Raw genomic sequence first — 133,302 nt, 5'->3', positions numbered from 1 at the left:
CTATTAAAATATGATGTCCTTTTTGATGTTTGTAGTCAAGCAGCACAAACGGTAAGCAAAATTGTGTGAGTAAACTACTCAACAAAGTTTTAGTAAATGAATGCTATATCCAGCCAGCAAAGTGGTCATCTTTCAGGGGGAAAGACTGATTTTAAGGTACTATGTGGAGCAAAGCTGTGGGAGTAAATAAATTATTGTTTGACCTTTGAACTATCATTGTAATTACACAAATGAAACCGAGAAGAACAATATTTTGCTTCAAACATTAATACATTTCCTTCCAAACTCTCCATACTGTCAGCCAGATTCTGATCTCAGCTACACTGCTATACATCTGAAGTAACTCAGCTGAACTGAAAAGCTATTCCAGGTTTACAATGGTTTAATTGAGAGACTGGAATCTATTCTTCTACTACAGAGCACAAGCCTGTTGTAGTTCTGCAAATGGTTCTGTGCGGTGGGATTTTTGACAAGGTGGTTGTTTTGATGAGATTTAGAGAGTCAGTTCTGGTTGGATTTGTAACAGCTTTTGTCCCTGTCATCTTTTATTTAGTCAATAGAGAGATGGGAATAATAGTAACTGGAGCAAAGCAGAAAATGAGCTACTTTTTGTATTCACAAGTATAACATTTGGGTTTTTTAGGTTATTTGGCAGCAGCTAGGCCATTGCCATGACATACTGGTTCTATATGGTTATTCAGTGGAGATGTCCAGAGATAAATTGTGTTTAATGAGGAGCCTGCAATTTTACTGAAAAGCAAGCAAGAAGTCTTGAAAATCTTTCATAGGCTAAGGCCACCAATGCTCTACATTTCAGAGGTTGACTATTCTTGGAGTGTAATATATTTAGTTTTTCCTCCTTAGAGGTGGGAAACTCAAGGAGTATCTTTTTAAAAAGAGGGATTTGCTTGCCAGGAGTATAATTCAAAGCTCCCACAACTCTAATGTAGAACAACATTTGGATTTTAGATGTGTAAAGTAAAAGTGAAAAGCTATGATGAAATGGGAGAATGACTTTGAAAGATGCACATTTGATTTACAAGTTGTTTCAGGGATTTTTTTGAGCAATCTGTTGTCAGTGTTTCATTATAGAGAATTGCAATCAAGCTCCCCAGGAGAGAAGGAATATCAACAGATGGTGATTATCCTAATTGCACAGAATTCATATTCTTGGAAGTGGAATAACCTTATCCTGCAAGATAGATTTACATGCTCAGTCAAGTTACAAAATGCTTCTGTTTTTCTCATGTTAAAGATTTCAGCCAAAATTGTGAGACATACAAATATAACACTGAAACTTTACTTGAATACCGTGGGTTTTTTAAAATAAAATATAATGTGTCTTGACTGTGTAGGAAACATATACACAAACATTTTGACTCATGTGTGAAAAACGCCACAAAGTACATATTTTTCAGATATATAAATTTTAACAAATGTGTTTTTTTTAAATAGATCATCTTTTAAATTTTAATGAGTAGGTCTCGTGATGACCGACCTTGTTAGTAACTGGCATTTCATACATTGTTTTCTGGACGGATATCTACATATGAGCCAGTTTCTGTAAATAAAGACATTCTTTTAACAAAAACTTCAAAAGAACTTGTATCATGTGAATTCAATGAGCACGTACAACAGCCAGATTGAAATTAAGAACAGAGCCTTTGGGAGACCAATGGAGAGAGGAGGATGAACTGTTTAAAGAAATGCTGAAGGGAGGAAAGGGTAATGGCTAAGGAAAGGGGCACAGGGAGAGGGAATGGATGAGAAAGTCAAGTCCGAACTACCTTCTCCCTAGAGAAATTAAGGAGATCCTGGGAAGAAGAGGAGGAGGAGAAAGGGTTTAAGGCAGAGACAAGTATTGTGAGTTTATAGAGAGGATAGAAGAAAAGACAGATGACCTTTTTAGTAGAGGAAGTTCATGTGGTCCTTGGATGTCTATAAAAGACAAGATCAAAGGAATGCATTGAAATAAGTGCAGAGGAAGTGGCTTGGGATTGGTGGTATAGAGTGAGGGATGAAAACAGAAGGCAAAGTATATTGAAAGGGAAGTAGACATTGGAGCAGTGGGTATCCGTGAAGACAGTAGGGGAAGGAAGGGGACTGAAATCTTACAAACCTGGAGGACAGGACTAGTATTCAAAATGATCTTGACAAACAAGATGGTCTGAAATAATAGGATGGAATTCAATAATAACAACTGCACAAATACAAAATGGGAATGCCTAAGAAGGAGTTTTGCAGAAAAGGTGATCATAGTGGATCACAAACCAAATATGAGTCAACAATGTAATACTGTTGCCAAAAAAAGTGAACACCATTCTCTGGATGTATTAGCAGGAGTGGGAGTGTTGTAATCAAGAGATTAGAAGTAATTCTTCCACTCTACTCAGCACTGATAATGCCTCAGCACAGGAGTACTGTGTCGAGTTCTTTGGAAAAGATGTGGACAAACTGGAGAAAGTCCAGAGGAGAGCAACAAAATTGATTAAAAGTCTAGAAAACATGACCTACAAGGAAAGATTGAAAAAAAAAATTGGGTTTGTTTAGTCTGGAGAAGAGAAGACTGAGGGGGGATATAATAACAGTCTTCAAGTACGTTAGTTGTTATAAAGAGGAGGATGATAAATTGTTCTGCTTAACCACAGAGGACAGGGCAAGAAATAATGATCCTAAATTGCAGAAGGGAAGATTTAGGTTAGACATTAAGAAAACCTTCCTAACTGTAAGGGTAGTTAAGCAGTGGAACAAATTACTAGAGAAGCTGTCTAATTTGTTTTTTAAAATCTCCAATGACAGAGATACCACAAACACCTGTCAGGGATGGTCTAGACAATACTCAGTCTTGCCTCAATGCCGGGCACTGGACTAGATGACCTGTTGAGGTTCCTCCCAGTCCTATATTTCTATGATTCTATGAAAAAGTCAGGGATGCTGGTGGGAAGAAGGTCATGGGAAAATGATTAGTAAAGTCAGAGAATGCAGAAGGAGGAACTTATTTTACAGACAATATGGTGGTGACAGGAAAGACTGAAGTGGCACTTTTGTGAAGAATAGGCAATAGGGTGGCCAAAGCAGTAAGTCCATGAACTGACTCAGAGTTTCAGATCAAACGAGGAAGTTAGAAATCAGAAATGTACAGGGGCACTGGAACAATTTGTATAGTGGGGGTGCTGAGAGCCACTGAACCAAACTGTAAACCCTGTATATGATGGAAACCACTTCAAGCCAGGGAGTGCAGCACCAGCCCCAGTACCCCTAGTTCTAGCACTTATGGAAGTGAAAGACAGCAGAGTCAGGTAGGTCATCACCAGAGGTTAAAATCACTGAGAGTAGGGGGCTGAGATGAAAGCAAGAGGGACAGACGAATGCTGCTTTATTTGGCTAGGAAGACCTTCAGGGCAGAGACTTTAGCTTGTTATTTGTTTGTAAAGTATATAGCATACTTTAGGTGTTATATGACAAATAATAAATTCAGGGGGGGAAGATTATGTAGAGCCAGAGGACAACCAACAGTAGCCATGTGGAGGGAGAAGGAAGAGAAAACCCAGATGCACTTTGCAATCGGAAGCACTTTGAATGAGGAGACTGTGTGGGAGATGGGAGCAGAGAGGTACTGGAAACATGCAGTGAGGAGATAGGGGAGGGACTGCGAGTAACAAGAATTATAGAGCCTGATTCCAGGACTACCACAAAGACCATTAGGGTGGGAAGCATGATGGAGTGAGAGGCCACCAATGGCCTACTGAGGTCAGCTAGAGATTGATTAAGCCCTAAACGAGCCACAGTCTGAAGAGGAGAGCCAGGTTTTGGTGAGTACAATGGGTTAAAGGGATCAGTCATTCATTTTAATTTGGCAGGTATTTCCTCCCTCCAACTCTCTTCCAGTGCCATGCCCTGGTGATGGCTTCAGAGGAGCATGGGGATCTGAGTGGCCAGACACCATACTTTTCTGTATTCAACCCCCTACATTTGCTCCAGGGGATCTGTGGAACATGTTGGAGCAGGCGGTTCCAAAACACTCCCTCTCTTTATACTGTTCTGTGATGACCACTTCTTTGGCCTAATCCTAATCTCAACGATGGTGCTGTAACTGACTTCTAGTTTTGATTTATTTGGAATTAACCTCTTAATTGCTACTGAACTCCACATACACTCCAGCAACAGTAGTATTTACACTGAAAGGAATGGAGTATAAACACACACTATAGAAAGTATGACTGGTGGTGCATAGATCTGAGGATGTACACATGAGAAACCGTTAACTCCCTGTATTTTAATCCAAACTCTGTGTGTCGATTTTAAAATATTTATGTAAGCTTGTTTGGTAGTTTCTCTCTATTGTAATATAAATAGTATGTATTCCCACCGCCACCAATGCTGCTGCTACAGTTGTCCCTATATAAATGTTTCAAATAGATTTAACTTATTGTGACCTTCTTCGTGCATTTTTGGTGCCAGTGTCTTTTATTAGAGGTCTTGCTCAATGGCCCCCTTTGCCTGCAGAACTAAAATTAAATAATTGCTCAGGAAGTGTCCCACTAAAGTTGTTTAATTCCATAGTATTTAATGACAAATCTGCCCAACAATCTAGCTTTGCAGTTGTAAATACACTTGCAGTGTGCTTAATTTATTGCAGGTTGAAATGAATATATTTATGGCTATTAAAGGGATGGTTAGTGGGTAGACTGCAAAACTGATTGAGGGGGAGTACTAAATTTTGTGGGAAAGTCGAATATGGGAGGAGTGGTAGATAATTAAACCAGAGTAGAGAGGAAAAGGTTTGGGTTTCAGGAGGCCACCTGGATGGACTAATTATTTTTCCATACTTTTTATTTTGCTTTGTTGTTTTTTTTAGCAGAATATAGGTTTATACTGAGTCTAGATGCTTAAGAAGTAGGTCAGTAAGCATTACACCATCATAACAATCTCTGACACCTGAAGTAAGTCTTTATATTAAGTTTGCTGTGAGGTTTGTGGAAAACATTTTAACACTCAGCATATTCAATTTCTTCTGGTTTTTTTTCTTTCTTAAAAAATCCTCAGATTAGTCTGGGAATCATTAAGTGCCAAATGCTTTCATAAAACCCATAAACAGTAGGCAATTCCAGAGTAAATCCATTTACTTCTCGGGAGGTTTCAACAAAACACATTCTTACTTATTCAAATCAGGGGGAATAAATCTGGACCTCTTTTTAAAAAGACTAGCTTTCAGCCCTGGAGACTGACACTGTACTGGATTTAAACAAAACTGTAACAAAGGAATCATTGACAGGCTCAGTAAATTCTGGGGACATTTTGTAGATCTGCAATATATCTGCATGAGAGAGCTATTCTGTTAGTCCTCATTAAATTCTGCTCATCCTAGCAACATCAATATCCTACGAGAGAAAAATATGAGCTACACAGATGCTGAGTTTTGATCAAGCATAATAACAGTGACTGAGTCAGCTTCTGGGCAGAAAGAAAGATGGGCCTTATTTTCAGTGAGTTGCACTGAAGCAAAGCTTAAAACAATAATTTCATGTTTTACCTGTATTTAATCACCACATACTTTTCTATGAGTTTTCTTTCCCTTCAGAGCTTCTTTTTATACAAAAGATATCCTGGTAATTAACTTTGCATGATTTATTTCGAGATGACACAGTCCCTTCCTTCCTAGTGACTGCAGGCTCAAGCACGGGGCTCCTATTACTGCTTAAGTAAAGCACGAGAAGCTAGCTAACTACAAAGGTGAACATTTCTATATGCACATGCATATCTTGGGCTGCAGCTAGGTTAGGGTAGACCCATATGTCTGGAGCCATCTGTCTCTTGTCTTTTACTTAGATTATAACCTTTTGGGGACAGGGGCTTTCTTTTTGTTCAGTGTTTGTACACCTCCTAGAACAATGGGATCCTGGTCCATGACTAGGGCTCCAAGGCCTGACTCCACCAAGTGCTGCAGTTCTAGGTGTTGACTGTGGAGTGATTCTCACATTCAAGGTGTGATTGTAGCTCAGACAGGCATACCCTGCTTTAACCTAGCTAGCGTGGCTAATGATAGCAGTGATGGCACAGGGGTGTGGGCTTCAATGTGGCCTGCACAAATCCTCTAGCAATGCAAGTACATCCCCACATTAAAGCTAGCGTGGGTAACCAGAGCTGCAATCGCACCTCTCACTGCAGTGTAGACATACCCTAAAAGTATAACACATACTGAAGCAATGCAATCAAGAACAAAGTGGAGCAAGTCAGACATTTTTTTTCCCCATAGATGATTTAGATGGAAACAAATAATTTTGTTTTACTGAAACTTTTTATAGAAAATTTCAACTTTTTCATCAGAATCCCCAAAACTGGAAGGTCAAAACTTTTGGCAGAAAGCAGTTTTTTTTACATTGAAAACCCACTTTTCCATCCAACAAACAAATAGCATGAACAGAATTACAACAGACACAAATGTTGCAAGACCATTACAGCTGGAACACTATTTGGATTTCTAGCAAATGCAACCTAGAAGGTGGTGGTTTTTCTTTTTAAACAATAACCTCAGTTTGCAGGAGTGGTACCAACTCTCATGATATTTGGTGTTTTTCTTAAAACGCAGTCTCCTGTAATGAGGTGATTACTTGATAATCTTTGCTTGTGTGTGTGTGTGTGTGTTAACAATAGAGGGGGAAAGGCAAGTTTCTGGTCCTTATGGTTGCAAAGAAAAAGCTGAAAAAACATGGACACTAAGAGCTCAAAAATCAGGAAAATTAAAAGGCCTAATATTTTTTAATTCATACTTTTTAAACCAGTCTCATCGTGTTGGGGGCCTGACTCACAATTTTTGAATGCCTGCGGTTTTTGAATGCCTTGCACGGTGTGCAAAGCTGTGGTGCAGATCAGGTAAAACTGAAGATATGCTTGTACTCTGGTGCGCACTGCTCTGAGTCCCTCGGCAATGACCCTAGTCATAATGGGAGTGGATTATAAGAACACAGAGTCAAATTCTCTGCTTGTGTTCATTGGTGCAGCTCCATTCAAGTTGATGGCTCATACTCTTGGCTGCTAATAGCAGGCTTAACTTTGAATTTTGCTTTTTATTTTATTTGCAGATGAAGTAATGAAAATAACTAGGGAAAGGTTTGGAAAAGTAACAACTGTGTGTGGAAGAGAAGACTTAGCAAGGTGTGGACGTCAGCTGTTAGGATTGCAATATTGCCATTCAGCTATGGGTGTTGAAAAAAATAAATAAAAGTTGCCCTTAAAAGTACATGCTCTTTTTTTTGCTATAATTACATTAGAAAGCTCACAGGCATAAAATGGTAAGGCATGTTGAGGTATCATACTCATGTATAGTGGAGAACTCTGCAAAGCAGCATATTGGAGAGGTTTTGAGACTAATATTTTACGTTGGTAGGGCACTGTATTCAGGATGAGTGCCCAAAGCAAACCGCATATTTAATCCCAAAACATAGAAGACACAAGCATAACCCACTAGGGAACAGGATTAATATGTTAGAGATGGGTTGTTTAGCATCTGCAACCAGAAAGAATTTGGGAGGTTAAAAGAGGATGGAATGAATGAATCACTCTGTGTGTCATCTCCAGACTGGATACATAAAAAGTAATAATCTGCAGAAGAAATAGAGCACTTTCTTATTGCTAGAATGTATTTAGCCCATAGCACTTGACTTTAATATAAAAACCACTGTTACTTTTCAGGGACAGAACTGGGCACATGGCATCATTATTCCAGTACTAATAATCCAAAGCAGTGAATGCATTAATTCCAGTTTGGCTGTGCTCTCTATTGGGGTGGGTATTTGCTAGCAGGGAAGAGTTAATGGGGAGAGTCATTGCATCGTCCCAGCAGGTGATTGATGGGCCCTATAGCACAATGACCATATTCAGGAGTTATTAGGTACTTTCAGCATTTAAACATACACTGACCTTTGCAATGGTACCTGAAAAATATTTGCATAAACATCAGTCAGGCGTAAAGCTCTGGTTTGGCTAGGATGACAAAAACCCTGACTTTGTTTCCACCGCTACCATTGTGCTACTGAGTGACAGAGCAATGCCTGGGTTAGACAACTCAAGTGAAGTGGCAGTAGCAGAAGCAAGTTAGATGACCTAAGTGCAGACCGGGGTTACCAGTGGCAGATCTTCTCCAGGTTGGACCTAAGCAGGAGTTGGAGGAACGGCTGACAGAAGAAAGGAACAACTCAGCCTAGTGTACAGAGAAGCAGGACCATACTGAAATGGAGGCCCAAGAGCAGCAGTAAAAGGCCCTCTCACTGGGCAGAGTTTTGGAGGAAATGCCAAAGTAAACAAACTTTTGTTTCTGAAGGTTTCTGTTTTCCAGTCTCCCACTTCCCTCCAAGACTGTTTAGATGGAGAGACTGCCAGCAGTTTATGAATTTGCATCTCTCCTCAGCAGACTTGAAAGAAGGGAGACAGGCCTCTTCTTATTCCCTCTGACCACTTTCAAGCTGCTGTCTTTTCCCAAATATGTGTGTGATCTGGTGACACTACTACTAATTAGCAGGTTGAGCAGCTTCTTCAAGGCATGAAAAGTCCTCTGCCTTACTTGCTTTTTGTAGAGAATTAACCCTTTTCCTGCCTGAACAAGTATAGAGTGTTCCCACCCCAGCATAACTCTGCTAAGGTTAGGGACGACACATCTTCTATGGTTCTATTTCTATACTGTGTAATTAAACCTCTTTTCAGTGCTTACAATTTCAATTTCTAATGAATAGAAGAAACACTGTTACTCATCAGCAATAGACTTGTACTCTATGAGTTAAAGGCCTGGAAGAAGATACTACTTGACAGCACTAAGATTTATTTATATTTTTTTTAAATTCAAGTGGAAGAGCAATGGCCTTTGGAACGGTTGGATCCTTGGCTCGACATTCTAGTGGAGAGTGAGTCTTCTCAGATTGAAAAGGCACGTCTAGATCAAAGCGACTTTCATAATTCTCCCATGAGGGTTGCTGGAAGGCTGCTATTTGACTTCCGTGGAGCTTTTGTATACTGTAGGCATTGCATGGCAAGCCACCAGTAGTGGCAGAAGAAATTTTTGTTGGAGCTTTATATTCTCGCTCCTCAATCTTTGTTCACATGGTTAGGCACAGCACTTATTTATCACTAGTGTCAGAGAATGAAACGTTTCCCTTTGGGGCATTATTTCAGCTTGGGCTTCTCAAGGGCTGTGGGAGTATGTAGATTATGCTGCAACTGTACTGCTAGAATTCTGGGAGTTAGGTGAGGGTGGTATAGAGAATGGACATTCTGATTCTTCATAGTTATAGAAAATAAATGAACATGATGGAAAGCATTCCTGGCTTCTTAAAGCACTATATAGAACAAAGTCTTGTCTCTGTAGATCTGTAACTTACTGAACTTCAGAAATGGCTTTTTTTAAACTTGTTAATTACTTCCCATAAGAGTTAAAAACCTTGACTTTTAAAACTTTTCACAGTTTTTGTTTTTTGTTTTGTAATACTTAAAAAGAAATAATTTTCTTTCTCTTGTTAGCTGTAACTTTCTGGCAGATTTCTTTTGAACAGCCCTGCAAATTGAGGCTTCTGGCTCTCTTCCTCATAATGACTGAATGATGAATGCGGTGTCTCTTGGCTTTCAGAACACACAGTGGAAGTCCCAGCTTGGAGTCATGAACCTCAGGCAATACAGTACACAACATGGGCTGAGCTGTGAAAATTGGAAATATGCACTTAAAGAGAGCAGGCTCTTATTAAATAGGAGGAGAGAACGTAAAAACTTCTTCAATTTCACAAGTCAAAACTGTGATCAATTTGTGTCAATCAAGACTATTGCTAAATAAGTCTTATGAAATACAGTTAACTAATTAAAGTCTAACCCAAACTTTGTAGAATTTTATTCAAAAATTAGAAAATGCTACTTTTTCCAACTGCAGTAAGCATCAGTTAGGTACAACAGTCATTGACTTATCTGTATGATATTTATATTTGTAATATAATGTATGTGTCTTAGAGCTGGGACTAGATACACTCAGTTCCTCCCTGAAATGGGAGGAAAACTGCCACAGAAATGTACTGGGTACCAGCCATTTGAATAGCCTTAAAGACTTTTCAGTCCAGGCATAAGTATCAACAGTGAACGACCATAGATCTCTTGCAGAATGAGGTGATGATACTAGAGTTTCCAAAGAAAAAAGGTTTGTTAAAGTGAGATGGTGAGGTTAAAGGTGTAAATATACAATAATTTTAAAGGATATGTGAGGGGGGGAGACCTTAATAGAATGTTTAACATTCTAAAAATGCAAACATCCCAAATGCCATGAAATTCATAGTTATGGTTACAAGTTGGAAAAAAAAATTAAACAAAGGGATAACAAATGAAAGAATGAAAATGCAGAAAAGTGCCCCAAACAGTCTTCAGCTTTGCTGTCATGTTGCTGTCATCCTGTGCCTGTCCCGCCTCATGAAAAGTAGACAACATATGTGACAGATATCACAGCTAGTTGATATGTTAAACCCTGGATAGCTTTCTGGACCTAGAACTGAGGTGTCTGGCATAACATAAATATTGGCATTTTGCCCCCAATATAATCCATCTGTATAAGCCATAGTAGATGTAGTTTAAGATACCTCCACTATGGGTGATACAGATGGATTATTTTGTCAGGATTTAAAGGGACCTGCAACCACAGAGACCTCTGTGAGTAGCAAAGGGCTAAACTAGTTGTAAAATGGCCATCTCTTGAGGTGAGGGAAGTAAACCCCTGATTCTGTAGAGACTTAAACATGTGCTTCACTTTTATGCATTGACCTTAATTTCAGTGGGACTATACACAGCGCATATAATGAAGCACATGTGTAATTCTTTGCAGGATTAGGGACTATGTTAGGAAGGTGGAGAGAGAGAATTTCCCCCACTTACTGAGAAAATAGTGTGGTACTGAGTTCTTGCTCTGATTGGATATTTGCAAAGTTCAAATCCAGAACTATATTGGAATTTACCTGATGTCTGGGGCATTTCAGATCTTGCATTTTGATCTAGTCCTTTTTTAGAGATAGTGGGTTACCAAGAAGTATTTTATGCGCGCAGGACTCAATTTTTTACAACATATGTGTCTCTACAATGTATGCATGATGTGAAAATGAATGATCCATTTGCATTTACAGTATTCCCTTTCCGAGTCTGGAAAGTGGACATACTGATAAATATTTGTCACTCATTTTAAAAGCAATCATGGTCCTGAACCTGGGATTTTTTTCCTGAGCAAGGTGGCAGGCCTGTATGATTGGTCTCCAGTTTGTTACACTTAGAAAGAAAACATACTTTTTCCTTCATTCCTTCAGAGGGTGATTAAGGTCATGGCCCCAAAATGGTGGCACATGTGGACATTTGCTCCCATGCAGAGTCTCACGATAGTCAATGGGACTTCTCTCATAGAGGTAAGGCTCCACAAGGGTGGGTCAGTTTGCAGACCTGAACTATTACAGTTGTGTTGAAAAGTATCTCCATAATGCTAGCTTTCTTAATTCTCTGAAGCCTGGTTTTACTACTGCTCCCCCACACCAGCTCTTTGTGTGGATGTGCTTAAATACCCCAAAAGACTGATTCTTAATACAGGCAGTTCATAAATTAATAATGTCTTCAGTTTTGATTTTACTTCTTTAGGAAAGAGGAAAGCCAAAGCAAAATAGGAGAAACAATGAGTTGTGAAAATCAGTGTTGTGACTTGACAGAGTTATCAACAGATGATATGAGAGAAATCTTGGAATTTAGATTTATTGACTGCTGGAGCAGTAGCTCCCTGTGGACTGGAAAGATGCATAAATATTAATAAGATGAGATTCTTCACATTCCTGAGAACTGAGATTTTGAAGACCATTGGTATGTGGCCCCATTCCAGCTTTTATGTATAAGAGACAATTACTTACCACTCATGTATATAAAGCTGTAAGCTATTCTCAACCTTGACTATTCTGATTGTATTGCTCCACTGTAATATTTGTATCTGTGTGGATCATTTACTAGCGATACATTGCTAAATGAGCTCTATACTATTGAAGGCAAACAGGTATCCACTGGGAATAAATAATATCTTAAACTGTTCGAATTTGAGACCTATTTGCATTTTGTAATTAGTGCTCCATATAAAATGCCCCTGCAACTACAGTAGTACTAATATTAATCATCATAATGATTAATTATAGCAGTGTCAGACACAATCAAAAACCCCACACAGTTGACAAGATAAGTGCCTAAAGCTTATGATTTCACTCTCAAATGGGAGGGAAAATGTAGCCAATATGTAATAATTAAATTACATATATAGCCACTATAAAAATAATTTAGCAACATCTTCTGTTCAGATCGTTTGGGTTTGTTTAGCCTGCATCAAGTGCTCTAGCTACAGGCCAAATTCTGTCACTGACATTCTGACCTGGTTTGGGGCTGTGCAGAGCTTTGACTGAGGGTGGAACATGTAGCACTGCATGGCTGATCCTTGGCTTTTCTCAATGTTTCTTGTGTGGTTCATGGATCACATGGTACTTTTGTAGAGGAGTTGGAGATAGAAAATGAAATGTCATACATCGCCACCTTTGCTTTATAGCTGCTCCGCTGGAGGTTTTTCTTGCCTTTGATAATTGCCGGAGGCAGAGTGGGGACAGAGATCCCCAAATCCTCAGCTGGTGGAAACAGTCATAGCTCTATCAACTATACTGATTCACAACAGCTGAAGATCTGTCCAAGGGACTGTATCTGTTTTTAAAATAATTCAATCACCTTTTATTTGGCGACACTTCCACATAATTACATCCCATATCAAATTGTTTAAAACTTCCACAATGGGATATGGACATTCCCTTGGGAGAAATTGTCTACTCTTGAGCAAATGCCTTATGTTTCCCCTTTCCGCCGCAATCTCATCTTCTTTACCTGATGATTCCAATACACTACCTGTGTCACAAGGCTGTTTAGCAAGCAACCTTCATCCCACAATAATGAGCAAAATTACTGTGTGAAGCTTTTCAAAGACCATAACCAGTGGAGAGGAATCTAAATGTTCAGGATCCCTTTGGAAGCAAAAGGATGCAGGGTGCACTACATCTGATGCATGATCTACATAATGAATGATGTAAAATATGTGATATGAATTCTCATCTTTATATCAACCAGTTTTATGTCAAATGAAATATGCATGATTGCTTCTCAATTAATCAGAGAAATTAGAGATTGAAAAAGATTTATTAGGTTACCTCCTTCAGTGGAGGAATAATTATTATTTTGGTGCCCTGTCCATTTGGTGTTGGTAAGGTCTATTGTTTGCTGTGTGTAATCCCGAGAGAGACAGCTAGGTAGAGTTATGAAAATTTTGGAATGAAACTGAGACTTATGGGTCTCGGGGACTGCTCAGCCATGCTAGGAGAAAAGGCTTCTTGTACAACCTCTGCATATCCATTACAATCTGATCTTGAGGAATAACACAAGTGAAATCTGCACTTCAGTTTGGATTTAGATGAATGCCAAAAGAATTGGGAAGATCTAATGGATTTTTATCTCTAGATCTGACAGCGTCCTTTGGGGCTCATCAAACAAGTAGACAATTTTAGGCTACATCTGAATAATATAAATTACAGTGTAGGTTCTGGTTTATTTTTTAAACTGTTCATCCAGACTTTTCTTACCATTATTTATATGTTTATAATAGTAGTGTCTAGAGGCCTCTGCTGAGATCAGTTGTGCCCTGTTCAAATGGAGTAAGAGTCATTTTCCCTGCAAAAGAGCTTTTTTTTTTTTTTTATGGTGCAAGTAGAAATTCGGAGGCAGGGAGAATGTTGTTCCTCTACTTACCTGGTGTGTGATGTGTTTAACAAAGTGCTGCATAATCTGTCATTTAAACAAATGTAGCCATAATGATAATACTATTTGAAAGCTATTTTATTGTTTAAGGAAAGTGGCCCAGCAAACAAATACAGAACAAAGATAAATGTTAACACTGCATCTTTGTTATTATCATGATATCATCAGTAGATAGCTATTGTGCAAAAAATGGAAAGGCTACCTAAATGGCTGGACAAATAGGGTCACTTCTAGATGACCTAGGGATGGTTCTTCAAGCAGCTCTGGAGCAAGACCCGTTAGAGACAGGAGCAGTTCAAGCACAACCATTCAATTTGGCTCAAGGTTCTGTGTGTGACTTTCTCCCTATTTGCTACTCCAATGTTTTGACAACTGGAGCGGTTCACACCTATAGAGGTTTGTAGTGGAGTAAATAGGTAATGTATGTGTCCAGAAGTGAGGTGAGTTCATTGGCAGAAAGAAAGCGAGATGGAGGTTCTGCGTTCCCTAGGAGAAGGGGGGAACTTAAGACATACCTGGTCTGTGAGAGGCATCATGACTCCACAGGTAGCTTAAATTATCACACAGAGCTCGCAGTCGTCTTAAAGGAGCACTTACTGAACCCTACATGGCACTAGAGCATGAATAGTATAGATCATACTTGTACTGATGGGTCTTTTGACCCACAGGTTACCTGCCTGCAGCTGCAGGTAAGGCATCATTGCTAGAAGTCGCATCACTAGCGCCACAGCAACATCTGATCCCTTTGTTTCCATCTCTGTCTCTTGGTTTTTGTGCCTTATTATAAATGGCTTTCAACATCTGCCCCTCCTGACCCGGTAATTGATGCCCCCTTCCTGTTCTTCACATCTTCTCTTTAAAATGTGCTTCTTCTATGGAAGTACAAATCCATTGTTAACAGCATCATTATTGTGTTTTTTTTTAAAGTACTTACCCCACAAGCTGTATGTATTACTAACCAGAGGTACTGTATGATCGTATAGCTGTTATCCTCATTTTCCCTGCTCTTAGCCCTATGTTGTCATGTCTTAGGCTAGGACCCTATCTTGGAACCCTTTGTTCACTCAGCTAGTTCTTGCTCAGATGAGCAGTCTTACGTTCAAGTCAGTATATTGTTACAAGATCAGGCCCTAAGAACCCTTAGGGCCAAGGACAGTGTCTCTCATTTATCCATGAAGACTCATGGCACACAAGAGGAGACTTTTGAAGTTTACAGTGGGCACACAGTATGTTTCTGTTCCCTGATTGGATGAGCATAGCTCTTAGGGAGCCTGATTCTTCAAGGTACTCAAGAATGTTCATGACTTAAGGCACATGAGTAGTCCCATTAAATGTGCATGCTTATGTGTCTTGCTGGATTGGGGCCAGAATCAGGTTTCTGGTGTGAAGGCTCATGTCTGAATTCAAAATTTGCTTTTCCCAAATATTCTTCCATATTTTCTCTTAAAGTGTGCTGTTACCACAAACATTCCCCCTAGTTTACTCATTCATTAGAATACTCATGGAAGCAAGCACAAAGGAGTATGGAGAGGAAGGGCAGTGGTGGTGGTGTGGTTAAACACGTGGACTGGGAGTCAGGAGACTTGGAATCCTGGCTCTGCTTCAGACTTTCCTGTGTGACTTTAGGCATTGTGTCTCAATGCCCCATCTGTAAAATGGGATAAGAATACTTCCCTGTCTCAAAGGGGTATTGTGAGGATAAATATTTGTGAGGTGCCAGGGGACAAAGGCCATATATGGAAAGTGATTAAATAGATTAAACAAAAGTTGAAGCAAATATATTTAAAGTTTTGAAAGAGCAATTATAAAGCACTTGCCCAGCTCTATTCAACATACATGCCTACTGTGCCTATTACCAGTGCCTAAAAGTCAAATTGATACCACATATCTGTGATTGTTTCAATGAATTAATGTTGAATTTTGAATTAGGTGGGTTTTGCATGTGAACATTTCACACAGCTCAGTGCTAGCAATGGGTAAACTGATCAAAATGGAGTTTTCCCCTCAGGTATTATTTTTTTACTTTTAAACTCAGTTAAACATTATTCATAAAAACAAGCCCCCACTCAAAACTCATTATTATTTTCTTCCAGTCCCTGGTTTCTAGTTCTAAATCATAGCTAACATATGTGAACTAGAACAAGTGTACTAGGTAATTTTCTTACTTCTACCATGTGGGTCTGGTATCCTTTTTGCCCATTTTAACTAACATTCAGTGCTCAGCATCTCATAGTATTCCCCAAGCACATAAAGGAATCTTTATTTTCATACCCTTCAAAAAAAGTACTCGTCATTCTGCAATAATGGTCCCTAGGACTGTTGGGCAATTTTGGTGGAGCACCAAAATGATTCACCAATTCAGACTGAATACGGTGAATAATTTCCTTAAAAAGAAACCTGAAAACAAAAATGCTGAAAATGTCAAAATGGTGTTCATTCTACCAGATTTTTCCCCCCGTTTTGTAAAGAAAACAGCAGCAAATGGATATATTCTGGTCCCCATTTTTTCTAAATTGGGGCATCACATATGATAGAGGCAATAGGACAACATAACAGGAATTATAGGGTGGATATACAATAGTCCCTAGTGGTAATTCATTTTGCTTTAACTTCGCAGTGGATTCTCTGGGGGCTGAATTACTGGCTTATACAATAGGGTGGCAGTTCCATCTCTTCAATGGAAAATAACTATAACATTCTGGCTTGAGTTTACCTAGGGAATAAATTATGACTATTTTATATGTATGTTCTAAATTGTGCTTTGTTACATCTGTGGAAATCCAGAGTAATTCCACCTATAAACTGGTGTAATTGCCAGCAGAATTTGGCCCTATGAGCCCACTTCCAAACACAGTCAGCAAGGGGACAGTAAAGCGTGCACAGAACTAGATCTACTAATGACTAGGAGTGACCCTTCTGGAACAGCTCAGGCGCATGATGAGACTCCAAAGCTCCAGACACACTGCAATCAGAAAACTAACATTAGCTCAGACAGGATGCATGAGTCAAAGATATTGCAATGAGATGAAAAACATGGTATTCAGGCATCTGCCGCCCTCCAACTGCCAGGCACTATTTGCGGTTCATGCTGCTGATCGGAGCATACTGGAAAAGAAACAAAAACAGTTTAAATTGGGTTTAGCAGCTAACACCTCTCATGTGACTTACTGAAAAAGAGAAGGTTTTAGCTGCAATGCCATGGACAGGGGACAGCCTGTTTTTTTACTTTTTTCAAATCTGTCCATCTGAAATGGTAAGGTTTACAAGTCTGAAACTCAGAGTCTACGCTGATTAGAAAAAAAGCACATGTGGTCGTAAAGGCTGAGGTCAAGATTATGCTGTCTATTTTCTTTTATAACAGGTTCCTCTACTGAATTAATACTTGGGGTTCACACACAAACCAAAATAGTGATCTTATGATATGGCCCATTTATCTGGTTTGGCTTAGAGGCTAAATTAAAAACCGGAGCCTGGTGACCTTGGTCAGATTTTAAAATAGTTATTCCTCTTTCAGACCATACTTCACTTCAGTAGTAACACTTACAGGTATTTGGATGAATGACTGTAGTCAGCAAATGTTTCAACAACACAGGACATGACCTTCCATATACAAATTATGCCAAATAATGTGAATTTGCTGTGAGTTTTGGATTGAAACTATTGTGCTAATAAGGGAAAGTGTCTTTCCCTTCCCCACAAACCTTTATCTGAAACATGAACTAAATGTGAACTATATCTTGAGGTTTGCAAAAAAGTGATTATATTATTTCATTATTTGTCATTTTTTATGCCCTACTTCTTGGATCCAGCCAGACAAGAGACCTGACTTTCTTGCCACATCAGTTTTGCATTCGTGCAACTTCATTGATTGCAGTGGTTATTCCTGATTTATACCAGTGTAAGAGAAAGGAGAGTCAGACCCAGGAAAAAAAGCTATTCTCCTGGCATTTCTGGCATTTTCCAGAAGCAAGATGTACCGAAACTCTTGAGAGAGGGTCTGTTTTCTTGAAATTTCCAGGCCAGTTATATTCACCCGAGAGGGTCTGATAGTTTAGATAATCATTACCTCAGCCTCTGAATATTTTGTTATTGTTATTAAATAGACCTAAACAGTTATTAAGATGGTTTTTACTGTAGTCATTCTTCTTTCATCTTTTATACAGATAGAGTCGATTTCAAAATAGTTTTGTGGGGAAAAAAACTGCACAGCGAAACCCCATCAGTTATTTTTAGACACACTATAGTAAGAATAAAAATGACCTTATGTTTGCTGTTAAATGTTCAGCTCCTTTTCCTAGCTTTGTAAAACTGAAAAATAAGATTGTTATATATTTTTACTTGTAGCATTTCTCCCACTTACTAACCTTCTTTACAATAAATCAAGGAGATTGCATTTGTCAATGGGATTTGACTCAATGAGTGTAGGATTGCTTGCTTAGATATAACTGTGGGCAGAATTTGACTCTGTATGTATGCGTCCCAAACTCTCAATCTCTAAGTTTGTGTCAGTGCATTGTTTGGCCTATTGATTACATAAAAGGGCCCATTTTATTTTATAGAATAATTGATTGCCTCCAAGCATTGATTAACCACCAGAGTTATCTTCAATCAATCCCAACTGACCTAATTCTATCCTGTGAACGAACCCATCAGCTTTACTGATAAAATCCCCAGTGGGAGAATTGCATTAGGATATGTAGGGATCTGCCTAGACTGTCAATTTGCTTGATTTGTTAACTGAGGCAAAAGCTCAGAAACTTTGGCTAGAAAATTGCTGAGCTTTCAACAATTAGAATCACATTTGCTGTGGCTACTTTATTCCAAAAGCAAAACCTAATAATGTTTTTGCTGCTTTATTGTCTATATCAAAGTGAGGTAGTCTCCTTGCCTTATAAGGTAAACTTTAGTCGATAACTGTCTGTCAGTCAGATACTTTATTTGACTAGATTGGTGTAGCTAGAAGGTCTTGCCAAAGGACAATTAGGACATCTACTGCCCAGAATATTTATTGTAGAACAGCTCAGTTATGTGAAAAACAACTTTTAAATGATGTGACTGTGACTGTTTTATTGTGCTTCTTTAGATTTGGTAGGAGTAGATTTTCTTTGAAGACTTCTAAGGTTTCCTTTTGATTTCTTCCGAAACATTAACTGAACCCTCCCCCCAACCAAAAAAACAACCCACCTTCAAAAGAATAAAGACAAAAAATATGTTGAACATTATCCCAACAAACCTTTCAATAATGTAATAGCTTGTGAGAGCACTTTAAGCTTTCCATAGCTTTAATTTCTGATCTGAATAGTTTCTATACATTTTGTAGTAAGCAAAGAAATTATATGTAGAATCTCAAAAATAGATATGGAGGGCCAGATTCTCAGCTGTACCAGACCTCCACTTTGTGCAGATGAAGGGAATGTCAGGGGAAAGGTGTGTCTAATCTGCCTGGGTGCTACTCTAAATTATGCCACTTGCAACAGCCCCTAATGGTCTGTTACACTAGCTGAGGATCACTGGAATGCAGTAGTGTTTTTGTATACCTTTTCATTCTAGCCATGCCCCCAATACATTACCTGTGCCGGAGGTTCCTAGTTGGATTGCTCCATGGCACCCAAGGATTCTCTTATGTGAGAGGAATGCCTTGGTAACTGCCATCTGCTTTCACCTCCAGAATGAGGCAAACAGCCAAGGGAGGCAGAGGAGAGGCTCTGGGCGAAAGGGTGAAATTCAGCCACCCCAAAATGCAAGGGTAAGCATGAGCAAGAAAAAATAACTGGACATTAATGCCCTCAGATTTCTATTTGCTATTGCAATTATTACAAAAAATAATTGAAGTCCTGACTATGGGTTAACTTTGAGTTTACAAAGCAGGGCGCACCGGCATTCTCCAAACATCATTAGAAAAACAGCCAGTTCAAACATCCTGCAAGTAAAGCTTGTGGCAAATGGCTTTGGACTCCATACAGAAGAAGGTATTATGCACAAAGATGATACTTATGCTTAGTAAAGGAAACTACAAATTGTGAAATATTTGGCACTTATTTGTTTGAAAGTGTAGTAACCGTTGCATCAATATGCAGAACTCAGAGTATTCTCAACATTGGGATGTTTCATTTTCTGGCCACAAGGATAAACAGAAAAATGGAAAGAGTTTTCGAACACTGTAGTCAAACATGAATCTTTATCGACTTTTTGGAACAAAGTACAGTTTAACAGATTATCCTGGTGAAACTAACAGAAAAACTGCAGATATGTCTTTGGGAAGTCAAATGTCCCTTTCAGTGCATATTTGATACAATAGGCCTTTTATAATTTTGTGTAAGGTATGTGCAGTCATAAAGAATTACGCAGACTGTTAAGGAGGAGTGCTTTTACTTTAGACAGATAAGGATCAGGTTAGCATTAGTGGTGCCAGTAATCAGATAAAATTTCACTTCAAAACTGGTGCTATGCTGATCTACCTGTATTCGTTACCACTGTTGTAAGCTATGAATTAGGCCCTGGCCTAATTATAATAGTTTAAAGTCAGCAGTATGTCATTACTAACTTTCTAACTATGGAGATGCTGGTGGTGAGCCCACAGGTGCTGTTCTACTTAGACCTCCACTTAAAGCATCACTTAAATTCCACTTTAATGATTTGAAATTCTTCACTAAATTGGACACATTAACTCTGCAAAAGATAACGGATCCCTCACCCTCCACCCTGGATTTAACTGTAAAGATTTAAAGAGGAATGATTTAAAAATGCTCCCCTTTGAAAAAGTGGTTAAGGGAAGAGCTGATATATTCTTGTCTCTCTAAAACCACAAATGCCCCCAAACGCCAAGCTGGAGATGTGCGTGCACACCCACAGAGTCCCCCAACTTCTCAAGCTTAGGCCACATTTCTAACTTACATAAAAATAAAGTTATTCTTATTCATTGACTGAACAGTTTCCACTCACTGCTTTCCTTCTGCAGTGCTGTCATCCGGCTTCCCTTCCAGTAGATGTGATCAGCATACTGGATCCTCTGAGCCTGGGAGTTAGTCTGGCTTAGCAGGGGAGGCAATGGGGTATATGGGAAGAAATAGGGCTATTGAGGGAGCAGGGTGTTGTGCAGAGAGAGAGAGGGAGAAACCTTAAACTATTGGTCCTCCCCCTCTCTGTGTCCCATCTATGGCCCTTTTTTATCTTGCGGCCTGGGGACAAGGGAGCTCAATGTGTCTCGGGACATGGCTGTGCTACAGCTGCAGCTCTGCAACTATACTGTTGTAGCCTTGTAGTGTCCATGCCTCCTGCATTGACAGACGGGGTTTTCCCATTAATGTAGGTAAACCACTTCCCTCCCTGGCGGTAGGTAGGTCAGTGCAAGAATTCTTCTGTCAGCCTAGCCATGTGTACACAGGAGGTTAGGCCGACTTCACTAGGACACTCGGAGGTGTGAAAAATTCACACTCCTGAGTGATACAGCTAGTTTCCATCTAAATTTTCAGTGTAGACCACCGCTCCACAGCAGAATCATGGACTCACCACTTTTATCTGCAAAAATGGTTTTGAAACACTTTCTGTATTAATCCAGCTCTAAGCCATCCAAAGGGAATAGCTATAAATAAGCATGTATAGTAACAGGCATGATTCTAATAAATCACCTACTTTTTATCACCCTTGAAAACAATTTAATAAGCAACTTAACTGTTCAGAGGGAGAGCCAATCTAGCATATGCCATCATTGAAATAATTCTTCAGAGTAGCTGTATCAAGATATATATGCAACATTATAAGAAAACTGTGCAGTCAATAAACAAGTATAGAATGTCTATAGTTATGACACTTCACATAAACATTTATTTTTTAATGTTACTCCTCTTGCTTTTTTCTTTTAAACATGCTGGCTAGTTCCTAGAAGATGTAGCAACTTCCTCAGTAAGTAGTGAAAGACAAAACTGCACTACATTTCCTGGAGAAACTATAACAACACATTTCCAGATAATTACAAAATGAGAGAGAGAGTGAGATTTATTATTCAGACCATTAAATGAAAGGAACTCAACACCCAACAATATCAGAGGGGTAACCGGGTTAGTCTGTATCCACAAAAACAATGAGGAGGCCGGTGGCATCTTAAAGACTAACAGATTTATTTGGGCATAAGCTTTCGTGAGTAAAAAAACTTCACTTCTTCAGATGCATGGAGTGAAAATTACAGATACGGCATAGATATAGTGGCACATGAAGAGAAGGGAGTTACCTTACAAGTGGAGAACCAGTGTTGACAAGGCCAATTCAGTCAGGGTGGATGTGGTCCACTCCCAGTAATTGATGAGGAAGTGTCAATATCAAGAGAGGGAACATTGCTTTTGTAGTGAGCCAGCCACTCCCAGTTCCTATTCAAGCCCAAATTAATGGTGTTAAGTTTGCAAATGAATTGTAGCTCTGCAGTTTCTCTTTGAAGTCTGTTTTTGAAGCTTTTTTTGTTGAAGGATGGCTACTTTTAAATTTGCCATTGAATGTCCAGGGAGATTGAAGTGTTCTCTTGCTGGCTTTTGTATGTTACGATTCCTGATGTCAGATTTGTGTCCATTTACCCTTTTATGTAGAGACTGTCCAGTTTGACCAATGTACATGGCAGAGGGGCATTGCTGGCACATGATGGCATATATCACATTGGTGGATGTGCAGGTGAACGAGCCTCTGATAGTGTGGCTCATGTGGTTAGGTCTTCTGATGGTGCCCCTCTTGCTCTGTCAGTCTGTTTCCTAATAGTGTAACTGATAACAAAATTCCCTGCTAAAGAGAAGAACAACGTGATCAGCATGCTAGAGACAACTGTTCCTTGTTTTCCGAACTGGCTGCTTACACTGGTTTAGTTGGTCAGTACCAGAGCTGTGCAGTGGTTCTAATTTTCACTTCACTAAATCTCTGAGATTAAATCTGCCATTATTGGACTTCTTCAGATTCACAGCTGTCCTAAAGCGTAATCATCTGTCATTTCCATCAGTTATCCCTGGAAATGCAGTGTTATCATATGGAAAGAAATTAGATAGTGATTATGCAGATGTAGCTATTTAATGGATGAGAGGGAAGATTTACCATTGTTTTTATAATTCCCCTTACAAATTTGTTAAAAGAAGAAAGCTCTTGGCAGCTGCTCCTCTACATCACTGAAAGTAATGAGAATGTGCTCTGTTGCTTTTCAACTAGCAGAATTCATGAGGTCTAGAGTCTGATGAAGCTTTACTAGTATGTTATCAAAGACTTATACTCTTCATGGTCATTGAGCAGGGCACTACACCACTCCCATATGCCTTCCCCTGTATATATTTTCTGGGCTTTTCCCACACTCTTGCAATTCCTTCTGTGTCACCGGATTTAATTATTTATTTTGTACTCCATGGTTAAATAGAGAATCCATAAAGTACTTAGCCACCACTGCAATCCACAAAACTTCCACTTTCCTGCCATGCTCCTAAGGTCACTTGGCACCAACTCTTCTGCAGTAAAAGTTTCCTAGGTGCTTATGTTTCTGTCAGAGTTAGAATGACTCTAGAGACTAGTGGTTAGGGCACCTCCCTGCAGCCTAAACATAGGAGTCTAAACCCCATCAAACTTGAAAATCTGGGCCTTAGTGCATGGCAGACTCAGGTGGGGGTGCGGGGGTTAGATCTATAGCCCAGCTTGCCACGAACTAAACATACATCTGCATTTGAGCTGTGAAGTGTGATTCCCAGCTTGTATAGATGTGTGAGTGGTAGCTCTGCTCAAGCTAGCACACTGAAAATTGCTAGGCACCCAATTACATACCAAGGGGGTCTGGGCGGGTATGTACTTGGGTGGCTAGCCTGCCCCACCCCCTGCTGTACTCCAACTACATTGCTATTTTGTAACATGCTAGCTTTAGAGCTAGCACTGGTACATCTTCATGAATCAGAATCACACCTCCCAGCTACGTATCCTAAGTGTTTGTGTAGATGAGCCCTCAGATCATATGGGTATGAGCCTTCTTATCTCTGCATGGCTAGTGTACATGCTCTGATTGTGTCTCTTATACAATATTCTTCCTCTCGTAGCACTATAGACATAGGAGCTACCACAAATAGACCTGATCACTACAGTCGCAGGGAGGGAGTTTGCTAAATGTGCACAAACAGATTTGCAACAATGGACGAGAAGTCAGAGATAGGGTGAATTTAAATAAGAGAGCAAATGAGGGTAGATGTGAGTGTGAGGCAGCAAGGGGACAGGAAGTGTGGAAAGGGGAACGTTATTAAGGGGCTCCTTAGAGGAGAAGGGCAGAGATAGTAGAAGGGGAGGAGATGTTTTTGTTTGCTGCATGTGTTTGGTAAAAAACAACCAACAAAAAACCCCCCAAAAAACAAATCCCTCCGCTTTAGTGGCAACTAGAGTTCAGCACAAGATCCCCAAAGTCACATTGTTCCCATCTCTTCCTCATTTTGTGAGGTTGTCTGTGTAAGGATTTTTATTTTGACTTGTCTGTAATGTAAATCTCTAACGGAACATTTTTACTCTTTCAACTAAACTTTAATGATTTACATTAATTGCGTTGTACGAAATACATGTGAATTCACTGTGCTATAAAATTCTATATTGTTTGTAATTCATCTGCAGGAGTATCCGGAATCCCCAGTCTAATATGGGCCCTATTGTAGTAGGCGTACAAACTTACGGTAAGGTCATGTCCGCACACACAAGTTATATTGCTTTAACTGCACTGGTATAGCGATCCAACCCCTCTAGTGCGGATGCAATTATCTGAGTATAAAAGTGCTGACAGCTTATTCCTCTACAGGAAGGGGAGTCAGAGATACCAGTTTGGCACCTTTATACTGGTATAGTTACATTCACTCTAGGGGGTTGTACAAGTATCTATTTAGATTTAAAAAATCATACCCCTACCTGAATTATACTGGTACAAAAACAGCATGTAAGCCATGCTTAAGAGGCTGCTCCTGCTTTGAAGAGCTTACAGGTTAAAACCCTGACATTACAATGTACAGCACATGGTTGGACTATTGTACTCATGCAGAACCCTATTGATAGTCCTATGTGCTATGACTTGCAGGCTGAGAGCCTACATTTAAAACCAGGCACAGTAAGTGGGTATATTAACAGACAGGAAATGAGCAAAGAGAGAGGAGAACAGACATTGGAACATTTTTATGTAAAATGGATGGATGCAAAAATTGGCAGACATAGAGAAACAATAAAATAAACATATCAGTAATCCGTGTTGACACCTGCCTACCTAGTAGAAAGTTGTTTCTCTATTTTTCCTTTTGGCCTCAGGGTGGTGGGGGCGAAGAGAGAGAGAAGAAGAGATAAATGGTTAACCTTTTGCAAAAGATTATTCAGAGCGAGAATCTGGCTGTAATTTATCTGCTAGTGTCCGATAAGACACTTTTAGTTTCAGTTAAAATTGAAGGGGTTAGGGAAGCATTATTAATTAATAACTGGATATAATATCCTAAGTGCCAATGATGAAATTCTGTGCTATCTGCAATCCATTTCTTAGGGCTATTTTGTGCTAGGCTTGTTAAAAAGTAACCACTGAAGTATTAGAAAAACAAGTTTTAAAAAGTTCCATTGGTAATTTATTATATTTATTGACTTCTAAGGGATTGTTCAGACATTCTTCCTTTATTTGCATGGTCCTTGTGAGAGATTTTTGTCTCATTCCATTAGTGAATAATTAAATTGTCCATTGTTACGGATGTCTCTATCTCCCTGCCCTGGAATGCTTACATGGTGGAGGAGCTTTTTAGCTTTACATTCAGCCTCCCCAGACTACACCTACTTTCTTACCTTTCTGCGTGGCACTTAGGACTCAAAGGGGAAGGTATTAGGGACTGGTTATACCCTCTAGTGACAGGCAGCATAAGCTGAAGTACAGCTGGAAATTCTCAGATAGAATATTTTTCTCTCTGAGAATACTGATTTGTTAAAATCCAAAGATTTTGTGGAGATTGTTCCACTTCAATAAAGTTGCAGTGGAACACAGGCATGGTCTCCTTCCAGCTCACCCACTTGACTTCTCAGCAGCCTGGGCTTCTAGGTCCCCAGGTCTCTGGCAGCCCATTTTGTGGTCCGATGGGATGCCAGTAGTGTGGAAGCCCTGGGAACTGTGGATCCCAAGCTTTGAGGCTCCTAGATCCACAAAGGCTTGCAGACTCCTGGCTTCCTTCAGACCACTAGTCAGGTTAATGGGGAGCCAGGAGCCTGCAAACCCCAGCTCCCAGTTCCTCAGCAGCCTGCGCTTCCAGGGTCCATGGTCAAAGTATCTAAATCCTCTGCAAAATAGAATCACCTTTTCTCTGCACGACTCTAGTCCAGAGTACGGGGCACCTGACTGGGAGTCAGGAGGAACGAGTTATTCCTAGCCATGCCATTGGCTTGCTGTGTAACTCTGAGTAAGTCACTCTGGTATTAATTTGGATGGAATAAGTGGGCCAAATGTATTGACATAACCTCATTACTGTTTAAGATTAAACAGTTTTAAAGGCAGGCTGGGGTTTGGTATACAGATACCTTAGCCTGCTTAGTACCATGGCAAATACACCATTTAATTTTTTTAACCTTTTATTAAAAGAAGGAAAAACAGTTAAAGCATTTGAAATGTGGAGTATTAAATAAGGCTTTCATTTTAACATTCCCTTTAGCAGGAGAGTGTTTTAGAAGGAAAATAAACAAGCCTTCTTTGACCTTTTTTTTAGATGGTATGAAAGATGGTAATAATTGTCATTTAAAAAAAAGGAGAAAAAAAGAAAGACGAGGCTAGCTGAGATGAGCTGGAGCTGTTGTTGCTGCTCTTGTTAAAGGACTTTCTGGGATTCAGTAGGAGCTGGTAAGGGGTAACAAGGTCATCTGGCTCCCTCTCTCTGGCCTGGTCTAATCAAAATATTTTTAAGATCAGGATGATGAAGGCCCAGTGTCCCAAGATACAGAGTGGGGGGAGGTAGAGACGGTTGGCAGCCATGATGGTGAAGCTTCCTTCAGTAGCTTTTTTTGTTCTTTCAAGTGTTCTTTTTGTTGTTCTTTTGTTACTTTCCCATCCCATTTTTCTTTTAAGGACCCCAAAAGAAAAGATAGGTGGAATAGCCCATCCCTTCATTACTTTGTTTACCAGTTAGGCTGACATAGCAATTTGGCTTCTTAACTTTCCATTTCACATTTTCTGTTTTTAACAAGCATAATTGCAACACAGTTCTTGAATTATAATAATTTGGTCTTTTTTGTTTAAACTAATTCAATTTTTGTCTCCCTTTTGCACCTTTTCCCATTAACATTTCTTATGGTACCTTATCATAACTCTTTATAAACTTTGTCATATGTTTTACAGTTGATCTCACAATTTGGGTAAATTTTCCTGAGTTGGGACCTTAATCTCTTTCTGCCTCAGTTGTCTTGCATGTAATGATGATTATGCCTACCTGTCTTTGTAAAGGTTTTTGAGATGTACAGCTGAAAAGGGCTAAGTAACAGCAATACCCCAGTCTTGAACAGCTTTCGCCTATGAGTGAAGAGAATCACAAAGTAATTACATCACATTAGTGGTTTGTGATGTGTCTTATGATGTTGCGTCAATGTGTTGTTATAAAAGTCCTCATCCCCTTTTCTTATCCCTGGGAAAAAGGATTTCAATTGATCTCATGTGACCAGGTCCTCTAGTTTAACATTCTCCAAGCTGCGTGGCATATATATTTGAAGAAACCTGGGGTAGGACTCCTGTAATCATCCTTCTGTTTGCCAGATTCTGTATGGCCCTTACAGTGTGGCACAGTGGTGGGTGAGAAGAGAGGGTGAAAGGGAGTGGTGGGTCATGGTGAAAAGTATTTGTGTTTCTCCAATCTCATTATATAGATCAGTGGTTCACAACCAGTGGTACACATACGCCTGGGGTTATGCAGAGGTCTTCCAGAGAATACATCAACTCATCTAGATATTTGCCTAGTTTTACAACAGGCTATGTAAAAAGCAATAGTGAAGTCAGTACAAACTAAAATTTCCTACAGACAAACACTTGTTTATACTGCTCTATATACTGCACACTGAAATGCAAGTACAAAATTTATATTCCATTGATTTATTTCATAATTATATGGTAAAATGAGGAATGAGTATATGTAACGAGGATACTGAGTGGGATTGTATGCCCATGCTGAAGCCTGTGACACCACATACATCTTCATTGCTATTTTAACCATGTTAGTTAGATTAAAGCTAATATGGGTATGCTGACCTGAGCTGCAATCACACCTCTGATTGCAGTGTAGATATAACCTAAGGGTGGGCTTTTCATTAACACTCAGCCTAATTCTGCTCCTACCAAAGGCAATGGGAGTTTTGCCATTGCCTGCAATGGGAACAAAGTTAGACCAATTCTTTTGAAAATCTCTTCCAACATCACAAATCTGAAGGGGTGGGGGAATAAAACCCAGGTTTCCTTTCTCCTTCCAAACCAGCAAGTTCACAGTAGGAACTGCTTATTCTGTGATGGAATTTATCTGGAAACACAAATCGATGGATTGAGATGAGTTCCTTTAACTAAAGATTCTGGCCAGATAGAACATTGCTATTCAGTTTGAATTCAGCATCTTCAGGGCTTTATTCACAATTTGGTTTTCTTATTTTTGGGCCTACATAGCCTTCAGGGATTTTATAGTGACCCCTTTGGTGAAGTTAGTTTTGACTTCAAAATAGACTGCCAGATCGTCAGGGATAGCCCATAAGAAGCACACAGCACAGGTATGGATGAATGAAAAGGCAGCATGAAATTCAACTTTTCACTCTCCCAGTCCCAGGCCAGCAATGTGCCATTGTGCCCCCCCCACCACCCCGCCCAGTAAATAGAGTAGTCAGGAGGTTGCATTGTGTTATGCTGGCTGCCAAATACCCCCAAGGTGCCAAAATATCAGCCAGGGTTTTGTGGGTCTTGGGGGAGCCCCAGCTATGATCAATGTATTAATACAGTATTTTCAGCAGGCAGCCATCTTATAGAAGCTGCTACACCGGTTTTGTGCCACCGGGGGATCTTCCCATTCCTCCCGTTGTTGATAATGCTGCCCCATATCCAATTTCAATTGGAGAGATGCAGGAAATCAGCTCATTGTACTTGAGCAACTGTCTGGGTCAGATTCTGAACTTTGTTCCTGTGGAACTTAAAGTATAGGATTTAGGAACAGTTCTTTTCCTGTAACCATTTTGATATGTTCTATTTGACAATAAATCATTATAAACCAATAACGTATGTACCCACTTTACAGTGAGTCTATGGAATATTTTTATAAGTTGAGTCTGGTTAACCTGTGTTTGTCAAATATTTGCCCAATACTTTGTCCCATTGCCTAGTGGTATGCAATCACATAACCAACAAGGATATAAAATGGTTGAATTAATATTAAAGATTAACATTAACACACACACTGAGTAGATCCACAGTGAATATTTCAGCAGATAATTTATTATTAAAGGCACATAATGCTGGGTCATTTAGGGTTTTAAAGTAATTTTCTACTACATTTTGCCATTCTACCACTTTTCACATTAGAGTTTTGATGTTTTCAAATGCCTGATGGGCATTAAATGTATATACTCTAATGACCAGTAAAAATGTCTACATTTTAATTTCTTTTTCCCCTAATGCTAATGGCTGTAGGCAATATTCAAATGCTTAATAAAATGAACTAGAATGTGTGAATGAATGCAGTTTCCTAAAAGAAAGTATGCTTAAGAAAGCTTAAGTATGAAATGCTTGAACTGCATATTTAATAACTCTCACTCATTACAAATAAAAATAAGAGAGAGGATTTATGATCTATTGCACTGAAAATGAAAGTTAGTTTTTCCTGTTGTACTAGTAGAATGCTGGTGTTTCAATCATATTTAAATAATTCATTCTGAGAAGTTTTGAGCAATTGTCATTGTGGAATTTATGGTATCTTAAGACAATTCAAAATAAGTGCATGGAGAGTAAATCCTATGGTGCTTTAAGTTACACTTGTGTTGCAAGTTAGCCCGAAAGTAGTTCTAAGCGAAGGGAGAAGTCTTAATTTTCAGTGTTTGGCAAATCTGTAGTGATGAAATCTGAGGCCCCCAGTGCTCCATGCAGATGGACTTGGCTCCCATCTGGAACATCATTCACTTTCATGGGACTCTGAGTTAGCACACAGTTTCACTCATACAAATCAGCATGCAGGATGGTGACCAGGGTTGAAAGGAGTTTGTCATAGCTGGCAGAAGCAGCATGGCCAGGCAAAAAGTGTTTTCCAGAGAGCACAGTGGTTCCACTACAGCTACCATATACCAGGTAAGCAACAAAAAAGCAACTGAAGATAAAATAGGGTAAAGTAGCCTATTCCCCTCTTTATGTTGGCCACACCACACTAGACAACCCCATCACAGATAACTGCATAGGGAGAACCTCAGGAAGAGGCCCCATGTTGCAGGAAAGCCTGCTGGGAAACTGAACATTATTTCAGCATTTAAAATGTTTTTAAAATTATGAAATTTATCTTTGGATAATACTTAAATATATTCTGTAAACTGAAAATATGACGCATATTAATAGATACTGATTCTGATCGTACTTGCAACAGTTTAAAGCTGGAGTAGGATGGAAGTCAATGGTGATATTGCAACGTAAAATCCAGGTAAGTGAGATTAAGAATCATGCCTAGTATGTATATATTTTCCTCAAATACGTTGATATTGGCTCACTTATATACAGATATGTAAATAGTTAATGTTGACATATTCTGAATATACTTCCTGACACTGTATAATAAAAACGATTCTCCTGCATTGAGTTGAGGTAGTGCCAGGGTCCGGAAAGGTGTGAAGAAATTTCCCTGAAGACCCCTTTTAAGCAATCATCTGTGGTTTGGGTTTCAGGCTTATTTTTTTCACATGCTTTTTGTAAAACCAAATAGACACATCCAATCACAGTTTCCAGCCACATTCTCTTCATGAGTCTTAAATCCTTAAACATCAAAGAACAGAACCTTCTAGAGACACACAGCTATATAAACAAAGCAACTTTCTTGCCTGTAGGGCTTCCCATCTTGGCTTCGAGACAACAACCTCCTTTTCTCACCTAATTATACCTAATTACTTCCCAGATAGGAGTGTCACCCTGAGCTGATTCTGAAAATCTTTGCTGGAGTTTAACTCTAAAAATCTCAAACCGTTGCCTTGCTCAGAGTCTCTTAGGCTAGGTTTACATTACCACTTAAATCACGTCGCTCAAGAGTGTGAATAAGCACCTCCCTGAGCGACATAAGTTATAGCAACCTACCACCAGTGTGGATAGCGCTATGTCAGTGGGAGAGCTTCTCCCACTGACATAGCTACTGCCTCTCATGGAGGTCAATTTATTACGCTGAGGCATAGAGCATCTTCAGCAGGAATGTGCTACAGCAGTGCAGCTGCACTGATGTAGTGCTTCTAGTGTAGACTAGCCCTTAGAATAATATTATCTAGCTCTTACTTAACCCATTTCATCAGTAGATCTCAAAGGTCTAGGTGCCTAGTGGGATTTTCTAAAGCCCCTAACTCCCATCGAGAAAGGAATTCTCAGATGCCAGCAAGCTTTATGGGGACCTACCTAATTTGACCTAGTGCACTTGATAGGCACCTTCCTCCACAAATCCTTGCCTGAAGTTAGGCACCTAAACCAAATCAGCCCCTAGCATCTGAAACAGTCTGTCGCCGGCTTACACTTGATACATCCCTCACACTCGCCCAAGGTTTCCCTGTGCCTCCCAGCTGTCTTTTGTGTGGGTGTGCTGCCCTCCCCACCTATTGGAGCCACTTGCTTCAGGGTTGACAGTTATTAGGTCTTAGGTGTGCTCTGAGCGTGCCTCCAGGAGTGGACTCCACTATTGAGAGAGGTGTCCCCCCCACACCTAATTTGAGAATCCTGCTTCAGGGCCTCCAAGGCTTCAATGAGGGCTCTGAGCTGCTTATTAGCTGTGGCGTGGTATCAGGGTTTAGGAGTCTTTGCAAATGCCGACCAGCAGACATTAGGGAGGGCAGGGAACTTAAGGACCTGGGGGGGGGGGGGGGGGGAGATAGCAGCTGAGTGACTTTTGAAAAATGTCCTTGGTTCTGAAATGCTGAACCTATGTGCCTAAACAGGCATCTTTTGAGTATCTGGACTCTGACATTGGGTGGAAGGAGGGGGAAGCACCTGAATGGGGTGTGTGGAGGCTTAGGAGGGGGAGTGAAGGAAGGAACTACTTGGGGTGAGGGTGAAGTAGCCAACTCCAGGCTAAGAAGGAGGATCCCAGCGATTCCTATCTGCTCCTGGGCCTGCTTGGCCTGCTCCACCAGGTGCTGCTTTCTGCTTCTCAGCCCAGTCCCATGCCCTGTGGCAGCTTCTCCTGCCCCCTCTAGGTCCCACTTTCACCTCCATCCTCCACCCCTAGCTGGGTGCGAGTTTATGTGTGGGTGAAGTCCCTACAACATTTCCATTTCAGGGGCACTAGCTTAACCCAACCCCTCATATGCCCTCCCCCCACACCCCCGGACCTCTGTTCTACCACCCCTGTTTGATACTATTGTGATGAGTGCCATATAAGTACCTTGACAGAATGGAAAAGTGGCCCCCAGGTAAGGTCCATGTTGTCATCCTGCTCTCCCTCCCTTCCCCAGCAGATTTCCTGGTATTCACTTTTAAAAATCCTGCAGTCTAATCTTTCTGCCCACTCCTCCACCCTTTTTATAGTGGTCTCATCTTGCACCTCAGAGCTGCTTTGTTTTTTAATCTTTTTATTACTAATCCTCCAAACTGAATTATACTGTTAATGCCTTTTACACCCCCTTCACCGTCTCCTTTTCCTTCATAATCATCATCTCATTTTTCCAATGCCAAGGTTGGGTAAGTCAAAGGTTATGAGCATCATTGTCTATTTTGAGCTGCCAGTGATGAGTGTACCTGTGACAATACCCTAAAAAGGCATTATGACAGGTGTTCTCAGTATGGCTTTGACACTGTGTCCCCTTACATTTAAGGCAAGCCCCTGATCCTCTTTGCTTCTGGTTTTCTACCATACGTACATTACAGAATGTTATGAGGCTCAATCAATTAACATTTGTAAAGCATCCTGAAGACGAAAATTGATGTGCAAGACCTAAATAGTGTCATTTTCACCTTACTCTAAAACAACTGGTATACCCCACTGCTGGAAAGATGGTGGATTAGGTGAAATAAAGTGGTCTGATCCAGTATGGTAAGTCTTATATTTCTATACATTGGATGAGTAGGTCTTTTCAGGTTAAACTTACTAGAATCTTAATCAGATCTGGTTTTGCCTGCATTCACAGTTCCAGCTTTTCTACATGTGCATTTTGGCTTGATTCACACATTTTAACATAAATGAAAACAGAACTCTGGATATTGGATAAACCACATTGAACATTAACACAATGATCTCATCAGGTGTGTCTGATCTATTGTCAAAGTATGATGGGAGCCCCATTAAACATAAAAGAAGACTTCATATATATTTTTTGCCATATGTGGTGAGCCTCCCAAAAAATGGATATGGGACATTAGTCATACCAGCATAATAATTAGAACTGTAGTTCCCAGCAATTGTTTTGGATTATGTGCTACCGAAAAAGAAAAGAGTAGACATCAACAAACTCACCTCATCTGGAAGACCTTACAAATACTGAATTGCATTTTATGGCCTTTCTTTCTCATCTGAAGTCATTAACACCATTTACATATATATGGGGGTTGTGTTGGGCAGTATTCTGTCATTGCACCATAAGCACAATTAGATGAGATTTCAGTTCCAAATTCCGCTGATTTACACCCCATGGAATCACAATGTGCAATGTGTATAGAATATAGATCTTAATGTTTTAGAACTATGCAGATGCTCAGCATTCAGAATGGCTACTGATTCAGACCATTTATATAACCCCTATGGACTAACTGTGGTGATGATGCAGGAGTAGACAAAATGGTGCTAGGATGGCTACATTGTTTCACCTCTGATGATGTGAGAGAGTAGTGCTCATTTTCTCAGAAAGTTGTCATCTACAGAGTCCCATGGGACTCAGTCTTATAATTTCTCATCAGCATACATATAAGGCTGTTTGGAGAGATCATGAGATGCTCAAATAAAAAATGCCAGCAATATGCCAGGACATCTAGCTATGTCCCTCCTCAGCAAGTATGGATATTGTTGTTTCTCCGTTAACCCACTGTCTGGAGGAAACTCAATCCTGGGTGAAAAGTAGTAGCTCAAATTCAGTGCAGGTAAGATAGAGGAGACTCTAGCAGGTATGAAAAAAATGGAAGTAGTGGGACCTACAGCTTGCCCACCTATTGTGGACATCCACAACCTTTTATTGTCAAGGTGAGGCACTGTCTGAGGACGCTTTTGCGTTCCTTGCTTTTTCTAGCTATCCAAAGACCAAGAAAGGCCAGAAATGTCATCTTCCCTTGGTGACTGACTGCCCATTTCTCCTGGCTACAGACCTAGCTCCATGCTCTATTGCTATTACTACTACTACATGCTCCACCTAGGCCTGACTGTGAAAGTAACATGAAAACTACTCTACAGCTGCCTAGCATGCAGCATCCTCTTAACTAAGCAAGTTTGACTGATGAAACCACATCACATCAGTGCTTCACTTTTTGAACTGGCTAGCATTTATCTTTACAGTTTTCAGTGGGCAAGAAGCCAAGCTGTTTCAAGTAACCTTTTCCCCCATGATCTAATCAGGGTAAACTGCCCCAAGTATGGAGAAAAGCTAAGCCCAGGAATAGATATCAACTTCATCTACTCTTCTAGCTACTTCTTACTGCAACCCACTGACATACCTTGGATTTTGTCTGGATTAAGGCTCATCTCGCTTGCCCTCATACACTTTTGTTTTATGAGGATGAGATATTCATTCCACTGCACAAGCTATTTCTAGTGTGATAGCTATGCAGAGCTGGGTCTCTTAAGCATACTCAGTACACCTCAGCCCATGTATCCTTAAGACCTCTCCTAACAGCCTTGTAAACACATTGAAAAGAAGGGGATATAAAACTGGCTCCTGCCATATTCCACACAAGAACATTTGGGATCAAGAAGCAATTACCCAAAACTAGAACTGGTAGAAAAGTTTTAAAATTTAAATGATTTTTTTTCCTTCAAAAATTTTAATCCATAAAAATGGGTCAATTATTAATGCAAACTCTGATCCCATTTTTTGACCAGCTCCACCTAAAACTCTTTTTTTAAGAACTCTCAGAGGGAATGAATGGATCCATTAAGAAACAGGCTGACTGGTTGAATATTCTTTCAAAACTTCTGATAATTGGAATTTTGTCTAAACAAAATTTTTCATGAAAAGGTGTTTATGGGAAATTGCAACTTGGAATTTTAAATCAGGTGTGTCATACCCATTCTCATCTGTGGACCAGGTTCCCTGGCTAGATTTTATCTCCCATCATGCACTGCGACCAGGCACTCATATTATTCATGATGTTTGGCAAGTGGATAGTATTTCACAGGAAACGTAGTCTGGCCAGAGAACATGGTCCATACAGGACAATCAGGACAGAAGGCACATGAACTAATTCCCTCCATAAGTCACCTTGGCAACACTTCTCAATTAAAATTTTAAGTTTTCAGTTGAAAATGTTAAATATTTCACCAAAAATTTCCATGGAAAATTTCAGCAAAAATGAAATTTTCTCATAAATATTTTCTATGGGTGGAGGACCCCATTTTATGAGCAGTTCAAATGAAAAGCAACTTTTGTCAATCCTTCTAGATATTTTCATCCTGCTAGAATTCAAAGGTGCATTGATAGAGTTACTGTAAGGAAAAAAATCTGTTCAGTATTTCAGGGAATGGTACTCTACTCGAGTGGTAGCTTATTCTTCTTATTCTTTAGGGCCAAAATTATGATTTATATAGATAATGGACCCGATCTGCCTCCTGTCCATTTTTACAGCAGTGTCAATCTATTGTCACCTTGCAATTATTGCTGAATTTTCACTGGTGCTGTAAGTGAGAAGAGAGTTAGATTTGTGACTGGCAACTACAGAATACAATACTATGACAGATATGGTAATGTCCTGGACAAACACTACTGAATAAAGTTAAACCTTACTGAATTAATATTATGTATCTCATGAGTTCCTTGCATTAAAAATGCCAGTGTTTATGTATTATTGTGAGATTATATGCAATGTCTAAAGTGGGGGTGGGGAGACATGACTAATGTAAATCTGGGAAGTCTTATGAGTTTCAAAGGAGTATTTGAAACAATGAGCCAGACTAGAATGAACTTTTAAAGTTAAGCAGGTTTCCCAGGAAACCTTGAGAGGAAAGTGTAGGCAAATGAATGCCCTGCAGAACTCAGCCTTTCGAGGAGGGGATTCTTGTCTGTTTATTACCTGTAACAAGATTAGAGGCCCTAACTGTATAAAGGTGTGACTTTGATTTGTGGGTGTGCTTGTTCTGAGCCAAGGCACTTATGCTTTCACCTTAACAAATGTACTTGCTTATGTGGTAACTTATGCCCTTTTTATAGACTCTGAGGAAAAAGCAAAGTAGGCAATCTGACTTACTGGGTAGTTCACAGTGTAGACAGAATTGTGCAGTCTGGAAAAATCCCCATCAGAAGAGAGAAACACAAGTCTCCAACCAAGAGAGGTGACAGCTGGGGAGCCGAAGCCTAAAAGTGGGTGCCCTTGGTAGACCACAAAGAGGAAATATAGGAGCAGTTGCCCTAAACTTTGACAAATAAAATGTATATAACTTTATTTTGTACAGTTTTTCATACAAAAGAAAATAGAGAAATTATTCCAGAGTGAAATTCATTGTGTGCACAAGTATAAGCACCCACACAAACACTGTTAAACACCAAGTATCTCAAATGTGATGTGAGCTACGCATGAAAATAAGTAAATTACAAGTAAATTGTAACAAAAGAATACTCAGCTCCTTGACTTTAAAGCTGCAGTTTCTAAAAGCAAATTCTAATTGAAATAGCAATTTAATGTTCCATATCTGGTTTTATAGGCTCCTAATATTTCATCACATTCCGTGGAGGTCACAGGGAGCAATCTTTCCACAGGCAGTGACAAAAGGAATGGTTGCTGTCTCTAAGGAACATTTCCTTGAAGTAAGATTTGTTTCTCAGTGTTACAAAAATATAATCTACATTAATAAAAAAAATCTCTCAACTATTTCTCATTTGCTCTTAAAATAGAAAGTAAAGGCCATGACCCCTTTTACTAGCTGATCTCAAGTTATGTTTAGACCTAGTAATGAATCTAAATGTAACAGAACAGATTTTCATCACAGGCCCAGTTCTGCTCTCATTGGAACCACTGGGAGCAGAATGCAGACCCTTATTCCCTACCTCTAAACTATATGCAGTTCAAACTAGATTTTTATATATGTACAGAAGAGGCCTGATTTTCAGAAGCACTGAGCACCCTAACTCTAACTGATGTCACCAGGAACTGCAAGTGCTTATGAATTAAAACTCAGGGCACAGCCATTGGCTCATTGCAAGAATTAAGAAATTCTATACAGGTTATACTTGACCTTAAAAATCTATGGAATGAAATTACTGCTTCCACCCTGAAACACAAGACAGGTACCCAAAAGTCTGAAGGGACTGCACTTCCTGACCAGATTTTAAAAGTATGTTGTGTGAGAGAACATGATTTTCAATGTTGTATCTAAAAACAATATTATTGCAACCTAGGAAGTTAACTTTGTGGTCTAACTTTCCATAACTGACATTCATGGGCAGTTTATTAAAGATCTGTACAAACTGTAAAAGAGCACCTGTAAAATTCATTCATATTACCAGTAGACTCATACCAAGAGCCACTCTGTAGGCCATGATACCCACAATATTCTGATAACTCTCAGCTCTCTGGGTTAGATTCTGAACAGTTTAACATTTTTAACAAAGACATCATTCAATTAACCTATTTGTCTTTCAAACTATAACTGTGTCATCAACATGCCAAAAAAAAAAAAAAAAAAAGTAGGGGGCAGAGAGGAGAAAATGAAGGACATATGGTAGTGATGTGAAGAAAGACTTGTGGATTGGGGGTGTTGAAATATAAATTTTCTCTTTGGGGAGAAATTAGTGAGGATTAAAGGCTATAATACTCCCACAAATTTGGCACCATTACAGAAGGGCTGTTTTCTCCCTGCAACTTCCACCTTATATAGTCATTTACACATACGTAAAATGGTAACAACAGTGACTGTTAGCATTTTGCACACATGTAACTGACTAAACAGGACAGTGGAAATTGGGCGTGATCCAAGTGCTATCGCTACTGCTGTACAGGTTTTGTCTTAATATCTATTGTTGATTATTCAATTTGCATTTTTAAAACAACCTAAATATAAATTTATTACATGTGGCATTGTCTCAGACCAAGATAACCTGTCTGAGAAGTTCCTAAGTCATATACTAAAACTGTGGTTTTCAACCTTTTTTTCATTTGCTGACCCCTACAAAATTTCAAATGGAGGTGTGGACCCCTTTAGAAATCTTAGACAAAGCCTGCAGACCCCCAGGGGTCCGCAGACCACAGGTTGAGAACCACTGTACTAAGATAATGAGTGTTACTATCTCTGGGCCCAATCCTACTCCTGTTAAAGCCAATGGCAAAACTCCATTTTCCCTTCAAGTGGGGAATTTCAAAGTAAGGTATTTATTAATCTTTCAACTTTTATCCTAAAAAACAAAACACCACTTACCTCTTCTCCCCTCAAAACATAGTAAAGTTTTCCATCACAACAAAGTTTGACTTAAAACTATAAAACCAGGGAGATTCAGAATTAATGCTATCTACACCAGCTGCAAGTCAAACTGCGTGTCTTGGAGAGACAGAACAGGTGGTCCCAGATCCCTGCAGTGCTCAGCCTAGTGTGTGAATTAAACATGTCTCCTGAATTTCCTTGCTTTGTAGATTTATCACATTAGTTTAATTATCGTAGTTTATTGATTTAATTGAAATTGACATTTTTATAAAGTTCTGAATTACCTCCATTGAGTCCGGTACCAATGTCAATGTCTGGTTGTTTCATGATAGAGTTACAGCATCAACAGAATCTGAGAACACTTTCCAAGATACTTAATAACAGTGTAGATGGTTTCAGACATTTTTTTTAAGTGGATTTAAAAAAAACCCAAACAATTTAAAGGATGGATTTAATTACAGGGAAAGAAATGTATCAAGTGATAATTAAGGATCATTCACATACAATCTTATATTCAGCTCAGTGCTAATGAGAGATGTCCTTATTTACTGGCAGTCAAGACAGAACTGGACTCTATGCGTGAAATCCTGGCCTCACTGAAATCAATGAGAGTTTTTGCCATTGTTTTCAGTGGAGCCAGGATTTCATTCGGAGAGTGAGATATTTCTTTATTGGAATAGAAAATGAGTGCAAAGACTCAGGCTAGTCTTGCCTATTTTATTTTTAATATGAACACTGTTCCTATTAGTGCTCTGAGAAGGAATCAACTGTAAAAGCAGCAAAACTTACAAAACGCCAGCAGAGAGCTATGTTTAAACCTTCAGTCAGCCAGCCAGCAGCTTCCATCATTATCTATGTCCTCGCATGTATGTAACATGCTGGGACAAAGTCAGCTGTAGCATGAATGGGAGAAAGTCTCATGGAGTCTTAATTCCTTCCTGACCACAAGCCCACTCCCTTCAGAGCATGTGTAATGGTTTTGGGGGGAGGCCATACTAACAGCAGGTACAGTATTTCTCCTTCCTGTTCCTAAGTTTGCCTTTCTGCTGTGGTAAGACCAGCATTTAGTCTTTTTTCGAGACTTGTGTCTGTGCATGTGTGTGTCACACATACACACAATTATACAGAGTTAAATCTCTGATAGGAGGAAAGTGACAATCTCAAAGGGAAAACATTTATTAAATCTCAATTCATAAATACAGATTTTAATTATAACCCTTGAAATAATTGTGACTATTGGTAACTCTTTGAAAGACAACACTTTCGGGGAGTTCTCCCTCAAGTTTTGGTACCTATTACTATCACAAGCTCAAATGCAAAATATAATTAGGCACATGCTAGTCTCTTCTCTGAGAAGGGTAAAACCTCCCAGTCTCTGTGGAACGATGTCCAACTCCCCTGTAGGGTACTAAAGCTCCTTTAAAGACTGGAAAACAAGTCATAGTCCCAGAGTCTCCTTCAAACTTTGTCTGTCTCTTTAATGACTGTCTGCAATTTGCATAGGCTGCAACAATTCTAGTTGTCTTTTCCTGTGGAGTGAGGGGACCTATAATCTGAATACAACAAAGTGGCAAGGCCCTGGAACACAATCCTTACAGCAGATCCCTCTGGTTCTTGCACTACTCCACTGCTGAGTTCGTCAGTCTGACTCCCACTCATATTTATAAAAGTCTCCCTGATTCCCCGTTGGTTCCATTCTCAGAGTGACTCTGTGTCCTGCCAGGCTGCTTGCCCTTAATGAAAATCATCTATGTAGCTTCAAACAGCTCATGGCCATACTTAGTACCCATCACACTCAATTTCTGGATGTTTCTTGTCCATTTAGAGTCATTCTGTCCACTTGCATCAAGGTTGCAAGCACACAGAGACTTCCAAACCAAGAACTATGTATCTTCCCCCACTGTTTCTTATTTACACCACTAAATGCTGCAATGCAAGCATGTGGTTACACACGCTCGTGGGTTGTCATTCTCAGCTACTGTCCTCACGTAACCTGGGTGATTTTATTTTAAGACTTTGCCTGCATCTGGGAAGTTTTCTAAAGATTTCTCCCCACTGTTGCTAACGTTGGTGCAGCTCAGCACATTTTAATATTGGTAGCTCTAGTATAGATGTTGATAAACTCACGACAACTGCCAACTTTCTGTTCCTTGAAGGCACTCCAGAATTGTTCAGACACTCTGACACAAATCCTCTTCTGTGTTTGTGGAGAATTCTCTATTTGTGCAGACGCTGTAAGAGATGATTTGTGATTAAGCCCTGAGTAACTCCAGCAGGCATTATTGCAGTTGAGTGTAAATCAGATACTTTTGTTGATGTTTAAGTTAGTTCAGGTTAAAAGGACTTTGCAATGGGATCTATGGGTCAGAAGAAAAAGAAACCCTTAGTATAATAGGCAAGATTTTCATCTTTCTTCCCATCTAGCTATTCATTACACTCGCTGTTTAAATTCTGCCTCAGTTTTTTTGTATGCACAATTGTGCTATACCTGTACTTTTCCAGAAAACTGTTTGATTCGGCAATGTTTAGAGGTTTAAATGTGCATAGACTGAAAGAAAAATAAACTGGTTTATTTTAAATATAAGGTAGAAAATAAGCTTTAATCCTATTGTTACTGAAACACCTGCTGAGTGCTCAAGCACAAACAAGAGCACTTTAGCACAAATAGGCAGAAAAAATTGCTTATGTGCTGTATTTTGTTGTTTACCATCAGCCTGGGGTTAAGGATCACAAAGGAGGCTGTCTGAACTGCACTTGTTTTTCAATCTGTATATTGCAGATCAGTCAGGCACTCCTGTTTGCCTTTTCTCATAATACAAGCATAAGGCGATACAAAATTAAAAGGCCATAAATATAAAATGAGAGTAAAAACAATACTGCTGTCCTTTTTGGCCTGAACAGTTAATTAATATTCAGGGCCTTGCAGGTTGTTTCTGTTATGAGAAATTTATGATAGAATTGGGTATTTCTTTAATGCAATCCTGTTTATTTGCAAAGAAATGTACATGAAATCCTCTTTCCCTGAACACACAGAAACAAACAACAGGAGCCTGTTTCCTTGCTCACAGTTCCAAGCCTCGCTCCAGCCTGCACTTTACCCAAAAAAGTACCCTCTCTTGTCTCTCTCCTAGGATGACACTAAAAGTGCTTCTCTTGCCGTCTCCTACCTTTTCCGATTGCCTTCTTCCAAGCTTTTTGCTGCTGATCCCACAGACAAAGAGCTGCAATCAAATTAATTCCCTGTTTCTGGTATCACTAAACAGAAGGGCATTTTCATAGATTCTGAGGCCTGACTTCCTGTATAACACAAGCCCTAGAACTGCCCCCAAATAATTCCTAGAGCATATCATTTAGAAAAACATCCAATTTTGATTTAAGAATTGTCAATGATGGAGAATCCACCATGACCCTTAGTAAATTGTTCTAATGGTTAATTATTCTCACTGTTAAAAACTTACATCTTATTTCAGGCCTGAATTTGTCTAGCATCAACTTCCAGATATTGGATCATCTTATATCTTTCTCTACTAGATTGAAGAATGTGTTATCAAATATATGTTCCTGCTTAAAGGTACTTATTATCAAGTCACCCCTTAATCTCCTTGTTAAATTAGGGTGAGCTCCTTGAGCCTTCCACTATAAGGTTTTCCTATCCTTAAATCATTGTTGTGGCTCTTCTCTGAACCCTCTCCAATTTAACAACATTACATACCTCTACCATGACAATACACTACATAATTAATCAGTGGAACTCAAAGGATTTAAAAGCAGAATAGGATTCAAAAAAGAATTAGACATTTGTGTGTGTAGTGAGTACTTCCACAGTTCCTCTGGATAGAAATAAAATATGCACAAGGGATATAAACCCATCTTTATAATAAGACAGTGTGGGCAAAGGAAAAAAGCTTCCCTTAAAGACAGATTTTTCCATCACTGTCTATTATGAGAATTTTGCACCTTCCTTCAAAGCATCTGGGGTTGGCTATTGCCAGAGACAAGATATTAGAGGAACTATTGGGCTAGCATGGTGACTTCTGTGTTATTACAGTAGTGCCCATCGCAAGTGCAGCAGTGACAACTGGCCAAAAGTTCCTTTCTGTGTGGTGCAGAGAATTGCAAAATACAGTGGAAGACCCTTAAAAGAAGGTAAAAGGGGAAATAGAACATACCTGGCATGCTCCCTACAAAGCCACCCACCTATATAATGGATGTGTGTTACATGTGATCTGCTGTGCTTGAGCCACAGAAAACGGGAGTCTTGCTCCTATCCCATTTTACACATGGACGTAATGGGGATCTGCAGGAGAGATGTTGCGCCGAAGGTGGGACAGAGCCTGGGAGAAGTTACTCCATGTACTGTAGTACTGTCTGGCAACCCAAATGCCACTTGAAAAGCCAGCAAAAGTAAACGCATCTGCCATTAACTCTTGGTTTGTGTATTCTAACAGCTGGGCGAAGGCTTAGGATAAGATGCAGGTTTGGCAGCAGAGCTAGTGGTACTAAGGATCCTGAGGGACCTTGCTGCTGGATGAAGGAATCATCCAGCAGACAGTTACAGCATAGTTGCCCTAAGATCCACAGTGTTGGAATTTGTTTTTCCTGTAGCTACTTGAAGGTCACACACCCTATCCCTTCAGCATGGCCACAACATACTAACCCTAGAGGGGAGAAAGTAGAGGAAATGCTGCAAATCTGAACTCATACCATTTTTAAATCCCTTTCCCCGCTCCCCCAGATTTGTCTGCAGGAAGGAGCATTAGTTTCTGATTGCACAGCCTTATTTTTCCCTAATGTTCACCATCAATTGTGTTTCAAACTACAGGAAAATAGAATTTCTTTCCTCTTTTCCAGATGTATCTACCATTGGTGAGTGACTTTAGTACTCATGAAAGAGGGGGACTAATGGTAGCTAGCAACAGCAAGGTGCAGGGTGGGCAGGAGCAAGCCTCCCCCCACAACTCTGCATCAATCCTGACACCTGTCTCTCTGCTGTGCTAGTGCGGAGGTTTTCCTGAGTGACCATAATGGGTCCCAGTTCTGTAATATATACAAACTATTTTGTGTTCAACCAAATGGCAAAAGTAGTCATGCAGCTGATGCCCAGGCCTGACTGAAAGAACCCAATTAACTTGCGAACAGGAAGACATGTTGGACTCAAAAACCCTTCTTTGGCTACATTGGAATTCAGATGTTGACTTTTCAAACTAAAACAGATATGAATCATGAGAAATATTTCCTTCTTAGCCCCTCAAAGCACCCAGTACTTGTGGACCCATGCACCATACAGTTGTGTGTTGGCTTGAGAAATTACAACTCCTGTGCCAAAGGTTAATTTATAGTATTCATCCAAGTTTAGTTGCATGGTTTTAAAACTGTAAATAAATTCCTGTTCTTAAACAGCACAGGTTTTCAAAGCAGGGAGTATAATCCCCAGCCTATAAAAGGAAAAGATTTAAAGCAGAAATAGGACATTTGACTTCTGCATATTTTGAACATTTAATCACTCGCTTGGTAATATGGAGTAAGTTAGACTAAGCAGTATTTTTTTCAGCTGCTTCAGGAAAATACCTTTCTTTAATAAAGTCTTAATGGGCTATAGGCTGATTTAGCATCTGATCCTGCTTTTGCTGAAGATAACTGTACAACCGTTACTGACTTCCAGAGGGAACAGGCCCTTAGGCTGTAAGCTCCAAAGGGCAAGAACCACAATATTTTGCTGGTTTTTCAGTGTCACTTATTCTTATGAAGCTCATTATATGATAATAAAAGGTTTTATTCTAAAATGTTATACTAAAATACTTTCGAACTAGATTCAGTGAGGTCAGGGACAGAAGCCCACAGACAAGTATATATAAAAAAGGTGACCTTAAGAGAGGGTTAGATGTTTGGGGGTGGTGGGGAGGATCATGGAAAACTTACAATAGGGTCAAAGGAGCAAGAAGGAAATCATTAGGTGAATCTGATCAACAATTTAGGTGTTTGTACACACATGCAAGGTTTATAGGGAATAGAACTGGAAGTATTAGTACATATGCTAAACTATGATTTAATTGGCAGGACAGAGACTTGGTGGGATAAGTGCTCATTCAGAAAAGACAGGCAGGGAAAAAGGGAGAAGCGGTTGCATTATACATAAAGGATATATACACTTGTTCTGAGGTCCAGAGGGAGGAGGCGAGAGTCTTTGGTAAAGATAAATGGGTTAAAAATAGAGGGTGATGTCATGGTGGGGTCTAATATAGACCACCAAATCAGGAGGAGGAGGTGTATTAGGCATTTCTATAACAAATAATAGAAATACCCAAAATACAGGACCTGGTAGAAATGGGGGCCTTAATTACCCAGACATCTCTTAGGAAAATAATACAGCAAAGCCCAAAATTTCCAGTAAGTTCTTGGAATGTATCAGGGACAACTTTTTGTTCCAGAAAGTGGAGGAAATAACCAGGGCAACAGCCATTTTAGACTTGATTCTGACCAACGGGGATGAATGGGTAGCAGCAAAACAGAAGGTAAAAGGCAATTTGAGTGACTGCGATCATGAAATGATAGATTTTGTGATTCTAATGAAAGAAAGGAGTGAGAACAGCAGAATAAGGATAATGGCCTTCAAAAAACAGACTAGCAAACTAATAGAACTGGTAGGTAACGTCCCATGGGAAGAAAACCTAAGGGGAAAAGAAGTTCAGTAGAGCAGGTAGATCCTCAAGGAGACAATATTAAAGGCACAACTGCAAACTATTCCGATGCAAAGGAAAGCTAGAAAGAATAGTAAGCCTGGCTCCATCAGGAGGTCTTTAATGACCTGAACATCAAACGGGAAGCCTACAAAAAGTGGAAACATGATTAAATTGATGAGGACTGGAGAAGTACAAAAGAACAGCACATATATGTGGGGACCAAATCAGAAAGGCTAAGGCACAAAATGAGTTACAAGGGACATAAAAGGCCATAAGAAGAGGTTCTTTTAATCCATTCGGAGCAAGACAAAGGAAAGTGTAAGTCCTCTACTTAGTAGGGAAGGAGAGCTAGTAACTGATGACATCAAGAAAGTTGAGGTGCGTAATGCCTATTTTGCTTTAATCCTCACTAAAAAGGTTAAAGATGACCAGACACTCAACAAAATTAATATTAACAAACAGGGGAAGGCACTCAAGCCAAAATAGGGAAAGAAGGGGTTAAAGAATATTTAGATAAAATAGATGTATTCAAATCAGCAGCCCTGATGAAATCAATCCTAGGGTACTTAAGGAATTATATGAAGTAATCTTGGAGATGTCAGCAATTATCTTTGAGCACTCCTGGAGGACAGGAGAGGTCCCAGAAGACTGGAGAAGGGCAAACATAGCACCTATTTTTAAAAAGGGGAACAAGGAGGATCCAGGGAATTATAGACCAGTCAACCTAATTTCTATACCTGGAAAGATGCTGGAGCAAATTATTAAATGATCATTTTGTAAGCACCTAGAGGATAATAGGGTTATAAGAAATAGTCAGCATGGATTTGTCAAGAACAAATCATGCCAAACCAACTTAATTTCCTTCTTTGATAGGATTACTGACCTAGTGGATAGTGGGGAAGCAGTAAATATGATATATCTTGATTTTAGTAATGCTTTTGACACAGTTCCACATGGCATTCTTATAAGCAAACTAGGAAAGTGTGGTCTAGATGAAATTACTATAAGATGGGTGCACAGCTGGTTGAAAGACCAAACTCCAAGAGTAGTTATCAATGGTTTGCTGTCAAATTGGAAGGGTGTACCTACTGGGGTTCTGCAGGGGTCAGTCCTCCATCCGGTACTATTCAATCTTTTCATTAGTGGCTTGGATAATGGAGTAGACAGTATGCTTATAAAATTAGCAGAGATGACACTGAGCTAGGAGGGGTTGCACGCACTTTGGAAGACAGGTTTCAAATGCAAGATGACCTTAAGAAAATGGAGAATTAGTCTGAATTCAATAAAGACAAGTGCAAAGTACTTCACTTAGGAAGGAAAAATCAAATGCACAACTAAAAAAATGGAATAACTGTCTAGGTGGTAGTGCTGCTGAAAAGGATCTGGGGGTTACAGTAGATCACAAACTAATGAGTCATCAATGTGATGCTACTGCTGCAAAAGAGCTAATATGGTTCTGGGCTGTATTAACAGAAGTGTTGTATGTAGGACACAAGAGGTAATTGTCTCACTCTACTTGGAACTGGTGAGGCCCCAGCTGGAGTACTGTGTCCAATTCTGGGCACCACAGTTTAGGAAAGATGTGGACAAATTGGAAACAGTCCAGAGGATACTTGTGCTATGAACAGAAGTAAAAATTTCACAGTGCTACCAGAGAGTCTGTTCTTGTGGTACATCCAGTCCTGCTGGAAGCAATAAGGACCATGGATCTTGCCAGATACCATGTTCTCATGAGTGTTCCAGACTGCTCTGGCAGACCCAAGAGGGCTTGATGAGCATCTAGGGTTATGGATGCACAACTGAACTGACCTAAGCCCAGAAATGTTTGAAGTTGATACATCATTACTAAGGCTGCGAGTCTGTCATGGAGGTCATGGAAGTCACGAATTCCATGACTTTTTGGGACCTCCGTGACTTCTGCAGCCAGCAGGTGCGACTAACCCCAGGGCCGCCTGAGCAGCTCAGGTGGCCCCAGAGCCAGCCGCCCCAGCCCCAACAGTGGTGGTCCTGGGCTGCCCCCTGCCAGCAGCAGCTGCCGCAGTCCCCTCCTCCCCCCCCGCCAGCAGCAGTCCTGGGCCGGTGGGGCCACCTTCCTCCCCAGGTACCAGCAGGTGCCCCGGAGCCACCACCCCCCCGAGCACCAGCTGTGCCCTGGAGCTGCCCCCATCCCAAGCACCAGCGGGGCACCCTGAAGCCGCCGCAGCCCCCAGAACCAGCAGGTGCTGCAGAGCTGCCAACCCCTCCACCCCCCTGAGCACGAGCAGGAGCCCTGGAGCCCTCCTCCAGATCAGCACCTCTGGAGTACCCCAGAACACCAAAGATTTAGTATGGGTATATAGTACAAGTCATGGACAGGTCATGGGGCCAGGAATTTTTGAATATTGCATGTGACCTGTCCATGACTTTTACTAATAATGCCCATGACTAAATCTTAGCCTTAATCATTACATAAAAATCTATTATAAAGATCTAAGAGATCTAAATCTTATAGCACTAAAGATACAACATATTTGGGGCTTTTCCAAAAAGGTCCCGGTCCAGAAAGATGCAGAATAGACTGGAGATGGGGAAGGGCCAGACTATGTGTGGTCAAATTGTGGAAATAAATGGTCCTTGCTCTCCAAAGGAAACTCTTATGGTTAAGTCAGCTTTCATCTCTTAAAAAACTTCTTCTCCCTGATTATGTTCCATATGATGTTGTGATGGTATACTGTATTACTATACTGACAAGTGATATTGGAATAAATGTCTGGCTCAATAGTTTTCAAATTAGGGATGGGCAAAATCTACAAGCAAATATTAAAACCAAACATTCAAAACCAAGATGTCTTAGTGAATTCAAAATTGGACAAAATGAGTGTGCCACTTCTTGGTTTAATATATGAAGCTCTTAAAGATTTAAAAGTTTATATTTTTGATATAGTACTTTAAGGTGTGGTGGTTTATTGGTTAGAAATGGCTAAGAAATGGTACTGCTACCTTCATAATTTAACTTTATGTCATGCTTGTGCTGCCTTAGAGTATAAATATATTTATGGTGGCTCGTTCTGCATTTTGGATGTTGAAGTTTTACAATGAGTCTATGCAATTCTAGCATTAAACAGGACGTGCAGGTATAAAGAGCTGTAGCCACATACATGTATTTCATGGATGGAAATTAAGCCTAGGTTCTTCAGCATCAAAAGCATAAGTCTCTACCATTTGAGCTAAAGGAGAGTTCCTTGGGGCCAACCGCTGGAGTGGGTAATGATCACACATACTAGGCCAGACTTGGCTCAAGTGTCTGAAGTCCATAGGAGATCAAATCTCATCTAGAGCGTTACTTTGTAATGAACTATGGCTACATACAGACACCATTGTCATCAGCAGGGATTGAATCCTGGACCTTCAGTGCCAAAAATATCTATCAGATGGGCTAAAGAATTAAGCTCTGTACAGTGACGTAGGCTTATCACGATCACATGCACTAGGTCACTGTACTTCATCAGTATCCTATCTATGTGCAAGATATAACCTATAAGAATTCCAGGCTTCCCTTCTAATTTGGCTGTTACCACTTGTACTAAAACAAAGGCTTGTAAATCTTCTGGACAAGGTATAATGCAGCCAGAGCCAAGCAGTTAAAAAAAAACAAAAACAAAAAACAAAACAGTCTGGGATGTCACTTCAAGTAAATTGGCAACAAAGAACCATAAATTGTTTCTTGAAGCAGAGATGGACCTTAAATTTCTAAGAATTATTTGAAAATCCTCTGCAAAGAGCTGCTCTGCAGGTGAACTCCAAGCATTATCTACACATGTGCAAATACTACCAGGCCAACAGTCTTTCTGTAGGTCAGCTCTGAAGTCTACCACAACCAGGGTCCAGCTGCTTTACTGAATGGTTTATAATTCAATATATCTCACCTTCATCCTCTTCCACTCCCAAATCCTGAAGGTAAGGTTGACACTCAGGCTCCTGTGAATGGTAATAGCTACATCTCTACAGTTAAAATCAGATTCTTCCAGTATACTATAAAGATTAACATAAAGGGAGAAAATATTCATTCCTTTATACCTCGCACATTAATTTCAGTGCCTACATCAGACAAAATATCATGGAGACTCCTTGGCTCTAATAAGCTCAGAGTTACCCATTTGCAATTTATTTTTTAACCTTCAGAGACAAACCTCACACTCAAATGACCCTAGGAGAACAGCCAGGGACTTTCCCTTGGACTGTTGTCTTATATGTCTGCTCAGTAACCAGTAACAGAATTAACAGTTGGTGTATTTATAGACCCACCATGACCACCACTATCTCCCAGACTCAAATAACCTGACTTCCCCTTCTCTATCAGCTCCAGGATGATGCCCATTACTTATTAACATGGTTCTTGGCAAGACGGGGTGGGGGCTTACTGTGATTATCTAGCTAACTTAATCCAAAGTTCATCCAAACGTCATCCAAAGGTATGAGGTAGCACTATAACACAGTGTACAATCCAAACCAAGGATTCCATTAGCTCTCATTAATAATGGTATACTGAACTTCTGGGATCTTAAAACACTGATCTTTATCAATACACAAATGAAAACATCACTTGCTTCCCTTCCTTCCCCTTCCCCTATAGAAAAATCTCCCTATATTAAACATCTGAATCTTTCTGTAAGGGAAACTTGAATTTGTTTTTAATTGGAAAAATTAGGCTCAAAGGACATTTTCAAAATCATTTCCCCCTTCATTGAAAGCTACCTTAGGATAACTTACTAATGAGCTATCTCCTGCTCCCTTTCCTCTTGTCTTAATTTACAGTCACTAAGTTGCTGCTGAGCAGGCTGCTACACAGGCACAACCTGACATACTGCTTACCCCCTTCTGTGCCTAAGAAAAGCCACTCTAAAAGGCTAAAAATATGTAAATGTATTGTTCAAGGAATAAAGAGATTTTTCACATGTGGGTGTTCGTTCCCATCAAAATGTTGTTGTCAGGTGAATAGGAGCAGATCTTTTCACCACAAACCTGAGGAGTTTCTAATTAATATTTTATTCAAGCAGGCTTTATTCAAAGTGCTAATTTTCTATCCCCAGCTCCTAAGATCTCTTTCCTACAAGTGTTCTCCCAGTAGGCCGTCGTCAGTCTCCTTCCGCTCAAGTTTCCCCCAAAAGTAAGCCTGAGGTGATACCAGCACAGGGACTTCACAGCCCCCCTGCAATCAGCTAAAGAGAAGCTAATGGAAACATCTTAGCTCCCTGACTCCAGGGCCAAAATGTTTGCACTATTGAATGGGGTGGGTAAGGGATGTCTGTGGCATCCTAAGGAGAGTCTTCTCATTTGCTATATGTGCTAGGATGTCTTGTCTATCTTTACAGCAAACTCACCACTTTAGTAGCAGTGTTGGGTTTCAAAACTGACAAGAATAGACAGGGCCCTGCCAAAATCATTAGATAATTTCAACCTCCTTGGCTAGTATTATAGTGATATTAAGAGAAATGCAGAAATAGATCAATAGATGAGATGGTCACACATGATCTTTGGACGTGAAAAGTCATAACAGCAGAGTAATGCACTGGTGAATCAGGCATCTGGTTCTCCTGGCCTAAACCTACTTGTAGGAGAATGACATAGTTATACATGCCATAGTTACATTGTGTTCTTGTCAATGAAAAAAATTCCTTAAGGTAAAGAAAATGATGTGTCAAATGAATTGAAGAGTAGCGGAGAGGTTCAGTGCTAATTATTTCAGTAAAGAAAACAAGCCCATTCCAATCTGCTTTGCAAGAAATATCTTCATCTCAATAGGGAAGGATGGGCAATGCATCTCATTAAATATTTAGGGTTCTTTTTAGAAACAAAATCTGGAAAGTTTGCAAGGCAGGTTAATACTTTTAGGAATGACTGAAAAAAAATGTGGTTTTGTTTTCTGGGGAAATTAGGCAGGTTCAAAAACAAACTTTTCCTGAATCAAATAGATCAGTTGACAACTTGTAGGGAAAACAAGACAAAAAAATTGAAAATAAATAAACTAGGTTTATAACTGCATCACCTCATTTCCCCTGGAATCCCTGTTCTCGATTTGCTCTCTCCTGCAACCATTCTCTTTACTCCTAGGAAGTTTGCCTTTTCCTTCTCAGGTGCTAGACTTTCATGTTATTGCTCATCCCTTCTCTGTGCATTTCTCTGTCTTACCACTAAACTTGCTGTCTGTAGCAAATCACAGCAGCCCTTCTGTCCTCTAACATCCTCTCACTCCTTGAGATTTCCTGATCCAGACAACTACTTCATTTTACCCACCTCAGGCCTGACACAACTACTGAAATGGCCATTTGATCAAGCCTCTGTTGTATAATCTGAATGCCTAATTAACAGATAAATGAGCTATCATTCCCTCCCTTCAACCAAGCAATCTTCATGAAAAGAGGGGATGAAGAAGAGTAAACACAGGCTGGACATAGAAAATTATATAATCAGTGCAAGGGATACCAAGAAAGAATAAGCTTAAAGCCCTGACATGGCGTTGACACAGAGTGCTGACCACAGACTGATAGTAACCCCAAATGGTTTTAAATGAAACAAAAGTTAAACTAGCAGCTGGAGCACCAGGAATAAATAAAATGCTCAGAGAACTGCTGAAGCTCTTGACAAGTCAACATCACTCACAAACTATTGGAAGAGCCAGGTGGCACAGCAGCAGCTAGTTTCCTTAGAAGTAGCAACCCAAAAGAGCGAGTTCACTGATCATGAAAAGAATGGAGGATGAAAGAATTAGGTTCAACTGCAAAAGCTGAGGTGCCCTATCCACTGCTAGAGCCAGTGATTTTTAACTTTGATCTATGGGGCTTCTCCATCTGTTCTTGTGATAGGAACATGGACTGACAAGTAGAGATTTCTCAGTACTGTCTAGTTGGAGAAAATAGAATACACTACGCAAAAAGGGACTGCAGGCCAGGCATATCAAATGACATCTTGTCATAAATACCAATACCTTGTTCCTTCTAGCCAGTGATCTCAAAACACTTATCAATCCTAATTGTTGCTATAGGTCAAACTCAGCAATGGAGAAAGCAGGCACAGCTTCAAATGACTTAATTAGGAGAAAGAAAAGGAGTACTGGTGGCACCTTAGAGACTAACCAATTTATTTGAGCATAAGCTTTTGTGAGCTACAGCTCACTTCATCGGATGCATCACGAAAGCCTATGCTCAAATAAATTGGTTAGTCTCTAAGGTGCCACCAGTACTCCTTTTCTTTTTGCGAATACAGACTAACACGGCTGCTACTCTGAAACCTGTTAATTAGGAGAAGCTCTTGCTTCAGTCAGGACTGGCTCCCGGTTCTGTTCATCTAGCCACATGATTCCACTCCTACACCAGGCACTCCCTCTGACAATTATTTACATATTTTAGCCCAGCCCATAAAAACTTATTCACTTTTGGAACTCACCTTCGAACATTTATTCACCTAGTCCATATGCCCCAAGTAACATTTATGGAAAATCAGAGCGAGCAGCAGCCTGGACATCTCAAAACTTTCAGAAGGGATGAATGGAAAAAACCCAGACTCATTTTTAATGTTGTGGTTTGCTGAATCTTTAATTTCTTGTCGTCCAACAGGAATAATGCTAATGGTGTTGAAGTGCACTTTCGGGAATGGATAATTTGGTTGTCAAATGCCTTATTTACCTTCAGCCTTTAATTCAATTTCATAGAAACCCATTTATAGTATTACATACTAGTTTACTTTGAAAATTATTCCTTAAATAGACACTGAGTGCTTTACTTTGTAAGCATAATAGTCTTTTAACTTAAATTTTTTCTGGTATAACTATATAAAATAAAATATAATATAGCCCAGATCCTACAATTTGCTGTAAGTGGAGAGACCCCTGCAGCCACATGGAGTCCCACTGAACAATTCTTTTATAGTGTCTCTAAAAGGCGTTACGGTACTTCCAGGATGGTGGTTGCAGAACTAATAAGTCAATATTGCCTCTGTTGTTCACGTGTGAGCAGATCCTCTGATGGTATAAATTGGTATCTCTATTAACTTCAATGGATCTATGCTGCTTTACTCTAACTGAGGAGCTGACCACCACAGAGAACTAGTGATTTGTGTGGTAAGATAGCCATAGGGCAACAGATACCCAGAGTGTCGCGATATTCCTGACTATTGGCCATGACATGTTCACACAGGTAATCTACTATTATAATCTAACTGTGGAATCTCACATTCCTTACTTTAAACCTTAAACTTCCTCCTGCTCTGCTGATACATCAGGCAGTCCAGTTCCTCCTTTGATGTCACTAGCTAGTTGTGATACTTCATCTCAAGTGATACCAACACATTCAATATTCTCTGCCACTGTCTTCTGCTAGTTTTTCCTTGGCCTTCCTGGCTTTCTCTTTCCTCCCTCAGGTACGTCTCCCATCTTCCATATGGTGTAAATGCCCCAACCACTTGGTATTTCTTTCTTTGATGATATTTTCTAACATGTCCTGCTCTGTCAGCTTCCTTACTCTCTCCTGTTTTGTCTTTGCATTAAATGTGTAGTACCTTCCTCAACTATCTGTGATCGGTGGCTTCCAATCTCTCTCTCTCTCTCTCTCTTTCTCTCTCTCTTTTTTTGTTAGCCCTTGTCATTGGCCAAGTCCCTGCTCCAGTACAATTGGCAAAGTATAATCTGACCTTTACTTTGATGTGGAGACCTTTGTTTGATCAGAGGTTATTCATCCTTCCAAAAGTGGTGTTTGTTTTTCCTAATCTCCCCTGAATATCTTTATCACTGTCACCTTCAAATGTGATCACACTCACCATATAGCAGAACTCTTCTACCAGTTTGATTTCTTTTTAATCTATGTGCACTTTTGCATCTGTTGTCCACTTTCCTACCTTCATAATCTTGGTTTTCTCTGCATTTACCTTCAATCCAATTTTTGTTGCTTCCTGTTCTACCTCTGATGTGAGGGCAATTGTTCTGTTCCACATCACACTTAGTAAAGCAAAGACAAGTTCATGTAACTCATCTCCACTAACCCATTTTACACTATCCATGATGTCTTTTGTTGCCCACTTCCTCACCCAATCTATTGCTAATGCAGAGAAGATTGGTGATAACAAACACCAAGTTAAAGAAGCCATCAGAGGCCTCAGACAGGGAAAAGCTCCTGTGGTTGACACATACTAAAGATGGGAGGCAAAATTCTGATTATGTAGCTAAGAAAGCTAACTAAAACATGAGTGAAAAACAAGTGCCATAAGACTGGAAAGATGGTATCATGGCATTGCCAAAAAAAACATGATTGTACTCAGTGGGCAAACCAGAGGCCTGTTGTACGGCTGTCAGTCTCGTGCAGCATATTGACGGTCATCATGCTGATCAGAATGAAGGTAGTGGATGAAGTATTATCAGAAGAACAGACTGGGTTCTGTCCAGTTAGATGATGACGTGAACAGATGTTCACTCTTCAACAGATCATCAGAAAGCTACCGTTTGTCAAAAACCGATCTTAATCTACTTTATCAACTTTAAGAAAGCGTTTGACTGTGTCCGCAGAGAGACCCTGTGGAAAATGGCTTGACTGTATGGTATACCAGCCAAGCTGATCAACATAATAGGGAGTTTACATGGTGGAAGTAGATGCACAGTAAGATTGGATACAGAGCTGGAGGAGTGGTTGGATGCTGTTACTGGAGTTAGACAAGTGGTTTGTTATCACCAATCCTCTTTGCGTTAGGAATCTTACATTATCAACTTGATTTGTTTTAACAACATTCCATTAAGATCTGAAATGATTGCAAGGAACACTTCTGTACTATTTGTCTAATAACTTTATTCTGAAGACACTTTGGAATACAGTACACCCTGATTTTAAACAAAACTGACAAAACACATCAGAAGAATGTTTTAGCCAGAATGCTCTTGATCTACATGAAACCCTTTTAATACACATAGAAACCTACAGAACTACAAAAATAAAAACTTTATAACCTGTTCTGCCTTCTCCTCCAAAAGGGGGTGTCAGATGGGATTGCCTGGGCTGGCTTGTGAACAGGCTGCTCCTGGCTTTCCCAGAAATTCAGTTATCCAGTTAGTCTACCTCTTCTCCTCTGGGCAGGTCTGGCTTTTCTCTAGCTCCAGGGAGGTCTGGTCTAAATCTTCTATTATTCTGCATATCGCTGGTCCAGATTTCTGCCACCTGCCCTCCCGCCATACACAGACCTTGTCCTTAGGACAGCATTTACTCTGAGCTAGATGATAGTAAGGGAGCTGCAACATTAGCCTAAGGCTCCTCCTTTGCAGGCTCCTCACCCCAGTTTTGAGCTAAGCATAGATCAGTCAGATGGGAAAATCTGGCCCTAGAGGAATTCAATTTCCAGTGAATCTTGTCTGTTTAACACGTAGAAGGACGGAGTTGTGGAACTGGCTAATTAAAAGTTATTTTCTGAGACAGTATAGTACTGTAGTGTGGGGGAAATACATTACTTAGCTGTTTGTGGATTTGCCTTTATTCTTAAATTCGTATCATAAACCAGTGAGTCGAAACATTTTTTAATGAAATGATGTATTCAAAACTAAGATTTTGCTGAACTGTTATTGTATTCATTTGGATGTTATATTCAGCATCAGAGCTCAGTGGACGTTCAGCTAATGAAGCGGTTTTGGGGACAGTCTAATAATTTCCATTTTAAGACTTTTTTTTGGATCTTTTTATTCTGATGAATAGTTTTCTTTTCCAAGGGTTGACTGGGTTTGGTCACAGAGACCCCCTTGAGACGGTCACCTGACGTGCTGAAATTACCTCTGAGCCCATTTTCCCTGCCAGCTTGGGACTTCGAAAACCCTGCCTTGTTGAGCCAGACACGCTAGCCTGCTGCAACACAGATGCAGGGTCTCGGCCGTGCCCCCAAAGCTGCGGGCTTTAAGTGAAAACAGCTCTGCAGGTTACCTGACGCCAGCACCCAGACACCCAGCTCCCAATGGGATCCAACCCCCCAAAAAGTCTGTTTTACTCTGTATAAAGCTTAAAGAGGGTAAACTCATAAATTGTCCTCCCTCTATAACTCTGATAGAGAGATATGCACACCGCTGTTTGCTCCCCTAGGTATTAATCACTTACTCTGTGTTTACTAATCAACAAAAGTGGGTTTATTAAGTATAAAAAGCAGGCTTTAAGTGGTTCCAAGTAATAACAGACAGAACAAAATAAGTTACCAAGCAAAATAAAGCAAAACATGCAAGTCTAAGCCTAATACATTAAGAAACTGATTACAGGTAATATCTCACACTCAGAAATGTTCCAATAAGCTTCTTTCACAGACTAAACTTCTTCCTAGTCTGGGCCCAATCCTTTCCCCGGTACACCCAAATTCGAAAATCTGGAAATGAGAAATTCAAGGGGAAAGACTTGTGTATTTCTTTCCATCTTCATATTGCCTACATACTGTCAATAACTAGGGCCTTACCCAATTCACAGTTCATTTTCATAAATTTCACGGTCATATTTAAAAATCTTGACTTTCAGGATTTCAGATATTTAAATCTTAAATTTCATGAAGTTGTAACAAAGCATGAATATTTATTGAACAATGGCAAAATACAAACATGTAAAACTCTTAAGTCAGCATTTCCCAAACTGGAGATCCCGACCCTAAAGGGAGTTGCAAAGCTATTGTGTGTGAGTGTGGAAGGGGGGTCATGGTATTGCCACCCTTACTTCTGCGCGGCTTTCAGAACTGGGTAGCTGGAACACAGCGGCTGCTGGATGGGTGCCAAGCTCTGAAGGCAGCGCCACCACCAGGAGCAGCGCAGCCTTCAGAGCTGGATTCCTGGCCTGCAGCCGCTGCTCTCTGGCCACCCAGTTCCGAATGCAGTGCCCCCACCAGCAGCAGCGTAGAAGTAAGGGTGGCAATACCTTACCATGCCACCCTTACTTCTGCCACTCTGCTGCTGCTGGCACCGGCACTGCACTCAGACCTGGGGACCTAGCCAGCAGCGGCCACTATCCAGCCAGCTCTGAAGGCAGCACAGAAGTAAGGGCAGCAATACTGCAGCCACTTTACAATAGGGGTCAGGACCCCCAGTTTGAGAAATGCTGTGTACTTGTATATATTTCACCCGATAGTATAAAAGAGTATAGTATAGGGTAAAAGTACACAAAAGACCATGTTTCATGGGGGAGACCAGATTTCACGGTCTGTGACCAAACATGCCAAACCCGCAAAAAACACTCATAAATTGGGCTTGTTTTTGGCTTAATTGGCTTGTGAGTTGCTTGTTGGCTAGTTTTTGGCTTGCAGCTTGTTTGGCTTGTAGCTTGTTGCTTCTTTTTTTTAAATCGGCTCCCGGCAAGCAGGGGCAAGTGGGGAGAGACTCAAGGGTGCACAGCAGGCCCACCACAGTCCTAGACTGCATGCTGGGGGGATCTAGTCACATAGAGTGTTGGGGTTCTTAGGGATTGGTTTGTTTTGAAATGGGATTAGCTTGATTTTTGGCTTATTGTGAAAGTCGGGGTGCTTATTTACTGCATGAAAGTTGGCAACTGTGTGACCGTGACACGTTTTTCGCTGCCATGAATTTGGTAGGGCTCTATCAATAACATACTCTAACACTCCATAAGGCTGTCACTTCCATCATAAAAAGTGACCCAAAAGCAATAGATATCTCAGCTTAATCAAAATTGTACTCTAACAAATGTTCAACAGTGTTTTTATATCAACAGATCATAACATCTGACTGTTGCACATTCCAAGCACTTAGAAATGTATTTTACTTTAACACGGCTGAGCTCACTGCACTATATTTGTGAGTAGATAGTATTAAAAAACTGGAAAAGGACAAGTGTAGGCACTTCTGATTCACTTTATTAATCAATACAGCTATCTTCAGACATCCTTAGTAAAACTGCATTGGATAAGTACAGTTTTCATACTTTCAACCGTTAATTGAAATGTGAAAGAGCTGCTCTTAGAAACTCTAAAATATAAAACTGCTTTTACTAAATGTGTTCTTTTAAACAGAAGTTCTGCAGAAGGATTACAGATTTTTAAAAGTTTGTAGTTTCTTTACTCATGTTATCGAAGTAGTTACTTTGTTTCAAATTCCTCATAGACACCTACTCAGAAGCTATTCATTTGAAACTTTGGTGTGTGACGGGAACTGTTTCACTAACTTATTTTCTAACATTCAGCTACTTTTATAGCTGCTGCTAAGCTATGCAATATTTCTGTGGCTCAGCCACAAGGTTAGCTATACTTATTTAGCAGCAAGACAAGAAATATTTCTTTAGGTTGATCTCTTGTGGGCTACAAAGAGACATGTTGCTTTTATACCTAAGATTTCAGTTCAAACAAAATATGATTTCTGGGGTTTTGGAAACAGATCATCAGAAGGCTTCTATGGCTCACATGCTGAGAGCCTAATCTGGATTTCGGAGCAAAATGTTTTTCCACATCATTTCAATAGACTGCTGACTCACCACTTTAGCAACCAACCTGTCATCCAATTAACAGGAACCAAAACATAAGCACTCCTCCCAATCCTTCTATATGGAAGGTAGCCAAGATTGGTGAGTTTATACTGGTGTAACTGAGCCTGCTCAGAGAGAAAACACATGCACAAAGGAGAATGCTGTGGAAAGGCTGACTAGCTAGATGAGGAGTTCTGTCATTCACAATTAAAGGGATGCAGTGAGAGCTCTAGGCTGAATTTATCTCCACACTCAAGTCAGTGTAGTTACCCCAGGGTGAATTTGGCCCAATGAATCTCTTTATTATATCTGCTTTCGCTTAGCCAAAGAAGCTCTTCAAGGCTATGTCTTCTGATGATTGCAACAACACACTGTGTTTACTTGCAGCAGTGCAAGACTAGAAGACTAAGTTTGTTGCTTTTTAGTTTCATTGACTGTCCCATACTATGGAAAATAGTGAATGGCAATGTTTGCTATCCTTTCTCTGTACATCCATTTTGTATACCATTATCACGTCCTCTTTTATGTGCTTCTCTAAGGTAAACAGTCCCAGTCTTTTCAATCTCTCTTTACATGGAAATTTGTCTATGCCAGTCTCTTCACTTGACGTTCTGAACCCCTTCAATTTCTTCTATACTCTTTTTGAGAACTTTAAAAAACTGATTCAATAGAAATAATTTCTCATAACGCATAATTAACCATGGTACTTGCTGCCTCATGACTGAGGTCAACAGCTAAGAAAGATTTAAAAAACAAAACAAAAACGGAACAGGCATTTATATGGACAGGTATACTGAAACAAAACTGGGGGGTTATTTTTAGAAGGGATATAAATCCTCACATGCTAGTCAATTCTGTAGGTACAGATTGGTTCTGTAGGTACAGCCCTAAGTATGGGACTGAGTAACAAAACAAATGCTGCACTCCACAGAAAGCTACGTTTGAAAGTGCCAAGAGATTGCTGACCTATCACTGCTGTGGCCAATATGTGGTTTTCTAAAATGTTCTTATTTTCATCCTAGTAAAACCCCTGTGGAATATCAAGTTTGACTACACCAACTGTTAACATGTGATTGATGGATGGGTGATCTGTTCTTGCAAACCAGGATACCAGGTGGCAGCTGTTGAGAATGGTGGGGACACTTGTGTAGACACAGGTAAAAGCATTAGCTATAGTATGCCAATATTTTTTAACTAATTTACAGAAATGACAGCAGAGATGCAAAATTCTCATTAGGTTAAGTTGTCCATCCTCCTGCCAGTACAGACATGTTCTCTTTAACATAGTCGTTAGTGCTTTGACTGTTTTGTTTTAAAAGATACTCTACAGGGCTTCCACCACTTCCCTTGGGAGACTTTCACAACCAAAAGAGTATACTGCAAGGAGTATTTTCCAGAGAGCCTACATTTTTCCTGCTCTGTTTCATCTCATTACTCCTAGTTGATAAATGCCTCTTATCAATGTTCTCTCTCCACTACCCCGCCCATAAGCACAATTTAAAGATACTATATAACATATTCCTTGGAGATGCTTCTAGAGCCATTCAAGAACTCACCTCTCTTTGTACTGCATAGCAGGACTATTTACTTCTTTGTCCTGTGCTCCTGGTAAAATGTTTTTTAAAGGGAGGGGAAAGACATCAGTTTTTTTTAAAAAAATAATCCTACTCTTTTTTAAATAAAGTGAAGTTTATCAAGTCACAATAAAGCAGAGAATTAGGTCTGGTGAAGATGCTTTGGGCCAACATTTTGAAAAGTACTCTAAATTTGAAACTACCCTACAATTATAGTATCTTTTCATTGAGAGAAAGGTGTTTACACAATTAGAAGCATATGCAGTACAACAGAACATTAATTATCCTTCAATAATTGTTTTATACTAATTCTTTATTTCAACAAATGAATGCAATGAGTCTGTTTGCAAGAACAAGGTGACCAGGAGTTGGCTCCATATCAGTATGAAGTTATATATTTTAGTGGTTCCTCAAGAGTGCAGTAAACAGAGCACGACATGTAGGGATTAGTTCAAATTGATATGAATGCACCAACTCCCTTTAGGAAAGATCCTTCAAAGGAAAATCATGATGTAGTCTGACATTATGAAAACACTGTCAGGAAGCACATTAAGTAATTTACTTTCCAATTAGGAAATATTTATTAGCTACATGCAGAGGCATGTTGAAGCTCACACTCCTTTCTACGGTAGTTTAAATGACATCTCAGGATAATCTCATTTGCAGCTTCCATTAATCTTTAGCAATACCTTTCCAGTTATTCAATTAACCCAAGCTGTGGAATTCATTTAGTTTTGCTTTCTCCAGAGGAGCATACAGATATCTGAAACTATTGGATCGGCATTAAACAAAAAGGAACAAAATCAGTATTTTTCACATTCCCTTTAGAATTACAATACAAATATCAGGCTTAGAGACAGACCATATATAAAAGCATAATTCATTTACATTCCACTTACTTCCCATTAGGTGAGAAATTAACCTGACCTACTGGTCATAGGGTTGAGCAGAAGGACAAGAAATGAATGAAAGAGACTGAGTTAGCTTTTAGCTATTTGGAAATTCCCAAATATTAGCAATCTCTGAAGTACGTGCCTTTGTATTTTAGCTGCAGACATGTCACTACTATAAAGCTATTTGAGATGAGATAAAGCATTCTGTTGTGTCCATTAGCAGTGCCAAGCAGTGGCAATATTTATGAATCTCACCATGTGAAAACTGTTTTACGGTACAATACAAATAGTAATCTGGGGTCATCAGAACCCTTTTTATATACATACACAGACACACTTGCAAAACCAAAATTAAATTCCAGAAGAGTAAAGGAATTAAAAACAAAACAAAACAGAATGTCTGGTTGTCATAGGATAATCACCCCCACAGGGGATGAGAGGCGTAGGATTATGCCTGATGCTATGTAGTGCCCTACGGTTATGATTATCTGATAGAAACCACACCCCATTTTGTGCATTAGTTCTTACTTATAAAAGTGTGTTACTCATAGAATTCTATGAGTATACATACAGCAAGGTGAGGGGAAGGAAAGTGCTGTGGTTTCTGAAGTACTCTGTAATCACAAAGAGATCAATAGACTTGTGTGATACCTTTAATGTTGTGACAGTTGGTTAATCTTATTTCAATTTCTTAGTGTCATTTTCACTCATCATCATGCATTACAACCACCAATAACTAGTTAGATACTTGGTTATAGTTAGAAAAGCCACTGTCTAAAACATTATGAAGGAATTCTATATTTAGGCCCTGATCCAACAAAGCAAATTTTACATACTTTGTGCGGTAAGTTAAATGGTTTCAGTTAAACCAGAACAAAACCCTCAGCGGACACTCTCATTTCAGTTTGAAAGGTTTATTTCAGTTTCAATTAAGCCTTTCACTGGATGTTGGGCAACTAATTCCCTTAGCCTTTGAAAATCCTAGTCTCCACCTTTACTTTGCACTCAAACATTAGCATGGATCTAAATCTTTGAGCTTAATCTTTCATAGAAAGATTTAAAATATCCTGGTCAGAAAGTTATAGCAATTCTTGGGTTTTGGGTTTTGTTTTTTTTTTTCCAGTCTCTCTCTTGTTCTCTAAAAGTAAACAAGTTGTATTCTCAGATTGGAGAGGAAAGGAAGAGATCCCAAACACTGGCATACCATCTTTCAGCCTTGTCTCCTCATATCGTGTCAAATAAAAATAAGTGTTAATCCTCACATTTGGGTTTATTGATGAAACACTATAGTATATAGTATAGAGCTATAGTAAAGTTACTGCAATGGTTGTGGCCAAATGATGTGGGCAGATGAGCATGTCAGTGCCACATACTGTGACTTTTAACTCTTTCACGTGTCAAAACCTTTATACTTTGGCCAATGTCTACAGCTACCAGGGAATGTACCATGAAAGCAATAGTAACTTGCATCTCTCCTTAGATGAAAGGTGCAATATAAGTGCCAAGTATGAGTATTGTTCTGACATCCTATCAATAAATATACACATTAGGAATGTAAACAGTAAAATGGAGAAACATTCAGAGATGTTATAAAAAAAACAGAATAAATGAGCATTCATATCTGGCACTTAAACTCTTCTCTTTTGGATAATGATGTTGCCAGAATTGTTTGCTTTCATTTAATTATTTATCCCTGCATAATTATAGGCATATATACATTATACACTCAGTGTTTGCAGGGGAAATATATAATGTTAAAAAAACTCTGAAGTTGCAAAGCTCAGCACTCAAGCAAGAAAATGCCAAAGTTCTGCACTCTTAACTCAGCCCTTTTGTGCATATGTATTATATTACAATCTTCAATTAAGCATAACATGTTGCTTTTTCCTTTATTCAGTGCTTACAGTGGTCTGCTCCCTGTCCCTTACTGCTTAAAGGATTTATTGTTTTAGAGTACAGTATCTGTTTCTACTCTTAACTACTCTTCTTTTTCCATTTACATTCTTGAAACTATATGAGATGGCAGTTACTGCATCCTCAGGCCCTGCTCAGAGGGGTATGAATGCCGAGATATGGAACACTATCAATTTGATTGCATCAGAGGCGCCCTTATTGTGCCAAACTGGGTAATTCAGAATTACACTTTTTTTAGTCCTTTCTTGCTCTATTCATTTTCTCATCCTTGATAAAAGAAGCAATAAGTCTAGCTGTGGACAGTCTTGGAGAAAACTGTTTACTGTATTACTTTGAAAAGCTCCTGTCTCTGGAGAATACACTAGATTTCTGCTACAGCCTAAAAAACCTACAAGGTATTATACATTTTATTAGACACCTCTTCATTTTAAGCCGAGGAAAGTAAAAAACAAGGAGTCTGACTTAGCCTAGCAGAGAAAACAGATTGCAATGTATATTTAGATCAATAGTAGGGTGGGTTGATGGAACCTTCATGTGTATTACAACACAAGTATCTATTTGCATTCTTTCAGATGCAGTTTTCCATTGTTCTAAATTGGATTCTGCATGTTCACAGTACGCTCTTGTAAAATTACTATTAAAAATTGGAGCTGACTGTAAAACTTTGGTTGGAAAAAAGATGAAAATTCTCACAAGTTCTCCCCAGACCCATTTTCTTATTAGTTTTATTAAACTGTGTATTCTGTGCCAAACATGTAACTGGCATGTTACAAACATGAGCGGTCATCCTTCCCTTGTGAATAAAGTTACACACATGCTTAAATATTTGTGGAATCAGGACCACAGAGTATAATCCTATACATCATGTCAATCTTATTCACATGACTTACACAACTCAGACTGTTAAGAACAGGCCTCATGGAGCAAAATCCTGCAGCTGTCCCATGATTTCAGTAGGAATTTTGCCTGAGTAAGATGCCAGAATTTTGTCTCGCAGAACAAGTCTGCATTCTTTACCCAGAGATCTTATGGAAAGAGAGGACAGATTCCCTGTCACACTGTAAATCAGGAATAATTCAATTGAACTCAATACCGGTGAGTGTGAGATCAAAAAACTGACACCTGACAATGACAAATTTACCATGTTTGGTGGCCTGATTGTGTAGTTCTTACTCAAGCATGGCTACTGCTTGAATGGCAGTCTTGCCTGAGTGAAAATGGTAGAATCAGGCCTATGATATTTGTATATCTGGTACTGTTTTTTCCATCATAGCATAACTATTATAAATGTATTGAATTTTTTTTTATAAGAAGCAAATATCCGTGACACACACAAAACAAACAACAAATTTGGTCACTCTGCTAATTTTGGGCCAATTCCTGCAATCCTTTACTTATTACTCAGGCAGTACCCACTGACTTCTATAGGAGGGTTTCTGATAAGAATTGAGTAGGGACTCCAATATTGGTCCCTACATATTCATCTCTAAAGATTAAATAATATATAGTAATGGAGTGGTACAAACATTTTAAAGTATTCAGAATAAACCTGAATGGACCACCAACGGGCCTTAATATTGATCTGGAGGAGATTCAAGTGATGGCAACAGGGTATCTGGCTTTCTATATCTGTTCAGCCTTTTGGCCTCTCTGTGGAGACTTCAAACAAGATGGCCAGTTAGCACGAGTTTTGGCGATAGTTGTGATGTGGCTACTTACTTATTGGAAACTGAACTGAGAATTCCAAATTCATTTCATATCAACAATACTATTAAAGTTGAAAGTTACATACACAGATTATATTCCACTGAAAAGTGCCATATCTATATTGTCAGTATTTCAAGATTTCCCTCTGCAATGAGACTATTAAAATATAAGGAGGCAATATTTGAGGTAAAGAGTTTCAGCTAAACAGCTGAATATTAAAAGTTATTCCATACTCAGTGTGACGTTGCACTCCATATGCTTTATGAAAATAGGCTTATGAATGTGAATATGATGTAACTGAAATATGCTTCCTGCAAAAGGTCTCTTGTAAGGTATCATTACAAAGCTTATAATCTAATGACTGTGTTCATCCTATTTGTATGCATGTATCATTCTTGTATCTGAAGCTAGAAATATGAAGTATAACCCCGAGGTCCTATTGTAATTATGCAAAGTATGGGCCATTAGGGTGGTTTAGAATCTTGATGGCTCCCATCGACTCAGACAATTGGTTGTAAATGGTTTATTTACCTATAAGCCTTCCTGTGTACCTGTGGGCCAGCCCCTGGGTAATGAAGAATGAGGTCTCACAGGGACATGTGACCATGTCACCTGATAATGAAATCCATCTTAAATCTGGTACTTTTCCATTTAGGAGGAGGAGTGGGGACCCAGAGAGAGACAGAAGATTCTGCCTTGTGCCAATGCTATAAAAAGGGGTGGAGCAAGACAGAGAGGGCTGCCAGTCATGAGAAAACCCCTGCTTTCCACCTAGGATGTCTGCTGGAATTAACAAGGGCTGTACAGTTTTTAAAACAAACAAACAAACAAACCCTAGAAAGCATTTAGGTTTTAGCTATAGTTCATGTGACCTGAAACTTATCAAAATCAATGCTGTGGAAACAGTTCTAACTTCTAAGTTGCAGGTCTTACCCTTCAGTTACTTCAGGCTTTCTCTGCTCTGTGTCACACACCAATGGAGAGAGAAACTTCATCTGGTACTGGTCTTTATTCCTTTTCTTTCCAAGTAAGGATTGGTGGGCACTGGTGCATTTAGGTGTGGTTCTTGGTTTGAGAGTTGTGTCCATCTCTTCCTTAGAGACATATTATCTTGAATGAATAAGGTAAGGTCCTATGGGGATAGGCACTACCCAGAATTACTAGTAACAGCCCATCCCAAATAAGAACAGGAACAAGATTTTGTGTTCTACAACGAGATTGAGCCATTTGAAACAGTGCTTGTTACAGGGGCCTCCTTTATGGAGTGTAGCTTGTTCCCACTCCCCCAGGGATCTCTAGCCCCACAGAACACACATCATGGGTCTGGGCAAAGGAGGACAGTGCTGTGGGAAGGGGCTAATGCCTCTCTCAGGCTGGTATATGGAGAGAAGAAATTAGTGGAGAATGTCCCTTCCATGCACATATCCTGGAAAAATTATTCCTTGTCTTCCCTCCAACCATGTTAGGACTGAGTCCCATTGGTGGGGTGGGACTAGGTGGCAGTGCAGCTTGCCCTGACACTGCCTAGTTCACATGCACTCAGGACAAATAGCACAGCAGACTTAAATCTCCATGATCCTCACACATCCTCTGTTAAAGTAATGTCATTGGTCTTCTCCCTCCCTTTTTAAAAACCAGATTTTCTTCCTAATTTTAAAAGTTCAACTTTATAAACAAGGCATCTGCTGGTTAAGTCACACTTGGTACCCTTGGTAACCAAATGTACTTTGTCTGAACATGTACCCAACCTAACATTGAAAGGAAAACTCTGTAGCAGCTGGATCATTGTAAGCAGTAATCTGCTAAACCTTTTGAAATATATCTTGTGAGCCTCTCCATAATTACTGACTCTATATAAATGTCATTTTTCTGTCCTGATAAGAACCCAACAGTATAGTTAGGTCACATTTTCACTTATTCCCCCACCCCCGAAACAGTTTTTATCCCGGCTATGAAATCAAAAAGTAACATTCGCGCATGCGCGTGCGCATACACACACAGAGTATCTTTCCAACAAAGATGCATTTTTTATATTTTGTGAGAATCCAACAAGCCATGTACAGAAAGAACAACTACAATTTATAATTGAACTTTTACATTCCCCTTCTTTCCCCATATGCTTGTAAGCCTTAAATCGAAAAAGTTGTGTGTTTTTCTCTTTGACAACAAATTAGGTCTTAAAGGACTACATCTTCTTGATAATCTCATTTTTAAAAAGAGCAGAAGTTGTTTCCTGAGGTGATACTTTGACCTCAACTATTTTTTGTGGGATTTGCAAGTTATATTCTCCTATTTTATGTATGCACATTTCCCCTGTTGTTGTGTCAGACACATACAAACAATAGCTATCTAGGAGAAACCATGAAACAGATTCACTTTTGTGGATAGTCACAGAATGATATCCACTAGTAGTCTCACTTGACTTCAGTGGGGCTACTCATACGAGTAAGCACTCACTGATATGAGTACCTGTTTCACAGTTAGGCCCATTTTATTGTCAACTGCAAAAGTAAGTAACAATTATAATAATCTTATACCACTTAGGTGATAAGATACCACTCTTGTACCCGAGAAAGGTGGCAGGTTATAGGCAAGTGTTCTAAAATGGCTTGAATTTTTGGTGGAGGGGCACACAGCTGTCCCTCTACCACTAGCCCCCTCACTTATGGAGTCCCACAAGAATCAGTTCTAAACAACATCTACACACAGCCATTGGGGAAACTGCTTCGACAATATGGACTCAACTGCCAGCGATATGCAGATGACACACAGAACTATCCTTCACCATGTATGACAATACCACTACCACCAAGATGGCCCAGTGCTTGGACAAGATCACTTGGACAAGATGGATGAAGCTGCACCTGAGAAACACAAAAGTGATGTTGGTGGGCAGATGAGAGCACTTTAGGAGTTTTCATCTATGGTGTGGTCTCCTTTATTTGAAAATACTCACCCACAATTAGTCAATTAAGCCTCTAGAGAGTGTTCCGGGATTCCTCACTGATGCTGAGCTGTCACATGGCAGCATCCTCAGGTAATGCTTTCTCTTGGTGGCCAGGAGACTTCCCCATACTGGTGGATAATGACCTGTCCTCTTTATTACCTCCTTTCTGGACTTCAGCAATGCAGTGTTCATACGCATAAAGCAATCAGCTATTAGAAAACTCCAACTGGTACACAAAGCTTCTGCGCATCTTAGCAGCAGCACAGGCTACTGCCAATACATCAAACCTGGCTTCCCATAGACTATCTAGTCATGTTCAAGGTCTCAGTTCTTCTCTTCCAGGTGCTCAATGTCCTGGGCCCCAGATATCTAAAAGATTGCCTAAAGCTCCAGATGAAGATCATAACTCCACTTCTCAGGAACTTTCAACCACAAGGGTAAAGCTCATCTGCTCAGCACACAGAACTTTCTTGGGGGTTCTGTCTGAGACAATGCAACAAGCTCCCATAGAAGGTACAAACGTTGTCACCTTCCTCTCCAAGTGCAAGGTGCAGTTCAGTCTTGACTTAATAAAACACATAGCGGCATTTCAAATAAAAACAGAATTCTCTTTAGATGTGGCCAAACGGTGCTGATGTTTGCTTTATAGTAATATTCTAGTAAACACATTTACTGGCAGTAATACTTCTAGCACATATTAGAGAATAATTGCAGAAAGTGATTTTTTTCCCAGCTTGCAAATGCGAGTACTTGTCTTGGACACTCTATTTAAAAACTCAACTCTATGAGGAATAGAAAAATATGAGGTAACTCAACTGTCTGATCAAAACTCAACAAAAAGGTTTGGATTTCACTTATTAAAAACATTCACAAATAGTCCAGGAATGATCTTCAAATTTAAGATTATTCATAGCAGTTATTCTCTGAATGATTTCATGTAATTAATTAAATTATAAACTCAAACTACAAAACAGAAGGCTCTTAATTCATAAACGGGGGTGAGGAGTGAGGTGTGGGGCCAATCAAACTATTGAATAAACTGCTCAGATCTAATTAGAAGCGTTTGAAACAACAGTGGTCACTGAGTTCTGCATTTGTGCCACAGCTGTTAGTGACATAACCCATATTCTAGTTTAAAAATTATATTTGTGTTGCAAATAAGGATATTAACTTTAGGAAGGCCTCAAATCTTCAGGGAAAATACACTTTCTCTCACTCTCTCTCTAGGTGAAATTCACTTTCCCTGCTTGGCACAAAGTCTAAATAAATGCCAATAAGTGCTGGAATCCACCCCTTGTGAATATGGCATAGCTCTTTTACAGCTACCAATCCACTCTAAACCAACAGCCCATTATATGGGAGCTCTCTGTGCTTCCTAAATGCAATGTCAGTGTTCTCCCTCCATGTCCTACCCCAATGCTTCATTTCACACTAGCATATCAGAGCTGGCTCAGTGCTCATCAACCTGGTGTGCATAGTGTACAAAAACTTTCCTGTATGACTGCTCCATTTATATGTCCCCATCCCATACTAGAAGTATATTGCCTTAAAAAACAAAAACAAACAACACCTAGATGCACTTCAGATCTGCGCCCACAGACTGATTACACTGGCAGAGTAAATAAGAGCTATAAAACAATGGAGTTGTCAGTGTTTGTCATTAATACCACAGAAGAGGAAGAATTCCAGGATTAGAGTAGTGAGAAATCACAGGTGAAATATACCAGAAGTGTTGCTTGTTGCCCGTTTTCTAAAATAATTTCCCAGTAATTTGTAGTGCTATAGTTCTTTCTTGCCTTTCATATTTCTTATATAACTATGTTCTATCACTGAAGAAAAAATATTTCTCAAATTCAATATGTTTGTATAACACAAAAACCCTCCTCTCCCCTCTTCAGTGTATTCAACATGGTGCAGTCAAGGCTGCTTCTTTGCCCAATATTCTGTATGGCACTACTCCTTGAATCCCTCAACTTACTTCCAGTGCCCTTCTGCTTCAAGTTCAGACTCCCATCTTCACATTCAAAGCTCTGCCCCTGCCTGGATCGGTCTTCATTGCCCAGTAAGTATCCTTTGCTCCGTTGCTTTCATCTTCTTCTGCTCATGTACCTGTGCCTTTCTTTATGTTAGTCCCTGTTCCTGGAAGGCACCACTATCCATTTCACCTACCCTATTGTCTTCCTACTTGGAGTCCTACTAACACCTCTCTATAACAGGGACAATGAGAAAAATCAAAGACTCATTCACTATTATATACATGCAAGCCACAAGCAGCAGTGCTGTTATGGATTGTGAGTGCATAAATTACATTCGCTTTTTCAGCCAACTTTCCACCACAAACAATTCTCAACCGGCTTCTAAATTCTTGCTTTCACTATTTATACGTGTGTATGTGCTTTTAACTGTAGACCCCTTTTAGAAAGTCATTCCCCAGCAGTTACCACCCAATGACCTCTCAATCTTTAATAGTACTTGAAATAAGAAATAACTGCAGTTTATCAGATAAAAATGGTGGCAACTTCACTTTTTAAATGGTATGGGTGTATGGGTGTGCCTCAGGACACTATTTTCTCATGATCAGGATAAGAAACGGGGCAAACACATCAGCACTAATAGGAAGTATCATCTGCTTCTATCCACCTTCTCTCTGTTCTCAGAGTGCAGTCATCACCACAGATGGTGATAGCCTGCTGTCTAACGTTTTGGAGTTCTGAATTTTTTTAATACAATGAGTTTTCCTATGGGTTGTGGTACAATGCCACCCTGATGGTGTAAATTCTTAAAGTGAGTCTAGATGGGGCCTGAACTCCTCTTACTAGTATTCTCAAGAAGCAGTGTTTGGAGCAGGATGGGGTTAAACTTCTGCTCTTTATCCAGCTGCGATTGTGGAGCTTAATCTGTAGTTGAAAGGGTGAGGTGGGGCATGTAAGCAGCTGTTACCAAGAGCAATGAAAGTAGGGCTATCCCTTTAGTATGAAGTTCAGTAAATGAATGGTTGTCATCCTCCCAGTTATATCAGGGTGCAAAGGTCAGTCCTAAACCAAATTTTCTGTATAGTAGATCACATTGTTACCACTAAACTACTGGGCTGTCCAGACAGAACAGGGCTGAAAGAAATAATCTGCTAGGGCTGGATCATGCAGTTGCCATGACCCCTGACACAGACCAGGAACCAAAACATGACTCAGATATAGAGAGAGTCACAATAACTTTACCCCTCACACACCAGGCCAGCTGTGTTGGTTGGTTGCTTAGGGAATGGGATAGAGTCAAGGCTTCACCCCCTAGTTATCTTTGCCCATCCACTTGCAAGGCAGTGGGATTAGCAGACTCACAGAGGCTGTTTTCCTTCCCATGCTATGACTCACAATCAGGTTAGCTTGTGCAGACAATCCTGGGGATAGGATCAAACTGATTAAGAACCACAGGAGAAAGCTAGATAACAGCCATAATACCCCTTCCCCCCCCACCCCCCAGAAGTTGACTTCAGAAAAATCAAAACATGCTTCTAAATTTTGAGGTGAAACAAGCTTAACTTGACACTAGCTATACTAGAATGGACTGGAGATTTGTTTGGCTTGCCTGACAAAAACTGCCTAGGCATCTCAAGGCTCTAAGTGCAAGTCTCAGTTGCAATGATATGCACATGCAGAGTGAATCTCTCCACTGGATAGCAGACTAACTGACTTAAGCCAGCTGTTCTGGCCTCCAGGTAGCAGATGTAGCATCCCGTTCTGCTTTCTGAAAATGGAGCGTTCACACCAAATTAACCTGGGGCAAGATCAATTGTCATCAGTAAAGGAATTAACTTAAGTCTGATTTTGCAGCTGGGATGTGCACTGCAACTGGGATGTGTCTATGAAAAGCGAAGCAAGTATTTTATAATGTAAAAATCTTTTAGGGCATCCTCCATTCTTCCACTATTATTCCTTTGGGTTTGAAGAAATGACTACAAGAGAAGGATAGATGGTACCAGTAGTTAGGGCACTAGCCTGTGACTTGGGTTCAATTCCTTTCTCTGACACAGACTTCCTGTGTGACTTTGGGCAAATCATTTAATTTTTCTTTGCTACAATTCCCCATCTGGGACTAAAAATAGGGATAGTAGTACTTCCCTACTGCACAGGGTCCGGGGGCCTCAGCTACTGTCATAAAGGGTGCCATATAGAGATAGCAATATTACACTTCCTACTCATCCCTTATTGCATAAAATTAGTATCATATTAGTGAACACACATTTATACAATTGGAAGTTCCTACCTGACTCATCCATAGAAGGCTAAAATTAAGGGGATTCTTGTCCTTTTCCAGTCTTTCTGTACCTTAAATGGAGGTGAACAATGTGGTTGCAAATCCAAGATAGTGAATAAAAATGACTGTCTAATCTGAACAGTTACTTCAGAACACACCATTTAATGCCACACAATACATACTGCTTGATAGATGTAAAGATTGTGCTAGTTATTCAGAGCATTCACAAAAAGAGAGCAACGGACCTTTTAGTCCCTTTAATATTCTACTCCTCCTTCCGGTCAGTCAGTCAGTCTCTCTAAATAAAGAGCATGGCGGTTTCATTGTACATACTGAACATGTGTAAAGCACTTTCATTTCTTCTGTAAAACCTGCAGCACTTGCTGCCATAGTAATGCTCCTACTCTGGTGCAAATGTGCTCGTAGAATGACACCTGGTGGCTAGACAAATGAACGACAAGACATTCCCCTGTCATTCCATTTCCTACTCCCTTCTCTCTGTTCTCAGAGTGCAGTCATCACTAATTAGAAATACATTACTGTTAGGTGTTAAACAGGAGGTTCTCTTGTGTACTTATAAAATACAGAAGAGCCTGTGTAGAAAGTCAAAGCAAAATTATACACTACATGTGCAATTTTTCAAAATCTAGTTTGGACATTTACATATAATAGTATCTTTAATACAACTGCGTGAATGAAGCTGCAGACAATTCCCTGTGTGGAGTGTTTTGCTTCTTTTCTCTTTGCCTCATTTTTACAACAGCTCTCGTTCAATATATAGCAGCATTTCCATGGTATGGTCTGTCTCGGTTTAGGACTCAGCCATAAACAATTACTCCAAGCTGAGGAATACAAAATTACACACTTAAAATACTATTTTAAAAAGAAAACCATTTGGCTGTTAAATTTTAAGGATGAAAAATAAATTGTCTGCAGGCTCTCAACATTCTCTGCACTAATAACTCACAAATGTCTTTGAATTAAAAAACATCTGGCAACCGTTTAGTTAAAAGCAATTAAGAAATATACTGAAATCTAGAAAATAGCTCAGTAACTAAACACCAATAAATACTTTACCTGAAATGTTATGCAAAACATAAGGCTTGCAGCCTCTTGTTATTCAGATATAACACTGAAAACAGATAGATAGAAGCTTTCTTGTGGAGGGGTTGGAACAATGGTAAACCATGTGGAAAACAACCATGAAAATATGAACATTGCAGACACTTGCATCAGATAGGGAAAGCTTTGAAATACATTGGCTTTAGAAAAAGGGAGTTCTGAGCAGATATTTTCTGTTTTTTTTCTTCGTCTTTATTAGGAAAATGTACATGCAGAGGATTTTTATAGCTTGTCAGTTCATTTGCCCACACTGTTTCTTCATCACCATGAAGACAATTCTTGGTGATACGATTGGCTGCTGTAGAGAGGATTATGATGTTGCAAACAGAGGACTATGGTGCTGATTCCTAGTCACGTGAAGTCTGCTTTGTATTGTTCCCCTGATGCAAAGCAGGCTAAAACTCAGTGAGGATCCAGCAACGTAAGGATTTCGCTTGTGTAAGGAGACACTTTGGGTGGCAGGCCCTTTTGTGGCTCCTAAACCACTACCCTACCCAGCTGCCAGTGTAGGGGATGTGGCTGGGACACACCTCCACTTGACAACTAGGAGGCTTGAAGCCACCTTTGTACCTTCCCCACCTCAGCACAGTTGGACATAGCTTAGGATCAAACCTATGACTTAGAGTGAGAAAGTAGCAGCTGATACAGAAGAATCTAAGTATTCCTACTAAGAAAAATAAGGGTTAAAATAAAGGTGTTTATAATATATAAGCAAAATTGCCTCCATGCATAAACGCTCTCTGGAGTAGTGGTCATTAACGTCTTAGTATGCTACAACTAAAGGAGAATGTTATAGTATATAATGATTCACAAAGGCCAGGCTCAGTAAACTATGCCTAGTTGCTTTGTAGCGCAAAAGCTAGCTGACAGGCAGCAAGTTGTACACATGGGCTTGCTGCTCAACCGAATTTATACATAAAGAATTTAAAGCCTGGGCAGATTCAATAATTTATGGAGGGTTTCCCAAATAAAAAGCATAGCAACAGAAGGCGTGACCTTCCACAGTATCAACTTTAAAGCTGGATATTGCCAAGAGACAAGTAAAGCTGTTAGACTAGGAGTATGCACAGAGCTAATCCTTGAGATACAGTGGAGTCAGATCAAAGATAGCACTGTAAAGGCAGAGGGAGGATTTTTAAACATGGCCATTTAAACTGCTGACAACTGATGGAGCTCAATTAAGGTTTGCAATATCATGTTAGACCGGCCAGAATTTTAAATACATAATGCCCAGAGACTAACAATATAAACACCAGTTTTAGTCTTATCCCTCCATGGATGCAATACACCTGGTGACAACAGAAGATGGACATTATTTAAAAAACAAAACAAAAACCTTTGATTCATTGTAAGTTTTCTTAAAGAATTTTTTTAAAAAAAGTGAAATTCTTGATCAGCAGGCAAGTATTAATAAAAGAAAAGGAGTACTTGTGGCACCTTAGAGACTAACCAATTTATTTGAGCATAAGCTTTTGTGAGCTACAGCTCACTTCATCGGATACATACTGTGGAAAGTGTAGAAGATCTTTTTATATACACACAAAGCATGAAAAAATACCTCCTCCCACCCCACTCTCCTGCTGATAATAGCTTATCTAAAGCGATCATTCTCCTTACAATGTGTATGATAATCAAGTTGGGCCATTTCCAGCACAAATCCAGGGTTTAACAAGAATGTCTGGGGAGGGAGGGGTAGGAAAAAACAAGGGGAAATAGGCTACCTTGTATAATGACTTAGCCACTCCCAGTCTCTATTCAAGCCTAAGTTAATTGTATCCAATTTGCAAATGAATTCCAATTTAACAGTTTCTCGCTGGAGTCTGGATTTGAAGTTTTTTTGTTGTAATATAGCAACTTTCATGTCTGTAATCGCGTGACCAGAGAGATTGAAGTGTTCTCCGACTGGTTTATGAATGTTATAATTCTTGACATCTGATTTGTGTCCATTTATTCTTTTACGTAGAGACTGTCCAGTTTGACCAATGTACATGGCAGAGGGGCATTGCTGGCACATGATGGCATATATCACATTGGTGGATGTGCAGGTGAACGAGCCTCTGATAGTGTGGCTGATGTTATTAGGCCCTGGGATGGTGTCCCCTGAATAGATATGGGGGCACAGTTGGCAACGGGCTTTGTTGCAAGGATAGGTTCCTGGGTTAGTGGTTCTGTTGTGTGGTATGTGGTTGCTGGTGAGTATTCGCTTCAGGTTGGGGGGCTGTCTGTAGGCAAGGACTGGCCTGTCTCCCAAGATTTGTGAGAGTGTTGGGTCATCCTTCAGGATAGGTTGTAGATCCTTAGTAATGCGTTGGAGGGGTTTTAGTTGGGGGCTGAAGGTGACGGCTAGTGGCGTTCTGTTATTTTCTTTGTTAGGCCTGTCCTGTAGTAGGTGACTTCTGGGAACTCTTCTGGCTCTATCAGACTCCAGCGAGAAACTGTTGAATTGGAATTCATTTGCAAATTGGACACAATTAACTTAGGCTTGAATAGAGACTGGGAGTGGCTAAGTCATTATGCAAGGTAACCTATTTCCCCTTGTTTTTTCCTACCCACCCCCCCCCAGACGTTCTTGTTAAACCCTGGATTTGTGCTGGAAATGGCCCACCTTGATCATCATACACATTATAAGGAGAGTGGTCACTTTAGATAAGCTATTACCAGCGGGAGAGTGGGTTTGTTTGTGTGTGTGTGGGGGGGGGGGTGAGAAAACTTGGATTTGTGCTGGAAATGGCCCAACTTGATTATCATACACACTGTAAGGAGAGTGATCACTTTAGATAAGCTATTACCAGCAGGAGGATGGGGTAGGGGGAGGTATTTTTTCATGCTTTGTGTGTATATAAAAAGAAGATCTTCTACACTTTCCACAGTATGCATCCGATGAAATGAGCTGTAGCTCACGAAAGCTTATGCTCAAATAAATTGGTTAGTCTCTAAGGTGCCACAAGTACTCCTTTTCTTTTTGCTAATACAGACTAACACGGCTGTTACTCTGAAACCTGTCAAGTATTAATACTAACTGCCAAACTGTTTTTCAAAGATCTGTATTACACCACAGAATGACATTCAGCTACAGGAGATGACTTTTTTTTTAAATGGATCCATGTCAGCCAAACAGTAAGTATTGAAAGGCTTGTTATTACAAAAACAGTTGATTTTTGAAGGATAGTACAAAATGTTACTTTTTCTTTATGTGGACACACAAATAACCTGCAGAGTTTGTGAAACCCTGCTAGGAATCCAGTAAAATCTAAATGATAATATATAGCAACCTGCAGCTTCCTGTCTGCCTTTGTGCTGTGTATGATTAGGTGTCTCTAGTACACCTTTGATTTAAAGACTTATAAGAAACATCTAAGCACTTCAAGTACTGTTGTTAGACACTAATGAGCTTTGCCATGGTACATTAGCTTTGTTTTTCTGATGTCACTGTATATGCCAAGTAAAAATAATGCAGCGTGCTCTGAAAGGTTGCTTGTTTCACAATCATTTCCTTCTATGACACTGGTTATTTGTACTCTTATAGCACCTTTTATCCAAGTCTCTCAAACACATTACAAATGACAGCATCCTATAAATAGATAAAGAATTCCCATTTTAAAGATGAAGACATTGCGGCAAAGTAAGTGAAATGACTTGCCCCAAGTCATACAACAATTCAGTGGCAGAGCCAACGATAGGACTCCTAGGTTCTAAGTACTACTAGTCTAACCCGTTTCTGTTCAAGTGATACCATTTCACATTTAGCTTGCCATTGTCTGGCAAGTGTAGCATTTCAGAGAAATGCCTGCATTCATTGCTGTAATAATTTGTTTAAATTCTTCATGGATCTATCTGTAACTTGGTTGCAAAACTAGCTTGACTTTTTCTTATCATATAAACATTCACCCATTATATTAACATTTTTCCATATTTTTCTCATGATTATGTTATCTAACAAAACACCTCTGTGGAATGTTAAGAGATTAATTGGCCCTGAAGAAATCAGGGTGTTTGTGACCTTTTTTAAACAGGTAATGTCTAATAAAAATCTCAAAAACTCACTGGTATTTGGGAAGATTTTCTCTCCAGCCCAAGGAAAAATACATAACAAATGTATTATACACTATTTTCTCCTGCTGTGATAGGAAAGTTAGATTTGAGAAGGCTGAATTTAAAAGGTTAAAGACAAGAAAGACTATCTGCTAAATATCTGTATCCCTACCTCCTAAAGATATTTGGTCTCCTGTTTGGCAGCCTTCATTACTCCCTTTGTGATACTCTCTACTATATTTTGAGGTATATATTTAAACATAGAAATTAACCTATTTTTCTTGACTATATTTCAGATTCATACTATATAGAAGGCCTTGTATTCACTAGGTAATGAATTGTGCCTTTCAGATTGTTAGGGAATAAGAAGCCCTTTCTCCTTCTTTCATGCTCATAAAATGTACTTGGGGATTATTTTCACTTTTGTTACCTAGTCCCTCCTTGAATTCATAACTAATGCATTAGTAGGGCTATTAGTATTTTGAGATCAAGCACTAGTTCATATAGCTTTCAGCTTGAAAGGTAGGTCTTAAGAGACAAATAATAAAAATGTGCTAGAAGATAAGTACCAGTACTAGCTGTATATAAAAAGTTTATTTTTTGCATTCAGACTACTATCTACACGGTGTATTTTTCAACCAAGGGCTACAAATGAGTAGTCTTTCTTGCATCGCTGCTTCTCCTGATCAGAGTAAAATTTCTGCCATGATTCTCTAGTACTATTTTTTTCCCCCTTAAGTAGTTTCATTAGTATGCAGGATTAGATGATATTTTTTAAACAAAAACACCTTAAGTTTTTAAAACTAAAGCAAACATTCTCCCCCTCTTTCTTTGCTCCCCCCATCCAAAAACCAAAAAAAAACCCCAAAACAAAAAAAAACAAAAAAACACCCTACTTTGATGTCTATAATCCTGTTCTTCAGCTGTGGTAGGTGGCTGGTGCCTATGAATTTGCTATAGTATATTCGGCATTCTTTACATACAATACAAAGAAAAAAAAAAGCCTCTTTCTACCCATAAGGTGTCCAGCTGACCATTTATTTCTAATGTCCTTTAATATGCTGCACTGTTACAGCTTTCATGTTTGACAAACATCTGTCTCACAATAAATTAGCTTGATATGACTTAACATAGAATCATAAAATCATAGAATATCAGGGTTGGAAGGGACCTCAGGAGGTCATCTAGTCCAACCCCCTGCTCAAAGCAGGACCAATCCCCAATTAAATCATCCCAGCCAGGGCTTTGTCAAGCCTGACCTTAAAAACTTCTAAGGAAGGAGATTCTACCACCTCCCTAGGTAACGCATTCCAGTGTTTCACCACCCTCCTAGTGAAAAAGTTTTTCCTAATATCCAACCTAAACCTCCCCCACTGCAACTTGAGACCATTACTCGTTGTCCTGTCATCTTCTACCACTGAGAATAGTCTAGAACCATCCTCTTTGAATGGTAGTTCAAAGCAGCTCAGGTAGTTGAAAGCAGCTATCAAATCCCCCCCTCTTTCTTCTCTTCTGCAGACTAAACAATCCCAGTTCCCTCAGCCTCTCCTCATAAGTCATGTGTTCCAGACCCCTAATCATTTTTGTTGCCCTTCGCTGGACTCTCTCCAATTTTTCCACATCCTTCTTGTAGTGTGGGGCCCAAAACTGGACACAGTACTCCAGATGAGGCCTCACCAATGTCGAATAGAGGGGAACGATCACGTCCCTCGATCTGCTCGCTATGCCCCTACTTATACATCCCAAAATGCCATTGGCCTTCTTGGCAACAAGGGCACACTGTTGACTCATATCCAGCTTCTCGTCCACTGTCACCCCTAGGTCCTTTTCCGCAGAACTGCTGCCTAGCCATTCGGTCCCTAGTCTGTAGCGGTGCATTGGATTCTTCCGTCCTAAGTGCAGGACCCTGCACTTATCCTTGTTGAACCTCATCAGATTTCTTTTGGCCCAATCCTCCAATTTGTCTAGGTCCCTCTGTATCCTATCCCTACCTGCCACCGTATCTACCTCTCCTCCCAGTTTAGTGTCATCCGCAAATTTGCTGAGAGTGCAATCCACACCATCCTCCAGGTCATTTATGAAGATATTGAACAAAACCGGCCCCAGGACTGACCCTTGGGGCACTCCACTTGATACCGGCTGCCATCTAGACATGGAGCCATTGATCACTACCCGCTGAGCCTGACAATCTAGCCAACTTTCTACCCACCTTATAGTGCATTCATCCAGCCCATACTTCTTAAATTTGCTGACAAGAATACTGTTGGAGACCGTGTCAAAAGCTTTGCTAAAGTCAAGAAACAATACATCCACTGCTTTCCCTTCATCAACAGAACCACAGTAATCTCATCATAGAAGGCAATTAGATTAGTTAGGCATGACCTTCCCTTGGTGAATCCATGCTTACTGTTCCTGATCACTTTCCTCTCTTGTAAGTGCTTCAGGATTGATTCCTTGAGGACCTGCTCCATGATTTTTCCTGGGACTGAGGTGAGGCTGACTGGCCTGTAGTTCCCAGGATCCTCCTTCTTCCCTTTTTTAAAGATGGGCACTACATTAGCCTTTTTCCAGTCGTCTGGGACTTCCCCCGATCGCCATGAGTTTTCAAAGATAATGGCCAATGGCTCTGCAATCACAGCCGCCAACTCCTTTAGCACTCTCGGATTCAACGCATCCGGCCCCATGGACTTGTGCACGTCCAGCTTTTCTAAATAGTCCCTAACCACTTCTTTCTCCACAGAGGGCTGGCCACCTACTCCCCATGCTGTGTTGCCCAGTGCAGCAGTCTGGGAGCTGACCTTGTTTGTGAAGACAGAGGCAAAAAAAGCATTGAGTATATTAGCTTTTTCCACATCCTCTGTCACTAGGTTGCCTCCCTCATTCAGTAAGGGGCACACACTTTCCTTGGCTTTCTTCTTGTTGCCAACATACCTGAAGAAACTCTTCTTGTTACTCTTAACATATCTTGCTAGCTGCAGCTCCAGGTGTGCGATTTGGCCCTCTTGATTTCATTCCTACATGCCCGAGCAACAATTTTATACTCTTCCCTGGTCATTTGTCCAATCTTCCACTTCTTGTAAGCTTCTTACAGAGTGTCTAAATGACCTACTAAGAAGTCCTGAGAGAGAAATTTTATTAATGAAGATTTCTTCCATTTTGACACACTTTCATAAGATTGAGGTTGACAGACCTGGTAATTATTGGTCCTGATGGTCATTGTACTGCGTGGCTTTGCATCATGAGTTCATTGATGTAGTGCTGATTTGAAGAATTCCCTCTGTAGCTGTTGCTCCTCTTCATCATGCCACTGCTTTTGTTAAGTATTATTTACCATCTCTCACATGATTCTGTTGAGAAATGTACAGGGGCGCTGGAATAATTTGCACAGTGGGGGTGCTGAAAGCCATTGAACCAAACTGTTAACCCTGTTTATAAGGGAAATCACTTCAAGCCAGGGTGTGCAGCGGCACCCCCAGCACCAATGGAAATATTTTAATCTCATATTCTAATACAGATGATATGAGAAGTTATATTGATGTCTCAAGACAATTCAGCACATTGTTTGAATTATTCGATTTTTTTTTAATATAGAAGGACATCCTCTAACAGCTGTGTTTTTTTTTTTTTTTTAAGAGGTAGCGGGAACTCTGTTGGCAGCAGGGCCAGCTCCAGGCACCAGCGTTCCAAGCAGGTGCTTGGGGCTGCAGTTAGAAAGGGGCTGCAGTGTTTCCGCCATGGCAGCAATTCGGTGGCAGTTTCTCTGTCCCGCCGGCCGCAGCGGCAAATCGGCAGCAGCTTCTCCCTTTTGCCATCTGCGGTGGCAATTTTTTTTCACTGCTTGGGGTGGCAAAAACTGTAGAGCCAGCCCTGATTGGCAGTGTGACTGAGTGAACAATCCAATTTTTCATTTGGGTTCTGTGTTCACTTGATGCTTATTTGGCACAAAGTTAATTGGGTTCATTTTACTCAATTTTATTTTAGTGAGTGTAGAACTGTAACTAGTTTATGAAGGTAAATTCTGACATATGGAGAAAATTCACTTGTCCACATTTCCAGTTTATCATTAAGTGTACAGTAGAATGTTTAAAGGAAAAATATTTAGGATGATGGTAAGACATAATACCAACAGGGAAGCTGTAGGGGTTGAAAAGATTACTGTAATTTGATATTGCTATGAAAAGAAGGAGCTCCTGTTGCAAAGGTGAAGAACTTTGAGGAATTACTACTTAAATATACCAAAGCAGAGCTAGTGACCACGCTCATCCTTTGCCTAAGATCACTTCACTCATGTCTTCCTCATCAGATTCAAGATCTCTCAGTATTGCATTTAAGATTCTGCTAAATTCAGCTGCTGCCTACATTTAAGATCACACTCCCTTCTCTCACTCTGATGCGATCCTCTGCATTTAGAATCCCTTTCCTAACCCGCCCTATCACCATCTCCTTCTTTAAGTCCCTCCTTAAACTACACTGCTGTCATAAAGCCCATAATTTCATTCGAGTCTACTCCCATAAGTGTTTGTTTGTTTTTTTTAATATCTATACTGTGCTTCCCTGGATACACACAGGCTGTGGTCCAGCAGGAAGTGTTTTGGGTTATTAGACATGCTTGCTGATATTTCCTCTATTCTGTAGTCCTATACATGGTGGGTGTATAATAAACACACTCTTTAAACTGAGCTACACCCTCCTTTGCCAAGTGGTGATGACAAGGACAAAGTCATAATACATTTCCCTCCATAATTTCTCCGCCAGTAGGAAATAGCACATGGCAGACCACCTTCCAATTCAGCATCAATTCCAGACTGTCTTGTCTGATCCAATTATAGCTACTGCAGAGGTAATAAAAGGAGCTGAGACAGGTGAATGTAGTGGCACTAATAAAAAAGACAGCTTTATGATAATGACTTGCTTTTAAATGAAAAGCCTCAGAACCCAGGAGTCCAGTGAAAGTGTGATCTTAGAGTATGCAAAAGATACATATATTCTAATACTCTGTCTCACACGGTGCAGTCTGAAGGAGATAAACCAGTAGCTGTGCCACTAATTGGGGTAAAAGACCTCCCTTTCCGCAAGAGATGGGAGCTGAACAGTATAGTTTCAGTGAAAAGATGTAGGTACATTTATCAAGCACTTCTGAGGAAAAAACTGAAGACAAAGGAGAAAGAAGACTGTGTTCAATCAGAATAAGTATATCCAAGACAAAATGCCTACAACAGACTGTACTGTATAGAATGAAAATAGATGATTCAACAAACTTCCCTTTCCTTTGCAGGTTTACTAGGGGCTCTTCTCACCCTTGTTTCTTACTGTCCCCTCTGCCTGAGGTAAGAATGCCAACTTTTCTATCACTATATTCTACCAGCCTGCTCCAGTTAATGCAAATAGTAGTATTAAAGTACATCTTTATGAGGAAAACTAATGGTTTAAAAATAACTTGAAAAAATAATTTGATGAAGGTCTGTACTTAAAATCAAGAAGGATTCTAATATACATAGTATTTTACGTATAGATCCTTTGAGTTTTACACACACACAGAATCAAAGATGTCTGGTCCCATAAACATGTTAACATCGGAATCATCCAGGTGCCAACACTGCAACTGGCTCTCTGTAGGCAGAGCCCTATTTATTTCAAGAGGTTTCACGTTGGTAATTTCACTGAAGAACTCAAACCCCGAGTTGTTCTTATTCAGCCATCTTTGTTATTTTAGTAGTATGCTTTTGTTAAGCTTTTTGTTGGGGCAGAGTATTAGGTAAATGTAATCATATTTACATAATTAAGTCTTCATAAGGGACATACAAGCAAAGGACTAAAACTAAGAACAAAAGTGTCTGTCAGCATTACTTAAGTGCATTTCATTATAGCTTTTCCTTGGAATCCAAGATTGATTTTTGCAGTAAGAAAATTAATGCCAACCTTCTATCTGGATTGATTTCGAAAGGTTAAGACTGCATGATAAGAGTATTATTTAAAAAACAAAAACACCACCACACACTTTTAGAAGGAAGCAATCGAGAAGCAAGTCAAAGCCTCACCAGCTACATCCATTACTGCTAGTAGCCCTGTTTAGGTTTAGGGGTGAGTTCAAAGCTTTGTGGAGGAAGTTCTCCCCTTGTCCCCTTCATTTGGGGCTCAGCTGGAAAAAATATAATAATGGTACAATTTTAAAAGCAATTTCTAAATCCATAATCCCACGTTCAATCCTGATCCACTGACCACAGTGAAAATGAACGTGCAAGTTTTTGGTATTTGAGTCATACTCCTCCCCCTTCCCTCCCCCTCCCCCCACCCCAGGGAGGGTTGGGGACTTAAAATTTTGTTTTTTCAATGAAATAAAAAAATAAAAATCCTATAGAAAACAGGTTTTCTTCAAAGTTTTGTACCATCGCTTCTTGTTAGGCACCTAAATATGTATACATTGGCCTATAAGCTACTCCACTATACAATACATTTAGGAGCATATTTGTTTTACCACCTACATTTTCTGTGTATTTCTAGGGATGTCAACAATGAAGCAAAGGAAAAAAATGGTAATATTGCAAGTGTGCAAAATGAATGCAGTGATAGTATAAAAAAAGCAATTGAAAAGTGGAACAGGCTCTTGGTCTTCAGTGGAGGACCACACGTGGTGACCATTTATACACCTGAGTGTTGCCGAATTGTCCTCACAATTTATTTGTAGCCAGCTGAGCGGCTTGCGCAAAGGCTACAAGTAAATCCATTAACAGCAAAGGAAAAAAATTAAACAAGAACTCAATGTTGAACGAAATAGAGGAGGAAAGTCAAATGGAAATTAGAAAAGACTAAGATCCTTGAGGCTGATACTGTAGTGTTAGGGTTTGTGTAGAGCTAGAATTAGTTATCCATGCACAAAGAATATGTAACATGTGCTGGCCAGTGCAAGCAGTGTCTGATCATTCCAGTCTTTATTGCCTGATAGTTCTCATTGAGTCTAACGGGAAACCATCATCTTCCATGAGCTCAGAACAATTCTGAGCTGAGAACCTAACTGAGGAAAGCACTTGAGCATGGGTTTAAATCCCATTGCCTTCAATGGTGAGTAAATGCTTTCCTGAATAGGGATGTTCTCCTGAGTCAGGGCCAAAATGCTTAAAACAACTCCATGACTAAGAAAGTAATTCAGATGTAACTTCATAATAATGCATAGGTGGGTGATGGGGACAGTGGTCTGTAAGTAACTGCATCACTTGAAACTATGATAAATCATCAAGGTTTGGTCGGAGTACAGGTTTCAGCTCTTTCACCCACTGGTCTTCCAGAAGGGGAATGTGCTGCATTCAGAAAGCATGAAGGAACTCATGGTTGCTGGCATTGTGCATTTGACGGTTAGACATGAAAAGCAGATTCTGATAAACACTGTAAGGAAACAATTTCTGGCCACTACCTTTGCTGCTCTGGTTTAAAGAAATTAGGCCAAACTCTGTCCTTAATTAAACCTGTGCACTGCCAGTATATTTCAGTTACATTTTAGCCAGAAAACCTTCTATTAATCTTCAATCTGACTTTCCTCTATGGAAGGAACTAATCCACAACTTGCGGATTCCTTCTTGCTATGAAGTTACCCCAACCTATGTCTGAACATTCAGAAATATTTTGCCAGACCCTGGCATAGTGTATCAATGATTGATAATTAACCTATTTTGAGGTGTTCATTACTAGGAGATTAGCTTGACCGGAGAACGTTCAAAGTCATCCATTGTCAACTCAGTTAATTCTGTGAGGCATTTACCCTTGTGCACAGGGCCAGAACAAGGACTAAGCACCATTAAGTACCAAATAAATTGTCTCTGTGATTGACTAATAGTTTCTTAGGCATCAGCATTTTTAAAAAGGTACCTGTTTTTTGTTAAATTTACAAAGGGAGTTGAGGGTATCTGCCCCAGCAGAGATTCCCCAAGCATTGTGTGGATCTTGGGGATGGGATCAATGTTTAACCAACTTCCATTTTTAAGGAGGCAAATACTGCCTCTCCCTTGATGGAACAATTTGGGGAAAATTCCATGAGGGGAACCCCAGAGTGTTTTCTTGCACCCAAGGATGCCTCTGTTGGCTTTACTCACACTAACAGGAACTATAACTCATGAATTATCCTGATAATATATCTAGGACTGGTTGGAAGTTCTGCCACAACTGTTCTTCAGTTGAAAATTGGGTTTTCAGCTAAATGAAGTTTTTGATTTCCACTGAAAGTTTGAATTGTTGTATTAGAGAAATAGTGCCTGAAAGCAGAAATATTCAGCATTTCCAAACTATCATGGTGCCTCATGTCTCCATTCCCTTCTGTGTGCTGTGCTCCTCAGCCAGCCTACATCTCCTATGAGTCACTGCCTCCCCTCTCTAAGATGGGAGAATATGTTGCATCATGGGTAACAGTCCAACTAAGGATCTCAACCTCTAGAGGAGAATGGAATCATAAAGGTACCTGAACTACAATTCCCATGAGGCATTGTCACCATTCCAAATAGAAATGTTTTGGTTTTCAGCTGAAATATTTTTAGACTGGAACTTCTGCTGAACCTCCACCCCACCAAAGCTTTCTATGGAAAAACATAAAAGTAACATCTCAGTCATGAGTCAACCTCAGCGGTCAAGATGTAGTCGCTACAAATGGCATCCTGAATGACAGCCAAGGTCATCCATGGAAATTGGATGATGATAGTCTCCCACGCTGGGTGAATCATCATCATAGTGTCCCGAACCATCCTCCAGTTGCTGCTTGTTCAGAGCTGGATGATCTGGCAGTCACTGTGGTTCTGGATCCAGACATTTGTACTAATGCACCAACATTGGATGAAGTGAAGTGTGTCATCTCTAAACTGAAAAATGGACACACAGCCAGTGCTGATGGCATCCCTTCAGAGCTGCTAAAATGTGCTATTGATCCTGTAGCAGAGTCACTTCTGGCCATCTTTCATCTGGTATGGAGAACTGGAACCCTGCCAGCCACCTGGAAGGACGGTATTGTGATCCCACTCTATAAGGGCAAGGGACCGTGCAGTGAATGTAAGAGCTACAGGCAGATCACCTGGCTCTCCATTCCAGGGAAGCTGTTTGCACATATTTTGCTGGCACACCTGTAGCCTTTGCTACATCAGAAGCGTTGACCCCAACAGTCAGGGTTTACGAGGAACAGGTCCACATTAGACACCATTTTGGTCCTTCGCTTGTTGTCGGAGATACATCGAGAGTTCAGGAAGCCCCTGCATGTCGTGTGTATGTTGATCTTAAGGCTGCATTTGATTCAGTAGACCATGTCACTTTATGGAAGGCCTTAAAGGGCATAGGTGTCCCTACCACTCTGCTGGACTTGATTAGAAAGCTGCATAATGGAACCACTGCCAGTGTTCTTCTGAGGAACCAGATGTCCGGACCTTTTAAATCAGTATCTGGTGTTAGGCAGGGTTGCATTCTGGCCCCTACATTCTTTTGTCAGGCAATGGATTTCATAATACAGCATTCCATCAGGTTCATAGGCATTGAGATCAGTGATCTCTCACTCACAGACCTTGACTATGCTGATAACTTTGTTCTTTTAGTACGGAGCCCCGACAGGTTTCGTGAGGCACTCCAGCATATGGAGGAGGAGTCAGCTAAGATTGGTCTCCTTATTTCATGGTCAAAGATAAAACTGAAAAATCTAGAACCAGTCCACCCGTGTCTCCAATCTCTGAACAACAAAACTGTCAAATCAGTTTCCAACTTTTGCTATCTGGGTTCTATACTTACCAGCTCCTCCCATTCTCACACGGAGGTTCTCCATTGGATTGGCATGGCAGCATCTGCCGTGGGCTGTTTACAATGGGTATGGAATCAACATCATCTTAGTATGACAACCAAGTTCAGGATTTATTTGAGCTGTATCCTTCCAATACTGTTGTATGGCTGAGAAACAAGGACACTTTGCTGCTCAGCCTGGACAAAGCTGGAGGCTTTCCACACAAAATGTCAACATCGTATATTGGGTATAAAGTGGAATGACTTCATCTGTAATTCATATGTTTGTGGTTGCTCGGGTCTACAGACTACTGGGGCCATTGTCCACAGGTGGCACCTTACGCTTTTCGGACATGTCACAAGAATGCTGCAAGACGTTCCAGCAAACACCATTCTCCGAGTGGCTTGTAACATCCAGGATAAAATTCCACCAACAGAAGGGTGTAGGTGGCCCACAGGCAGACCTCTTATTACATGGGGTCATCAAGTCTGTTCCGATGTTGGACACTCAGGCCGTCAAATCTTTGCGGTCGTGCAGGAATGGACCAAATGGTGAACGATCGCTACGGCAGAAAATGGCTAAGCATGGAAGGAGGAAAAAGTCAAGAGATACCACTGTGGGCCATTAATGGTGGTTTGGAATCTTGATGGCCGCCCATTAACCAGGACAATTGACTGTAGATGGCTGTTTACTTGCAAGCCTTTCTGTGAGTCAGGGGGAAGAATGGAGACTTGGGGTCTGACAGGACATGTGACCATGTCACCTGGTACTGGAATCCATCTTAAATCTGGGGCTTTGCCGTTTAGAAGAAGGGGTGGGGACCCAAAGAGACAAAAGATTCCTGCCTTGTGCCAAAGCTATATAAGGGGGTGGAAGAAAACAAAGAGGGCTGCAGTAATGAGAAATCCCCTAGCTACCACCTGAGCTGGAACAAGGACTGTACCAGGGGGAAAGGATTGGGCCCAGACTAGGAAGGAGTCCAGTGTGTGAAAGAAGCTTATTAGAACATCTCTGAGGGGGAGATTTTTTCGGTATTTTTTATTTTATTTTGATTCGTAATTTACTTTGTTCTGTCTGTTATTACTTGGAACCACTTAAATCCTACTTATTATACTTAATAAAATCACTTTTTGCTTATTAATTAACCCAGAGCAAGTAATTAATTCCTGGGGGAGCAAACAGCTGTGCATGTATAAGCTTTATACAGAGTAAAACACATTTGAGGTTTGGATCCCATTGGGAACTGGATGTCTGGGTGCTAGAGATAGGAGCACTTTCTAAGCTATTTTCAGCTAAGGCTGCAGCTTTTGGGGGGGTGTGGTTCAGACCTGGGTCTGTGTTTGCAGCAGGCTAGCATGTCTGGCTCAACAAGGCAGGGTTCTGAAGTCCCAAGTTGCCAGGGAAAACAGGCTCAGAGGTAGTCTCAGCACATCAGGTGGCAGTCCCACGGGGGTCTCTGTGACTCAACCTGTCACATGTTCATCTATATACACATACAGTAGTAGTGTGGATTCTAGAGTGAAACTTCAATTCTATACGATATTACTGCCAGAAAAACAACAATGGGCCTGATCCTTGGCCACTGTTGTGGTCCCTTTATATCAGTGGAACAGAAGAAAAAGGACTTTAAATTAGTCCCAACTGGACACCTGAGAAATCTCTTAGCTTAGCTTTGTTACATACTACCTCACCTCCAGCACAGGAGGTATAAGAAGGCAATGGCTAAGAGCTTGGAGTCAGTGCAGTGATCCTTAGTGTACTACTCCAGCTAGTGTAAGCTAGAGCATCCCTGAAGCTGTTCTCATTGTACCAGGGGCCAGTTTGGTCCTCCAATGGCCCTGGGATGGGATGATACAGGTGGTTTAGAGCCAACTTTGCTGCATACATAGTGCAAAGGAATTCTGAGCCAAATCAGTTGTGGTGTTCTTCCCCCCACCCCACTCACCCCCAGATATACTTTTTGTTTTTTGAAATTAAGATTTACTTTAGGACTTCAGTATTTTAGGGCTTGCACTTGATATCCACAAAGTCTTTTTTTTTTAAATAAAGAAGCTGATACTCATTGTAAACCACAGAACATGTTGTAAATACAATATTTTAACCATGGGCAGCCTTTCTATTTTTGCAGTGTTAAAAACATGAATGCAGAGCATTGGCAAACATGGCTAAACAGCTATTCATCCTACATCTCCTCTTTTCATTATGCTGGCATTATTTTATAACTAAAGCCTTCTGGGTTAGTCATTACCAAATTATTACCAACATTTACAAAGGTTTGGCTCTGGATTCTTCTTTGGGTTGTTTCATACTCATTCACTCACTGTTAATTATAAACTAACATCAGTAGTAGAGAATATTCAAAGTTGGTTTGCAAATGGAAGTAAAATCTCACTCTGTGAATCAGTTTAAGGTCCTAGAATTTGGCTGTAATTTTTTTTTTAAATTACTCATGTCTAAAAATGGCAGAAAACAAAACCACCAACATGTAAAAAATCACATTTTGATTCTACAGAACAAACAAACACACACAACAGAGAGAACTGTGGTGATGCAAATAATGTATTCCTTATTATAATAAGTGTGTAGCAGGTTTATTGTCTCTTGCTTTTTATTTCTTGAAAGCTTAAGGTGATCAAACCAATGTTTTCATAGCAGATTAAGAAACAGCTTGACAGTCAAAATCCCCAAAGGAAATTTTTTTTCTTTCAAGTTCAACTTTGAGCTTGACAGTTCCCTGCAGCTGGGTCAGAATTGAAATGGCTTACTCTAATATAGTTTATTAATACTACAGTGTCTTCCATGAGACTGTTTTTCTTTTTGAACACTTGCTCTATACAAAGAGGCACTACATTCCAAAGCTAGGAGTGAGACTGAAAGATACAGTTTCATTTAATTGGGTATAAGATGAATTATAGTCTTAGTAGAACCCTTTAAGGCAAATTCTGTCCTGACTTAAGCTGTGTTGACCCTTTGAATAATATCCTGTGAATCACCCCTAAAGTCAATTTTGGTCTTAATATCTTCATTCTTCTCTCATGCCACTTTTACACCTGTTTTTTCCCTCGACTTCAGTAGAATAGTTCTGATTTACACTTCTGAGAGCAGAGTTATTATTATAATCGAGCTTGAAAATATTAGGCCAAATTCTGATTTAATTTACATGAGTTTAAGTCAGTGGAGATATTCTAGAATTAGACCTGCCCAGCTATGTGTTGCATTAGCTATGACTGCAATGTGGATAAGAATCACAAGTATTACATTAGGCCTAATGTTGCTCCCACTGAAGTCCATGAGAGTAATATTGGGTCCAGGGTCTTTCAGAAAGATTAATAATAGAATCATAGCACTTGGAAGGGACTGAAGAAGTCATTTGGTCCAGTCCCCTGCACTCATGGCAGGATTAAGTACCTAGACTATCCCTTACAGGAATGTGTCTAATAACCACAGATACAAAGCCATTCACCATATCCTTAACTAGTGTAAATCAATGCAGATTCATTGACTTCACAGATCTAACTCAATTTAAAGCAGGTTTACGGCAGCCCTCAGTTTGGCCACTTTTGTGGCTCAAATCTGCCATTCACTCAGTTAGCATCATCACTGGCCAGCATGGGGAAAAGGAAGAACAATAATCTCTGTAGTCTCTGCTGATCCACCAAGAGGATCAGAGAACAGGCCAGAGATAATGTGGATAATGTGGAGATAATGTGGGTTCCCTCTGGTGGAACCCACAGTCCAGGTCAACTCCTCTGGTATCAAGTAGGGAGTTGGGGGGGATGGAGGGAACCCGGACCCGCCCTCTACTCCGGGTTCCAGCCCAGGGCCCTGTGGATTGCAGCTGTCTATAGTGGCTCCTGTAACAGCTGCGTGACAGCTACAACTCCCTGGGCTACTTCCCCATGGCCTCCTCCCAACACCTTTTTTATTCTCACCACAGGACCTTCCTCCTGATGTCTGATGATGCTTGTACTTCTCAGTCTTCCAGTAGTACGCCTTCTCACTCTCAGCTTCTTGCGCCTCTTGCTCCCAGCTCCTTGCACGCACACCACAAACTGAAGTGAGCTCCTTTTTAAACCCAGGTGCCCTGATTAGCCTGCCTGTCTTAATTGATTCTAGCAGCTTCTTGATTGGCTGCAGGTGTTCTAATCAGCCTGTCTGCCTTAATTGTTTCCAGAAAGTTCCTGATTGTTTGGGAACCTTCCCTGTTATCTTATCCAGGGAAAAGGGACCTACTTAACCTGGGGCTAATATATCTGCCTTCTGTCACTCTCCTGTAGACATCTGGCCTGACCCTGTCACAAAGTCTAGAATTCAATGCTGTCAGATGGAAAGTGTGCTCACAGTTGTTGTTATACTATTTTTACATTAAATCTACCCATACTAAAGTATATTGTAATGGGGAAAATTTTTTTACTGTGTATTTGAAAGAAAGAATAGAATTAAGCTTGATCTAAAGCAACTTCCATAGTCATGCTAACATCTGCATAAACTCACATATGCTGTATAGTAACATATGTAGGGTTCTTTTTATTCATATTTTTCCTCATATGAGAAATAAATGGAATGAAAGAAATGTGTTTAATGTCAACTCAGCAGGCATCTTTTGTTTCAGCACTAAGCCAATATCTTGTCTAATATTGGCCATATCATTTCACTAGGGGACTTCAGTGTTTGGATCAGATTTACAAATTTTCTAGGGCAAGTAACTGTGCTTACTGAATGATATTTCTATTTAATAAAATATTTATGGTCAAAGACTGGAACTGTTGCTACAATTTGCTAAGCAATCAATGCATTCAGAGATATTTTAGTTAAGCACTGTATGTTGCAAAAGACTAAAAACGGACATAACTTTGTCCATCTGTCACACTGCGTTTTGAAAGTTATTTACAATTTGATTTATCCCCATAAGTGATATCAGCAGTCATTTGCATATGCAGTTTATTATGAAACTCTCATAGGGCAATTTTTTCCCTGAGTGCATGAATTTATGGCAACTTTTGGCAAACATGGGCCAAATTTTCAAACACACTGGAAAGCATTTGTATTGTGGTAGTACCTAGGATATTATTTGTATTGTGGTAGTACCTAGGAGCCTCTGTCACAGACCAGGCGCAGACAAGAAACAGGTGGATACAAACAGACAGAAGGAGCAGCACAAGGAAATGAGACAATGCTGGTCAGAAGATAAGCCATGGTATCAGCACATCGTCAGCCTGATCTGTGTAGAAAAGCATACGTGTACATTTGGAAATGTGTTCTTGTATTGAAAGAATGTGTACCTATTTGTGCCCTGAGAGAAGTCCTCAGAGATAGGGACTTTATCCTTCATCACTACTCATACTGTATTGAACATATTGATTAACAAATAGCCCATTTATTTTATCACTACTCTCCATTTTTAACCAAGCTTAAAATAACATTCTCTATAGCTTTCTGGTGAAGCAACTGAGCTACATGTTATCATGCAAGGTCTCTCCATTTTTTAGTTGCTTGTGGTATGGGTGTCGTTTTCATTTGATGGGCAGAATACCATAGATTCTGAAATGAAGATCAATATCTGGAGCAAACAGAGCACATTCTATATTTATAAACAGAAGCAAGACAATGCGCTCAGACCGATATTGCTTCCTTGGAGTTCTAGTATTAATACTTGGGTATTGCTCTTGCTGACTAGATTTTCAACTTCTTTCCTCAAGTCTGTGGAAAAAACAACGTCTTCTCTCAACCTCCCCTTTCTCCAGTGAGAATGTAAGCTCTTAAAGGCTGTGCAGACTGTGTGAAATATTTTAAGATATTTTAAATGGATTAGAATGTGGCAGAAGTATACAAGGGTGAAGAGTCCATGAGAACAGTGATGATAAGAAGTAGGCATTATGGTCTTTTCCCTGTAAAAAGACTTAAAGAACCACTCAACCTGAATAATTCAGAATGAAAATAAATGCACACAAGTAGCACATTGATAAACAGAACCAGCTCATGCATAGGACTTGAGCTCTGGCTCTCCTGGCAGACAAGTGCTAAGATGCTGTGCCAGGTGCAGCATAACCGGAAAAAAATTATGAAGTACTTCATTATCCTAGTTGCCTTGCCAAGAGCTCTACTTGAATGCAGGCTAATTATTTGTTTCTCTGATTGAACAGCATTAAGAATTTTATAAAGGCCCTCATGGTTACTGAGACAGAATGGAGTAAGATTAGTGGATTGGTGCCCCTAAATTAAAAATACCCTAATGAAATGAAGCATGTTAATATATCTATCCTGAGCATTGCTACAATCATAGGTTAAGTAGTGTACTCTCCTAAATTAGGGTTCAGAAGAAAGCCAGATATATATTCAGTCAAAACATAAATAAAAATATAAAATCCTCTTTAAGAGCCCCAAAAGATGAACTGTTGATAGTTTACAGAATTAAGGTAGATTTCATCTGTCCTAGCACATAACTCAGAAATTCAATGCATTCTGCATCTTCAGCTCCATAACAAAACTTTTTTTCAAATTAAACAAACAACAACAAAACAATTTAAATATTCAGTCACAAAATAGCCTCAATAGGATGTCATAGCCACTAGCCCAGACTAGATGGCACCTTTTTATCAAACATTTCACTGTTTGATAAAAAGGTGCCATTACACTACAAACCGACTCCCACTGGCCATCTCCCATCTAAAAATGCCTTGAGCAGGGTTGGATGATACTGTGGTAAAATCATCAGCAGCCTACCTAGAGTAGCACACCCACTATGACTAGTGCACTGCTAGTGGGACTCCAATAGTGGCAATGTGCAACAGCAGATTTCATTCACACTTGTGGGAGTTCAAGGGGAGAGTGCATGGCATGGATGGGCCTCCACTTATAAGTTAATAGAGCCAATGACCACAATAACTCCCTCATGGATTTCCTGCAGCACTGGAAGGGGAGAATGCATATTTCTCTCCCATCTGCGCCGCACTCACAGTTCACTGGACATGACAAGCTCCTCAAGGAACTTGAAAGGGGGAATACAGTGACACAGAGGTGGCTTTCAGACATTTGGAGTGAGCAGGGCCTCCCCTCTTCCAGTCCCTAGACAATCTTTAGGGCAGAAGCTGGTAAAACATAAGGAAAACAGAAATGAGCCAATGAGAGATCCAGTATATGGAAAGGCTAAACCAATTAACTCACAACAAGATGTGTAATATGTAATATCACCTGGGAGAATGGAATTGCTAAGCCTTTTATGCAGATTCTTCAGGCAGTGACAGAGCATTGTTGCTACTTAATGCTTCATACAAGTCCATAATCAATAACAAAAAGGAGCTGTTGGACAGTCTTTCTAAATACATTCACCTGGCTAGTGCTCACAATGACAAAGAGAAGTCTTGTGTCAGCAAAAGGTAGCACATCTTCAGTATGTTAGGGAGGGATCCAGCCATGGATCAGAACAGTTAAGCAATTCTAAATAGCATTAAGAGAAGTTATAGTTAAAATCTAGACATAAGGTTTAAGGCATAAGAACTAGAGAGGAGCTTTGCTTTTAGTAGAAAATTTAAGTAATTATTTAGTATCCCATCATTTCATTCTGTTATGGCTTAGCTGAAAGGTGTCTCTTTCAGGAGATAGGGAATACAGAAACAGACAGAATAGCAGGTAGATAAGACAGAGGGGACATGAGTGGGTAACACACCCTGGACAATTATACATGAAACAACATAGAAGGGGAGAATGAAGGAATATGGTGCTGAACAAGGAAAGATGGCACTTTACCCTGTGGAAATGGAGGACATAGGAATGATAAGGATGTCACTGTTCAGTGGAGCAATTTTGTTATATTGAGATTCATTACAGATATTTGTGGAATGGTCTGAGGTTCTGATCCATCTGTACAAGACATCAGTAAGAATGTGCTCTCCCCTCAGGAATGAGAAAGAAAAAGCAAAGAGATAACAGAACAGGAGTTAAAATGTTAACTAGAAGGAAAGGATGATGAACCTGTTTAAATCAGCTGTCATGGCTTATCTCTCAGGTTGAATGGACCAGTGCTAGAGGAGAGACAGACAGATGGGAAAGGCCAAAAGTTTGAGCCCAAAATGGGGAGTTTGACAGAAAATTCCCCAGCCAGCTTTAGTAACCATACCCTCTCAGTATCTCTCATCAGTTGCCTTTGTTAGAATGTATTAAAGAGAAAGTCCATCATCACCTGCACCCATCAACTTGTCTCCTTTCTGTCCTTAGGGTTATCCTTTATGTTCACTGGATTGTAGCCCATGGCTACTGATCTCCTGGGAAAGGATTTCTCAATCCATTCCTGCGACTGAAACCTTGAGTATATTTAAGACTCAACACTTTTTTACACCCACAGGATAGGTCAAGGAATTCTCATCTCCTTTGGGGAAGACCACATTAAGTTACAGATAACAGCATTCTTCTTTAATATAAGGTTTATTCAAAATAGTTTCCTATATCTTCAAAAGATTTTATTTGTAGAACAGATCCAGATTTATAATCCTCATAAGCCTAGAAGCAATAAAGGTACTCTTCTTTCCTACACTGATTTCTAGAAGGCAGTGTCCATTCTCTCCTCTCTCAGATCTCTTTCCTTGTTTTTTCAACCCCTTGATCCACTTTGTCTCCATGGTAGATCTCATTATCATACCAGTATTTTCACAAAGTAGTGTTTGATTAGGTGAATCATCAGGAGGAAGTGAAAAAGTTTCTGTTTCCCATATAAAGATTACCACCCCTCATTAAGCTATCAATTCTCCCTCAACCCTACCTAGCTCCGGAAGGCTTGCAGATTCCTTTCTCCAAGTCCAGCCATACAGAGATCACTGATCATCCCCACCTTAGCCATCTTCCCCCATCAAGCTGGCTGAATTCTGATATTCATGTCCATTACTCTTGGCTATTTGTATTAATCTGAATATGTGGCTTATCTGTATCCCCCTACTATATTGGCCCTTTAGAGAGAGGCAGAATGGACTTTGATAAGAAAAATTTACACTCTTTTCTTACTATGAAATTAATATATCTATTAGAGTAAAACCTTCCAGCATATCCTGCAGACTAAAACACACATCTCTTGTTGCTCTGTTTTTACATTTTTCCTCCCTTGTTTTTCCCATCCTTGCTAATGTATTGTGGTCATTGAGAAGTTGTTTCATCTTCATTCCTATGAGATATCACAGGATCTTGCAGATCACTTGGTTTCTCATTGAAATGAACATGTGAATTTATGATAAATCTTGCTCAGATCAGGAGAACCTGCTGCTTTAGTGCAGTTGGCAGTGTGATTTTTGTTCCCACTTCTAAACAGACTTCCTTAGCAAAAACTCATTTCCTCCCAGGTCTCACATAGATTTATGCAGTTTATAGTTAAAATTGTAATTTTATTTAAAACCATTAAATTATTTCTCCTGAATCATACCTTAACTGATCAGCTAAAACTACAAATCACTTAGTAAAACTAAGCAAATATTTTTAAATATGTGGAAACAGTTATTTTAACATAAAGTAAACTTAGTAATACCATTTATTTATTAAATACAAAGGTGATTTAGATTCCTGAAGACAAAGTCTGCATTTATTTATTTCAATATAAATCCAGATTAATTCTAGTGATTTCTGGATTTACACTTGTAAAAAATAACAAAATAATGTATATTGTCCACCCACTGCAAAAAAAAACAAAACCAAAACCAAACAAACAATACATATCCATCTGTGGAGGAATTCAAGGCTAGTATATAGGAATGAATAACTAGATTTATCACAAAAATATATGCATAGCTTTTTTAATTGCAAACAATTTCAAACATCTATCATCTCACAGGGTTTAACACACTCTCTCTTATAAATTTAAGTAGAGAACTCCAAAGTAAGTTAACCATGGATCCCATGATACCAACACAATATTTAAGTTACAAATTATTGCAAATAACCTCAAAAGATACAAAATTTAAATTGAAGTTTGGAGTAGATCACACCTCAGACTTCAAAGATTAGAGGTGTTTAGGTTTAGGATTCCAGTTCAGTCCATTATAACGAGCAGCCTAATTACAAAATTCAGATTTAGGTTTAGTTTAGACAACCCTAGCAGAATTTGTGAGAAAGACAGTCATATCTTAACTCAGAAGTTAATATTTATAATTAATTGTCTTGGTTTGAAAAATAAAGCTTGCTTTACCCACCAGATAAAGAGGCCCAAATTTTCTCTTTACATGGGTACAATTCTATTGCATATTTATAACAGAGGAGAATATCGATCTTTCTGTCCACAATAGGAAACCACTATAATAATTAATACAGTGCACTTAAAACGGGGAATATTCTGCTGGAAGCTCTGTCTAGTCAAGCTATCCAACTAGGTTTTAAAATGATGCCAATTACTATTTCATCTGAACACTAAAGTACTTTAAATCCAATCCATAAATAGCTTTGCGGCCAGGTGAAAAAAAGGTGGAGTGAATTTTTTTAAAATTAGTGCAATTTGATTTTTTAATTCTGTCTTCTCCTCTACTGTTTATTCATTCCTCCCTTCCTGCTTGTGTACATTTATTTCCTCCTTTGAGATTTTTAATTACAGTTATGGGAAAGTTAATCTGAAGGGGCGTTTTACAGTCGGGGCCAGATTTTTTTTGTTGGTTTTACTATATGCAGTTTCCTTCCCAATCATGTTTATTTAGGAAGGGCAAATGTTATGTTCCTCAAAATATTTGCTTTTCCCATTTTATCCTTCAAAAGAAAGCTCTACTAGAATAGTGTAATGAAAATGGAGTAAAAAAGACCTGTGCCTATAAATGTCTAGAGATTTCAGATGTTTCTAGCACTGATATGATATGTATGAAAAGATTTCATGATCACCCTTCGTATTTGGAAGAGGGATTTTTTTCTGTAATTATATTAAAAGCTTAATTTCTATTCAAGCATAGGTGAACAATAAAGATTACAGAGGAGATAAATATGCACATGAAATTAAGAAATTCAAATCTTATCTTTCATAGACTAGTGAAAATGAGTAGTCTTAGTCAATTCCCTATTAATTGTGCACAAAGACAGAACTGCAACAAAGTTTGTTACAACTGGCATCTTTTGCTTTAGAAAGAAGCCCAGGATTAGAGTGGCAGGGGAGTTGCAGGTCAAGACTGTGGTGCACTGGCACAGTTACATGGGACACTTCAAAAACCTTTGTGACCATCGAGGGCCTAAACCAATGCCTACTGAAGTCAGAGTAAAAACGCTCAGTGAATTTATTGAGATTAGATCAGGCCCAGAACAGCTGGTGAATTAGCTCCTCCTTTACAGGTGCAAAACACATGGATATTTAGCCCCAAGCCTTGCCCAGGTACTTAACCCTAGTAACTCATTGTGGTTTGGGGAAGCTACAAAAATCTGAATAATCTCCCATCTTCTGTCCAGCAAAGCCCATAATCATTAAATGGCAAAAGAATGGTTTCAAACACAACTTCAGCATTAGGGCTAGAGTAGCCTACACAGCCACTTCTTTCTCCCCTCCATCACCCATGCCACCAGCATACCCTCTGGCTATTTCCCTCCCAAAGAGCCATGGCACATAGCTGCAGTGGGAACCCCCATGAAGAACTTCCTATAGAAAGAGTACAGACTTTCCTGCTCCATGCAGCGGAACCATAGCAATTGCGATAGTTCAGGGGCCCTCCTCACTGGGGAAGTGGAGGAAGAGTTGTATCTAAGAACTACATTTTATTCCCATTGGAGTGAAAGGAAATTTTGACTTTGACTTCAGTGAGAGATGATGTGTACCAGAATTTAACAAAAACAACTAGACCACACCCAGGACTTAAAATAAATAAATGTAAAAACCAAACACTTATCTTGCATGGAAGTGTAAATTGATCAATAAGGGATATGAATTGCCAGAATAATGTGACTTTGTTAGAGAACCATTATACCATCAGCATTACCAAGTCACAATATTCAGATTTCAGTCATTTTGTATTTCATACTGTAGAGAAATACTGCAATATTCTTAACAGCATGGTAATGATCAGTAAATGCGGTCTTTTAAAATGATGAACACTGTATAATTGTTACTATCTACGACAAACTGTCACTCTACAGAAAATAAATCTAAAGATTTTTTTCTGAGTAACAGAGATCAAGATTGAGAATTTAAAGAAAAACAGCCTTGGGCTGAGGAACCTTTTTATATACTTTGCTGTATTTGTTTGATATGCTTTTGAATTTCTCCCCTCCCATAAGAGCACAGTGCTGCATTGTCCTGCATTGCCTTTTAGATTTTTTCTCTTTTCAGATCTTTCATAGATGTATTTTTACATCATACTGCATGAACTGAAGCCCTTTCATCATGAAAGGGCTTTCCCTGTGAAAGTTACAGTGTGAACATTGTAAATGTGACCACATCCAGACACTGTAGGATAGCAGCATGCTGCAACTTTAGCTACTGTATATAACTCATTCAGAAGGTGCATGTACTTTTGCGAGACTTTGTCTTCAGCTTCCAGACAGCCTATCATATAGCACTCTACGCAGCCAGGGCCTTTATGGGAAACATATGATGGGAGTGGGGGCGTGGAAAGGACTTGATTAGCAACATGAATGTAGAATAATTTTTTTTAAATGGCCCTGATTCTCCTCTCAGTTCCACCCCTGTAAATCAGAAGTAATGCCACTGAAGCCAATGTAGTTACACAAGCATAGATGAGAGGAGAATCAGGCCCAAGATTAGCATTACTATGCATTCCATTATTTGATCATATCTACCAGGAAACATTTTAAAGTAATTATTCAATTAATATCCATGTGAAGGAACTAAAGGGACTTCTTCTCAATTATTCCATCTGCAGGACATCACTTGCCCCCTCCCTAACAGGGCAAGCTATGGGACAGAATCCCAGATGATCCACAGTGTTGGATCTACACAGATACTGAGGATCTTCAGTTGGCTAGGATAGTTTATCCTATCCGTATGGAAATCCTATGCTTCTCTGACCCCCCTTCCCAGGCTTCAGACCGCAAACCACAATGTCCAGATTGTTATTTTTAGCATGCTAGCATGAGCCCCACGAAGACAAGCCTGTCAACCCAGGCTGACAGACTTGCTCCCAGAAGCTGTGTAGACATATCCTTTTGAGCTTCTTACCCTTCAGTGGCAGTATGGCCCTGGTGGAGCTTCACTGTGCTGGCTGCCCCCAGTGCCCCCTTCTAAGGAATAGGGCTGTAGAAATGCCAATCCAGCCATCTCTATACTACTACAGTGCAAGGCTCCACTCCATCACCCATTTCCCAGGCTGCTGTAGAGAGCTCTTCATGACTGGGGGACACGGAGAAAACTTGTTGAGCTGGGCCCAGGGTGCGGGAGGCCCCGCATTGTTTGGGACCAGGGCTGGTGGAAAGTGAGGTGTGGGAACCTCAGAGTAGAGTAGAACCTCAGAGTTATGAACACCAGAATTATGAATTGACCAGTCACCCCCCCCCCCCCCCCACACCCCCCTACCTCATTTGGAACCTGCAGTACGCAATCAGGCAACAACAGAGACAAAAAAAAAAAAGGCAATACAGCACAGTTCTATGTTAGATGTAAACTACTAAAAAAAAGGGAAAGCAGATTTTTTCTTCTGTAAACAGTAAAGTTTCAAAGCTGTATTAAGTCAATGTTCAGTTGTAAAACTTTTGAAGGAATAATTTTTTTTTTTTTTAAAAAAAACAGAGCTATGAACAAGCTCCATTCCCGAGGTGTTTGTAACTCTGAGGTTCTCCTGTATTATCATCCTTCAAAATTATCAAGTTCAAATGGCTGAAGACATGGGATTTTAGGTGCCCAACTCCCATAGACTTTTGAAAATCTCAGCCTTAATTATTTAGCAGCATGCTTCTGATTCCCAGTCTGGCCAACAGAAGAGGAACTCATACTAAGTTGCATTCTAGGGTAGGATTGACCCCACCACTGCAAAAAGTTATCCAGATTGAAAACGTGCTACCAGCAAGTTCAAAAATCCAAAGCACAAAAGTAGACAGAGGTACAATATGTGATCAAGATTACTAGAAGTGAAATGCAAAGCATATAGGAGAACTGAGTTAAGCAGAAGTTTCAGTGTGGAAACTCCTATTAGCCAGGTTATGACAGACATGTAGCACAGAAATATATTTTTAACTAACCTCTGAAAAAAATCCTCTTGGTACTTCCTAGTTCGAGTGTATCCCAGAAGTCAACATTTCAAATAGTATGTCAGTTATTGGTCATGTGCCAACTATGTACTACATGTGAGATGAATGCATAGTCCCTGGCCTGCAAAGCTTGCATTCCAGGAGTTCACAAATACTCTGGTTTGCCAAAGTTATGGAAGGGGTAACTAACTAAGTACCTCCAGGATGATCTCAGAAGAAAGGATTTAATTTTGCTAAAGCAAAACAAATAATGGACACACTTGATTTGAATTTGATTGAAAGATTGATTGTTCCAAATATTTGGATACTCGAACCCAAGATCTCTGGTACAGCATGGTGCTGCTGCATTGTACTAATTATCCTGCTATAAATTTTGTCTTAAAGACAGCCATGAGAAGATCCACCCCAAAGTAGTGAGATCCTCCAGTTAGTATAATTGCTCCTATGTCACCCCTCATCCTTGCAGTCAGCACAGGGAATGTTCTTGCAGGAAGGGCTGTAGTGGATTCTCTGATAATACTTTGGGGTCATTAGTAAATGGCTTACTTTAGTACAGTCTAAAGGAAGTTTTAAGTTACTCCAGAGAACCTGGGTGCACAGCCCCTTTGCAGCTTCCACCTCTGCTACTCTATGTACTATTCACCCACAACCATGGATCTACATATTTAGGCTTCCACTCTGAAAGGTTTGCAATCTGTCTTTAAGGTCATCTGTGGAGCAACAAGCACACTTGTGAGAGTATTAAAAAAAAGTTAGTTTTAAGCCTGAATGCTCAAGTATTTTATTCTGCATAGGTTCTTATTCCACTTTCCTCACAGTCTTGCATTAAGCAGCATGAATAATATCTATCATGTGTTTGTCCTCTCATCCTCTCACCAGGAGAAGTGTGTGCAGCAGAGTGGATTATAGCTTGAAATTTGTCCCTAGAATTCTCCTTGGAGGAGACACATGACATATGATATGGCAACACAGGATTACACACAAATATACATATTGTAGGGTACAAGTGTGCTTTCTGACTGGTGGTTAAGATGTTCCAGGAATAAAATTTGCAGTCAGTCAACCTGAGATCACTGGATGAAAATTTTTTTAGACTAATTCCTAAAAATCTACCCCATACAGTGGAGCTATTTTATAGTGAACTCCAATTAGTGAAACTTAATACCAATGAAGTTATTTCAATGAATTTCAGCATGCCAATTGCAATTCCAATTTAAGCAAGCCTCATGCTACATGAATGTTTTTCTACAGAAAGAAGACTCTAGTGTAACAAAGTGATGAACAACATTTTATCCAATTAATAAAGGGTCTAGAAAGACTGAACCAATGTTGGAGGCAGGGGATATGATGAATATATCTTACCCAAAATAGAAGTTCTGTTTTATCATGTGCCAGGTTTTAGTTGGTTCTGTAGTGCAGTCAGAGCTTTTAAACATGCCTGGAATTTAGTCTACCAGTCTTCACAGAAACAAGAAATCCCTAGGAGGCGGCTGACAAAGGTCTCACCCTTTACCATGGAAATGGCTTTTTGTGATATCTTTATTTGATAGATGATCAAGCTGGTCCTTAAAGCATCCACATCATGCCACCTTACATCAGCAGTTGTTTTCTGAGGGCGATAGGTTCAGGTAGCTGTCAGAGGAAGCATTAGATCAGCATTAGAGCATTAGCTGACTGTTCAAAGTATGCAGGTCATCAGGATGCAGCAGGATAAGACAGCCCATCAGTAACCAGAAGTGATTACAGTTATTGGCTTTGTTCTAGGGGTCAGACAATCCTGCTCTTCATTTCTGTTAGATGTTGATGAACTTGGTAAGGAGGGGAAAGTTGCCTTTTCTCAATCTATTGAACACAGTTAAATAATGAGACAATTAAAATAACTTCTCAAGCATCTTTTTGTCCCCGACATGAATTACCACCTTTGCTCTCAGTGGAGGTGGGAGCAGTCTGGCACCTCTACACAACAGTAACACTATCACTCCAGTGAGACTATTCATGACTTGTCAGAAAAACAAAGATTAAGACTCCATTCAGACTGATCTGAGTTTCTCTTAACCACCCATCATTAAGTTAATATGAGTATGAGGGGGAGATCTAACCACACAAGCGTAGTAGGAGCAGCTGTTGGGAAGCATTGCTCCCACAAGCTAAGGAGGAGTGAGATTCTACTCATACTATTAGCATAGGAGGAATTCTCCCTCTAGTTCCCTCCTCCACACCACCTCACCTTCACTCCTGACTTTCATCCTTAGGGTACCAAGAATGAACACACTCTTTCCTGAGAGACTGGTGCATTACAAATCTCTCTAATTTCTCTTTTTGGGATGGGGGAAGTGAAGAATGGAATACCACTTTTCTACCTGTCTTCCTCGATCCACAAGTGAAGGTTTCCCTGCCACTGAGACATCCCCTTGCAACCCACGTCTGCTGGATACCATCTCAACTTCTGAGCGGACAATATTATATTCCCTGCTTGCTTTCCCATGCAGCATGTTTCCAGCTCCACTTTGAGGATGGAGGGAAAGGTGGGAAGAAAACAGTCTCAACACCTGATGTGACATGTTTCCTTTTGCTGGTTCCTGGCCCAATAGAGGGGCTGGAAGAATGGTCACACTGTGTCTATAGGGTGGGCTGGAGAGGGTGTTTTATGGCAGTTCTGGTCATGGGTTGGGTTTGTTCTAAGTTTCCAACAGCCAGAAAAAGAAGAGTAGTCTATACAGGAGAACACGCCTTCCAAAAAATACTGGGTATTGACCACTGCAGGGTCAGTATTCTTATCCATTGCCCAAAGGGTTAATGTAGAACTTTTACAGCATGCTGCATTTGAAAATGCACAAAGCTCAAAACAAAAATCTATTCATCTTTCCATTTTTTAAATGTATTTGCTCTGCATTATCTAGTTATTGAGGATTTGGGTTCAAACAAGAGCTTGCTCCTTCCCAGGCCATCTTCCCTTCTGGTTTGATTCAGCAGCAAAGTCTTAATGCTGAATATGCAACCACATCCATTTTCACAGCAACAGACAGATGACAAAGGATTATGACAACTGCAGTGCAGATTCTAGCAGTGACTAAGATCTTTTTACAATGACCACGCACTACAATATTGGAACAGCAAAAGACCAGGCTATGTGGGAATTTTTAGTACTTCATAAAGCATTGCATTATATGAGACAGTAAGACCACAAAGATGCCCTGGACAACACTGGAGCTGGGCCTCCAAGAAAGTACAGTTAACACTTTGAGAAAAATAAAAATATATATATTCTTTTCTTTGAACATATGACCGTTGATCTTAGTGACCTTTCATATCTGTTGGAGCTGAATATTGTGTGTTTGTACTGCAATACGTTTCCATTCCCAGCAATCACTTAAGTCCTGTGCTAGTTCAACAAATGCAAGTTGCCACTGAAACAATTTCTTGATGGTTTTTTTAAAAAAAACAACTCTCTTTCTTGTTTCAGAACACCATTATAACTTCACTAAAGGGAATCACTGGCAAGCATTAGTTCTATTTGGGAAGCTGCTGCAAACTGACCCTTATAACACACGATTCTCCTGGAATGTTTTCAGTGCAAATGAAGAGTTAAAGAAAGGAGGAAAGATCTTAAAATATTGTTTAACAGTCGGAGAGAAGAGGGTCCCAAGTGAGGGTTAAGAAGTCTTTATATGTTTTCAGACGAGTCGAGCCATTTCTGGTGCAAACAACATCAGATTTGGTCTTTGTGTAATATTTATGTTACTGGATTATGGAAAAAACTAGATAGACCAGACCCTATATTAAGCCCCCTAAATTCCTGAGGCAAAGAAGCCAGTGGAAAATAGAGAATACAGATACCAAAAAAACCCAAAACCTGATTTATTAGTATTTGCCATTATACTTAGAGGTTCATTTGGCTTTCTACAGAAAGCAGATGCGCAGTCTTACTTACTAAACTGTGTTTAATTATAATTAAGATTATTTTTGTAGTGCCCACAAGTGAAAAACCACTTCAAACAAGAGTGATGACATCTGTCAAGCTGTCCTGCAGTGGCTCAAGAGCCTGGGCACCAACCTCAGGACAGACTGTTAAGAGGCAACTTGGCCCTGAGTTCTATACTTAGACTTCTATACCAAGTATCAAATTATACCCCTCAGTCATCATAATAGCCTAACCAGTCGCTTGGGTACTCTGATCTTGACACATAGGCAATCTGGCCTTTGTGATAGTCCCTTATACCAAAAAAACCAAACAAACCCACAATAATATTAAGGTTACTCCCAGTCCCAAAGGGCCAGTCACTTACCCCAGGTCAATCGTGCCTTAGATCTCACACCAAAGACAATTCTTGTAGCCAATCCTATAACAAACTAACTAAAGATGTATTAGCTAGGAAAAGGAAATGAGTTATTTACAATGTCAAATCAGGCAAACACACACACACACACACACACACAAAGCTTCAAAGGGGATAGAAGCCTCTGTAATAATAAACAAAATCTATAAGTCCTTTAGGCCAGCCCAGGCAAAACCCTGGGGATCTCTTGCTCATGCCTAGAAAACCTGGCCCTCAGAGTCTAATCAACTTAGAGAGTCAGTTTCTCCTTGTCAGAGATTCTTATCCCTTTTCCCTCTTCTCTGAGCTGCCAACTTAGATGATGGGAGGTATTTACTTGCACATTTCCTCTTCTTAGGGGGAGAAGGGAGAGCAATCAAAATCTTTTATCCTCTGATATTCCACAATAGTTTGTCTAGTATTGATGGACCTTTTCTGTTGGGCAGGACCCAACACCTTCGGTTGGAAGCCAACATTTTACACTCATTCATGTCTTTCCAGTCTGATGATTTATACAAGTTAGAGGCTTATAGGGCAAACGCTCAAATGTTACTGTACAATATAGGATACAGATGTTATAAGTGCAACTTAAAAGCACTCAATAAAGTCTAAACACCCAGCATATTTGTAATATTGTTTTAACAATACTAACACAAAGATGAACCATACCGGTTCCAGCTGCGTGAGTATCAGTGTTCATTTGAGGCATGGAGGACTTGGCATGAGCTGGCACCTGATTTGCTAGATTCACAAGATCCCTTCCCAAAGGATCTTACAGTTTGAGGCTTCTGTCCTGTAATTCGAGCCCCATGGGCAGACACTTATGACTGCATGGATCTGACTGCAGAACTGAGGCAAGATGCAAACCTGTGAGAGCAACAAATATGAGAAAGATGCAGGGGGAAGGGAAGATGAGCTGCTATACAGACAAAACCGAATTTCAATTATGTCTTATGCAAGGACCATCAGATATTGTAGAAGTGTTTTATTTCTTCCACTTCTTCCATTAAGTAGTGCCTCAACGTTTTTAAGCAGTCAACAAAAGTAAAGGATGTGCACACAATGCTACCTGACAATGACTTTTTATGAGGCAGCCGCTGGCTGTGACTCTGCTCCCACCAGTGGCAAGTTATAGTTTTACCACTGACTTCAATAGAAGCAGCATGGGTCTCATTTTTGGAAACAATGGAATGGCTCAGCCACTTTGCTCAAACCTGTATCACTTTTGAGCTTGTCCAAGATGCTGAATGAAATGTGATGCATAGAGAAGTGTGTAGAAAAGGATGCCAATTTCAGGGAATTTTCATCTGCATATGCAAGTGACCCAATGTGTTAAGAACATAAAGGCTTCTAGCAGCCATTGACAACTGGACAGGCTGTCTATGAAGTGCTACACCAGTACCCGAGTATGTTTTTCCTGCAGCTTGAGATACAATGCCACATACAGAACATTTAGGAGACACTTATGCATAAAAGTAATTACTGGATTATGATGTCCACAGAGTGTCAAATGGTTTAAAATCCTTCTGTTTGCTGCTTTACATTGGATTTGATGAGTGTATGATGGAAAGTTTGGATAAGATGAATATTTTACAGCTACCTCTGAAATGCAGCATTGCTGTCTGGTAAAAGGTCTTGGCTTTGCAAAGAGACAGTGAGGGAGGCAATGAAAGAGGAGGACTTGGAATTAGCACAAGAGAGAATCAGAAGAATGGCTGACTACTGGATTTAGTAGTGGCAGTTTTACAAAAGGTATTTGCCAGTACTTGCTTCCTCCCCCGAGTAATCTGGCCTCCTACCCCCCACTCCCCTTGCTGATAGTTTCTATAAGAGAGATTGTAGCTGAAGTCATCAGTAGATCATATCAGGAACAATTGAAGAGGATGCCTCTTTAAAACAGAGATAATCAGAACAATTATCGGTGGCTTGCATTTCTACCAGTCCTGAAGTAGTTTTTTTGTTTTTGTTTTTTGGGGGCAGCGTTGTTTGTTTGTTTAAATCCTACTCATGCAGGAAGAAGGAAGTAACTCAAGATTCTAGGCACTACTTCAGTAAATGTGACTGGTATTGTTACAAATTTACAATATACAGTTACCTGTACTGATCACCTTTTTATAATGTCTTGCCGCCCAAAGTTTGAAGAGGTCTGAAGTATTCCAGAGTTAGAGGCAAATGGTAAGATTCAGATCGAGGTTTCAATTCCAAACTCGTGGAAAATTTGATGGGTATGCAATCAGATTTTGGTTTAGAACAAAGCCAACAGTTACACAAAAGTGAGGAAAATGTATTTTTAAGCTAATAGCCAGATAAGGTGCTGTAAATGAAAACTTTCCAGTGAAACACCCAGCTGAATATGTTTAGGTGGCAGTGACTTCAGAGCCAGACTTCTCAAAACTGGAGGCCAAAATTCAGAATCAAGTGTTGCTTATAATATAAGCTTCGTTTAGCTATTTTGATCACTGTATTAATAGAAGGCAGTGTTGCCAACTCTCATGATTTTGTCAGGAGTCTCATGATAATTATTGTTTTTCTCAAAGCCTCATCTCCAGGAGTCAAGTGGATGTGTGATGATTTCAGTCTTCACTCTTAAAGAAGAAGTAAGTTTCGAGCCCTCGTGGCTGTGGAAAAGCTTCAATATGTGACCCCAGTGCATTCTAAAGGCTCAAAAAGCAGAAGGCAAATTAAAAGACCACCAAATATATTATTTTAATATAGTCTCATGATTTTAAAGCCAATCACATGATTTTTGTGAGCTTGACTCATTTTTTTAACATTTGGGATTGGCAATTCTGATTAGTTGGTTGAATAGCATCATCAGCTAGAAAGTTTTGACTGTCCCATGATTTTGGAATCATGAAGAATATTCAACTAGTATTGCAAACAGCAGGCTATCTGATTTGGAATTCAGACTTAGAATATGTTCACTTAAGTAATTTGATTACCTTAGGGCAACAGAGGTCCTTAAAGTGGGAGGGAGGTGATTATCCTTGCAGCCTGAAGCATTCATCAAAAATTTTCATCAAACTACTGAAGGTTACTGTAGGTCAAGATCCAAAATTCAAGAATGCTCTGAAAAAGCACTTAAAAATGCAAATTACATATCTGCTGAAATTCAGAATGAAGTAATTGATAATATGAAGATAGTTTTGAAAAAGTTATTGTTGAAGAGCCTCAGAAAGATGGTGATGTAGTGTTACATGTCAGGTAGAAGAACTTGACAAAAGATGCTATTAATGTAGAACATTTCTCCACTGTTTCATGCAACTCTGGCGATGGCAAAGCCAAGGAAAGACTTATTGGAGTAACACAGTTTGCATGGCCTCACTTCTGAAGATATTACACAAGTTTTGAAAGACCTCCGCAAACTCGGTTTTGACCCTCAAAATACGTTCTTGCTTTGATAGTGCCAAAGTTATATCAGGATACAAAGGAAGCATACAAGAGCTTTTGCAACAGAAATTAAGCAAATACCTTAAACACAAAACTTGAAACACCAGTTACATCTGGTGGTTACTAATGTGTTTGAGAAGAACTTGATAGTGGTGGATGTGTTCTTATATTGTAAGACTATACAATTTCTTTTTCCCCAGGCATGAAGTGATTGTGCTATACGAAGGCTAGAACCTCCAAAGCTTTATAGAAACAGGACTGACTGGTCATCTGAAAATCTTCCAAGTTTATTGAGGATTATTTCCAAGAGATTCAGTATATTATGTCACCCTTTGTGAATTGATATGGTGACCTAGCCATTGAAGCAAAAGGGCTGTTGAAAGTTATGGAATCATACATTTTTTTTTCTTACCTGAGATCGTGAGAATTATTCTGAAAGTTTGTGATCCTGTGAACAATTACCTTCTAAAGGAACTAATGCTTGCAAAAAGGAGTTGAACTGATCACTGTTGCCTGTGAAGAACTTCATCAAAAGAGAGACCTTTGAAAATTCTCTCTAACATGATTTCATCCCAAATACCCTCTATTTAAATCCATGGTAAACCCACATCTTGAATACTACATGCAGATATGGTCACCCCATCTCATAAAAGATATATTGGAATTGGAAAAGGTTCAGAAAAGAGGGGGGGGGAAGATTGGGGTATGGAATGGCTTCCCCAGGAGGAGCGATTAATAAGACTGGGACTTTTCAGCTTGGAAAAGAGACGACTAAGGGGGAATATGACAGATGTTTATAAAATCATGACTGGTGTGGAGGAAGTAAATAAGGAAGTGTTATTTACTCTTCCTCATAACAGAAGAACTAGGGGTCACCAAATGAAATTAATAGGCAGCAGGTTTAAAACTAACAAAAGGAAGTTTTTCTTTATACAATGCACAGTCAACCTGTGGAACTCTTTGGCCTTCACAACATCCTCTGGAAAGACTATAATAGTGTTCAAAAAAGAACTAGATAAATTCATGGAGGATAGGTCCATCAATGGCTATTAGCCAGGATGGGTAGGGATGGGGTCCCTAGGCTCTGTTTGCCACAAGCTGGGAATGAATCACTTGGTGATTACCTGTTCATTCCCTCTGGGGCACATGGCATTGGCCACTGTCGGAAGACAGGATACTGGGCTAGACGGACCTTTGGTCTGACCCAATATGGCCGTTCTTATGTTCTTAGGTCAAAGTTGAAATGGCTGTATTAAACCACTGATGCATAAGAGAAATTGCAAAGAATATGAAGAAGTTCTAGGTGCTGCCAAGGAATTAAAGGAAGCTTTCCCACATAGTTTTGTAATGTCTTTAGTGGTCTTGTTGTTTGCAGCATCACCTGCAGCTTATGAGAATGCCTTCTCTTGTTTGCAAAGAACGTTGTCACACGAAAGGTGAGCATCACCCATGAAAGAAAGAGAAACCTAATTGTCCTATGATATAAAAGTGATTTGACTTCAGAACTGAAGCTGGGTGTCTTTGTGGAGGAATTTGATTTATCCAAGAATACTTCACCTTTAGTTTCATGAACAATCTTTGCTTTAGATAGCACTTTCATGTTAAGATCTATATTTTTATACTCTGAATCTTTGAATGCTTGAATATTTGTTACACAGATCACATAAATGTATCTTGTTTCATAAAGATAAGTAAAGAAGGCTTCTGACTGAGACTGCATTTTTGCCCTCTATGTACATGAACTTCTGAAGAAAAGAACTACTGGCCCTCTTGTCATGCAGTCTGCTCCCCTCCCCCTCACACACACAGATGTCCTAGTTCTGGGGCCAGCATTCAAATGTCTCTAAGTTACTTTGCAGTCAATTTCCCCACTTTCATATACACTTAGAATCATAGACAATTAGGGTTGGAAGAGACTTCAGGAGGTCATCTAGTCCAATCCCCTGCTCAAAGAAGGACCGACCCCAACTAAATCATCCCAACCAGGGCTTTGTCAAGCCTGACCTGAAAATCCTGGGCAGCAATGACATAAAAGTTGCTTGTTTTACTGCAATATTTTATTGTGAATTGTGGAGCATGCTTGTATCCATTTCTCCTCATCTTCTGCAGGTTGTCTTTCAACTGTAGGTTCTTTGAGTCAGATGCAATATCTTCAGGTGTTTTCCTACAGAACCTAGCACAATAGGTTTCTATTTCTGTGGTATGGCAATACAAATAATTAATATTTATAAACTTTAGAGAGACAAGCTGGGTGAGGTAATATCTTTTATTGGACCAACTGCTGTTGGTGAGAGTCCAATAAAAGATATTACAGCACCCACTTTTCTCTCTCTAATATCCTGGGACCAACGCAGCTACAACTACATTGCATTTATAAACTATAAACATTTATTAAGTTATCAGAGGTAGGAACTCAATTTTATAGAGTTAAGAACTGATTTTTTTTAGATTAAGTTTTCTAATTTCACTCATTAATCCTATTGATAATTCCCACTGTTCTTAAAGTGCTATGCTACCATTTCATTTTTATTAGGTCAAAATGTACAGCACAATATTGTGATGGCTTCACTCGAGATCTTGAAATGTTTTTGAAAGCTTAAACAAAACCATAGAACAGGCTGGTTCTTGTGTGCTACTGTTCCAAGGTATTCAAATTGAAGTCAGAATCAAAATTGGAAGAGTTTCCATAGCAACAAGAAATAAAATTATATCTCATCCATGTTTGAGTGGGTCTAGATATACAGCACTTACCAAGACTCTTCTCATCTCAAAAATTTTAGATGAGCTTCTGAAATTAATTGGCATAGAATCAGACTCCAAAGTCTGAAGGGACTTATCACTGCCAAGGAAAAATTGTTCCCTATTGTACATTTATTTGTGCTTTGTTGAGTGCAATCTTGTGTGTGTCATTTAACACAGCTCTGTCAATATTCTCTCTTGTATTGAGAAGCTGAAGAGTATCACCCAGATTTGCCAGGCACAAAAGATCAAGTGTATTAAAAAAAATAAATTCCACAAATATAGAAAATTTAATCTGAGTAAAACCTGGCACATTACTATTACTGATACTTCTCATTCTTATAATGTACTGTTAATGAATGCACCAAATAAATAACTACTGAAGGAATCCAGGAGTATCAGGTTTTTTCTTTTTACATTTTTCCTTTTGTTTTAAAGACTACTCTTCTTTTGATTTATACTATTTATAGTAAAGAAGTGATCAAAGAGTGCCCTTGAAAAAAATCCTTAATATACATTAAAATGAATAGACTGCTCAGCCTCCCAGATCACAGTATCAGAAAATAATAAAAATAAAAAAGTCTCAGCTCAGAATTATCTTGACCCAAATCCACTCCAGAATATAGTTCCATCCATCTCCTTATGATGGAAATACATGCTTATGCTTGTAACATTAGGCAATAACACCAATTATACGTAAGAGCCATCATTATTATGTAATGCATGGCTCTCCACTGCCTTAGCAAGAGCCAAAACTAACCACAAAAGGTAAGGTTATGTAGTGCTGCTCTGGCAGCATAAAGCACTTTTAAATCCTATTTAGAGGGCCAATGGAAGATGCACCTGATGATGATGCTCCTGGTGCCCTCAGGCTGACATAGTAATTCCTGCATCACCCCCACTTTCAGCCACTGCAAGGGGAAAAAAAGATGAACAAGGGTGCATAACATGCCCTGGGAACCCAGTCACGATAACAAGCCTTTGAGGTCCAGGGCAGCCTGTATAGCACAGAAGGGTATGCAGACTTACGCTATGGCACTAGAAGAGGTTTATATATCTTTCGGCTAGGGCTGGAGCTTGGGCTCTACCACACAGGCTTCAGAGCCCAAGCTCCAGCCTGAGCCTAACCCTGACTGTCTACACAGCTGTTTTTAGCACCATAATGCAACCCTGAAACTGTAGACCCAGGTTCTGAGACTTGCTACCCCAGGTTTTAAAACATCAGTGGACTACACTAGGACGCAGGCAGATTAGGATCAGAAGACTGTAAAGGCTGCCTAAAGCCACTGTTGACCCCCAGCCTAGATTCCTATGCATTCCTCAACACCAGCTGATGATTGGAGCCTCTTTCTTGGTTTTACATTGATAATTTTGCTAACAAACTTCTGAGATGTAGTTCTTTCACCACACATGTCCACACCCATGTTTAAGAATGTCTGAGGTAAATCTGAATTCAACAGAATGACTGGTTGAAGGGACTATCAAACACTTCAGATTTCTTTGGAAAGCTATATTTAATGGGACTCTGACAGACAGACCATAACTCCTCAGCTGCTCAAACTGTATCCAAACTCTTTGGTAATAAGAAGAGATTGGAAAGGGGACAGTAAAACAAGAAGATCTTTCTCCCTACTCTATTCCCTGTGGTATTTGAAGCAGCTAGTGTGACATACTCACTTATCCAAAGAATGGGAGGGATTTACTGTGTATATCTCTTAGGCGACATTTCAAGGGATTTTTTTAAATGGAAATTGTAGAAGTAGTCACTAAGGAAACATGACTTACTTTTGAACTTAGCTTTATTTCTACTGAAAACAGTCACAGATGTTGCACAGCTTTTGGCTGAATGAGTGGTGTCACAAATAAAATATTTCATAGATGAACAAAGTCTGGTCCAACAAGCAGATACATAAATGACTTTGATTTACAGATTAGGAAGGGTACACCTCATTCTTTGTTTTCTCTGTTGGTGAAGACCTATTGAGGGCAACAAAGAGCTTACCAAATACTAAACCCCACAATTAAAAATGAGCATATGACTTACCCCATAAAAGAAAATATGAGACAACGTTCCTTCGTTGGAGGGATATCTGTTTGCAAAGATTCTTCTCTATCCTTCCCTGTCACCTGTCGTTTCTAATCTCCACATCTCAAGTAAAAATAATGGACCTGATTCTTTTCTTATTTACACCAAAGATTTCATTCTCAATGGAGTTGCTCCTGGAAAATGCAAGGTGTAAGGGGGAAGGGAATTAAGCACAATACTTATTAACATTAGTCCAGTGGGAAACTACTAGACAAGCTGCTCATAGTGCAGTGCTTTCATTATATAGGATGTGGATAACAACCATTTTATTCTTCCTATCCTCCTGAGCAGGATGAAGTTGTATATCACCGATTCAGCTATATGCCTGGAACAATATGTCTGGCCAGCACACTTATGACAATTTTTTAAGAAGAAAAATAAAGGGTGTTTGCCAGGCTTAACATAGACAAACATTAATAAAGTGTTGGGATGACTGCAGAGGCCCACAAGGACTGGTATGTTGGAGCCAAGAAAAGCTAGTGTGATTAGAGAGGCCCAGAACAGCTGAACAAAGGAGCAAGAATGGTAAAGAAACTAGGCACTGTTGCAGTGTTAGCATGGACAAGCTTGAGATGAGAGTCGGGGGAAACAGGTCAGGAGAGATTTGGAAAGCTCACAGATTGAAGGGAAATTGAGGAGGCTGTGCATCAGGATGACAATTTTGCACATATACACCAGATAAATGTTGGAAGCTTTACAAACTTAAGCTCAAGAATATTAAGGGGCTTTTTCATCCATCTCACTGGCAAGGCAAACAGCTCACTGCCTCTCTGAGCAGTAAGAATAAGATCACTGCAGTAATCAGTCTCCTACTGAAATCAGTACATTGCATTCACCTTTATAGGGCTTTGAATATTCTTGTTGAAATAATAGAGATTACTTCCCAAGTGCCTCACAATATTTTAAAGCACAAGAAGGTAAGGCCTTCCTTTGTGATATTCAAAGTGCAGAAGATAGCAGAACCAGTGCTGTTTCCTCAATTTCCCCTCTATCTTTTATCTCTGAGCACTGGCTGTCTCTTGGCTTCTCAAGTCTCTGAACAGTTTCCTTTGACTCCCCAACAAATGCACGGGGGGATGAGGGGACACCGGATTTGAGGAGCACACACTTTTCACCTGCACACAGTGCTCCTTGGGGCTTTCTAATGATAGCACACACGGGAATTTAGGAACAATATTGGGGCTGACCAGAAAAGGTGGTGGTTGTCATTTTTTAAAAAGAGATTTAAAAAAAAACAAAGGAGAGAGAGTCTAATCTAGGTGGTAAAGTTTTGAAGATGGCAGATTTTACAGAGGGGTTGTGTGTGTGCGGTGCAGATAACATCCCCGCGATTTGCTGCTCGGCTTGTACTGAGCATGCTGAGTAACACTGCTGAAGGCAGCTGCCCTCACTCCGCGCCCCCCCCCCCCCCCACTATCTGCAGGCACTGGTCGCCCCAGTCTGTTTAAACAGACAAACCACTACAACAAGATCAGAATGCTGTAAGTTTTCATGCCTCTTACTAGCCCCTAGTAAACGGGAGTAAGTCAAACTTACCCTAAATACTGGAATCACCAAACTTCATTCACCCTTGAAAACAGAAAGAGATGTGAGGGGAAACCAAGTAAGTATGCCCTACTGTTAGTTCACTTTTACAAAAAATAAGCTTTGAAAAAGTTAGGTCTCAAAGAGACACAGAAGGCAGTTCTTGGTGACGTAGTAAATAAGCATATAATGACCTCTCTCTCTCTCTCTGTAGTGCATTCATGAGCAGAGTTGAATTTTTTGTTTGTAAAATGCATGGGGACAGCTTGAGTATGCAAGGCTTCATGTTAACCAGGTTCCATTCTAATCTGTTTCTTAAATAATAGAACATACCTTGGCTTTGCTCATAACAGAAAAATTTGCAAGCCTATGTTATGTGTTAATGCAGCTCCACCTTTGCCACAAAGCAGTTGTCTAGACAGGACACAGTCATGGTTCCAACAATATTGTCTAACATTCTTCTGAGCATAAGACTCCCCTCACTCTCAAACCAGATGGAGAGAAAGGAAAAAACTCTAATGCGTTAGAGACACTCAGAGAGAAGGGAGCTCATATGTATGTACATTTTCCTCGTATAGACTCTTCCTCACCCTCACTCTGTGATAGGAGCCCGTAGGAGCAAGAATCCTGGTTAACTGTAGAGATTGGGGATAAAGGAGGAGAGTCCCAATCCACATGAGCAGCTTTTGCCATGACCTTGATGAAAATATCATCGGCTGTTACCTAGAACTTTTTTTATTGTTTGATATGCGTGTGCTGGATATTCTACTCTGGTGTGCAAGTACTCATGCAGTGGCTAGCTTCCATTAATCCAGATAACGCTTTCCTAACTGAAATGTGATGTTGCTTTAGAAACCCATCATGATTACAAAACAAAGCGACACAAGAATAACTTGGGTAGTAGCTTGATAAAGTGTTTTCATGCCTCTGCCAACAAGGATTATGATCCCCCGTCTCCTCTTTCATGTGCACAGTATTGGTGCCAAAACCAATAGACAGCCTACAAAATTTATTTGGTAAGTAAAGAAGCCATACACATTGGAAAGCATTTAGTGAGGATTAGCATTGCTGTAGCTGGCCTCTTGTCTTTTTTCTCTACTGAATAACTCTTGTTCTTATCAGGCTGTGACATTGCTTTAGAGTCTAATGAGGCATCAGCCTGCAGACAGACAGACTTCTTCTGAGCATCAACCTTCTTTGAACGGGTGCCTTTGTGGTGGTGATGTAAGGGGCACTAGGAGAACCAGAGACTTGAATAGTCTTTCTTTCATATATAAAAACTGGAGTTTTGCAAGGGTGTTTTTTTGGGGGGGGGAGGGGGGGAGGAGAGGACAGCAGGGAGAGGAGAGGAGGGAAAAGGAGGAACAGTCAATAGAAAGCTTGCCAAAAGGAAGAAGTTGAAGATACTCTTTGGCAAAGTAACAGAGTAGATACTGTACACTATTAATGATGGAGATTAAAAGTTTAAAAGATATATTTATAGAAGGAATTTCTATACAGTAAAAGATGAGTTAACTTCTCTGTTGAGTTGTAAGCTGTCACATTTTAAAGTCAAACAACATGATCTGTCATACAGAAAGTCCGTTAAAACTTAGTGGTTTAGTCACAGCCTTACTCTGAGTTTTGGTTGAATGTAGAATTCAGGTGAGGGAAATATGAACCCATTAAAATCACAAAACCAAGCATAATTATAGCTAGGACACCTAGGTTATATCCCAAACTGATTGCCTATTACTGCCATACTTATGCACTAAAATCTCAACCAGAAAAGCAGCCTTGACCAAACAGAGGATACATGCTGAATATAACCCAAACGTACCCTTTCCTCAGGTTTGGCTTGTTTGATAACAGAGCTAACCATAACAAAATATAAACCTCACCTTGAACTTGCTCCCCCATGTTGTGGTAGTGGTTTTTTTTCTTACATGCTTCCTTACAACAAACCCCTCTGATACAAGAGCCCCTATTTTTCCTCCATTCTTCTATCCAGATTGGCACTAACAAGATCCACCTGTCAGCCTGAGTCAGCAGTAATTACTCTTAACCTTTATGCAGAGTTATGACACATGGGCTAAGGGTGACCTTAACAGAACAACCTTTCATCCACACACCACCCCGCAGGTTTCTAGAATCAGCCATCCTGTTACAATAGCATAGTCTGTGCCTTCCTCAACTGTGAGAACTATGGAGAAGTCATGTCACCTTTGTGTACCTCAGTTTACCTATCTGAAAAATGAATCTAATAATAGCTATGTATCTGATAGGGAGATTATACAGTTTAATAATATTTGTAAATATTTTGAGTTTCTTGGATGAAAATAGTTTGTACATTATTATTGACAAGGTTTAAAGTATATACATTTAATTTATTAGTAAATGTTTTGGATATTTTGAAAATAAGCACCTACACTGAGAAGTAAATAACTTCCAGTACCTAATCTCTGTGACATACAAACTTATGTATAGGGGAGTTTTCATGATAATTGATAGTGTCAGGAAAAGCCTTCACTATTCTAGATTTAATAAGTAGAACATCCTAAATGCTAAAGATGTTTTGATTCAGTTTTATTCTTACTTATTACACTTTTTTTCTTTAAGGGTAAATTATATCACTCTAAATCGTATCAGTATGTTGCCTCATTATTATCTTCATTTTATTTCCCATATTTTGAGTTTATCTTCGCAAATGAAATACCTTTTGCTTTTCCTGTTTAAGAAGCAAACACAACACAGTGGTCAAATGGTTAAACAGCAAAATCCATGTGATAATAAACACGGTGGTGATACTGTGACAAAAATGGTGACGATGCTAAATGAAACCAGGAGATTTTTTTTTATAATAAATTAGATTTAGACAGACATAAATATATCAGTGGAAAGGTCCAACAAGCACAGTGGATTGGCAGGTACTTAAGGGAGGAACGGAAGCAACAGATACTAAAAGGACTTACCTGAAAGGAAGGTTACAACTCCTCTGCTCTCAATGGCAGAGAGTGCTTTGAAAAGTAGTGTTAGTGTGTTTACTCTTTGTAGTAGTCAGACCAGGGGGGAGACACAACCACCAGCCACATAACTGACATTTCTGTTAGCAGGATTTAAATCTTAACACTACAATCCAGATTGTGGCTCCAAGGCTGTTTCTTGCATGGGTGTAAAGGGGAGGGACTGGCTACAGTTTCAGTTCTTGAGCTGTCCCAAAGGCATGCATGATGAACCCACACAGAGTTAATCAGCAGGCTTTCAACCCAGGATCTTCAAGCACCATAGAACAAGCCATTCTCACTCAAGCCCTTTGCTGGTTTGTCACACATGCACTGCTCCTCATAAGCACAAAATGGGTGAGGAGGAAGTGGGGCCATGACCCCACCTCCTTCAGCTGAGAGCACATGCTATAGCTTCTCAAGGCATGCAGCAACTGGCATGTTTCCTGTCCCCTGTGCCTCCTACTGCTCCTGATGGTGTAGTTTGGTTGTTATGAAATCTATAGGTGCCAAGCTTTAGGTGACATATTGTAATATGATCTCAGCAATTTTACTCTTCAGTTCATGTATCTGTGCAACTATTATAACTGTCTCTACAATACACAGTAGGGTTTTTTTCTTTTCCTTTGGAAGATCACTTGTTTAACAGGGTAACTCCTGGAACTCAGATTATACCAGTTCTCTGTCACCACAAACACACTGTACCCAACAACCCCCCCACAATATTTATCCTCACACCACCTCTGTGAGGTAGGGAAGTCCTATTGTCACCATTTTCACAGTTAGGAAACTGAGGCACAGAAAGGCTAACGGCTGTCCCCAGGTCACACAGGAAGTCTGGTAGAGGATGGAATTGAACCTAGGACCCCTAATCTAGTGCCCTAACCAGTGGCTCATCTTGCTTGTCCTCTGGATGGAGTTTATGGTGCTAGGTTTGAATTGTAAAAACTAGGGCTGTCAATTAATCACAGCTAACTCAAAAAATGAATTGTGATTAATTGCAGTTTTAATCGCACTGTTAAACAATAGAATCCCAACTGAAATATATTAAATATTTTTGGATGCCTTGTGGGAGGAGTTCTGCAGCCTGCATGATTAGGTGCCACATGTAAAATTCTGCAGGACTGAGCTCTGAGCTTCACAAACAGTCTAACTGATGGTGAGGCAAATAAGTTTTTCATTACCAGCTAAGTGTCAGAGTTTCAGAACCAATTATGTTGTTACATGATAGATCTGCCTTCCAGGTCAGATTTTCAGCAATTAATTTAACTTTTATGGATTTATGGAAAACCCACTGCTGTTAATTACTTCGGCTTGATTCTGCTGCCACTGAAATCACTGTGCACTTTGCGATTGATTTCAGTGAGAATAGGATCAAGCCCTTTGTGAGTGATATATTTATCTGCTGCATTCTCTTGCATTATAATTTAGGACATTTTCTTGGGTTTCTATAATTGCATTTGGAAAAAATAGTCTGAGTGTTGGTTTCAGTGTTGGATAGATCTAAATTAAGTAACTGGATATAATTAAAAATAGCTCTCAGTAATCCCACGCCCATACTCTTGTGTAAAAGGTACCTCAAAGAACTAGTCCCTCTGTCTTTACTTAGGCAAAGCTTGTATTGAGGCTAGTAGGAATTTGGGAGATGAAGAACTAAGTATAGACTTCAAGGTCAAGCCCATAGTGCTGCAATGTAGCATGGCATAAAAATAGATATTGGGCCTGTTCTCCTCTCATTTACTGTGGTATAAATCTAGACTGATTCCACAGATGTCAATTGATTTACAACAGTTTCTATTGAAGGTGCTTATGGCCCCTTTATTGTAGTATCTGAGCACCTCACAATCTGTAATGTATTTTATCCTCACAACACCCATGTGAGTCAGGGACTCGCTATTATTGCCATTTTACAGATGGGGAACTGAGGCACAGACAGCTTAAGACCCAGATCCATCAATGTGTTTAGGAACCTAAGTCCCAGTTTTGGATACCACTGCAATCCCCCAAACCTCCACTTGTCTGCCACTTAAACCTGTAGGTATCTAAACTCTCTTGGCGCCTAACTTTTCAGGGTAAAAGTTCCCTTGGTTCCTAAGTTTCTGTCTCTGAACATGTGCACTGCTATGTCACTCTGTGCATCTAGATGCCTATCTCATGCCTAACCTCCCAGGTGAATACTCTAACCACTGGGTTGAAAGTTTTAAGGAATGCAGTGCCACTGCCACTGTCACCACGACCACCCTCTCCTCTCGCTGTTTTGGGTGGAGTGAGACAGGTGCCTAACTTGTTCTCACAAGAGATGACTTAGACACCTCAGCCTCCTGACTTTAGGAGAAGGGTTCCCAGCTATGAATCACAAACAGCAATAGGCGCCTCTCTGCAGCACAGACTTAGGTGGTGAACTTCGTGAGAGGGGCAGGGCTTAGGACACATGCCCTCATCAGCATCTCCCATTGGCTTGCTTAGGTGGCTCACAGCTGGCTTTTGGAGATAGCACTCCTAGGTGTCGATCTCTCCCTTTCCATATCTTAGGGAGCCTAGGGGCCTGACTCAGGCATTGTGAATCTCTCATTGTTGTTCCAATCGTTTCCTAGGTGCCTAAAAGTTAGGCATTGCAGCACATAAGTTTCTTTGTGGATCTGGGCCTAAGTGATTTCATCAAGGTCATGATGGAAGTCTGTGGAGAAGCAGAGACTTGAATCCAGATCTCCTAAATCCTAGATTAGTGCACTAATCACTGAACAGAGTGCACAATTTGATCCATTATATATATTGCATCCATGATTTGCTAAGTACTATATGGGGTCAATTTAGCAATTTATGCACAGCCCTGTCTAGCATTGCTTTATCCCAGGGAGTACATAGGAAGAGAGCTTGGATTCCAGTTCCCATTTTTAAAACACATTTTTAATGATTTTTAAAAACACTTCTGTACCCCACAGCCTTTAACAGCATAACAACTTGCAAATTTGTTTTAAAAAAATTGAAATGTGCTTTCTGTCTGCTACTTCAGCATGTTTAAAACACAATACATTTTTCCAGGGAGCAGAAGCTTCATTGTGTGATGTCCTGATTCTCACTTTGAGACTCATCCATTTGTCCTACAAACCCTTTTATTCCCAGTTGATCAGCCATAAACTTTCATCCCGTCCTAGCACCTGCTCACTAGAAGTTCCAGTTACTTCTAAATCTATGAGATTAGCCAAATCCTACGAATGGTAGAGGTTTGAAATCTGGGAATTAATCTGTGTGAAGTGGTGAGACCATATCAAACAATGCCTTTTTTTATTTTGGGGTTTGACTTCCACTTCGGAATTTTTTTTTTAGCTGTTGGCTGGCCAGTATACGTTTTTCTGTCTGTCTCTTATATATATGTTACTATTCAGGATGGGTCAGAGAAAGTAATTGCTTTTGAATATTTTTGGGAAAAGAGCATTTTATGACAAAAATCAAAACTCACACAATGTTCTCAGGAATAACTTTCACCATAACATGCAAACCACTATGTGCGCTCAATTTCCGAAACCTTTGTGCAGAAACCAGAAGGGACCTGAACATCAGGCAGACAGATCATTTGACTGAAATCAAAACAGAGACGGCAAATTCACAACTAAGCAAACGTGTAATCACTCTGGCTAAAAAATCATCTAGGAGACTGCCAAAACCATTGGCAGAAAAAATAGGAAAATGTAAGTAAACTAAAAGAGGCTCTCTATAAAAAAGAAAAAGAAAAGCAGGAAGGGGATAGCTCAGTGCAACATGCTTAGACTCCCTGGCACCATAGGTTCAAATGTTATTATGGCTGATTCAGCCCTTCAGACCATCATCATTTTGAGGTGTATACACTGAATGTCATGCAGTCTACTGTGTAGGGATTTTAAGATTCCGGTTTTTTCTTCACAGACATTAAAAATCCCCTGTCCCTGTTTTGAAGTAGTAGCTTGTCTTTTGTCCTTGTCCAAAATGTCTACGATTGTGCAGCTTATAGTTGAGTTCTGTTGTTATTCGGAAGGATTGGCTGCATTGGACTGGTGATGTAAGATGAAATTTCATGTATACATGTTAAGTGTTTTCATCATCATTATTCTATAACCCATCAATCGGAAAAATTATTCCTCACACAGAATGATTCTTGCACAGAAGAAAATACAAGAAAGATTACTATGGTAGAAAAATCACACTTAATACCTGAAAGAGAAAAAAGAACAGAGGAGCCCCAGAGAACAAGAAGATAAAAACAAGGTCACAAATAGAACCATGCATGGAAGTGAACAGAACATCAACACCACATTATCTTGTCACTTCAACAGACTCCCGCAAACAGTTTTTGATCTAATACTCCCTTCTTCTTCAGGTGCAAACACCCATCTCTGGTCAACATCTTTCACCCTCTTGAAGGGGATGCACAATTAACAGCCATGTTGTTTGGAATAAAACACAATGGTTGAGTCAGAAATAACCAGAGCAAACACACTGAATAGTCATTAAAAAAAAATAAAGCTAAAGATGAATCAAGAGATATTAAAATGTACAGATAAAAAAATACATGAGTGAAGGCAAGAAAAACTAAGGTAAAAATTTCAAAACCACCTAAGTGACTTAGGAATCTATGTCCCAACACACATTTTTATCAATCACCACTTTTCCTTTGTTCTGCACACAAAATAATAAGAGAATCTTCCCTCTGTAATGAAATCTAATCTTTGTCAGGCAAACCAGATCCCCTTCAGGTTTTCATCCTCCCATCACACAATCAGAAGAAAGCCATTATTTTTCCTATGGCGTGTTAGCTTACTACAAAACCATTATCCATAGCCTTCTGGAACTTGCAGAGTTTATAAAGTCATATATGCATTGTACTGAGTTTAGCCCCTTGACCAATCCTGCTGCGAGTTTTATAAATATGTACCTCTCTTCAAGACAGAAATGGTCATCATGGTTTGGTGTGGCATGAAGGCTTTATTGGCATGAATCTGGGATGGCCACATGACTTTGCCAGCTGTGAGTAATACAGGTCACACCAAATGAGTGCTAATAAAATCTTTATATTACCCACAGCTTGGATTCTGTCTATGACACATAACATATTGAAAATATAATTTATAAATACTTTAGGGAGTTTTAGAAGATACTCGTCTACATCCCCTGGATCACCTGGGATGTGGTTTAATGAAAATCTGGGGTGAAGCGAGGTGAAATGATTTTCTTACCCCTTATTTGTGACTACTCCATCTTGGGGCCAGTGGGTGGAAGCCTAAAAATTTATCCCAGCTGCTAACATCTGTTCCAGCAGCCGAGGATCTGTCACTTTCATTTATTTCATGTATTGGTTTTGCCACTAATATTAGGAAACATTATTTTGTTTTGTATTAAATATTGTTGTATTTAGCAATACAGTAGATCAAAAGTGTCAGATTATCAGCTTCTGGAACAGATGTTAGCAATGCACTGGGACTCCTAGCACTGAGAGTTGGGAAGGGGATGTTATAGAAACATTTATGGGGGCCATACACTAAAGTAGGATCCCACATCCCCACACCAGAGGAACTCTGAGGGCTAGATCAACATGGTGAAATCCTGGCCATTGATTTAAACAGGGGCAAGATTACACACACTGCATTGAAGTTCACTTTTCTTCAGGGGATATCACGTCCATCCAAAAGCTGTGAAAGTCTTGGAGGGCAAGGGAGTCAGCTGAGCCTCTCCCGGGCTCCGCTGTTGGTGCCATCAACTGTTATAGGGAATCTCTGCCAGTTTGAAGGGCTACTCCATTCTTGGAAGCTCCTATTTATTTCCCATAGCTCATGAAACTGGGGAAAAGGGAAGGCAATGGCGACTGGTTTTCCTGGAAAAAAGTGGTTTTGTTTTGGTTTAATTTTTATAGAATACTTTCTGTTGTTTACAAAAGAGAGGAAAACAAACATATGCAGTGTCATCTGCTAAAAAAAATATGGGGGGAAAGGGAATTTTGTACATTTTCTATTTAATACAGGCCAGCGGTCTGAAAGGTGGTTTCCAAGAAAATAAATATTTCTTAATAAGCCTCTTTTGGACTTACAATAACATGAGGTATTCAAACATAGGGGAGGGTTCAAACAGAATACAAAAACAGAAATGATATCCTGCACATGTTGGAAATATTTCTATTGCCCCGATTGTGAATCTGAATTAAGCAGAAACAAGACATCATGGACCAAACTCTGTTCTTACTTAAATCAATGTAAATTAGGAATAACTCCACAAAATTTAATGGAGTTGCTTTTGATTTATGCCCATTTAACTGAGAGCAGAAAAATGACCCTTTTTTTTTACTTCAGTTCATATTCTGCTAAGACTGTGAACATGTGAAATGCTATCATTCCTTTTTTCATCAGATGGTCACTTTAAGTAGGGCAAAGATATTGAAAAATGAAAACAGATAAAAATAGTGAACTTCTTAGGCTGCTGGCATCATTAAAAGGTAGGACTAGCCAAGCTATTCAGCAAGCACTATGTCTCTCTCTATTTTTTAAAGTCATGGTAGTTTTTCTTTCTTTCTTTCTTTCTTTCTTTCTTTCTTTCTTTCTTTCTTTCTTTCTTTCTTTCTTTCTTTCTTTCTTTCTTTCTTTCTCCATCTCCAAAACCGAAATCTTTTGCAGTTTTAAATAAGTGCACCTATTTAAAGTAACCTATCTATATCCCAACAGGTTAAGAATTATGATGAGTTACCATTGTTAGATTTTCATGCAAACTCTACCTCTGTATAAGGTATATTCATGTTACCTGCAAGGATATATCTGAGAGAGCATAGTATTTGTTTTAGGCCAACTCCTGTTCTGTTTATTAAAATGAATAAATCCACTGAAATAAATAAGATTACATTTATGAGTAAGGCAAGCTGGGCTCTACACTAATGTTAGGATGGAGTGGAAATTAATTTAGTTTAAATATTATCAAAACAATAGTTCAAAAGTGACATTCATATAAAGTACACTCCTGCTTATCCGAAAGGCCCCCGGGATAAGCGGAAGACCTATTAACTAACACTGGACTAAATGGGGGACAACTCGGATTTTCAAATAGAGTAAATTCAGATAACAGGAATTATACTATAATCAATGTATAGTTTCAGAAACTATACTAAATCAGCCAAATCCTCTGCTGGTATAAATGTGCATAGCTCCACTCATGTCAATGGAACTTCTCCAATTTACACTATAGAAGGATCTGGTCCAAAACAGGGAGGGGGATCCTATAATCCTTACTCCTGAAAATAATCCTTATTCACTTGTGTAGTCCCATTAAAATCAATGAAATTACTTTTGTGAGTAAGGATTAATCGCACAAATAATATTCATAAGATTGAGCTCTTGGTGATGAGTCTTTAAATACAAGTTTGTAGTTGCATATAAAACTGTCCATAAGTTAAGAAACTGCAAGCTTTTCTTCTAAAAAATCACATTTACCATATAGTCCAACAAATCTGAATACAAAAGTAGTTTCACTAGTCGCTAGTCATAAGTATGATTGACAATCGTAGCAGTAGACATATATCGTAAGAATCCTTGGAGGAGGACTGAGAACAGGACACTCTTTGAAGCCCTGTGCACAATGAGAAGTCATGTACGTTTTAAAAGCCAAGGAGTACTTGTGGCACGTTAGAGACTAACAAATTTATTTGAGCATTAACTTTTGTGAGCCACAGCTCACTTGCCTGGTGATTGGAATAACAGAGACTTGGTGGGATAACTCACATGACTGGAGTACTGTCATGGATGGTTATAAACTGTTCAGGAAGGACAGGCAGGGCAGAAAAGGTGGGGGAGTAGCACTGTATGTAAGGGAGCAGTATGACTGCTCAGAGCTCTGGTATGAAACTGCAGAAAAACCTGAGTGTCTCTGGATTAAGTTTAGAAGTGTGAGCAACAAGAGTGATGTAGTGGTGGGAGTCTGCTATAGACCACCAGACCAGGGGGATGAGGTGGATGAGGCTTTCTTCCGGCAACTCGCAGAAGCTACTAGATTGCACGCCCTGGTTCTCATGGGCAACTTTAATCATCCTGATATCTGCTGGGAGAGCATTACAGCGGTGCACAGGCAATCCAGGAAGATTTTGGAAAATGTAGGGGACAGTTTCCTGGTGCAAGTGCTGGAGGAGCCAACTAGGGGGAGAGCTTTTCTTGACCTGCTGCTCACAAACCGGGAAGAATTAGTAGGGGAAGCAAAAGTGGATGGGAATCTGGGAGGCAGTGACCATGAGTTGGTCGAGTTCAGGATCCTGACACAGGGAAGAAAGGTAAGCAGCAGAATACGGACCCTGGACTTCAGGAAAGCAGACTTCAACTCCCTCAGGGAACTGATGGGTAGGATCCCCTGGGGGAATAACATGAGGGGGAAAGGAGTCCAGGAGAGCTGGCTGTATTTCAAAGAATCCCTATTGAGGTTACAGGGACAAACCATCCCGATGTGTCGAAAGAATAGTAAATATGGTAGGCGACCAGGTTGGCTTAACAGTGAAATCCTTGCTGATCTTAAACATAAAAAAAAAGCTTACAAGAAGTGGAAGATTGGACAAATGACCAGGGAAGAGTATAAAAATGTTGCTCGGGCATGTAGGAATGAAATCAGGAGGGCCAAATCGCACCTGGAGCTGCAGCTAGCAAGATATGTTAAGAGTAACAAGAAGAGTTTCTTCAGGTATGTTAGCAACAACAAGAAAGCCAAGGAAAGTGTGGGCCCCTTATTGAATGAGGGAGGCAACCTAGTGACAGAGGATGTGGAAAAAGTTAATGTACTCAATGCTTTTGTTGCCTCTGTCTTCACAAACAAGGTCAGCTCCCAGACTGCTGCGCTAGGAAATGCAGCATGGGGAGTAGGTGGCCAGCCCTCTGTGGAGAAAGAAGTGGTTAGGGACTATTTAGAAAAGCTGGACAAGCACAAGTCCATGGGGCCGGATGCATTGCATCCGAGAGTGCTAAAGGAGTTGGCGGCTGTGATTGCAGAGCCATTGGCCATTATCTTTGAAAACTCATGGCGATCGGGGGAAGTCCCAGACGACTGGAAAAAGGCTAATGTAGTGCCCATCTTTAAAAAAGGGAAGAAGGAGGATCCTGGGAACTACAGGCCAGTCAGCCTCACCTCAGTCCCAGGAAAAATCATGGAGCAGGTCCTCAAGGAATCAATCCTGAAGCACTTACATGAGAGGAAAGTGATCAGGAACAGTCAGCATGGATTCACCAAGGGAAGGTCATGCCTGACTAATCTAATTGCCTTCTATGATGAGATTACTGGTTCTGTGGATGAAGGGATAGCAGTGGATGTATTGTTACTTGACTTTAGCAAAGCTTTTGACACGGTCTCCAACAGTATTCTTGTCAGCAAGTTAAAGAAGTGTGGGCTGGATGAATGCACTATAAGGTGGGTAGAAAGTTGGCTAGATTGTCGGGCTCAACGGGTAGTGATCAATGGCTCCATGTCTAGTTGGCAGCCGGTATCAAGTGGAGTGCCCCAAGGGTTGGTCCTGGGCCGGTTTTGTTCAATATTTCATAAATGATCTGGAGGATGGTGTGGACTGCACTCTCAGCAAATTTGCAGATGACACTAAACTGGGAGGAGAGGTAGATACGCTGGAGGGTAGGGATAGGATACAGAGGGACCTAGACAAATTGGAGGATTGGGCCAAAAGAAATCTGATGAGGTTCAACAAGGATAAGTGCAGGGTCCTGCACTTAGGACAGAAGAATCCAATGCACCGCTACAGACTAGGGACCGAATGGCTAGGCAGCAGTTCTGCGGAAAAGGACCTAGGGGTGACAGTGGACGAGAAGCTGGATATGAGTCAACAGTGTGCCCTTGTTGCCAAGAAGGCCAATGGCATTTTGGAATGTATAAGTAAGGGCATAGCCAGCAGATCGAGGGACGTGATCGTTCCCCTCTATTCGACATTGGTGAGGCCTCATCTGGAGTACTGTGTCCAGTTTTGGGCCCCACACTACAAGAAGGATGTGGAAAAATTGGAGAGAGTCCAGCAAAGGGCAACAAAAATGATTAGGGGTCTGGAACACATGACTTATGAGGAGAGGCTGAGGGAACTGGAATTATTTAGTCTGCAGAAGAGAAGAATGAGGGGGGATTTGATAGCTGCTTTCAACTACCTGAGAGGTGGTTTCAAAGAGGATGGTTCTAGACTATTCTCAGTGGTAGAAGATGACAGGACAACGAGTAATGGTCTCAAGTTGCAGTGGGAGAGGTTTAGGTTGGATATTAGGAAAAACTTTTTCACTAGGAGGGTGGTGAAACATTGGATTGCGTTACCTAGGGAGGTGGTAGAATCTCCTTCCTTAGAAGTTTTTAAGGTCAGGCTTGACAAAGCCCTGGCTGGGATGATTTATTTGGGGATTGGTCCTGCTTTGAGCAGGGAGTTCGACTAGATGACCTCCTGAGGTCCCTTCCAACTCTGATATTCTATGATTCTATGATTCTGTGATTCATTGGATGCATGCAGTGGAAAATACAGTGGGGAGATTTTTTATACACAGAGAACATGAAACAATGGGTGTTACCATACACACTGTAATGAGAGTGATCAGGTAAGGTGAGCTATTACCAGCAGGAGAGGAAAAAAATCTTTTGCAGTGATAATCAAGGTGGGCTATTTCCAGCAATTGACAAAAACGTGTGCGGAACAGTGGGGGGGGGGTCGAGGAGTGGAGGGGGAATAAACATGGGACTAGAATGAATAAAACCAAATGACTACAACCTGTCTTATTTCATTTTGCTGCCCTGGTGGCAGATCTCTCTCACATATATTTTTTTAAAAGGATAATTCTTTAGAAAGCATATGGGATAGTGAAGAATTATAACAATAAAACAACAAGATATATCCTATTTAGGAGAATGGTAAAGAGGAAGAAATGAAATTGGGATTTATTTCTTTTTCATCATGACGAGTAATAAGATCACGCCTCCGTCGAGTCATAAAATAACTCATTTTCTCTCATGTCAATAATACAGATTTATTTAATGAATGGAACCTTGATTTGGTTGATGGAATCCCAAGTAAAAATAAATGTGGAAATTTCTTGGCGACAAGTTAGTAATTTATTTATAGAATAGATATGAGGTCAGGGGTTTTTTTTAGTTTAGTTTTAAAGCCAAATTTATGTTCACTTTACTCAAACAAGTGCTCCCATTGATATCCTGTTATATTTAGAAAATTCACCAGATAAATAACAAGGAAGTTCACATTAACTGAAGATCTTATTCCACTATTGGATATCCATGGGCACTTTCAGATCTGGTTGCAGGATCTGAGCTTTAGAGAATGCATGAGAATAATAATATAAAAAGGCATCTTTGGTTTTATATACATTAGCTGGATTGCTAATAGGGATGGGAGAACCTCAAGCGGTTCCGAGTTAAGTGTAGATTCAGGTAAACTTCCAGAAGTTCAGGTACTTATCTGAACTATCAGTTTGATCTGCAAACTTACCAGGTAATCCTACTCCCATTGACTTCGTTGAAATTCTTTTTACAATTTTCTCAAATCCACCAGGAAGGAAAAAAACAATAACAGTGTTCTTTTAGTAGGGGAAAATCATATAGTAAACACTATTTATTTTTATTATTTGTATCAGGAGTAGCACCTATAAGTTTCACCCTGGATGAGGGCTCCATTTTGCTAATCACGTTATGAACACAGGGATAGTAAGAACGTAAGCCCTGAGGAGCTTACAGTCTAAATAATCGTACAGGAGGTACCTGCTGCAAAGGACAAGCATAGTAAATTTGAAGGTAAATTTGAAGGCCAAAATTTTCAAACCTGGGAGCCTAAGTTTTGTCCTTGGAATCCATATTTAAGTTAATAAAAATATGGTCTGATTTTCAGGGGTACTGATTACATGTGGTCAAACACTGGGAAAATATTGCAAAAAAATTCATCAACACTTTCTCCTATTTTCTGAAATCTTGACTATTTTGTGTTGTAATTTCAAACTTCAAAAAAGCTTTGAATAGCTCCAGCACTGAGCAACAGCAGCTCCCATTGATTTAGGTTCTAATAATAATATGCTCTCTGAAGGCTTTGAAACAGCTCATATTTTACAGAATTAGATCGTACTCTATACTAATTCTATATACTCTTGTTATGCTGCACTGTAAGCATAGGTGTTTTCCTGATAATATCCCTAAAGAAAGCTGTTGTCTACTCTCTAGTGCCCATTTGAAGAAAAAACATGTCTGTTAAAATGATCTGACTGCAGTAGAGCAATTTATTTCCCATGTAAATTACGTTTTACAGAGTTTTGAGACACAGAAAATTAAACATTTAAGGCTGTTTCCAAGTGTTTTTGAATTGTTTAAGGTGAAATGTTAATCAGTTTTCAGTTTGCAATATGTCAGTTTCTGCAGTAGCACATTTTCCCCCTATGTTGGAATTTTAAGTTACTAAATTGCCTCAGATATAATGAAATATCTTAATTAGGCATGTTAGAGTAGGCATTCAGGCACATTATTTTTCATTTGTATGAGCATTTCTACATGAGTGACAAATCTTCATTTCTGTGATTATGTTTCTGTGATTATGTATCTGTTCTTTTATATAGGACCTCACTTGAATAGACTTAACTGGCCATAATAATCTATTTATTTCAGGGCGTTTTTACTATATTCTCTTTCTCATATGTTCTGCGTCACCAGAGCATAGTTAATGAAAATATATCAGACCAAATCCTATTATACTTACCCAACCAAAACTTTCTATGGTAGGAGCTGTCCCATTATTTGTATCTATATACATTATCTAGATAATGTAACATCTATTTTCCTTAAAGATATTAATAAAATGTTGGCTTTGAAATGTAAGTTAATTATCAGTTATCCTATTATTTTTATCATTGACGTAATACAAGATAATAGCTAAATTAGTCTTGCAGTTAGTAAGCTCTGAAAAATTTAGATTAATGTTTTAGAGATGTACTCTTAAAGTACTCATTCCTGACTCCCCCCGCCCCACTCATTTATATACTTTCCAGAAGAAACTGTAGCAAAGACCTGTCTCAATATTCATTCCCTTAATTTTAAGTTTAATTTTAATATGGCATATTGGATTTATGGTCAATATAATTATATGTTGTATCAAACTAATCTCCGTCAAAGAAACATAGGACAAGGTCCTGCAAGAGTTTAGTGTGTCTTCTGCAAGGTTCTGAGTGCCCTTGACACCTATGGACTTCAGTGAGAATTGAGAACTCTACTCATCTCACAGGATAGGAGATACAGTGCAATCCATAAAGGTACTAAAGTGCCTAAGTCGCATTTTTAGGCATCAGTGCAATCCACAAAACTTGCGCTTGGCTTCCGCCTAACCTTGTAGGTGCCTAAACTTACTTAGTGCCTAAGTTTTTTCCTCTGGGCATGTACACTGCAGCCTCACTCTAGGTACCTGGGCACCTATCTCCTACCTGAGCATGCACAGTACTACTTCATGATAGGTATCCAGATGCCCATCTCCTGCCAAAGCCACAGAGTGATTCACAAACCAGGTGTCCAGCTGTAGGGCCCTGACCGAGTAGGAAGCTTCTGGGCATGCCAACTGGATCAGGGTCCTCAGATGAGTTCACACAAAAGAGTGGGGAGGAGGAGGAGGAAGAGTTCCCTTATAACCTTAAGCCCACTAGTAGGGTATTACTCACATAGGATGTGAGAGAACCCCGGTTCAAGTTCTCCCATTTTACTAAAAGGGGAAGGGATTTGAATAGGGATCTGCCACTTCTCAGGTGAGTGACCAAAGCACTAGACCATGGACTATTCTGTTATGGGTCTCCCTCAGTCTCTCCTATTGAAGTTGTTCCATTTTAAATTAAATAATTCAATAATTAATATTAATTGGGCCAGAGAAAGAGTTAGAATGACTCTTAGAAAGTTAGGCTCTGATGCTCAGCATTGCAATGCCTATTGATCTGGGCCACCTTGCTTATGAACTGGAACAAAGAGTTTATACAGGGGAGTCCTCAAACTGGAAATTAAATTCAGGAGAAAAAGGGAAGTCTCTAAAAGATTAATTTAATTAATGTTATTATAGAAACCAATGGCTTGACTTGCAACTGATCAAGGGAAATAAAAACACGCTGACAAGATTGTGTGTTTGAGGACTACGTTGGAATTGCAAGCTAGCACGTTAAGAGTACAGAGGTTTCCTGGTCCTGCTTTCAGGCTAGGGAGCTCTTTAGAGCAGTGTTCGGTCATTAGAATAAATCAATCTGGAAAGAGGCTAGAAAAATGTGGGATGAGTTGAACCTCTCTGCCTCAGGGAGTTTCCTTCTTTTTCTCTTTCTGTTTTGGGATTTTTGTGTGTGAGTCTGAATTCTAAGAAATAAAGTTATATTGCAATCTTCCTCTAAGAGTATTTTGTGTTTCTACCTAGCTTCTGTATGTGTGTTCCATGAACATAGCAGAGGTCTTCTTTCTTCATTTGTGGAAGTATTTTGAAATCTTGCATGTGTGAGCAATGTGACTGCAGTGGACTTTGGAGTAATGAGTATCCCCGAATCAGTTTTGAGTGCAAGATTCCTACGTCACTCGGTTTGTTTGTTTTTTCCATGCTAAAGAACAGCAGTAGCTTAATGAAGTAAATATTAAAGAAGTATGGGCTGGATGAATGGACTATAAGGTGGATAGAAAGCTGGCTAGATCGTCGGGCTCAATGGGTAGTGATCAATGGCTCCATGTCTAGTTGGCAGCCGGTATCAAGTGGAGTGCCCCAAGCGTCGGTCCTGGGGCCGGTTTTGTTCAATATCCTCATTAATGATCTGGAAGATGGCATGGATTGCACCCTCAGCAAGTTTGCAGATGACACTAAACTGGGAGGAGTGGCAGATACGCTGGAGGGTAGGGATAGGATACAGAGGGACCTAGACAAATTGGAGGATTGGGCCAAAAGAAATCTGATGAGGTTCAACAAGGATAAGTGCAGGGTCCTGCACTTAGGACGGAAGAATCCCATGCACTGCGACAGACTAGGGACCAAGTGGCTAAGCAGCTGTTCTGCAGAAAAGGACCTAGCGGTTACAGTAGATGAGAAGCTGGATATGAGTCAACAGTGTGCCCTTGTTACCAAGAAGGCTAACGGCATTTTGGGCTCTATAAGTAGGAGCATTGCCAGAAGATCGAGGGACATGATCATTCCCCTCTATTCAGCATTGGTGAGGCCTCATCTGAAGTACTGTGTCCGGTTTTGGGCCCCACACTACAAGAAGGATGTGGAAAA

At 39.9% G+C, this 133,302-nt stretch overlaps 1 long non-coding RNA gene across 4 annotated transcripts; it reads right to left on the bottom strand.

Annotated features, from left to right (window-relative positions):
- Window positions 1–27,254: 27,254 nt before the first annotated feature.
- LOC122465681 lies at window positions 27,255–117,107 on the bottom strand. 4 transcript variants are annotated; one of them, XR_006290679.1, is made up of 6 exons: window positions 116,958–117,107; window positions 115,090–115,122; window positions 113,512–113,687; window positions 102,385–102,654; window positions 65,720–65,876; window positions 27,255–27,334 (listed from the first exon to the last, which is right to left on the bottom strand). It is a non-coding gene; the product is annotated as an uncharacterized LOC122465681 (long non-coding RNA). The 4 variants fall into 4 exon arrangements; XR_006290676.1 differs by lacking the exons at window positions 27,255–27,334; window positions 65,720–65,876 and adding an exon at window positions 38,841–40,805; XR_006290678.1 differs by lacking the exons at window positions 27,255–27,334; window positions 65,720–65,876 and adding an exon at window positions 72,130–72,826.
- Window positions 117,108–133,302: the final 16,195 nt, after the last annotated feature.

This window comes from Chelonia mydas, chromosome 4 (assembly GCF_015237465.2).
Source record: "Chelonia mydas isolate rCheMyd1 chromosome 4, rCheMyd1.pri.v2, whole genome shotgun sequence".
In the NCBI taxonomy this organism is placed as follows: domain Eukaryota; kingdom Metazoa; phylum Chordata; order Testudines; family Cheloniidae; genus Chelonia; species Chelonia mydas.
The sequence above is the reverse complement of the archived record's forward strand: the minus strand, read 5'-3'. Positions and strand labels throughout refer to the sequence as shown.